Raw genomic sequence first — 144,179 nt, 5'->3', positions numbered from 1 at the left:
CACGACGGTTACATTGCATTCACTAAAGGACCAACCGAAATTGTCCGTTTTAAAACACGATTGTTATAGATCTACTCAGAGAGGTAGATAACTGTTATCTACGTCTCTGATCTACTTGAATGTTAATTTTGAAATGCGAAATAAATAGCCCGAAATTTCAGACTATAAAATCATACTTCATTTTCATTCTGTCTTTATGTAAAAGTATTTACGTATGCATCTTTTATACTTACTTTTATATAAAAACCTAAATTTTATAATAATAATAATAGGTTATGTTGCCCTCACCTTGATTCGAACTCGAGACGTTTGTCGTAGCACGTTTGATGATGATGATGATGATGATGATGATGTTGATGATGATGATGATGATGATGATGATGATGATGATGATGATGATGATGATGATGATGATGATGTTGATGATGATGATGATGAATGATGATGATGATGACGACGACGACGACGATGATGATGATGATGATGATGATGATGATGATGATGATGATGATGATGATGATGATGATGATGATGATGATGATGATGATGATGATGATACTGATGATGAATGATGATGATGATGACGATGATGATGATGATGATGACGATGACGACGACGACGACGACGACGGCGGCGGCGATGATGATGATGATGATGATGATGATGATGATGATGATGATGATGATGATGATGACGATGGTGATGAGGAGGAGGAGGACGACGACGAAGACGACGACAACGAAGTTGATTATAAATCGAATGGTTAGTGGCGTGTAGCCTGTTTGACAGCGACGAACACATTACTTTTTGAAAGAATATTACACGAACCCAAAACAAGCATCGACCAGAGGAACTTTCTAGAGATTTTAGAGAATTTCAACTTGTTATCAACAAACATGGTAAAAAATTGGTGTAACTTATTGCAATTCATAATTTTATTTTGTATACATTATAATGTCATTGTGAACGTCTCTCGCATTTAACCAAAACAACCAAAGTCAATGTTGCCATGTGAGTTGACGGAGGGCGACATGTTTATCTAGACTAGAGTAGAGAGAGTAGTAGATTGGTTAAAAACAGTGCTCATGTCAACTGAATAAAAATGATGGATCGGATATTCTTTCACTTTAATCATAACAGAATAATATTATTTACCTGTGCAGCTGCATGTTGCTACTTATTTGAATTCTGTTCGTTGGGTTTTACAGTGATACAGTCAAGTTATCGTTGAAGTATCCTCCAATTACCTTGAGTCGAGCGGTTAAGGAAACAACTAAATAATTTCTGAATTAATTAAAACAATCCTGCAATAAACGACGTATCTAAAAAAGATTTATTTCATTCCTGTAAAATCCATGTCAAAAGTGTTTATTTACAGCGTGTTCAACCACACAAAGCCTACTCACCCGCAACAACATACACTACGCGCGTTGTTTACCTTGAGTCTAGAGGTCACATCCAAAAATTGAGAGTTCTCGATTGCAATAGGCATGAGGTCAACAAAACTTTGAAAATTCGATTCACTGAACAAATTTAGAGTAACTGAAAGATTAATTTAACTTTTTTTATAACTTCTCTTAACCATTGAACAAGTTTCCGTTTTATCGGTCGATCTTCTTTTGAGCAACATTGACACGAAAAAGTGCAAAGAATTGAAAAAAATAACAACGTTCGCAATTTGTTCAAATAAAATTTCAGCATATATGTTACTATTAAAAGATTTGATAAAATTATCATCCAATGGGGACAGGGTAAACCCACTGAACATGTGAATATCGGCATGTCACCTATTTTCGAGATGTGCGAGCACCGATTGTTCCATGCAACATTTTCTGGGAATCATTAAAGGGTAAAAGAATTTTCTTTAAAATTAATCAAATACATGAAATAATGAGTTGACTCTTGCGCAGTGGTCTGCAATTTATGTGCAAGTTTAATGAAGAGTACCGAAAAAAATGCACGCAATAGGCATAAATTTGGATTATTTCAGTTGAAGTAAGATTGATAAATGCAATTAAACTGTTTTTTCCTTATTTTAGTCGTGTCTATAATTATTTTAAAGCGTAGCTATGTTTGTTAAACAAAATGCTCGGAGCGCATGCGTGTGACGTCATCACGAGAGCCGCGTTTTCAATGTAAACAAAGTGATCAACTTTGGGTCATGCTCGACTCAAGGTAATTGGAGGATACCTGTTATCGAACAGTACCTGTTATCGGACATTTTGTTCTGGTTCTGTATGCACATGCGCAAAAGTGCGCATGAGTCACATCGATAAATAAATGGTCGTACATGAAGTCCATGGCCTACTTGCCTACTATGCTTGAAACAAAAGCGCAGAAAACAGGTTAAAGGAATGTATTTATTGTTATTTACACGTTTTTTTGTGTTATTGCTATTACTTTTTCAGTGCTCCAGCTAGGATTTGAAAAGGGCAGGGGGGCTTTTTTGTCAAAAGGGCACTTTCGACGCCCAGTATTTTGTCAAAAGGGCACTTTCGACGTGCAGTATTTTGTCAAAAGGGCACGTACGAGCGCGCGGTCGTTTCTGGAATGCTTCCTATTGCATGTTAATTTATCTGTTATAAATAATTGTATTATTCCCATTATTATTAAACCATTCAAATATAATGTCTACACTGAGGATTAAAGTAATTACAATGTAATGAGAGAGTAATGAATAATCATATGTAAAAAAAAAAAAAAATTTGGGGGGGGGGGGAGGGGGGCAGGGCGAAGGTTCGGGGGGGCAGGGCGGAGGTTCGGGAGGGCAGGGCTCGGCGCCCTTCGATTTAGGCCTAGCTGGAGCACTGCTTTTTTAATGCATTTATCAAAACGTGCATTTGCACACCAAAAAGCACATTTCCTTTTGCAATTTTGATTGCAGCAGACGCAGATTTTTTCGCCGAGTCTGGGTCACATGATAGCCATGTGACTTTGTATATACTGGAGTAGTATTTATGAACTGTCCGGTAATAGATCATGTTTACATCGGCCGCCATTTTGTTTTGTCTGCTAGAGTAGACAATAACCAGGGAATCATTGTTATGAATTCATGAAATATATTTGCTGGAGAACTTGACATATACGTTATTAAATGATTGAACTGTTAGTCATTTGTTAAAACAAAATGTTTTTGTTATTTTAAGTTTTTTTAATCTTAATGTAATTTAACGTAATTTCTTAGGTGTTTGATAACTGGTTCATCCACCATACCATTACCGGATCAGTAGCATTATAAAGTTGTTCTGGAGAATGTAGACTATTTACACTGTTCCAAATTTCAACATAAAAATGTCAGCAAAAATAGTGTGTTGAACCATCATTGTATTTTTTCGGTTGCATTTTGCAATTTAAACATAAAAATGTCAACAAGAATAGTGTGTTGAAACATGGTCGTGTTTTTTAGGGTACATGCGAAGAATAATTTCCGTAGTTTGCAATTCAGGTAAATTTAATGTGTTTTAAACTTAATGCGTTGCTTTCCTCTTTGGGCATTGGTCAGTGATGCGCATTGATCAGCTGCGTTGTTGGCTCGGGTTCTACTTGTACCCCTGTTACTCTTTTAAGTATACTTAAATATATGCGGAGTGCTGAAAATACTCTCAAACGTACCTGGCCAATTTAGACTGTACCCGAGTTTTATTCACGCCATAAATCGGATGTTGTATAACATAGGAAACAAAATTATCTTTGAACAAAACCTGCCTCAACATTCTTTTGTGAGTATGAGTTTTTGATAATCTAGATGCCATTTTACAAAATATTGACATAAATATGACCATTATTAATTTGGAAAGAAAAACACTAGACAGCAACGACCAATTTAGCGTAATAATCTCCAGGTACGTTTTAGTATCTTTTCCGTGCCCGGGGTACCTTTAACTTGGCTTTAAGTATACTTAAGATTACCCAGGGAACATTTAAGTAAAAACTGTGCCAACAATTACTAGTAAAACTCTAGTGTTTAAGCAGTCTTGGGTTCCAGTCAAGCGTTAGACATGTTTCTTTTTCCTCGCATCTTTATTTTAATGTACTCAGAATACAAAAACACAATACTGGTAGAAGTTTGAACATGTATTTAGCCAATGTGTGTGTCTTACAACTACTTCCAGGTCTCTCTCAATCCTGTGCAGATCTTCAGTCGGGGTGCAGAAGAAGAAAAGGCAGAGACTGCAAGATTGGTAGGGCTTTTACTTAAAAAATCATTGTGCTGAGTGTTGGTGATTGTTTTTGTAGTTTTCTGTCATCTCCTATTTTGTTATTATTATACACAGCTTATTTAAGATCATACTAGCAATCTTAAGTATATTTAATTAAAGATAAGCACTCTTTTGTAGATGACTTTCTTGTTATCATGTGAAATGTTTCTGTGTTTTAATTCAATAAACTTAAGTGTTTATCACATTCTTTAAATGGTTATCTTTTCATGTAGTCAACTTCATTTTTGGGCCTTGCTAGGTACATGTAACCTCCATGGTGTGAATTGTAAGAAGACTTTGACATTAAAGTAAGACTTGGACGTGGAGTCAATCTGAATGACTCATGACCTCTTGACATCTTCTCAATAACCGAAACATTTTACCAAAGTTCATTAAAATCATTATAAATTTTAGGAGATATGAATCCCACACCTTTCCAAAATCTTTGAAATTGAAGTAAGACTTGGACCTTGTGGCAAACTTACTGACTGATGACTTCTTCATGTGATCATTTCCAAGACCTAAACATTTTAGCAATTTTAATTAAAATCGTTTAAAGTGTATAGAAGCTATGGAGTGGACACAAAAATGGATATTAAAACCTCTGATATTAAAGTACCACCGTCACCTTAAGCGAAATGACTGAAGGCCCTAAAATATAAAGCAAGTTTCGTGAAAACCTGTCAGGGTTTAGGAAATAAGAAGCGGTTACAAAAGTGTTACTGACAGACTAACTTACTGACAATCAACGAAGGGCAATGCTTTGTAGCAGGTTATCTAAACACTGGATGTTTTTATGATTTTCAAATATATTTTAAATTGGCATTTGTTATTTTGAAAAATAACATCTAAAGAATTTACTAACAAAACTTCAATATTTTAGATTCTTTGACTATTTAAAAGTGGTATTTGCCAACTGTAAACAAGTCCCTTTAATACTACTAAAGCATGATTTAAAAAAAAATATTTTAGACTATAACTTAACAAAATTGTGTTTTTTACAATTCAGTCTTCATTTGTTGGAGCCATTGCGATTGGAGATTTGGTGAAGAGCACACTTGGACCTAAGGGCATGGTAAGTGAATCACTCAAAGCACACGAATATTTCTCTTCATATAGGTAATTTAGTTAATTGTGACAATGTTTTGTTTAGTATCATGCTCTTTTTTTTGTAGCTAATTGTTTTCCAATAAAAATTCCAACATGTTTTAACACCATTTGATTTTCTTGTATAGCAAAACATTTTTGGGGGGAGGGGGGTGGAGAGAAATATAGCTACCTTAAAAAATCTAATGGACTTAAACTGTTAAAAACCTCTGCAAAATAGTAGATACTAAGGCACATGTATGGTTTGCTGTCCGGTTTGTTGTCCACTGTCTCGTATTGTTACCCTCTATTTGTTAAACCTTTTGAAATGTATGGGTTTTGAGACCCGCTTAAAGAAAAGTGGTTTTAATGCAAAGGCTAATGAGGGATGACACTTTCCACTTTTATTATTTATTTTTTTAAATGAAGACTCTTTTTAATGGCAATCCGGTTTAGGCAGAAAGTGTGGTCCCTGATTAGCCTGTGTGGACTGCACAGGCTAATCTGGGATGACACTTAAAGCACAGCATTACACCCCTTTTTCGCAGAGCAAGGCTCAAATGTATAGTTGTTGTTTTCTCGTCTTGTAGGACAAGATTCTTCAGAGCATGGGTCGAAGTGAGAAGATACAGGTGACCAACGATGGTGCAACCATTCTGCGATCCATTGGAGTGGACAATCCAGCCGCCAAAGTGCTTGTTGGTAAGGGAGCTGTGGAATGGGTGTCGAAAACAACTGTTCAAATAATGTTGAAGACTCCTAAACATATAATGCTCAGGCTACACATTTTACATACTTTTCCCAATAGGGAAAAAAACACTGACAGTATTCTTGATCAGCAGTCGATTTTGGCGTTAATTATTTAATGTGGGATCCTGGAGATATTTCATATTAAAACAATATTGTCTTATCCGGAATCCACACCTATTTTCTTATGCAACATAGCTGTGATGAGGAAAATATACAGAAGGGCTACGATTGCAAAAGTCTCTTGTATTATTAGAGAGCATAACATGCCGTTAAACAACGGCAAGTATTGTGCAAAAATGATAAGAAAGCGGGATGCTCTGGGTTGTTCCAAATGCAGGGGTTTTTTTTAGAAAAAGGGGAAGACGCTGGACGCTGGGTAAAAGGGGAAAATTAAGCGATTAAGAGACATATTTGGGGAAAAAATAAAAACTGTTAATTTCAATGTCTATAACTCACCTACAGACTTCAGGGTTTTTTTTAGAAAAAGAGGCATGTCTCTGACCTTTTTGTTCTTAAACACATGAACAAGTATGATATTAAAGTCAAAGTCCTAAATAAAGTTAATAATAAAGCTAGCGGCACATATAAAGTTGCAGGGGTAGATCTAATCATGGGAAATGTTTTCAACTGGGGCCGGGGAACGATGTCAATATTGTGATTTCAATTTCATGATGAATGGGTTGACGATCTAGATCTGCTACAGTATTGGAAGGGAAAGGTGCGGCAGCTGCCGATTGTCTACTTTCACTTTCACAATAATCCGACAGTATTAATCGATGTTGATTACATGTACCACCGAATCCTGCTGGGTTTCAATGGTTTTTGATGATTCATTCTTAAAAAATGCGTCAATGCAATTAATATTTTCCGAGTCCGAACGTTTTATTTTTCGTGTATGAACGCCAATTGTGAGACTTTTTTCTGTTTTAACGTTTATATCTTGGCTTTCACATAACCCGGATGAAAATTCGACTGGTTTCTGGTAATTAATTGACGAAACACCCGTCTCGCACAAGATCGGAATCCAGTGAAATAGTCACATGATTAATACGATTAGTTGCTCGGTTTCCATGACGTAATTTAAGAGCTATATATAGAATCACTGGGATTCCCAGATTTGAGTGTTCGTCGGGAGAGAGAGAGATAGAGCGAGAGAGAGAGAGAGAGCGAGATCGTTGTACATGGTACAAATTAGATAAGTTTTGACTTCCCAAAAGAAAAGAAAAATATTTCTTTGAGGGTAAAATATTATATTTTGGTGAAAAATTATATTTTTGGAGGGGAAATGGTATTTTTAGGGGAAAAATTCTGGTAGGGGAAGACGCCGAATATCGGCGTCACTTTCTTAGTAAAAAAAAAACCTGAAATGTACAGATTTAATTTCTTAACACACTGTCAAGGTGGTATTGATTGATTGACAGAATTTACATCTACTTAAGGTTCTTGACCTCATCACACATTACACAGCTTGGTGATCCATTCATATCAAAAGTAAAATATGAACTCTTATGTGTTAAGTAGGAATAACATAATTAATGCCTTGGTGTTAACAGGCTTTAAACAGAAGGTAAAATTGAATATAAACAAGCTGTATATTCAAAATAAAGGTTTAATGTGTCAATATTTGTTGATCAAAAAACTAATAATTTGGGCCATGTGGAAAAAAAATTCCCAAATTCGCCATTTTATCGATTACAAAAATCCATTTGACCATACTCCTTTTCCCAGAATGAGTTTGAAAACCCCTTGAATAATATATAAAATTTATTTGAACAAAATGTCGGCTCAAAAGCATTCACTTACTGTAGCACATTCGCTTGGCGTTGCAGATATTTCCAAGACACAAGATGATGAGGTTGGAGATGGAACCACGTCAGTTGTTGTTCTGGCCTGCGAGCTCCTCAGGGTATGTCAGGATATAAATATATTCAACTATTTCGATTTTGTTTGAAGCCTGCTGGTTTTTGTTTCATAAAAATTTTGCAACTTTATACTAAGATTTTAGGGTCAGCTATTTTCCTGCCATATCTACGGGTCCATTTAACTGACGCATTTCCAAGCCAAAATTGTAAAAAAAAAATGCAATTTCATTTTTAGCGAGGCTGTTTTTCAGAGAAAACCCAAGGTATTGTCATAGCCTGCTGGTCGTCTGACGTCCGCCGACGTCGTGCTAAAACCTTTACATTGGCTCTAAAATCAAAGTGCTTCCACCTACAACTTTGAAACTTCATATGTAGATGCACCTTGATGAGTTCTATACGCCACACTCATTTTGGGTCACTAGTAGGGCTGTCACGATACGCCGTGAGCGTACCGCGGTATATCGTGGTACGGCAACACTGTATCGTGGTACGTACCGCGATATTTTACAGAATATGTATCTGTGAAGAAAACAGCAGAATAACAAGTTTTACAAACTTTATTAAACTCAATAATCAGAAAACACTGGTATCATAGTATGATTAGAAACTGTAAAAGAAACTGTAATAAACTTGATAGAAGTAGTCATTGTTATTGTTCGCGTGTTTTTCTAAAATGTCCGCCATGTTGTTTACAATAGCTGTGACTACGATCTGTGTAAATCGAACGCTTCAAGGGCATGTTCAAAATGCGGAGTCAGCGGGCCCAGTATTGAAAATCCGTAGCGTTCTGACTTTTCCTCGACTTATTCAGAATCTTAAGATAACATGATTCGGAAGTGCCATGCTTTGAACGATCGATATACTAAAGAAAGAAAATAAGAAATAGAATAAACATCTTTTGGATAATTATGAACTTATTTGCAAAGGAAATCTGTCCCTAATTCCAAAAAAGGTACGGACCCATACATCGCCGTATTTTAAACGTGAAAGTTAAACATCTACAAGTGGAAGCGCTTGCTTGACCTCGATATTAACGGATTATTTATTTAGCCCTTTTGAATCGCTTCTACATTTTTCAAAACAATATATATCAAAATAATTATGTAATGTATTTATATCTGTGCTAATATAATAATATAAAAAAAAAACGGTGCGGCAACGCCGTACCGCGGTGCGATTTTTTCACGGCATGCACCGCGATATACCGGTGAATCGTGACAGCCCTAGTCACTAGGTCAAAGGTCAAGGTTACTGTGACCTAAAAAAAAATAATTCTGACAAGCTTTCGCAGCCGAGCGTGGCACCCGTTAAGCAGTGCTCTTGTTTTTTCCAATTTCAGAAGAAAGAAGTATTTTTTAAACGAAGTGTCTGATGATTATTATATTATATCTCAGTTAATGTTAATGCCATCTAAAAGAGTATATTACTGTAACTTTACTATTTTATTCTTAAAAAATTTGAAATATTATAAAGAGTTATATTTAATTATTTTAACCCAAATCAGTGGACTTAACGCAGGAAAAACTCCCCAATCCTGAAATTCCAATTTTTCCAAAATGGCCAGGAAAAGCCCTGAGGGTGGACCAGTTTTACAAAGTTGAACAAATTTCACTTGATTACAAAATTGAACTCTCGCTCTCACTTTATTTAGCTGATTATTGAAAGGCTTCTACTGAGACCATGGAGAATATTTTTTTTAATAAGACAATTTCAGCCTAAATAAAAATTTACACCAGATTGTTCATTTCCCAAATCTTAATTGATATAGAGGATATTTGTTTGATTTGGTGGAATATCGATCTATATCAACCATTCTGAAGCATAAAATAATGATTGTTCTTCCAAAAATCCATCGGCTAGGGACTCTTCTTTATGTTAAAAAACCCCAACTGTCTTACAATGTGGCTGACCAATCAGCACATTGGTTGGTACACTCACAACTCACTTTGCCAGTCCGGGTCAATCTTTCCCAGCGCTTTGAGGTTGGTTTGTGGTTGTCCTTTGTCTCCCCCCCTCCTGGCCCCCCTCAGAGTTACAGTACAGAGCCATACCAAAATTTAATATTTTTCCGTAAAAAGCTAAAAATTGTAGTTAAATTGCAAAATTTGTAGTTTTTAGCTCTACTGGCCGAAGGCCTGAAGAGCTTATGTCATGGTGTGGTTTCCGTCGTCTGTCTGTTGCTGCGTGCGTTACACTTTTTCTTGTTGACGCGATTAAGTCCACAGTTTTCATCTGATTCTTTTTAAACTTGTTCAGTGTCTTTATATTAATGAGGACTCGAACCCTATTGAAAATGGGTTACATCAGAGTAAAAAGTCCAGAATTATCTCCCCTTGAATTTGAGAAAATTGTGAAATGAGGCTTGTTTACACAATAAAGTCCACAGTTTTCATCCAATTATTTCCAAACTTGCACAGTGTCTTTATCTGAATGATGAGTCAAACCCTATAGAAAATGAGCAATATAGGAATTATAAGTCCAGAATTATCTCCCCTTGAATTTGAGAAACAAATTAAAATTCAGTTTTTTTATGTGATAAAGTCCATAATTTTCATCCAATTCTTGGCAAACTTGCACAGTGTCTTTGTATCAATGAGGACTCAAACCCTTTTTAAAAAGTGCAATATCGAAGCAATAAGTCCAAAATGACTTCCCCTTGAATATGAGAAAATTTTGAAATCCCGCAATTAATTCCATAGTTATCATCCAATTATTTCCAAATTTGCACAGTATCTTTATATCAATGAGGACTTGAACCCTATTGAATATGAGCAGTATCGGAGAAATAAGTACACAATAATCTCCCCTTGAATTTGAGAAAATTCTCATTGTTTGCGCGATTAAGTACACAGTTTGCATCTTATTCTTTCCAAATTTGCACAGTGTTTATAGCAGTAAAGCCATTCAGGCCCGCATTGGCCTCTTGTTTTAGTCATGTAAGTTAATCAGGGAGGACTTCTGGGACTCTAGTTGTTCACATAATGCAGCTCATGCATGGAAGGATTCAATAAATTTTAAAACACACACACACCCACACTGTTTCTGTCGCCAGGAGGCAGAGACACTGGTTTCTAAGCGCATCCACCCTCAGACCATCATTGCTGGCTGGAGATTGGCAACAGACGAGGCGCGCAAAGCTCTCACTGCATTTGCCAGGGATCATGGGTAAGAATGAGAATTTTGTATTAGTCCTCTACCAGTGAAACCAGAGGGGACGTATGGTTTGCGCTCTGTGTGTCTGTCAGTCTGTCACACTTTTCTGGATCCTGCGATAACTTTAAAGGTTCTTCATATTTGTTCATAAAACTTGAAACATGGACATATGGCAATGTGGAGATTACGCATTGTAACAAGTTAATTGTTACAGAACTCTAGCTATAACTCTTAACTTCTAATAATTTCTAATATATATCGCATATTGTATTTTTACTTAGGAGTTGTTAAATGAATAATTATAGCTTATGTTTATATTGCCAATACAATATTATTATGACTATAATAATTTATTGTATGTTTACTTGGCAATTGCTCAAGTATCAATGTTAGGGCTAAAAAAGCCTATGCGATTTAATAGTTAAAATGTGATTTTATTCACCAGTAATTTACTGGGGAATTGTTGAAACTGTATTTATTTATTTATTGATGTGTTGTGTTGTTACTTTGCAGTTTTTATGCCCCCAGAAGGGTGGCATATAGCAGTTGAACTGTACGTCAGTCCGCCCGTCAGTCAGTCTGTCCATCCGAAAATTTTAACATTGGCCATAGTTTTTGCAATATTGAAGATAGCAACTTAATATTTGGCATGCATGTGTCTCTTATGAAGCTGCACATTTTGAGTGGTGAAAGGTCAAGGTCATCCTTCAAGGTCAAATATCAAAAAAACAAATCCAAGGGAAGTAATAAGCTTTAAAGGGAGATAATTTCTATGTTATATTATTGGCAGGTACAGATCATTTTACAAGGGAAGTAATATGTTTTAAAGGGATATAATCAAAAACAAAAATTAATAAGTCAAAGCGGCGCAGTAGGGGGCACTGTGTTTCTGACAAACACGTCCCTTGTTGCTTATGCTTTAGATAAACATGACTCTGAAAAAGGTCACCCTTTATATATATTTAATGTTTTTCTTGTATCCTAATGGCTAAATGAGATTGTTAATGTATATGTATGTAATGCAATTTTTAGCAGTTTTTTCATGTCAACTTACTTGTCAATTGTAATTCGCATCCGCCATCTTGTTTGGAAGCTGTCATTGTCTATTTTGGTAACTGGCATTTGATACTATATATTTTAATGAGAAACCCATGTGTGGTGTCATTTTATTCATGAAGGATTGTTCTTTCTAACTATCAAGTAAACGCCACATTATAAATTGTAATGTATTGTATTTTTGCATCAGAACCTAAATTTTTGCTGAAATATTCATTTTAGAACGCGGAAGTCATTTTTGTAACCATTGTTTTCATTGGTCGGTATTTTATAAAGTGCCACCCGATTGGCTGATACTCTCTATAAAAAAGGCGAGTGTCACTAGGCGGAGGCATTCAAATTTCCTTTCTGAATCGAACATCTAGTAAAAATAAGATCCTCTAATAAACTTAACATAAGAAACAAATAGTAACCATAACACAACTAAAAGAAAGAGTGAACTTAATATATGTTTGTACGTTATTGTTGTTTTGTCTGGTGATCAAACTAGAAGAAATATAGGGCTAGATTAAACTTAACCGTCTTACGTTTATTATTATAATCCCTACATGGACCAAACAAGTTAACACAACTCGCCATCCCAACGAATTTATTACAGTACGTCATTTTATTTTGTTCCCACGTCAAGAATTCTGGTTGCTATGGCAACAAATAGACTAGAAATATTGCTGAAAATGGTGCAGTTTTACCGGTAGGGGACTTTTATTGCTTGGCAATAGTCTTGTTATCCCCTGCCAATGGCGGAGGGATATTATTTTGGTGTTGCCTGTCCGTCCGTCCGTCTTTCCGTCCGTCCGGAGCCATATCTTAGAAGTGCTTTGGGGGAGTTCATTGAAACTTGGTATGAGTATATACTAGTATATGGATAATAGGATGATGCACGCCAAATGGCATTGTACACTATCTGATAATAACAGAGTTATGGCCCTTTGTATCTAGAAAAAATGTTTTTTGTGTGCCCAGTGCCATATCTTGGAAGTGCTTTGGCGGATTTCATTGAAACTTGGTATGATTGTCCAGAAGCATATTGGCGGTGGATATCAATTATGTATTCCTTACTCTGAACATCTCGTTTTTAATGTTTTTTTCATTTGCAAGTTAAATATTCATGCTTGATAATATTGATCCATTTACAGAAAGGATAGTTTTCTTCAAAAGTGTTTCAGAAATATTATAAACTCTCATAGCAATCCGTCTTATAAACCACCCAAACAGAGTTTGAGAGGAGATTTATTTGAGTCACTCGGTGTGTTGGTCTTTCTGTCTGTCTGCCAGAAATTTTGTACGTGAATGGAGCGTATAATTTCCAAATTTCTCATGCAATACGCTTAAAGTTTCAAGTATGTCATCTCATGGACTTAAATATGTCATCACCATAAAGTTTTCCATTTCACATCGATCCAAATTTTTATGAGTTATGTGCCTTTGAACACAACTAACAAGGCGGTGCTGGGTATTAGTTTGCTCTGACAAAGCTCTCATTTGATTATGTCAGAATGAAATAAAGTGTACATGAGAAGGATGAGTAATTAGTCCCTATAAATGCAGATTAAATTGTATTTACCTCATGCCTAAATTATATTAATTGTTTGCGAAACAATTAAATCTGTACCAAATGAATTAAGTTGGAATTCAGTTACATGATAAAACATGGCGAGTATAAGAAATTTCTTTGAGCATTTTTGCCAGCATTGGTATCTGCTGTTCTTCTTGTGTAGGAGTGATCCAGTCAAGTTCCGTGAAGATCTGATCAATATTGCGCGCACCACAATCAGCTCAAAGATTCTGACGCAGTACAAGGAAATGTTTGCAGAGCTATCAGTGAATGCTGTTATGCGACTGAAGGTAATTTCTTTCGATTTCTATGGCCCATAACTGATGTGTTACTCAGTTGTTGTTTATCTTTTTCGAAAGTTGTGTAGTTTGTGAAATTCGAACATAAAATAACTAATTTGCAGTTTATCCTTAAGATTTTGTGAATTTTTCCCCCAACATACCTTTGTAAAACCGTTAATATGTGTCTGGATTTTATTTCGTGGTTTTACATAATTTGACAAATCAATTAAGCAATTAACACTTGCTATGCAAACAAGGCATATCACAGTAGGAGATAGGGTCGGACTACAAAGTGTATATTAAAGAGTGCAAGTCCAGTAAACAGATTTGATAATAAATGTAACATACATATGTTCCAAACTACAAAGCCAATAACCAATGTGTGGCAGTAATTGAATATTGTAAGAAAACTTTTGTAAATCTAACATACCAAATTTACAAAGATGCCAATAAAATTAAATTGTGTGAGCAGTTCAGCATTGAATGGTTACTTAAATGTAATTATGTATTGTGCACATAATTGGTTGCTTGGCTAACTAGAAAAGGTTACTATTGCATTTACAGCCTGATATATTTCATAGGCAGCTTGATCAAATTGTTCAAGTGTTTGTGAAGTACACTTGCATGACCTCTGATAAGTCATTTTGGAGTGTAAACATTTAGATTGTGTTTGTTCATGTTAACATCATAGAAACCTTTCAATAAATTGATGCAAAGTCAGTGAATTCATGTAAAAAAGCTATCTGAACTATTATATGTGGACACTGGAATCAGAAGGCTACAAAGTAAGTGTCTCATAATAATAATGGTTTTACAGTAATCAGTTAAGTTCATGATCTCTGCTGATGTAGACTACACAAAAACATGATTAGATATAAAAAAAGCAAAAGCAATCAGATATCTGTGCAATAAGAGTAACATTCCATGTGTATTGTTTGTAGGGCAGTGGTAACCTAGATGCTATACAGAGTAACATTCAATGTGTATTGTTTGTAGGGCAGTGGTAACCTAGATGCTATACAGAGTAACATTCCATGTGTATTGTTTGTAGGGCAGTGGTAACCTAGATGCTATACAGAGTAACATTCCATGTGTATTGTTTGTAGGGCAGTGGTAACCTAGATGCTATACAGAGTAACATTCCATGTGTATTGTTTGTAGGGCAGTGGTAACCTAGATGCTATACAGAGTAACATTCAATGTGTATTGTTTGTAGGGAAGTGGTAACCTAGATGCTATACAGAGTAACATTCCATGTGTATTGTTTGTATGGCAGTGGTAACCTAGATGCTATACAGAGAAACATCCCATATGTATTGTTTGTAGGGCAGTGGTAACTTAGATGCTATACAGAGTAACATTCCATGTGTATTGTTTGCAGGGCAGTGGTAACCTAGATGCTATACAGAGAAACATCCCATATGTATTTTTTGTAGGGCAGTGGTAACCTAGATGCTATACAGAGAAACATTCCATGTGTATTGTTTGTAGGGCAGTGGTAACCTTGATGCTATACAGAGTAACATTCCATGTGTATTTTTTGTATGGCAGTGGTAACCTTGATGCTATACAGAGTAACATTCCATGTGTATTGTTTGTATGGCAGTGATAACCTAGATGCTATACAGAGTAACATTCCATGTGTATTGTTTGTAGGGCAGTGGTAACCTAGATGCTATACAGAGTAACATTCCATGTGTATTGTTTGTAGGGCAGTGGTAACCTAGATGCTATACAGAGTAACATTCCATGTGTATTGTTTGTAGGGCAGTGGTAACCTTGATGCTATACAGAGTAACATTCCATGTGTATTGTTTGTAGGGCAGTGGTAACCTAGATGCTATACAGAGAAACATCCCATATGTATTGTTTGTAGGGCAGTGGTAACTTAGATGCTATACAGAGTAACATTCCATGTGTATTGTTTGTAGGGCAGTGGTAACTTAGATGCTATACAGAGAAACATCCCATATGTATTTTTTGTAGGGCAGTGGTAACCTAGATGCTATACAAAGTAACATTCCATGTGTATTGTTTGTATGGCAGTGATAACCTAGATGCTATACAGAGTAACATTCCATATGTATTGTTTGTATGGCAGTGATAACCTAGATGCTATACAGAGAAACATCCCATATGTATTGTTTGTATGGCAGTGATAACCTAGATGCTATACAGAGTAACATTCCATGTGTATTGTTTGTAGGGCAGTGGTAACCTAGATGCTATACAGAGAAACATCCCATATGTATTGTTTGTAGGGCAGTGGTAACTTAGTTGCTATACAGAGTAACATTCCATGTGTATTGTTTGTAGGGCAGTGGTAACCTAGATGCTATACAGAGAAACATCCCCTATGTATTTTTTGTAGGGCAGTGGTAACCTAGATGCTATACAGAGTAACATTCCATGTGTATTGTTTGTATGGCAGTGGTTACCAAGATGCTATACAGAGTAACATTCCATGTGTATTGTTTGTAGGGCAGTGGTAACCTTGATGCTATACAGAGTAACATTCCATGTGTATTGTTTGTATGGCAGTGGTAACCTAGATGCTATACAGAGTAACATTCCATGTGAATTGTTTGTAGGGCAGTGGTTACCTAGATGCTATACAGAGAAACATCCCATATGTATTGTTTGTAGGGCAGTGGTAACTTAGATGCTATACAGAGTAACATTCCATGTGTATTGTTTGTAGGACAGTGGTTACCTAGATGCTATACAGAGTAACATTCCATGTGTATTGATTGTAGGGCAGTGGTAACCTAGATGCTATACAGAGAAATAACCCCTTTGTATTGTTTTTATGGCAGTGATAACCTAGATGCTATACAGAGTAACATTCCATGTGTATTGTTTGTAGGGCAGTGGTAACCTAGATGTGCAATACAGAGTAACAGCCCATGTGTATTGTTTCTAGGGGGGTGGTAACCTAGATGCTATGCAGAGTAACATCCCATGTGTATTGTTTCTAGGGCAGGGGTAACCTACATGTAGATGCTATACAGAAAAACACCCCATGTGAATTGTGGTAACCTAGATGCTATACAGAGTTACATCCCATGTGTATTGTTTCTAGGGCAGTGGTAACCTAGATGCTATACAGAGTTACATCCCATGTGTATTGTTTCTAGGGCAGTGGTAACCTAGATGCTATACAGAGTAACATGGGATATGTGTTGTTTGTAGGGCAGTGGCAACTTAGATGCTATACAGAGTTACATCCCATGTGTATTGTTTCTAGGGCAGTTGTAACCTAGATGCTATACAGAGTTACATCCCATGTGTATTGTTTCTAGGGCAGTGGTAACCTAGATGCTATACAGAGTTACATCCCATGTGTATTGTTTCTAGGGCAGTGGCAACTTAGATGCTATACAGAGTAACATGTGATATGTGTTGTTTGTAGGGCAGTGGCAACTTAGATGCTATACAGAGTTACATGCCATATGTGTTGTTTGTAGGGCAGTGGCAACTTAGTTGCTATACAGAGTTACATGCCATATGTGTTGTTTTTAGGGCAGAGGTAACCTAGATGCTTAACAGAGTAACATTCCATGTGTATTGTTTCTAGGGCCTTGGTAACCGTGATGCTATACAGAGTGTGCATGCCATTTGTTTTTAGGGCAGAGGTAACATAGATGCTAAACAGAGTAACATTCCATGTGTATTGTTTCTAGGGCAGTGGTAACCTTGATGCTATACAAAGTTTATAAATGCCATATGTGTTGTTTGTATGGCAGTGGCTACCTAAATGCTATACATAGTAACATCCCATGTGTATTGTTTAAAGGGCAGTGGTAACGTAGATGCTATACAGAGTAACATTCCATGTGTATTGTTTGTAATGCAGTGGTAACCTAGTTGCTATACAGAGTAACATTCCATGTGTAGTATTTAAAGGGCAGTAGTAACTTAGATGCTAAACCGAGTTACATGCCATATGTGTTTTGTAGGGCAGTGGTAACCTAGATACTATACAGAGTTACATGCTATATTTGTTGTTTGTAGGGCAGTGGTAACCTAAATGCTATACATAGTAACATTCCATGTATATTGTTTGAAGGGCAGTGGTAACCTAGATGTTATACAGAGTTACATGCTATATTTGTTGTTTGTAGGGCAGTGGTAGCCTAGATGCTATACAGAGCAACATCCCATATGTGTTGTTTGTAGGGCAGTGGTAACCTAGATCCTATACATAATTACATGTCATTTGTGTTATTTGTAAGGCAGTTGTAACCTAGATGCTATACAAAGTTACAGCCCATGTGTATTGGTTCTAGGGCAGTGGTAACCTAGATGCTATACAGAGTTACATGTCATATGTGTTGTTTGTAGGGTAGTGGTTACCTTGATGCTATACAGAGTAGCACTTCATGCGTATTTTTTTAAAGGGCAGTGGTTACCTAGATGCAATACATAGTAACATTCCATGTGTATTGTTTTAAGGGCAGTGGTAACGTAGATGCTATACAGAGTAAAAATTCATGTGTATTGTTTAAAGTGCAGTGGTAACCAAGATGCTATACAGAATTACAGCCCATGTGTATTGGTTTCAGGGCAGTGGTAGCATAGATGCTATACAGAGTAACAGCACATGTTTATTGGATTCAGGGCAGTGGTAACCTAGATGCTATACAGAGTAACATTTCATGTGTATTGTTTTAAGGGCAGTGGTAACCTTATTGCTATACAGAGTAACATTTCATGTGTATTGTTTAAAGGGCAGTGGTAGCATAGATGCTATACAGAGTTATAGCACATGTTTATTGGTTTCAGGGCAGTGGTAGCCTAGATGCTATACAGAGTTACAGCTCATGTTTATTGGTTTTAGGGCAGTGGTAGCCTAGATGCTATACAGATCATCAAGAAGCTGGGAGGCGGGCTCAAGGACTCTTACTTGGATGAAGGTAGGCACTGGTTGGCCTTCAGTTTTATATCAGTTGAACTTCATTAACTGAATTGAGAACTTCAACTCAGATTTAACATTTGAAGTGTTTGTTATATAGAAATGTCTTTTTTTGTCCTTTTTTCATGTAAAATTCTAATTTTATTTAAACTGTCCCAATTCTAGAAATCCTTTGTCATGTATAATATTCATTACATTATTTAGCATAAAAAGGTATAAATAAAGAGAAGTAATGTGTTTTTTTGTACTTTTAATTAATATACTATTTAGTATTTTTGTTAACACATTGTGAATTTGTGATGGAGGTACTTAAATACAATCAAACGTTTTTGAATGAGTATGCAAACTTAAAAAACTATTATTTATAATTATCATTTTCTCTCATTGTCAGCGGGGGTTATTTGTCACCTCAGCGAAAAACTCTAGTTATGTTGTGCCGATGCACTTGCAGGTTTTCTTCTGGACAAAAAGATTGGTGTAAATCAGCCCAAGAGGATTGAGAAAGCCAAGATCTTGATTGCCAACACACCCATGGACACAGATAAAATAAAGGTATATTGGCCATTTGGGCTGCCTCATTTAAGTTGTTCAACAAATAAAAGCTTTTCCAACATAACTAGATTGCTTGAATTTAAAAATAGTTATGGTTATTTGAATGAATGCACGTCTAAATTCAATAAAAGTATTGTATGTTTAAGTACCTAAGATGTTGGAAGATTGTCATTCCAATTTGTAAAAATATACAGCATATTTGTAATTTTGAATGGATTTTTTAACAGGGCTTGCCCTTTATAAAAAAAGATTCCCTTTACAGTTGCAAATTAACCGTTTACCTTTAAAAAGCATCAATATTAGCCTGTTACTAATTATTACACAAGAATATGTTGACTGTAAAACAATATCCTAGTAAATTACTGGTATGTTGGCCTGTGAAACAGCACAGAGTGACAACAGGACACAAATTGAATGGAGCAATTCAGCTATCAGAGTCCACATTTGTCAGGTTAATATTAGCTAATTATAGTGTGTTTTGACCCTGTAGAATTCATTTTACCCTTTCCTGCTTAGAGGCAAATGTAAAATGGCTATATTCAACTAGCATAAAACAAAAACAGCTAGCGAGTAACTTGCAATTTGTTCAGGTTTCATGCTGTTTGCTGCTCATCAGTATCATTGGGTTAGAAATGAAGCCTGTTAAACTTAATCTAGTAAGAAATGTCTTAAATTAAATTTATTTTCTAAGGGACTACAACATGTCAAAGTTGATGTCTAAGTGATAATTTCTATTACACTTTCAGCTTGTATAGTATTTTTAGTTGAAATGAAGTCTTCCTAGGGTAAAACCAGTTCAGGCGGAGAGTGTCGTCCCAGATAAGACTGTGCAGGCTGCACAGGTGGATCTGGGAAGACACATAACACACATGCATTAAGCCCCGTTTTCTTAGAGTGAGGCTCAAATACATTGGTCTGCAGGTGTTTGGTCGAAGGTAAAGGTAGATGCAATCTCCAAGTGAAAATCAAGTTTAGGCAGAAAATGAGAAGCCTATGGGGATTGCACAGGCTAATTTGGATTGACACTTTAGGCACATGCAATAAACCCTGTTTTCTCAGGGTGAAGCTCAATTCTATTTGTCTGCAGGTGTTTGGTTCCAAGGTGAAGGTGGATTCAATCTCCAAGGTAGCGGAGATAGAACTAGCTGAGAAGGAGAAGATGAAAGACAAGGTGAACCGCATCCTCAAGCACGGCTGTAATGTCTTCATCAACAGGTACCTGTCGCTACTATCTGCGAGATATCCTCGCCTAATGTTATTCTTGTATCTTTAAAGTGCCATTTAATGTTATTCTTGTCTAGAAAAAGAAAAGACTGCATTCTAAGTCAAAAATGTTATTGAACATTTTTTGCAACACTTTTCTGCAAGAAAACAGTAAAAAAAAAAATTATAAAGAATATAAATTAAACCAGGCAGACCTGATTTTGTTCAAACATTTCACAACACGTTTGGGACGCTGATCAACTCCATGTGCAGTCCGTAAAGGCTAATCAGGGACGACACTTCCCACTTTTTAGAAAAAATTTGTTAGGAGGAAGTCTCGTTTAACCAAAAATCCAGGTAATACAGAATGTTTCATTTCTGATTAGCTTGTGTCAATTGCACAGGCTCATCTTAGACGATACTTTACATACATGCATTAAGCCCCGTTTTCCCAGAAATCAAATGAATTTAACCTCATGCTTCTTTCTTTGACAGACAACTCATCTACAACTACCCAGAGCAGCTGTTTGCCGATGCAGGAGTCATGGCGATAGAGCACGCAGACTTTGAGGGCGTTGAGAGGCTCGCGCTGGTGACCGGCGGGGAAATATACTCCACGTTTGACTCCCCCGAGACAGCCCTGCTGGGACAGTGTGACCTTATAGAGGAGATCATCATTGGAGAGGACAGGCTTCTGAAATTCTCAGGTAATTTAATAGAATATGATAGCATTATTTGAGCCTCATTCTGTGAAAAACTTTGCTTAATGCATGTACGCAAAGCATCATCCCAGATTAGCCTGTACAGTCTGATCAGCGATGTCTCTTTGGGCTGTGAGGGTATTTTGCATTAATGAAAAGGATAGGCTTCTGAAATTTTCAAGTACTTTGCTAGATAATTTATTGGATTATTTGAGCCTTTTTCTGGGAAATTTGGGTTTAATGCATGTGCCCTAAAGTGTCATCCCAGATTAGCCTGTGCTGTCCACAAAGGCTGATCAGGTATGACGCTTTCCACTCTTAAAAGAAAGTCTCTACTTAAGAAAACCCAATTTAGTGTTGTCCCTGATTAGCTTGTGCATTTTGATTGGGACGCCACTTAGCACTCATGCATTACACCCAGTGAAGACAGTGTGACATCATAAAGGCTTCTGAAATTCTCAGGTACTTTGCTAGATACTTGATAGGATTATTTGCCTTTGAACTTGCATGGTCTGATTTTATCAAACATTTTCTGTGACATTGGTTTGATGAAAGCCATGGCTCATATTTCTTCTTGTCTTAATTCTCAAATGCAGAATTTTCTTTTCTCAGCCATTGCTTGTCAAATTCATTGTTTGTACGCTATGTGATCATAATAAACTTGATCTGTACCCCACTCATTTCGTAATGGATTATTCTCAACTTAACTCTTCACGCTCAGAAGCAATGCAAAAATGGCATTTTTCAACAGGCATAAAACTAGAAAAGCCTAGGGGTAAATTGCAGTCTGTTCAGGTTTTATACTGTTTACTGCTCATCAGTATCTTAGGGTTTGAAATATGCAAATTATTCGAGCATGTAAATTACACATATATTATAGGGTGAACAATTGAGTCACATAAACGATTGATAAAAAAATTAAAGACTGTTAACTTAATTGGCCTTAAAGTTTTCAGCAACCTGGCCCTGAGTGGTTAAGGGTTAACACTACAGGTTTCACTTTGTTTGGGCCCCTGTTTCAGGTGTGAAGATGGGCGAGGCGTGCACAGTGGTCCTGCGCGGGGCCACTCAGCAGATCCTGGACGAGGCTGAGAGGTCCCTGCACGACGCCCTCTGTGTGCTCACACAGACAGTCAAGGAAACCAAGACAGTCTTTGGCGGGGGTAAGAATATTGGCCAACATTTAGTAGCAATATGTCAATATATAAATGAGACTCGCTCTGGGAAAATACGGGTTAAATGAATGTGCGTTGCGTGACGTCCCAGATTAGCCTGTGCTGTTTGCACAGGCTAATTTGGGATAAAACTATGCGCTTAGACTTCGATATTCTGTTAGAAGAGACTTACTTTAAACCAAAAATTTCATAAAAGCAGAAAGTGTTGTCCCTGATTTGCCTGTGCAGATTGCATTGGCTTATCTGAGACGACACTTTGCACATGCATTAAGCCCCATTTTCCCAGAGCATGGCTCATACCAATTGTTGATGGAAATGTTATATTGACATCAAAGTTTGATAGCACAATGTCAACAAACTTAAATAGCAATATGACACAAATACTTATTGCATAATTTTCAGATATAGATACACAATGTCAGATTTGGTACTGTTCTATAAATTTCGATGCTAATTTGTTAAATTTGGATAGCGTTGTTATGTTAAATATTTACAGTTGTTATATTAACACATAAATCTAATTCCATACATTGACACAACTGTTTTTTAAGTCTTGACCAATTAAGGCTCGTTGTTGTGTTCAGGTAGCTCAGAGATGTTGATGGCCGATGCTGTGTTAAAGTTGGCTGCGAAGACGCCTGGAAAGGAGGCCGTTGCCATGGAATCATTTGCCAGAGCCCTGAGAATGGTGAGTTCTCATTTGTTGTAGTTTGCTAGTGTTACTTGTTACATTCCATACATGGTAGCTTTCAAAATATAATTTTTTACATAAACAAGAAATAAAAAGGCCCTAACTCTTAGTTGGAGAGTTTTCATGGATGTTTAGTTTTTTCAAGTTCATTTTTGTTTAGGCCTCAAAGATTTTAACTTTTTATTGTGAAGAAAGACAATCTATTTTGTATATGGCTTAATAACATAAACCTAAAGTTACACACTTTAATTGCATCCTTTATTCATATTAAGTGTTGTTTGTGAACCTGTTTCAAGGCATAAATGACAACATATCAGTTAGTTTGTGGGGGTATTCCTTAATCTGTCTTACCAATTCCAGTACATAAACTAATGTATTCATCATATCTGTACTTCAAGATGAGCCAAATCATGTGAAAATAGGTCTTTAGAGATATATGGCAAGGCAAGGGTAGCTCAGACAAGATTGCCCAGCCTTGTCAGGAGCTATCCTGTCTGCTACAAAGTCATGCAATATGTCATGCCTCATGGTCTCATTAGTGGACACGGTTGCTCCTGGCCACACTGCGTTACTTCATATGCAGACCTGTTTACTTCTACGGATTCGCCGTAGTTACTACGGATTATTTGGCGAAACTACGCACTATGGATTTGTACTGAAAAACTACTGATCCATCGATCAAAATGGTCAAATTTCAGTTTTTAATTGTACTTTTGCTTATTTTCGGTCGTTGTGGGTAATTTATCAATCATAATCATTTTTGCGCTGGTGTAGTAAGAAACGTTAAAATTCAAGCCTCCTGGGGAACGAGTGCTGATCGAGCTTGTCGAGTCGTCACCGAACGCCAACTGCCTTACGTATTGGTTCGCAAATTTAGCCGATAAAATACGATTTTACGTTGCTATTCAGTATACACATCTCTCTCTCTATTGTGGAGAATACCGACGGAAGTCGATGTATCGGGATTGAGCACGCCTGTTTTTTACACACGTCCAAGATGGCGGCAAGCAGACGAGAAATTGCGATTTACGGCGAAAATAATAAATACCATTAAAATTAACAACGGATATCTTACGGTCATTAGGGAATAATATAATGGGTGTGTCAATTAACGCAAAATATTACGTTTGAGATATAATTTTTTTTATCAGAAATCTGCACAGTGAATGTGCGTCACGGAAACGAGTGTTGGAAAATTGGTGTTCAGTCTACTCACAATGAGTATCGTTCGAAAATGGAAAGAGACAAACTTGAATTGATTTATATGTTAGTGGATCTGTGTATACTCAGATTCATATGAATATTCTGCTTTATTATGTTTGTTTAGCTGTACAGTTTAATGAAATAGCATTGAACTGAGGTTGTCAAGTGCAAGATATTGAAAGGTAAACAAATAAAATATACTATTTTAACTCCATTTAATACATCTTTAACACAACAAGAACACTAAAGGGTGTTTGTCAATATTTGTTTATGTTTTCCCCTTATGATATTTAATTTAAAAAAATACTGAATCAAATTAATAGCTACTCTTAAAGAGCTTATGATCAAATGGTGTATTTAAGATTCTATATATTATTGCAAGTTTAATATGCATGTGGATGGATATTAACTAAATATTGTCTTCATTGTAAGAAGACGTTAAAGCAGCACTATCTAATATAAAAATGCTGTCAAACATGCACTTAAAAACAATTTTAATTCTGTTACTTATAATCATATTTATAATGCTTAATGTTTCCCAATTTCATGGTTTATCGCGCTATTTTATCCAATTTCATGGTTTAGCACGATAATTTTCCCAATCCAAATGGCAGAGGCTGTAACAAATAAAAGCAAAAACAATCACTTAACAGATTAAATGATTAGCAAGTAAATTCATCTAATGCTTTATTTACCATTAAACTGATCTGTGACCCAGTCATGGTGTTTTAATGCTTAAAATGATTGAAAAGGTTAAAACTACTGACAACAGCCCAAAACTACTGAGAGATGCCCTCCATACTACTGAGAAGCAATCGGTAGGGTAAACAGGTCTGCATATGGCATAACACCCATTTTCGCATGACATGGCTCATTTATTCATGCACAAAGGTCATTGTCAGGATAATGTGGTAGAGCCAGAACTAGGAAAGGGATATGACATCTTGACGTTATTGTAGATCAAGGTAAGAGATTCTTCACAGAAATAGTCTAGAAATTGTATGGCTTATTCATGCCATGGAAGTGTTGCACTAATGATATTGAAGATTATCTTGTTCAACCTGAAGATCTCCTAACCATATCTGTCTTGCAGATTCCTGCCATCATCTCTGACAACGGTGGTTACGACAGCTCCCAGCTGATCTCTGAGCTCAGAGCAGTGCACACAGAGGGAAAGCACACATATGGAATAGGTACATTCAGGGCTGTGAATTTTGAGGATTATTTAAAAAAAATCCAAATTTAAACCACCCAGGGTCGAATTTGAGCTCTATATGAATCGAGTTAGTTTCTGTGTGTTTTTAAGCGAGGCTGTTTTCGGAGAAAACCCGAGGTATTGTCATAGCCTGCGCTAAAACCTTAACATTGGCTCTAAAATCAAAGTGCTTCCACCTACAACTTTGAAACTTAATATGTAGATGCACCTTAATGAGTTCTACACGCCACACCCATTTCGGGTCACTAGGTCAAAGGTCAAGGTCACTGTGACCTTAAAAAAATCTGACAAGCTTTCGCAGCCAAGCGTGGCACCCGTTATGCGGTGCTCTTGTTTGTGGGAATATTGTGAAAGTTTCCTTGGCATTCCGTTAATTTTCGCACAGTACGGATTTTGCCCAGTATTTTATTGATTGATTTCTGATTGATTAGGGGATGGCACGAACATCAACTGGTAACTGACAAATAAAATCTTTGCTGCTTTTTGAAAATTTATCATTCACATAAACATTTGAAATGTCCGCACTAATGAAATATTTTAATTGATTGATTAGCAAAATAAAGCACTGCAATATCATATTGTAAAGCAATATATTAACCCAATTATAAATCACTTTTGCATTTGCTAGTTAACTGTTTTGGTTTTATTTCCTGCAGTCAAACGATATGCACATTTTATTTCATGTACAAAAACATACATTTTTTTGGACTGCCGTTTTCAGATACAGTATTTTTCTTTGATTTTAATTTATTTTCAATATTCTTTAAAAAAAAAAGAAAGAAAAATAGAATGACTGTAACACATGCGGTTATACGGATGGTCTGGTGTATAAAATTTTGCATTTAATTGATGTATTGACCAGAAATTGCAACTAGAAATGCTATATAAAAAAAGTACAATAAGTTAGGGATGGGGGGGACTCTGCCTGCCGTTTATCCCCACTGAGGACCTGTAGCCCAAGAGCCTTTGCATAATTTTCAAGATTTCAAATTGGGGACAATTGACACAGGCTTAATGCATGTGTGTAATGTAGTCCCAGATTACCCTGTGGAGTCTTTTCTAAATCAAAATCATGTTTAGGCAGAAAGTGTGCAGACTGCTTTGGCGAATCTAGGATGACATTTTACACACATGCATTAAGCCCAGTTTTTCCAAAGCTATGCTCACTGAGGTCTTGTCTTGAACTTTTCCTTGTAGACTGGAAGATAATATTTCTGTCTTGTAGATTTTTTATTCGTGCCATTTAAAATTCTTCTTATTGATTTCTTACTTTGATGTGGATAGTTTACTTATATCTCACATAGTGCACCATACCATTGGGGGTTGATCTCATTGCTGATTTAGGTTTCATTAACTCACATTTGTATTGATGTTTAGCCTTTGGTTATGGGAGTCTTTGTTTTTGACTGAATTAAATATTTTAAGCAAGATGTGTATCCGCCATTTGCAAATGCAGAGCAGATTGTATAGATTTGTCCTTGTCCATCAGATTTGTTGTGTTGCATTAAAATTAAAAAAAATCATGAACCTTCATAGAGATATTAATCAGCATGTTAACTTGTGAACCTAAGTGACGTAGTGATTACACAATGTTTGTTACAACCAACACATTTTAGTCCTATGCGTATTTCTGGACACTGCTTTTGAGCCACCCTCTTGGAAAACAGGGGCTTAATGCATGTGTGGAGTGTCCTCTCAGATAAGCCTGTGCAGTCCATGCAGGCTAATCAGGGACAACACTGTGCTTTTATGGAATTTTTTTATTTTAAGGAAGTCTCTTTTAATTTAAAATCCTTCTAGGTAGAACTGTCATCCCGTATTAGCCTGTATAGACTGCACAGTCTAATTTTGAACATCTCTATGCACATGCATTAAGACCCGTTTGCCTAGAGTGTGGCTCATTTGTATTTGCTAACACAAACTTTTTGCGCTGTTCCCCTTTGCAGACGTGGACCTAGGAGAGATAGAGGACATCGCCTAATGGGGCTAGGAAAGGGGCTTAATGCATGTGTTTAAAGTATCATCACAGGTTAGCCTGTGCAGTCAGCACAAGCTAATTAGAGACGACAATTTCCACTTCATTAGAATTTTTCATTTAAAGGAAGTCTCTTCTGAACAAAATTTCATTGTACACGTAAAAGGGTTGTCCCTGATTAGTATGTGCAAACTGCACAGGCTTATCTGGGCCAACACTGTACGCACAATCCTTTATCGTTGCAGACATGGAGCTTGGAGAGATCGGGGACATGGAGAAGCTGGGGATCACAGAGTCGTTCCAGGTGAAGAGACAGGTGCTCATCAGTGCCTCCGAGGCCGCTGAGATGATTCTCCGTGTTGATGACATCGTTAAGGCAGCGCCACGGCAACGCGAGCCAGACCATCGGGACCATTAGCGCGTGGAACTTGTTAGATTAGGATATTGACTTATTTTGAAATTTTGAATGTTAGAAAAAGATTTTATGAGAATGCAATTCCAGATTTAAGAAACTAATTTGGTGTGGAGAACTTATTGCATCAAAATATTACATGATTTTTATTTAACAAAAAAATGCACTCGTGTTAATTTTTGTTTCGATGTTTTATGAATTGCGACATAAAAAACTATTAGTGTTGATAGCCTCTATACTTTGGCTATTGGTTTTTGTTTAACTTTTGGAAGGTTGAACATTTAAAAAAAGATCAATGATAAAACATCAATGTTCATTTAAAAGTTTAAAATACAATGCCCAGTAAATGTGACAAAATTTATTTGAAAGTGTCAAAATTTATTATGATGTTAACATGTTATGATTCTTAATACTGCATTGTACCTGATGTGTTAACCATGTTCGTGGCTGATGGTATCAGGTACCTGCCAACATTGGTCTGGAATTCCTCATGGTCAGTGCTATCAAAGTGAGCTTTTTAAACAAATGTGTTCATGTATTTCGCAATGGATGTGACCGACTCATTTGCAACAATGCATACAGCTTGTGTGTGACGTGTGCTGCCCATTACATTGTCATGATCATGTTTTAAGCTTGTTGATCAAAGTATTTATATCTTTGTGTGCTTGAGTGACTTAACTTTTCATTTTCTATTCTCATTTTATAATAAAAGTGGGATATTTATTGAGTTGTTTTTAATAGCTAGAATCTTCACATATACTTATATATTTTTCAGCAAATTCGCCTTGAAACAGAGGAAATACTTTCCTTTGTCTATTAACTCTTTCAGTGCGGGAACCGAATTTTGAAGGCCTTTGCAAACAGTTTGGATCCAGATGAGATGCCACAGAACGTGTGTCTCATCTGGATCTAAACTGTTTGCTATTCTGATAGTATTCTTTGAAAAAAATCAAAGAAAATACTAATTTTAGAAATTCAGCAGACGACATTTTAGCAGACGACAAATTTCCCAGCATGCAAAGGGTTAAATATGAGCCTGGTACTGGAAAACCGGGCTTTATGCATGTGCTAAAAGTATGGTCTCAGATTAGCCTGTGCTCTCTACTCAGGCGATTCAGGATGAAACTATCCACTTATATGGAAATATTATGTGTCAGTCTTTTCTTAACGGAAATCCAGTCTAGGCAGATAATGATTGTCGTTGATTAGTCTGTGGACTTAACAGGCCAATCTGGGACCACACTGCACACAATGACACATGAATAGATATGATTAGAAAATGACGAGGCTTCCTCAAATTAAAACGCCTCCGAATGCAAACTTTGGAAATGTCAGTAAAAGTGATACATTGCCTTCTACCTTAAAGATTCTTTAGAAAAACATGCTCTAATTGCCATTTATGTACAATAACTCATTAACTGTGGAAAATGTAGAGATTTGTTAAGTCCCAAAATATGGGTAAAATCAAGATACACATATTTAATTAAATAAACACGATTCATAGCTAATGACAGTTATACTGTACGCCAGATACATGTAATGACACAGGTACTTGAAAAAAATTGTTGGTTCTTATATAAATATATTTATATATATATAAGAACAAAAAAAAAATTCAAGTACCCGTGTAATTATCTGGTGTACAGTATAACTGTACCAAAAAAAAGTTTTCAAATATCTGTGGATAATGATTAATAAAATAACTGGATATGGAAACACAAAACCGGGTTTATCTCCCCAAAAAATCCGGAAATAAACGATCTTTCACAAACGACAAACCAGTCCCTTGTAGACGTTACGGGATCGAGACAATTCACCACCAAGACAATTCACCCCCAGGAGACAATTCACCACTGCTACCTGGACAATTCACCTCCAGATATTTGTATGCCCCCGGATCGAAAGATCAGGGGTATATTGTTTTTGGCCTGTCTGTCATTCATTCATTGTAAATATGTGTATGTCCCAAAACTTTAACCTTGGTTAAAGTTTGATAACTTTCGCAATATTGAAGATAGCCACTTCATATTTGGCATGCATGTGTATCTCACGGAGCTGCACATTTTGAGTGGTGAAAAGTCAAGTTCATCCTGCAAGGTCAAAGGTTAAATATCATTGTTTTTTCTTTCCTAAAACTTCTTCATTAAAGTTTGGTCATAACTTTTTGAATATTGAAGATAGCAACTTGATATTTGACATGCATGTGTATTTCATGGAGCTGCACATTTTGAGTGGTGAAAGTTCAAGGTCAAGGTCATCCTTCAAGGTCAAAGGTAAAATTTATGACTCTCCTTGTAATGGATATGGTGTCCGCCTATTGACCGGGAGGTCACGGGTTCGATCCCCACCGTGGGAGCGTTCTTTAGATCTCCACCAAAGACACCAAGTACTGGTTCTAGGCCCAGGAAACGGACTCAAGAGCGTTTATATAAGCCTAAGGCTTTCGATGCAATAGAGCTTAAATAAATAGGTTTAAACTAAATTTATGGCTTCAAAGCGGCGCAATAGGGGGCATTGTGTTTCTGACAAACACATCTCTTGTTTAATTATATATAGATTACTATTATTCCATAACATGTTTGTTATTATCATTCTTGATTTTTAGCTCGGCGTTTTCGGAGAAAACCCGAAACCCGAGGTATTGTCATAGACAGCTCGTCGTGTTGTCGGCCGTCCGCATCGTGCTAAAACCTTAACATTGGCTCTAAAATCAAAGTGCTTCCACCTACAGCTTTGAAACTTCATATGTAGATGCACCTTGATGAGTTCTACACGCCACACCCATTTTGGGGTCACTAGGTCAAAGGTCAAGGTCACTGTGACCTCTAAAAAAAAATAATCTGACAAGCTTTCATTTATTAAAAACTGCACCCGTAGCCGAGAGTGGCACTCGTTATGCGGTGCTCTTGTTAGTTGTCTTTCACTTGGAATTAATACAAAATAGAGAGTTTATCGTCTGAAGCTTAATTTTCTCAAAAGATGTCTTTGAAGTCATTTAATTCAAATAATTATAATTGACCATAAAGAGGTTCATTAATTGTGTTTTTGAAATTTAAAATTGATGATGGTTAGGTTTTGAAGTTCTTTTCAATTGTGTGCAACTGAAGTCTTTGTTTATCTGTCTTGACACTTTGACCCATTAATGGCACGCTCTTAACCAGATTAAATTTCCGTTCTTCAATTTAGGTTTTTCTTCTCAAACCATTTTTAGCTCATCTATTTTATTTTTTTTAAATTATGAGCTATTGTCATCACCTTGGCGTCGGCGTCCGGTTAAGTTTTGCGTTTAGGTCTGCTTTTCTGAGAAAGTATCAATGCTATTGCATTCAAACTTGGTACACTTACTTACTATCATTACTTACTATCATGAGGTGACTTGGCAGGCAGAGTTAGATAACTCTGGCGTGCATTTTGACAGAATTATGTGCTATTGCTTTCATACTTGCAGCACTTACTAACTATCATAAGGGGACTGTGCAGGCAAAGTTATGTAACTCTGACTGGCATTTTGACAGAATTCTGTGCCCTTTTTGTACTTAGAAATTGAAAATTTGGTTAAGTTTTGTGTTTAGGTTCACTTTATTCCTACAGTATCAAAGCTATTGCTTTCATACTTGCAACACTTATTAACTATCATTAGGGTACTGTGCAGGCAAAGTTATGTAACTCTGACTGGCATTTGGACGGAATTATGGGCCCTTTATACATGTACTTAGAAAATTGAAAATTTGGTTAAGTTTTGTGTTTTGGTCAACTTTACCCCTAAAGTATCATAGATATTGCTTTCATACTTGGAACACTCGCAAACTATCATAAAGGTACAGTAAAAAGGACAAGTTGCATAACTCTGGTTGTCATTTTTACGGAATTATGGCCCTTTTTTGACTTAGTAACTTTGAATATATGGTTAAATTTTGTGTTTCGATCCACTTAACTTCTAAAGTATCAAGGCTATTGCTTTCAAACTTCAAATACTTACATGCTATCATGAGGTTACTGTACCTGGCATTAAATTTTGCTTAAATTGCCATTACTTCTTTATTTATGATTAGATTTGATTGATACTTTGACAAAACTACTCTTACCTGACATACCACAATAGACTCCACCCAAACCAGCCTCCGTGCCCCCCCCCCCTTTTTTTTTTAAGATCATCTCACAAATGACCACCACACCCTCACACTATACCCTCCCCACCCCACCCCCAATTTTTTTTTTTTTGACCACTATACACCCCTCTTCACTCCACCTCTCCCTCCTTTGTGATTTAAATTGACAATCCCTTCACCTTTAAAAAAAAAAATAGATGAGCGGTCTGCAACATAAACTATTTTATGGCATAAATAAACACAAACAATTTACACATCATTTAAAAAGAGGTTCATGAACACAAAACATAGTGTTTAACACTCAAATATAGTAATTTATGTATCACGTTTATATAGGGTGTAGAAAGTAAAATCCAGCATTCAAACTGGACAGCCCAAACAGTATACACCAATCAGGTGTGTATGAAGCGCTTATTTGACATTACTATACATATCTACCAGAGGCTGGAGGAGTAATTAGGCATTGAATATCAAATAAGAAATGATTCACCTACCAAACACTGGTCCCACCCTTATTAAAATGAAGACGGAAAATTTGTAAAAAAACTTCATTAAAAAATTATGAAAAGTTAAAGTTCATTCAATCTACATATGAACTCGTGCCTATCAGTTTTGTTAACCACTACTCTATCCACTGCACCACAGTTATTGGTGGTTGTAAGGAGATTAAATTGGGATTATGGAATTACCATAATATTGAATAAGATATACATTCAGAAATTAGCCTTGTGATTGTTTACTGTTACATTGTTTTGTAAGGATAAATAAATGTTTTGAGCAGCTAACTGCAGAAGCCTCTACAGCACAGTGGTAAGTGCAGTAAACTTGAGAGGCTTAGGAAATTTCAGGTATGGGTTCAAATACTGTTCTCAACATATTTTTAAAATTGTATATTCCTATGATAAAATGTTAAAGATAAATAAATGTTTCGAACAACACTCTACAGAAGCCTCATTAGCTCAGTTGGTAGAGCACTGGTCTGTAGAAGCTTTACTGCTCAGTTGGTAGAGCACACACATTCACTTACAAGCACTGTCACACAGGCATGGTCAAACAACCACGGTCACACAGGCACAGTCACACAAGCTTGGTCAAACAACCACGGTCACACAGGCATGGTCAAACAACCACGTTTGCACAGACAAGGTCAAACAGGTATGGTCACACAGACACAGTCACACAACCACGGTCACACAGGCACATTCACACAACCAGGGTCACACAACCAGAGTCACACAGGCACAGTCCCATAACCAGGGTCACAAAGGCACTGTCACACAGGCACAGTCACACAACCATGGTCACACAGGCATGGTCCCACAACCACGGTCACAGTCACGGTTACACAGCCACACAGGCACAGTCACATAGGCATGGTCACACAACCAAGGTCACACATGCACGGTCATGGTCACTCAGGCTTGGTCAGTCAGGCATGGTAACACAGGCACAGCCACACAGGCATGGTCACACAACCACGGTCACTGTCACACAGGAACGGTCACACAACCATAGTCACTCAGGCACGGTCACATAGGCACAGTCCCACAACCACTGTCACACAGTCACAGTTACACAACCATGGTCACTCAGGCACAGTCACACAACCACAGCCACACAAGCATGGTCACACACAGGCATGGTCACACAACCATGGTCACTCAGGCACGGTCACTTAGGCATGGTCACACAACCACAGTCACACAACCACAGTCACACAGGCACAGTCACAGAACCAGGGTCACACAGGCACGGTCGCACAGTCACACAACCACGGTCAAACAACCATGGCCACACAGGCACAGTGCCACAAACACGGTCACATAGGCACAGTCACACAACAACGGTCACACAACCATGTTCACACCGGCACGGTCCCACAACCACGGTCGCACAGTCACGGTCACACAACCACAGCCACATAGGCATGGTCACACAACCACGGTCACACATGCACGGTCACGGTCACTCAGGCTTGGTCAGTCAGGCATGGTAACACAGTCACACAGGCACAGCCACACAGGCATGGTCACACAACCACGGTCACTGTCACACAGGAACGGTCACACAACCATAGTCACTCAGGCACGGTCACATAGGCACAGTCCCACAACCACTGTCACACAGTCACAGTTACACAACCATGGTCACTCAGGCACAGTCACACAACCACAGCCACATAGGCATGGTCACACAACCACGGTCACACATGCACGGTCACGGTCACTCAGGCTTGGTCAGTCAGGCATGGTAACACAGGCACAGTCGCACAGGCACAACCACACAGGCACGGTCACACAAGCATGGTCAAACAGGCACAGTCATACAGGCATGGTCAAACAACCACAGTTGCACAGTCATGGTCAAACAGGTATGGTCACACAGGCACAGTCACACAACCAGGGTCACACAGGCACGGTCCCACAACCACAGCCACACAGGCACAGTCACATAAGCACGGTCATACAACCACGGTCACTTGGGCTTGGTCAGTCAGGCATGGTAACAGAGGAACAGTCACACAGGCAATGGTCACACAACCACGGTCACTGTCACACAGGCACGGTCACACAGGCACGATGATACAACCATGGTCAAACAGGCACAGTCATACAGGCATGGTCAAACAACCACAGTTGCACAGACATGGTCAAACAGGTATGGTCACACAGCCAGGGTCACACAGGCACGGTCCCACGACCACAGCCACACAGGCACAGTCACATAAGCACGGTCATACAACCACGGTCACTTGGGCTTGGTCAGTCAGGCATGGTAACAGAGAAACAGTCACACAGGCACAGCCACACAGGCAATGGTCACACAACCACGGTCACTGTCACACAGGCACGGTCATACAGGCATGGTCAAACAACCACAGTTGCACAGTCATGGTCAAACAGGTATGGTCACACAGGCACAGTCACACAACCAGGGTCACACAGGCACGGTCCCACAACCACAGCCACACAGGCACAGTCACATAAGCACGGTCATACAACCCCGGTCACTTGGGCTTGGTCAGTCAGGCATGGTAACAGAGGAACAGTCACACAGGCACAGCCACACAGGCAATGGTCACACAACCACGGTCACTGTCACACAGGCACGATGATACAACCATGGTCACACAGGCATGGTCAAACAGGCACAGTCATACAGGCATGGTCAAACAACCACAGTTGCACAGACATGGTCAAACAGGTATGGTCACACAGGCACAGTCACACAACCAGGGTCACACAGGCACAGTCCCACAACCACTGTCACACAGTCACGGTTACATAACCATGGTCACACAACCAGGGTCACTCAGGCACAGTCACACAGGCACAGTCACACAACCAGTCACACAACAGCGGTCACACAGGCACGCAACCACAGTCACAGTCACACAACCATAGTAACACATGCACGGTCACACAGGCACTCAAACAGGACTGTCAAACAGGCACAGTCATACAACCAATTAAAATCAGTTTCATAAAATGTGTTTGGTATTTCGTATGCAAATACAAGACACATATTTTGTTCAGAAATGTGCACAGTGAATTTGTGTCACGGAAACCAGTGTTTCTGTTTGCATGCAGTCTACTCGCTAAAACAATTTAGAAAAAAATTCGAACATGGAAATAGACAAACATGATTTTATTTATATGATAGTGGATCATTGCTTTATTATGTTTGTCACGCTGTTAAGTTAATTGAAATAGCATTGAACTAAAGATGTGAAATGCAAGATATTGAAAGGTAAACAAATTATATATATTTTAATTTAACTCAGTCTAATACATCATTAACACAAGAAGAACACTCAAGTGTGTTTGTTTATATTTAGTCCATTAACCTTGTTTGTATATAACATTTTGTAAAAAAAATTGTATTGTTTTGTTTGTTTTCACCAAATTATTCTTTTATGTAAACATTCTCAAAATTCTTGTTTTTTTTATAGGCCCTATTTATCAAAAAAAAAATTGAATGACATCATTTTATGATTTATAAACAGATTGCAAACAATATTTTTTCAAGATAAACTTAACAACAAATTGTTACAATAAAATTAAGTGATTTTCCTATTCAGTAGCAAAAAAGTAAGAAGACTCCCAACTTAAAAAAGATGTATCTATTAAAAGTATATTTTACCTATGCCGTGAACAATCCCCTTGTTTATAACTGACTGCCGCTAAGTCTATTACTTGCAACCTATCAGAGAATAGGTCAGATACCTTATTTCAATATATGGCAATCCTAGTATTTTTCAAGAACAAACATGACAGCTAACCAATGTCAGATGGAAAAAGTAAAGGAAAGTTAGGTCAAGCTAATTGTTTGTCATGATATCTCTTTAAACCTCACGCCATATGCAAGTAGTGTTGCCATGATCGCAACATATTGATGAATAATAATTCAATTTTCTGTCTCATAAACATTTACTTTGTTTAACAAACAACCTCTACAAAGTTATCATTCCTACTGCCTTACGGCACCTCATGAACCTGAAAAACTCGTAACTTTATGTTTCCTCAGGCAAATATCTTTTTATTACAATAAACAATTTCTTCACCACGTTAACAATCCTGCTACACTCACTAATGCCTCAAGAATGAGGTAAAGTTCAGGTGATCTACGTCATTAGGTATTTTGCATATGTCATGAACTTTATAAGTAACAGAAACTTTGAAACCCACAAACACTTTTTGGAATTTTGGAAAAAGATTCATGATTGAATGAAGGAACTTTCATTTATCTTGTAGAACATGCGTAGATTTGATCTTCAGCATCTAAAATATGTGAAATAGAAAGAACGACAATATTTTTTGGAGAGATAAATGTACCTACGTTATAAGCAAAGAACCTGTGCGACAATTCCCGGATTTTTTAGTCTGTTTAGTTAACACTGTAGTAACGTTTTCCTTATATAAAAATGCTCAACCTTCCAACTTTAAGCGCCCAGTGGGATGAGGGATAGAAAGAGAAATTCACATGCTTGAGTACATTTCAACCCATGCGTATTGCACGCTTTTTTCGCATAAAAAAACAGTGGAGCGATACAGGACCACCATGGCCCTCTTGTTTTGGAAACATGGCTAAAAAACAAAAAATATTTATTTTTATTATTTTATTTTTGAAAGACCGTGCAACTATCCAACCCAAGAACCCCCCCCCCCTATATTTTTATTTTGTTTTTGCAATTTTATTTCTTATTTTTGGAAGATAATGCAATAAATGACCCCACCCCCACACTATACACCCCTCTCCACTCCACCCATCCATCATTTTTGATTGAAGTATTGAGATAGTTCCCTTCACCTTTAAAAAGAAAATTGATGAGCGGTCTGCACCCGCAAGGCGGTGCTCTTGTATTAAATTAATTATCCCATTTAACATGAATAAATAAGTAAGTGTGATAATGTAAAATTCTAAGAATTCAATGAAATTAATTAATCAACTTCAATATTTGACAAAGTACTGATAATAAAATAGTAATCTTATAATATTATTTAAAACAAATGCACAAATATTATAGAAAAATACATTGGTTGAATTGCATTTGACAAAAATCACAATGTCATCTTTCATTTGTAAACATACTACATTTTATTATTTTCACGTCAAAATTGTGCTGCAAAGTCAAAACTATAACCCCCAAAAAACTGCTCACAGTTTATTTTCAAATATGACAAAAGCAAATGGCAATAAAATATCATATAAAAATATGGGGGTCATTTGTCTTTGGGGGATGAATTGTCCAAGGAAATCAAATTCTTGGGGTAAATTGTCTTAGGGGTGAATAGTCTGACACCCGACATTACACCATCATTAGAAAGTAGGAGGAAATCTCATCCAAAGTAAAAAGCTCAATAAAGTGCCTTGGGAAATGGTTTGACGCAAGTCTACTAGATCGAGACAACACCAAGAAGCTCAAGCAACAGGTAGAAGATGGCCTCAAGAAGATTGATCACTGTGGACTACCAGGGAAGTTTAAAGCCTGGTTGTACCAGCATGCATTGCTCCCAAGACTACTCTGGCCTCTGATGCTGTACGAGGTTGCTATTACGACAGTGGAAGCCCTGGAGAGGACTACCAGCTGTGAGGCACCTCAGAAAGTGGCTCGGAGTACCGCCAAGTTTCACAAGGATTGGACTCTACGGGATTTCACAAGGATTGAACTCTACGGGAAGACAAACAAGCTGCAACTTCCACTATCTTCACTGGTAGAAGAGTTCAAAATCGCAAAGACTTGTGCTGACTCTTAGGGATTCTCTGGATGAGTGTATTCGGGGAGCAGTGATTGAAACCCATTCTAGCAAAGAGTGTTCAGCGACAGTCTGTGAGCCGGGCAGGGAGAGAACTCAAGCACAAAGACATTGTCAGAGTGACTGCCGTTGGACGTCAGGGGATCGGCGCAACCAAGACCGTATTGTGGAGGCGGATCAGACCAGAAGGAGAGGCGAGCAATGATACAGTCAGATGTCAGAAGAGAGTAGGAGAGCGCAAGACAGGATAGGGCAGTTGAGACGGGAGCGCAGGGAACATGGACCACGTGGAACACCACAGACAGGAAGTTGACCTGGGGAGAAATCTGGAAATACGAACCACTGAGATTTTCGTTCCTCCTCAGGTCTGTCTATGACCTTCTACCATCTCCAACCAACCTATGCCGATGGGGACTCCCATCAACGGATCCCAAATGCAGTCTGTGCGACAGAATCGGCACACTAGAACATGTGCTGTCATCCTGCTCTGCAGCACTGACACGGGAGGTACCGATGGAGGCACGACTCAGTACTCAGAGAGCTGGCTGACTGGCTGGAAAGAGATCACAAGAAGGAACGAGGGAACCACCCTTCTCATAAGCTCATATCTTTCGTGAAGACGGGTGAGACCAGTAAAACACAAAAGACACACAGGTCGCCAATCTTAGATGGCACAACTGGCTGGAACATGGAGGTGGATTTGGGGAAGAGACTTGTATTCCCAGAAGTGGTCCAGACAACCCTATGACCAGATGTCGTACTGTGATCCGAGACAGGGAAGAAGCTCATCGTCATCGAGCTGACAGTACCATGGGAGACAAGGTGTTAAGAGGCTTACGAAAGGAAGAAAGCTAAGTACTCAGAGCTCCTAGATCTCTGTAAGCAACGAGGCTGGCGTACTTTGCTGTTCCCGGTAGAAGTCGGCGCAAGAGGTTTCTGTTCCCAGTCAGTGTGCAGAGTGATGACAGCACTTGGGGCTACTGGCAGAGACAGAAGGGGGGCTATCCAGAGACTGAGCCAAGCAGCTAAGAGGGCGTCAAGTTGGCTGTGGCTTAAACGAGAGGAGATCGAAGAGCTGGAAGCATCAACCGACACACAGTGATTGATCACCATTGTGGGCCCACTGCCACTAGAGTGTTTATGGGATAAAGGGCCGAAACACTCCTTGACGGCGGCATCCATGCTGATGATGTTGGTTGAGAACATTCTATTATCAACCCATGATAATGGTATGTATACTTCAGTAACGGACAGCCTAATGTTTTATTGTTTTATTTAGATGAAAGAAAGCTAACTTTCTTTCATCGAGTAATTCATTGAACACAAGAACAATAATCCAATTAGTTATTAGTTCTTCGCTTGCGAAGGACTAAGGTTATGAGTGTTCGTTTCAAGTCAGTCTGCTTTTAGCTACGCTAGGAACGATAAACACCTTTAATAGCTACGCTAGGAACAATAATCTGTCTTGTTTATATTTGTTATTTGTTTTATACTTAACCACTGGTACACTGCAGACAGGTGTGTGTGTATTACTATGTAATTAATATACACGTGTTTAGTCCAAATAATTAGACGTAAGCTACCCCGCTTCGATGTAAATCGACCTCATATTTATAGGAGTAACACGTGTTTAACAGCTTGTTGGACGACATCGGCTAGTTTGTCATTGAAATCTGTACATGTACATATTTGCTGCTTTCAGGGAAAACGTGACTTAATGCATGTCAAGTGAGTTGTGTCCAAGATTAGCCTTTGCACACTGATTAGCCTGTGCAATGCACACAAGCTAATCAAGAAGGACACTTTCTGATTTTATGGTGTTTTTCATTTAAAGAAATTCTCTGTTACTGGTATGACAATTAATGCACATGCATTAAGCCCTGTTGTAATGTTTTCCAAAATGATGCTTAAATTATCTTTTCTATTAATGATTTGAAAAAAAGGATAAAAGTGATTATAACTTCAAAGTAACACTTCGCCGACAAGGCAAATCACTTTTAAATCAAATAAACAACCAATGAGTTCTTAATTTTAACCTTGTGGCATTTTTTACAAAACCACTTAAAGGGACCTTTTCACAGTTTGTCATTAAATGCTTAATATTAATAAATGTAAACATTGGATATTAAAAGCTCCATTAAAAAAATACTGATTAGAATTAAAGAAACAAGAAAAGTTACCCTCAACTGGGCTCGAACCACTGACCCCTGGAGCAAAAGTCTAACGTTTAGACTACTCGGCCATCCGTGCTCATACAATGAGAGACGTATTTTATACTTATATAAGCAATCCTCGTAGTATGAAAAATATAACGACAACAACAGAACTCTCCAAATTATTACATAGTTTAATTTTGTCAATTTACCAAAAAGTGAAAAGGTCCTGGACTTTATGTCTTCAGACTTGCAAATTGAATGAGTTCAATACACTGTCAGAATTTACATCATGAATAACTTACATGTTTAGTGGTTGCCTGTTAGCCTGGGGCAAATAGATTTAAGCCCAGGAAACTAAATATCAAAAGTTGGTTACAGTTGGGCTAAAAAGCTGGGAACCTTTTCAAAGCTTGAACAACTCAATCCAATTAAACAAAGAATATAAATTGGGGACTGTGGATCAATTAGGCCTAGGAAATTATTCAATTCAGGCTCACAACAAGACATGATACATTAAAAGTCTGTCATGTCCGAAAAATTATTGGTCAATAATTTAAAGAAAATAAATAAAGTATTAGATACACATAACACAACATGAACATGATTCGATACTTGTTATTCTATAGCAAGGCAACCAAAATTTTAAAGATGATTGCCAATGCAGCAACCAATTGCGAAAAAAAGAGACATACTGTTGTTATTTTGTCTCTCTTATCTCTACATTACTATAAAATAAATATGAAGATATACAGTGCACACACATCTCGACCTGTGCTTTAAGACACACTCTTTATAAATTTGAATGGGTTGTGTTCATTTCAAACTTGCGATATAAAAAGCTATAACATAATTTTGAAAACTGGGTTGCGTCTAAGATTATGCAATAGAAAGGAACTTCAGTGCCTTCAGCGCTTTGATTCTATTTTCTGGTAATGTTCTGTTGTGCATTTGATAGTGACAATTGTCTTTGTTTACATGTGAGTAATTCTAGTCTTTGTATTTTTTACAGCTTTTTATTATCTTCTACAATCGACGTCTTCATTTGAATAAAGTTTGAAGTAAAACTTTACATATTAATTCAACGTGCAAACATTGGTTTTTAAATCAAAAGTAGAAAACGGTTTAAACGTAAGTTCACAATGGCTTCTAGAACATTTCGGGATTCAAACAAAGACAATGCAGGCGATTTTATTGGCGGAAGTACTGTGACACAATCATGTGAGCCTTGTTTGAAAACCAACATATCAAAAACTGCTACGGTTTTCTGCAAAGATTGTGATGAATATCTGTGTGATGCGTGCAAAAATCCACATACCGTCTATAAACCAGGTCAGCATAACATTGTCAATTTACAGGACAATAAATATGCGCCTGAAATAATCGACATGAATGGAATGGACAAGTGTCACGAGCATGAGCGAGAAATGGAGTTTTTCTGCCAGGATCATTCTAAGCTGTGTTGCAGTTCATGCGTTCTCATTCACAGGAAATGTGACCAGGTGGATGAAATAGCCAAATTATCCGGACAAACACGACCCGAGCTTAAAGCATTAAAACAATCGTTTGTAGAATTGCAATCCGAGGCTGATGCTATTAAAGCGGATTGTGAGCAGTCGGAAACTGGTTTAAATGGTCCATTGCAAAGATAGCTTCAGAAGTGGATAAAATGAGAGATCGTATCATAAAACTATTTGAAGATGCAAAGCAGAAATTAATTTCTGAGGCAAATGAATTTAAAACTGCAGAAACTATGCCAATGAGGAATACATGTGATGACTCGTCCAAAGTTAAGGACGAAATAAGTAAAATCTTGTCAATGTGTTGTATCATTTTAGAACGCAGAACACCCAGTCAACAATATATTTATTCGGAACTTATCAAGGAGAGACGTAAAACAATGGAATCAAACGCATATGACCAAAGAAAGATTCAAGTTGCATCAACAGTTGCAGTGTCTTTTTCAAAAGAGCTGACTTCATTCCTTGAGTTGGGAAGCAATTTCATACAACTCAATTATGATGGCAACAGGTCAGGTAATTAATTGAAAAATTAATTAACATTCAGTCTAATTTTAATCGCCGTATTTGTCGATGCAGACCAGAGAATATGGAGCCGTATGCGGTGCAAATTGTTGTTTAAAAAATAATATTTTTCTATCATGGTGTGTTGTTGAATAACCCACAGTAAGGAGTATATATACATGGGTATTAATACGTTATATTTCACCATCATTCTAAAGCTAAATATGTACAGTTCTTGCAAACGTATGTATTATACGTTACTTAAGCCAAATGTCACAAGATCACTTTGCATTATTTGGATATACTTAAGTAATAATGCAGAATATTGATGTATATAAATCGTTACTAATACTATGAAGCTTAGCAGGTTAAATCTCAGCTAAAAACGTGATGCTCAAGTCAAGCATATCTGAGCTCTTATTATGCCCAGTGTCCGTTGCCCGTGGGTCCATGCGCCCGTGTGTTCCTTAGCCACATTTGAATTCCGGAAATACTTTATTATGAAACATTTACATGAATTAGCAGTGAAAAATCCTCTGTTAATGTTATTCAGGTCTTTATGCAGTTTATGGTATTCTGTATATGATTAACCAGAGATTAACTTAAGATTGAGGGTGTACAATTTGTCATCAAATGCTCGGATATCTAAAATTTACAACATACATTTTTCATCAACAAAAGTTGTTCACCCGACCGAACCTATTTTGTTTGCTTTGCCAACCCTCACTTTTTCGCTCACCTGATTTCTCAGGTGAGCTTTTGTGACTGGTCTTTGTCCGTAGTCCGTCCATCCGTCCACATTTGTCCGTAAACACTCTAGAGGCCACATTGATTGTCCGATCTTCATGAAACTTGGTCAGAAGAATTGTTCCTATGATATCTCGATCGAGTTCCGAAACTGGGTCATGCTGGGACAAAAACTAGGTCACTAGGTCAAAAAAAAGAAAAACCTTGTAAACACTGTAGAAGTCACATTTCATGCCCAATCTTCATGTAACTTTGTCAAAATTTTTGCCTTAATAATATGTTGGTTGAGTTCAAAAGTGGTTCCGGTCCGTTGAAAACATGGCCGCCAGTGGGCGGGGCAGTTTTCCTTATTTGGCTATAGAGAAACCTTGTAAACACTCTAGAAGTCACAATTTTTGCCCAATCATCATGAAAGTTGGTCAAAACATTGGTTTTATTGATATCTCGGACGAGTTTGAAAATGGTCCAGATCGGTGGAAAAAACATGGACGCCAGTGGACGGGGCATTTTTCTCTATATGTATATAGTGAAAACATGTGAACACTCTAGAAGTCACATTTTTGGCCCAATTTTTATGAAATTTGGTCAAAACGTTTGCCTTAATGATATGTTGGTTGAGTTCAAAAGTGGTTCCGGTCCATTGAAAAACATGACCGCCAGTGGGCGGGGCAGTTTTCCTTATTTGGCTAAAGAGAAACCTTGTAAACATTCTAGAAGTCACAATTTTTGCCCAATCATCATGAAAGTTGGTCAAAACATTGGTTTTATTGATATCTCGGACGAGATTGAAAATGGTCCAGATCGGTGGAAAAAACATGGACGCCAGTGGGCGGGGCATTTTTCTCTATATGTATATAGTGAAAACATGTGAACACTCTAGAAGTCACATTTTTGGCCCAATTTTCATGAAATTTGGTCAGAACATTTGTTTCCTTGATACAAGAGTTGAGTTTGAAAATGGTTGCGGTCAGTTGAATAACATGGCTGCCGGGGGAGGCAGTTTTCTTATATTTATATAGTAAAAAAAGCTTGTGAACACTCTATAAGTCACATTATTTGCCCAATCATCATGAAACTTGGTGAAAAGATTGGTTTTATATATATCTCAGATGAGTTCGCAAATGGTCTAGATCGCTAAAAAAATGGCAGCCAGGGGGGGTGGGGCAGTTTTCCTTAATATGTGACTAGAGAGAAACCTTGTGATCGAACACTATAGAAGTCACATTTTTTGCCTAATCATCGTGAAACTTAGTCAATACATTGGTTTTATTGATTTCTTGGACAATTTGAAAAATGGCTCAGATCGGTTAAACACACTTTTTAACTCACCTGATTGCTCAGATGAGGTTTTAGGATTGGTCTTTGTCCGCTGTCCATGTTTGTAAACACTCTAGCATTCACATTTCTCACGCATTCTTTATCAAAGTTGCTGAAAGATCTCAGTCAAGTTTGATAATGAGCAAAATCACATAATAAATGCCATAATTATTGCCCTTAGATTGTCCAAATTTTCATTATATTATACAAAATCCTTGTAAACACTCTAGAGGTCACAATTTTCAGATTTTATGAATCTTGGTCATATTTATTTTTGTAAGCAAAGTTTGATGTTTGGTAAGGGCGGTCAACTCAAAATATAGGTAACCAGGTCAAATCTTACAAAAATAAAAACACTGCGCCAGAGTTTTGGATCAATAATGATGAAACTTGACCAGGATGTTCGTCTGGTCAATATCTAGGTAAAGTTTGACATTTGGTAAAGATTGAATGAACCGACTCCTCTCAGGTGAGCGAACTAGGGCCATCTTGGCCCTCTTGTTCTGGTTGAGTTTTCGGAATTTCGATTGAAGTGCTTAATTCGATCACATTTGGTTAAGTAACTTACATACGAAGAAAAAATTGAACTTACTTAATGAAGTTTGGATAAATTGTGTTTCATGATGAAAGGTTAATAATGCTTTATCAGAAGAAAAAAGGCAGGTCAATCTACCTGTCCTACCCTATTGTTGGCAATGATTGTGGAAACAAAGAACACAATTGTTTTACCTTATCCAATATTACAAAAATGAATAACACCCCCGGAAACTCGGTATGCTGTGAGAAGTTGGATGTGCTAGGAGAAGTTGTCGATAGATTTCGATGAAAATTTAAAGAAATTTGTGAATCAAGTGCAAAATATGTGACAAATCCCTGCATCATTGACTTTAAATAGCCATATTTCAATAAATCCCGAATATTAATAACCAGGATTTTTCTAACATACATGGTAATACCTCCTTTGCATACACCAAAATATATTTTAATTCAAAAATGCCTTTAAACAATTATAGAACAGGATTTACTTACCCTACCGAAATTCATCGAAATCTATCGGCAACTTCTCCTAGCACATCCAACTTCTGACGGCATATAGGGTTTCCGGGGGTGAATAAAAAGTTTTCTTTGTAACCACGAAACATGATCATTAACATTTTAATAAATATTATGTAGATAGGAAGTCATATATACATGATATAGTTCAATTTGCATGTGGACTGTGCATGTATTCAAAATTTTACATCAGTTTCAGTAAATTTTTATTTGTATTTCTGTTTATCACAAAGCAATTCAGCACTGGCAATTAATACAAATGAAATGTCAATTCAGCCCTTTGATTAAGCTTGATTAATTTACGTGGGTCGTTGGAAAATTTGATGATGATGATGATGATGATGATGATAATGATGATGATTATGATTGATAATGATTTGGAAAATACGTGTATTGTTGACAGAGCGTTAAAATACCCTCTCAGTTGCAATAATTTTGCTCTCAATTTATGCCGATTAAAATTCATATTATTATAAATTATTATTTCAGTGGAAACCAGTCCCATTAGCTTATCATCTCAACCAAGGCCAGTCGCACTGAAGCTGCTCGTGTCCTTGGCTCTAAGCAAGACTGGAGATGACGAGAAGGAGCCTGGCCTCAGTGGACTGGACTTCCTTCCTGACGGGAGACTGGTAGCGGTGGATAAAATGAACGACAAATGTATCATACTGAATGAGCGACTACAGAGACTTGGAACACAGCACAGGTTCAAGTATCACCCGCTTGGCGTAGTATGTGTATCTCATAATGTTCTGTATGTAACATGTGATGGTGATTAAGTAGTATGTCTCCTGTCCGTGAGTGCAGACAATACCATCAGACTGACGAGGGAGTTCAAAACATCATCAAAGTTTGAGGCTATATGTTGCATGTCTCCATCTTACATGGTCGCGAGTGCGTTTGATGATCCCCGTCCTGCTAGAAATATTTCAGTGGACGGGGTTGAGTCTGACTTTGATCACTTCCTGATGTTTCCTATGAAGACGTACAAAATTAATGAGAGTATGTGCACGTATGTCCAGTCTAAGAACACGTTAGTACTGACTGACAGGTTCGCTCATACAGTTTACATGTACGACACCTTGAAGGGCACGTCTAGAGCAGTCACTCATGAGAACATACAGGAACCTCATGGTTGCTGTGTAATGCCTGGTGACACAGTGCTGGTGTGTAGTGAGAATAAGAATTCCATCGTGCACCGGAGTGTTGATGGGGACTTACTTGGTACCTACCCAGTGGATATGAAAAACCCTCGCAGCATAATTTATGTGTGTCAAAGGATGGCACAAGGCTGGCAGTGTCAAACAACGAAAAAGGCGACCACAAACTTCAGTTGTATAAGATATCACTGGCAATCAGTGAGGTGACTAATGAGACGTGATCCATGTGATCATGCTATGAACTACTAAAATATAAAATATAAAGGTGGTGTATGGTGATGTTTAATCAATACGGTATGCGTTTTGATTGATTAGAATTTAATGGTTTTGTTATTCTTTTTTATCCCACCAGAATTTGAAACAGCTGATGTATTGTAAATTTACAATTACTTAACATTTGTTTTAAAACATTAAAAAATAACGTCATTTTTATGCCCCCGAAGGAGGGCATATAGTGATCAGACTGTCCAGCCGTCACACTTTGTGTTTAGGTTTCGAAAAATGCTCATAACTTCTATGTTGCTTCAGATAGCAATTTCATATTTGGCATGCATGCGTATATGGACAAGGCCTTTCCATATGCACACAAATTTTGACCCCTGTGACCTTGACCTTGAACTAAGGGTCCGCGTTTAGGTTTCGAAATCTGCATTTAGGTTTCGAAAAAAAGCTCATAACTTATGTCAAGCTTTTATAGGGGGCATAAGTCATCCTATGGTGACAGCTCTTGTTGTACAATATATTTAAATAAGTTTAAATATATCGTGGATGTAATACTATTTTAATACCCATTAAATGCAATTTACCTGGTATGTATCAGATTTCCAGATATACATTATGCGGTATACCGGTACTATTGATTCTGTTAAAATGTTACATATTTTGTTGTTTCACTTTGCTCTTTAGTTAAAGCGCGTTTGATATTTGTCAATTTATATACATGTAAATTGTCGGCCTATCATGTATCTAAAGTAAGCTTACTTTAATTACGCAGCGGGAAAAAATTATATTTCTCATCGGAAATACATTAATCATTGCATTTTGGACATTTAATTGTATACTGTTACTGTAATAGTTTGCATTAGCAGATAAAACAAATTACAACAAACATATCAACAAACCTTAAGAACTGAACATAAATTTGCATATGTTTTCTTACCGTCACGATTGTAATGTAAGTCATTCAAAATAATGTTTTTAGCCTATAAAAGCTCAAAGTTCTAAACATGTCAAAAATGACGTCTACCTGTCAATAGCCTTATTAGCCTGTGTCATTCCGACTCATTCAAATGTAAAGGACGCTATAAAAAAACTATTAATTTCGGATGTTTTTATGTCCCCCACTATAGTAGTGGGGGACATATTGTTTTTGCCCTGTCTGTCTGTTGGTCTGTCGGTCTGTTCGCCAACTTTAACATTTTGCAATAACTTTTGCTATATTGAAGATAGCAACTTCATATTTGGCATGCATATGTATCTTATAAAGCTGCACATTTTGAGTGGTGAAAGGTCAAGGTAAAGGTCATCCTTCAAGGTCAGAGGTCAAATATATGTGGCCAAAATCGCTATAGTAGTGGGGGACATATTGTTTTTGCCCTGTCTGTCTGTTGGTCTGTCGGTCTGTTCGCCAACTTTAACATTTTGCAATAACTTTTGCTATATTGAAGATAGCAACTTCATATTTGGCATGCATATGTATCTTATAAAGCTGCACATTTTGAGTGGTGAAAGGTCAAGGTAAAGGTCATCTTTCAAGGTCAGAGGTCAAATATATGTGGCCAAAATCGCTCATTTTATGAATACATTTGCAATATTGAAGATAGCAACTTGATATTTGGCATGCATGTGTATCTCATGGAGCTGCACATTTTGAGTGGTGAAAGGTCAAGGTCATCCTTCAAGGTCAGAGGTCAAATATATGTGGCCCAAATCGCTTATTTTATAAATACTTTTGCAATATTGAAGATAGCAACTTAATATTTGGCATGCATGTGCATCTCATGGAGCTGCACATTTTGAGTGGTGAAAGGTCAAGGTCATCCTTCAAGGTCAGAGGTCAAATATATGTGGCCCAAATCGCTTATTTTATGAATTCTTTTGCAATATTGAAGATAGCAACTTGATATTTGGCATGCATGTGTATCTCATGGAGCTGCACATTTTGAGTGGTGAAAGGTCAAGGTCATCCTTCACAAGGTCAAGGTCATCCTTCAAGGTCAAACATCATATAGGGGGACATTGTGTTTCACAAACGCATCTTGTTTTTTCAAATCAATAAGCAAAGTGATGATAGCAAATTAATAATAGCAAATTTGATTAATCTGTGCCTTGTTATTAAAACCAAAAGCAAAACTTGCAGGCTTTAATATAATTCTGTATTCATGAATTGCTGGACTCGAATACATCAACTTCTCAACTTAAAACATCTGAACATTTAACAGGTAACGTTTTATCCCTCTTAAAGAAAGTTATTGCCTTTGTTGTAATAAACAGGACATATATGATCAATTCCATTTCATTTATGTTAATTCATGCTGTTGTTTACAACGAGAAAATTCATTAATGTATGTATTTCATGAATCCACCTGTTATGATCCATAGACTAGTTTATTGACATGCATGACATGAACATGTACATTTGAAATGAATGTATGTAAATATGCAAAGGAAGCCTTGACTATATGAAATTTAATCAGAAATCATTCTTAATGAAAATTATTTGTTCTTTGTACATCCTTTGAAATTAGTCTGTGTATGTTCCGTTAGTCTTTGATATTGTTTAAATAATTGGATTTTTTTTATCAAAATGGCATATGTATATAAACAGAAGTAAATGAAAACTGATATTTCATCCTCACTGCCCTTAAAGTATGTTTTTCCTACTCCAAATTGTTATTGTTTTCTGTTCTTATTTTGTTTCGAAATTTCGTGGAGTTAACACTATATATATATATTATGTATTGCAAGAGCGACGTTCTTTTATTTAAAATTGTAAAACGATTAACATAGGCATAATTCTGAATAAACTTTTTGTTCTGCTCTGTTCTTTGTGACTTTTGTACTTTTATTTCCTAAACCATCTTACATATCATCATGAATCTGTTGTGGAAACATGTGTACTGTATCAGTTAAACACGATACTATTGAGACTTGATTGTAAGCTTCCTTTAAGTGAATTGCATATTATTTGAAACAATCACATGAACAACTTAATATGGTCAGTACTTGATTTCATTATATCGTATATGTTATATTTAAACAAGAGCATTGCATAGCGGGTGGCAACACTCGGCTGCGGGTGCAGTTTTGAATAAATGAAAGCTTGTCAGAAGAATATTAGAGGTCACTGTGACCTTTGACCTAGTGACCTAAAAATGGGTGTGGCATGTAGAACTCGTCAAGGTGCAGCTATTTTTAAGGTTCAATGTTGAAGGTGGAAGCACTTTGATTTTAGAGCCAATGTCAAGGATTTAGCACGACACAGATGGCGTAGGAGCTGTCTATGACAATACCTCGGGTTTTCTCTGAAAACTGCTGAGCTAAAAATAAACTTATTAATATTTTTATGCCCCACTTCGAAGAAGAGGGGGTATATTGTTTTGCTCATGTCGGTCTGTCAACCAGATGGTTTGCGGATGATAACTCAAGAACGCTTACGCCTAGGATCATTAAACTTCATAGGTACATTGATCATGACTCGCAGATGACCCCTGTTGATTTTCAGGTCACCAGGTCAAAGGTCAAGGTCAGGGTGACTCGAACCAGTAAAATGGTTTCCCGATGATAACTCAAGAACACTTACACCTAGGATCATGAAACTTCATAGGTACATTGATCATGACTTGCAGATGACCCCTATTGATTTTCAGGTCACTAGGTCAAAGGTCACGGTGACTCGAACCAGTAAAATGGTTTCCGGATGATAACTCAAGAACGCATACGCCTAGGATCATGAAACTTCATAGGTACATTGATCATGACTGGAAGATGACCCCTATTGATTTTCAGGTCACTAGGTTTAAGGTCAAGGTCACGGTGACTCGAACCAGTAAAATGGTTTCCGGATGATAACTCAAGAATGCTTATGCCTAGGATAATAAAAATTCATAGGTTCATTGATCATGACTGGCAGATGACCCCTATTAATTTTCAGGTCACTAGGTCAAAGGTCAAGGTCACAGTGACTCGAAACAGTAAAATGGTTTCCTGATGTTTACTCAAGAATAATTAGGCCTAGGATCATGAAACTTCATAGGTACATTGATCATGACTGGCAGATGACCCCTATTGATTTTCAGGTTACTACGTCAAAGGTCACAGTGACAGCAAACGGATTCACACAATGGCTGCCACTACAACTGACAGCCCATATGGGGGGCATGCATGTTTTACAAACAGCCCTTGTATCATATGGTTTGCTATTGAAAGGTACATTCAACTTCTTTTACGCTCTCAATCGTCACATACAGAAATAAATTCCCAATTAACCCCTTAATAATGATTGGGTTAGTTCCTGTTGTAGAAAATCTATAAGGGAGGTAGCCAGAGTAGTTTAATTTCTCTAGTGGTGGGCTAAAAAAAAGAAAAATTAATTAACACAATCTGTAAGTATTTTGTTTCACATCTGTAAGCGTTTTGTAAAGTCTTGAATTTATTGACAAATCAAATTTTGGATTCAAAATTGAAATACTGTCAAATAAAAACACTTACTGCTATGTCTATTTATTGTTACTTTATCATAAAATAAATAGCTCTTATATACATATATGTAAACACTAAAATGTACTAACTACATTTATGTAAAGGACGGTCAAACAATATCACAGTAGTTCGAGATTTCTACCTATGGCAAAGCACAATCAATACCTGTACATCATTCCAGAGCACATTTTGACCCATCTTGCCATGATTGAAATGAAAATTATTTGTTCAGTTCACATTCCACTACTTGTAATAACAATTATGTATTGGGAGTGTTTATATTGAATGCTACACACATGCACACTTCAGCCATTTAACAATTAAAAACTATATGACTTATTGAAATTGGCAGTTTCTACAAGGTAAAGAAAACTAATGTTCAAGTTATTATAAATACTGTGCATTCAAATAAAGAAACATACTAAAATACATGATCATAACACCCTTCAAATGATTGCAAACAAAGATTAATACAAACAGTACTATAAATACCTGAAGTAAGAAATCAACAGAATAAACGCATACAAAATAGCGTTCACCAAAATGCAAACTTATAAATCATTATACAGTCCTCAGGAGAAGTTGTAAAGACACTTAACTGAATCGGCACTGAGGTATAAAGAGAACAGAAACATATAAAATCATGGAATGTTTTTCTGACATTTGCATGAAAAAGTGAATGAAATGTCAGTTCATCTACAAGAAGATATACGATCTAAACTGCATTATGTCAGGAATCTAATGTAAGCTACCAGAAAGCATGTTAAATGTTGAGAAATGATAAGCAAGGCATTACTCATATTTTAAACAAAGGCTTTTCTCATATTTTAAACAATAGACTATTCACAGCATATAAATAAATTCTGATCACATGGACTCGTCCATAAAAGTGTTATCATAAATACACTTCAACAATGCTTTTGTGAGTGACAGGAAAAACCCTCATTTCCTATAAATTTTATAAATTGAGCCCCGTTCTGGGAAGACTAAGCTTAATACATGTGCTTAAAGTGTCATCGCAGATAAGCAAGTGCATTTGGCACAGGCTAATCAGGGGCCACTTTTTTCGCTTAATTAGATTTTTGCAGGTTTCCTATATACAGAAAATACCGTAAAGTGGAAGGTGTTGTCTGGTATAAGCCTGTGCGTACTGCACAGGCTACTCTCAGATGACACTACGTAACTGCATTAAGTCCAGTTTTCCCACAACACAGCTCAAATCTAAACTCTGCAGTTATTTATTTATCTGATCCCGGGTATAGTTATTCCAAACTGAGAGCTGATCTGCTTCAACTTGTCCTCGTATTGTAAGTTTTTCTCTACCGACTGTTTGTAGTTGAACTTCAGGTCTTCAATTTCATCAAAGAAGTCTGGCCCGAAGTTTCCCAGCTCCTTCCTCAGCTGAAATACGTGTTACACTGATGAGTATTTTGTGTACATCACTTCAAACCAAATGTACAAAATTGGTGATTAATATTTCTGATTGTTACCAAATCTGCACACAAATAATCAATATCAATGATGTACATGTAAGTGTCAGCATGTACAATTGCCATGCAATTCATAGACCATGTTTAAAAATTCCAAAAAAAAAACAAAGGAGTGAAATCTCCTTTTGCTATCCACTAATGACTTTGCCAAAGGTTCCTTCCCTTGTACCTATGACTTAACAAATGAATCATACAGTATGATTACCTCCATTGGCCCTCGACTTACTGTTGGTCAAATTATGCAAAGGCTACAAATTACCGTAATATACTATAGAAATTATGTTGGATTACATGTTTTTGTTAATAAAATCGTAATAAATATCTAAATTGAGAAGAATTTTGGTAAATGATCATATGGCTCATTTATCTAATGAAAATTTAAACCAGAGATAGCTCTCAGACTTGAACTTTCCAGCTAAGTCATTCCAGGTACCATCCGCAAAAAATAATGAACAAATGCTCACAAAAAGGGTCCAGTCAGACCCCTTACATACCCTGTCAACTTCCAGTTTGAGTTTGTCCCGCTCCAACATGGTTGTCTTCAGCTGCAGCCCCAGCTCTATGTTCTCCGACATCGCCTTGTCGTAGTTGCTCGCCTTGGACATGATGTCCTCCCCTAACTGAAAACATACTTGAGTCATGCTCTGGAATATGAGACATATCAGTCATGCTCTGGGAATATGAGACATATCAGTCATGCTCAAGAATATGAGACATATCAGTCATGCTCTGGGAATATGAGACATATCAGTCATGCTCTGGAATATGAGACATATCAGTCACGCTCTGGAATATGAGACATATCAGTCATGCTCTGGGAATATGAGACATATCAGTCATGCTCTGGAATATGAGACATATCAGTCATGCTCTGGGAATATGAGACATTTCAGTCATGCTCTGGAATATGAGACATATCAGTCATGCTCTGGAATATGAGACATATCAGTCATGCTCTGGGAATATGAGACATATCAGTCATGCTCTGGGAATATGAGACATATCAGTCATGCTCTGGAATATGAGACATATCAGTCATGCTCTGGAATATGAGACATATCAGTCAGGCTCTGGAATATGAGACATATCAGTCAGGCTCTGGGAATATGAGACATATCAGTCATGCTCTGGGAATATGAGACATATCAGTCATGCTCTGGGAATATGAGACATATAAGTCATGCTCTGGGAATATGGGACATATCAGTCATGCTCTGGAATATGAGACATATCAGTCATGCTCTGGGAATATGAGACATATCAGTCATGCTCTGAAATATGAGACATATCAGTCATGCTCTGGAATATGTGACATATCAGTCATGCTCTGGAATATGAGACATATCAGTCATGCTCTGGAATATGAGACATATAAGTCATGCTCTGGAAATATTGGACATATCAGTCATGCTCTGGGAATATGAGACATATAAGTCATGCTCTGGGAATATGAGACAAATAAGTCATGCTCTGGAATATGAGACATATAAGTCATGCTCTGGAATATGAGACACATCAGTCATGCTCTGAAATATGAGACATATCAGTCATGCTCTGGGAATATGGGACATATCAGTCATGCTCGGGAATATGAGACATTTCAGTCATGCTCTGGGAATATGAGACATATCAGTCATGCTCTGGAATATGAGACATATCAGTCATGCTCTGGAATATGAGACACATCAGTCATGCTCTGGGAATATGGGACATATCACTCATGCTCTAGGAATATGAGACATATCAGTTATGCTCTGAAATATGAGACACATCAGTCATGCTCTTGGAATATGGGACATATCACTCATGCTCTGGGAATATGAGACATATCAGTCATGCTCTGGAATATGGGACATATCAGTCATGCTCTGGAATATGAGACATATCAGTCATGCTCTGGGAATATGAGACATATCAGGCATGCTCTGGAATATGAGACATATCAGTCATGCTCTGGAATATGAGACATATCAGTCATGCTCTGGGAATATGAGACATATCAGTCATGCTCTGGAATATGAGACATATCAGTCATGCTCTGGAATATGAGACATATCAGTCATGCTCTGGGAATATGGGACATATCACTCATGCTCTGGGAATATGAGACATATCAGTCATGCTCTGGGAATATGAGACATATCAGTCATGCCCTGGGAATATGAGCCATATCGGTCATGCTCTGAAATATGAGACATATCAGTCATGCTCTGGGAATATGAGACATATCAGTCATGCTCTGGGAATATGGGACATATCAGTCATGCTCTGGGAATATGAGACATATCAGTCATGCTCTGGAATATGAGACATATCAGTCATGCTCTGGGAATATGAGACATATCAGTCATGCTCTGGAATATGAGACATATAAGTCATGCTCTGGAATATGAGACATTTCAGTCATGTTCTGGGAATATGAGACATATCACTCATGCTCTGGGAATATGAGACATATCAGTCATGCTCTGGTAATATGAGACATATCAGTCATGCTCTGGAATATGAGACATATCAGTCATGCTCTGGAATATGAGACATATCAGTCATGCTCTGGGAATATGAGACATATAAGTCATGCTCTGGGAATATGAGACATATCAGTCATGCTCTGGGAATATGAGACATATCAGTCATGCTCTGGGAATATGAGACATATCAGTCATGCTCTGGGAATATGGGGCTAAATGCATGTGCGTAAAGTGTTGTCCCAGATTATCAGGGACAACATTTTCCGCTTCTATGGTGTTCTTCGTCTAAAGTAAGTCTCTCCTTAAAAATCCAGTATATGTGAAAAGTATTGTCCTCGATCAGTCTGTGTGGACTGTACAAGCTAATTTGAGACAACACTTAAAGTAAATGCATAACCTGTTTTATTGACTTATTTAAGTGAGAATGAATTAACTGGATCCGTTTTGTAAAATCATATAATCTTTCTTCACAGCAGAAATGGTTCAATCACATTTTGCTCTTTTGACATTATGCATTAGTTGTTCATTTATTTTTCTGCTGAAATATAATCTTTTTGCAGAAGAACATTTTGCAACCACCTTAAACAGTGAAATACAGGCTTTGGGAATTAATGAGCTGACATAATTATCAAGATTACCAGCAAAAGCAATAAAAATGTCTTTTGCTGACTTCGGTCACTTCAAAGTATTTCATGCAATTTTTATAAGCATATTTACCATTGTAAAATAGTTCAGGTAAAAATAAAAATTGTTAAGCCTAAGGACTTTAAAGGAAAGCTGAGGCATATTCAATATTGTATAAATCTGAAGAAGGTTATTTATGTTAATATGAGATTTGTTCTGGGAAAACTGGGTATTATGCATGTCCTTTAAGTGTCTTCCCAGATTGGCCTATGCAATCTGCACATGCTAATCAGAGTTGCCACTTTCCACTATTATGGAATTTTTCTTTTACAGGAAGTCTCTCCTATACAAAAATACAGCCTTAGCAGAGAGTGTCATCCCTGATTAGAATGTGCTGACTGCACAGTCTAATCTGGGACGACACGTAACGTTCAAGCATTAGGCCCAGTTTTCCAAGAACAAGTCAGATGTTCAAATTCCAAGCAGGTTGCTGTACGTACATGTGCGGTGCCAGCCTGTCTGCGGGCCATATTGAGCTCATAGGCTATCTCCTTCTTCTCATTCTCAAGTCGGTCTATAGTCAATCTACAAACACAACAGTGGTCAATAGTCAACCTTCAAACACACAACAGTGGGTCTATAGTCAATCTACATAACAAACACACAACAGTGGTCAATAGTCAATCTACAAACACACAACAGTGGTCAATAGTCGACCTACAAACACAAAACAGTGGTCTATAGTCAACCTACAAACACACAACAGTGGTCTATAGTCAACCTAAAAACACAAAACAGTGGGTCTATAGTCAACCTACAAACACACAACAGTGGTCTATAGTAAACCTACAAACACACAACAGTGGTCAATAGTCGTTTTACAAAAAACAGTGGTCTATAGTCAACCTACAAGCACACAACAGTGGGTCTATAGTCAACCTACAAACACACAACAGTGGGTCTATAGTCGACCTACAAAAACACAACAGTGGGTCTATAGTCAACCTACAAACACACAACAGTGGTCTATAGTCAAACTACAAACACACAACAGTGGGTCTATAGTCAACCTACAAGCACACAACAGTGGGTCTATAGTCAACCTACAAACACACAACAGTGGGTCTATAGTCAACCTACAAACACACAACAGTGGTCTATAGTCAACCTACAAACACACAACAGTGGTCTATAGTAAACATACAAACATGCAACAGTGGTCTATAGTCAACCTACAAGCACACAACAGTGGGTCTATAGTCAACCTACAAACACACAACAGTGGTCTATAGTCAACCTACAAACACACAACAGTGGTCTATAGTCAACCTACAAACACAAAACAGTGGGTCTATAGTCAACCTACAAACACACAACAGTGGTCTATAGTCAACCTACAAACAAAACAGTGGTCTATAGTCAACCTACAAGCACACAACAGTGGGTCTATAGTCAACCTACAAACACACAACAGTGGGTCTATAGTCGACCTACAAAAACACAACAGTGGGTCTATAGTCAACCTACAAACACACAACAGTGGTCTATAGTCAACCTACAAACACACAACAGTGGGTCTATAGTCAACCTACAAACAAACAACAGTGGTCTATAGTCAACCTACAAACACACAACAGTGGGTGTATAGTCAACCTACAAACACACAACAGTGGTCTATAGTCAACCTACAAACACACAACAGTGGTCTATAGTCACCATACAAACATGAAACAGTGGTCTGTAGTCAACCTACAAGCACACAACAGTGGGTCTATAGTCAACCTACAAACACACAACAGTGGTCTATAGTCAATCTACAAACACACAACAGTGGTCTATAGTAAACATACAAACATGCAACAGTGGTCTATAGTCAACCCACAAGCACACAACAGTGGGTCTATAGTCAACCTACAAACACACAACAGTGGTCTACAGTCAACCTACAAACACACAACAGTGGTCTATAGTCAACCTACAAACACAAAACAGTGGGTCTATAGTCAACCTACAAACACACAACAGTGGTCTATAGTCAACCTACAAACAAAACAGTGGTCTATAGTCAACCTACAAGCACACAACAGTGGGTCTATAGTCAACCTACAAACACACAACAGTGGGTCTATAGTCGACCTACAAAAACACAACAGTGGGTCTATAGTCAACCTACAAACACACAACAGTGGTCTATAGTCAACCTACAAACACACAACAGTGGGTCTATAGTCAACCTACAAACAAACAACAGTGGTCTATAGTCAACCTACAAACACACAACAGTGGGTGTATAGTCAACCTACAAACACACAACAGTGGTCTATAGTCAACCTACAAACACACAACAGTGGTCTATAGTCACCATACAAACATGAAACAGTGGTCTGTAGTCAACCTACAAGCACACAACAGTGGGTCTATAGTCAACCTACAAACACAACAGTGTCTATAGTCAACCTACAAACATACAACAGTGGTCTACAGTCAACCTACAAACACACAACAGTGGGTCTATAGTCAACCTACAAACACACAACAGTGGGTCTATAGTCAACCTACAAACATACAACAGTGGGTCTATAGTCAACCTACAAACACAAAACAGTGGTCTATAGTCAACCTACAAACACAAAACAGTGGTCTATAGTCAACCTACAAACACACAACAGTGGATCTATAGTCAACCTACAAACACACAACAGTGGATCTATAGTCAACCTACAAACACACAACAGTGGTCTAAAGTTAACTTACAAACAAACAACAGTGGTCTATAGTCAACCTACAAACACACCACAGTGTTCTATAGTCAACCTACAAACACACAACAGTGGGTCTATAGTCAACCTACAAACATGCAACCATAAGTAATACTAACAGAAACATCAGAAGGTTTGTGCTGTAAGAAATATGAGGGGGATTGTACTATCAAAACTATTGTCAATCTTCAAACACACAACTCAGGGTTAGAAATATCAAGGGGTTTTACACTATCATAACTATCAGGGGGTCAGAAATAGCAGTGGGTTTGCACGTTTGAAGTGTTTAAGGAATAAATAAGGTATTTACAGATAACATCGGGGAGCGCTGATAATATGTTAGAGCAAGTATTGAGAATATAACCTAATATTTTAACGTCTTTTTGATATTTGTAGCTATAATTTACATTTTAAAATATTTTTAAACAACTATATAAAATGAAAAAGGACAATATATTATAGTGTGAAAATGACATCCATTTTTTAAGGATTCAATCCTTCATTCAATATGGACTAATTTTGACATTTCAAGCTATATAAAGTTACAAAGTTTTGAGTCTAATATGTAACCTACCAATACATGACTTCAATTGTTACATAAACTCTTGAGGTGGCAAAGTGGATATTGTGTCCGCCAAGTGATCAGGAGGTCGCTGCATCGAGCCCCACTCTGGCAGCGTTCTCTATCACTATTTCTACCCAGGGAACAGACTCATGAACGCCTTAATAAGGCTTCCGATGCAATAAAAGTTAGAAAACATGATTAAAACTTAATGCAACCTGGTAATAAGAGCCACGTTCTCCAAACACTGGACTTAATGCATGTTCATAAAGTTTCCTCCCATATGAGTCTATGCAGTCTGTACAGACTTATCAAGGACGACACTTTCCTCTATAATTACATTTTTTGTTTAAAAAAAAATATAAATATTTTTGTCACTGTGACCTTGACCTTTGACCTAGTGACCTGAAAATCAATAGGGGTCATCTGCGAGTCATGATCAATCTATCTATGAAGTTTCATGATCCTAGGACCAAGTGTTCTTGAGTTATCGTCTGACAACAACCTGGTGGACGGACCGACAGACCGACATGAGCAAAGCAATATACCCCCTCTTCTTTGAAGGGGGGCATAAAAAGAATCTTTTAACAAAAATCAAGTTTAAGCAAATAGTGTTGTGCCTGAGTAGCCTGCACAGGTTTTTCTTGGAAATATGCATTAAGCCTAGTTTTCCCAGAAGAAGGCTCGTATGATAATGGATACATACTTGGCCTGCTGGTAGTCTCGCGCCAGCTGTGCGTCCGTCACACCAGACCCACTAGGTATCTTCTCCAGCACGGCCACCTAGGGTACAGGGCATAATCATGCATACAATAGTATTTGTTTGTTTTAGTTCAATAAATTAGCATTGCTCTGGGAAAAACACAGCTTAATGAATGTGCGTTGCCGTAAAGTGTCGTCCTAGAATCGCCAGTGAAGGCCCCACAGGCAAATCAGGAACGTCACTTTCCCTCTTTTATGAAATTTTCGTTTAAAAGAAGTATTCTAAACAAAATCCATTTTGAGACACAACGTCCATTCATTGAGCCCAATTTTCCCAGAAAATGGCTGAAATAAAGTATGCAATAGTGTAATGGATATGTTTCCACCTTGTGAACTTGTGTAATACTATTTTATTATTAAGAGTTGCAGAGTTCTGGTTCTAACCAAGAAACAATGCTTAAGTGTCTCCTTAAGAACATTGTGTTAAAGACAATCAAAATTGTTATCAATCCACTAACTAAATTTAAAGAAATTTAAACAGTCCACACACAAGATGATCATTCAATTAATATTCTGCACTGTAGTATTAAATAAATATAATTATTATGTATTTTTAACTCTGATTGTCCCGATAAATATCAGGCTTTTTACGCGAGTAAAATAAAAAAAAATTAGCAAATCTTATTAATTGATTAAACCGATAATTCCAGCTTACGTGGAGCTTATAGTGCTTATGCATTGAGTTTATAAAGAACTTCAAAAATATCATTTATACATTTAATTTGTTAAATCAAGTTTGATCACAGAATTAGTCCTGGTTTTGTATCTGCATGGTAGCTGACCTTCTTGAGCAGTTGTTCCTTCTCTGCCATGAGTCTCTGTTCACGCACCGCTGCCTCCTTTAGCATGGTCTTAGAGTCGGACAACAGGCTGGTCTGAAATATAGCAGGGATGTTCTGATACTGATATAACTGGACTTATTGCTTGGAGCCTTGTTCTATGAAAACTAAACTTAATGCATGTGCCTTAAGTGTCTGCACGGGCTTATCATGGATGGCACATTCTGCATAAACTGTATTTTCGATTAAAAGAGACTTTCTTTAAACAAATAATTCCATTAGAGCAGAAAGTGTCATCCCTGATTAGCCTGTGCGAACTGCACAGGATAATCTGGGACAACACTTTACGCATATGCATTTAGCCCAGTTTTCCCAGAACCGCATTGTGGGAAACCTTAAAACATGCTTTCTCATTTAGCATGATGTTGGAGTCGGCGAACAGGCTGGCCTAAAATATAGCAGTAGTATATTGGTCTTAGAACATGGCATTATGGGAACCGGAGAACATGCGGCTTACTTTTGAATGGTCTTAAAGTTGGACTTTCTTTTATTAAATGCTTAACTATGTGGTTTTTAGGGAAATAGGAGTACTTCAAAATGAATTCAAAATTATCAATTTTTGCTCCTAAAAATATATTTTTAAATAGTGGGAAAGCATTCAATGTCAAGAAAATTTGTTGTTTCGAAGATTATTCCTTTTTACCCACTCATGATCATAAAAAAATATTAAGAATTAAAGCATTCTTCAAAATCACATACACACACGCCTCACATATCTCAATCAAACAAGAATCCATACTGAAACTCCCACATACCTTTTTCTCCAGGTCTGCCTCCAGTGACTTCACCCTATCCTCATACATGCGTGTGACCACTGCTGACTTCCACCCTTTCCCCTCGCCCGCCGTCCCTTCCTCCGCCCTCCCTTCCTCTATCTGCAGCCTCGTCTTGGACTCGGTGAGCCTCGTCTTCTGCTGCTCCACCTTTATCTCCAGGGACGTGATCTGGGCACGCAGCTTCTCGTTGGTGTCCATTTCCTTATCATATACAGATGGTTTAGAAATACTTGGATTCTGCAAATTTCTTGTGTTGAATTACTGAATAGGATTTAAGTAGTTTATCATAAAATCATATGAAACTTAATCTTGAAAAATTGGGATTAATGCTTGTGAGTAAGTGTCGTCTCAGATTCTGGGACGATACTTTTCACTTTTATGGAATGTTTGTTTATAGAAAATCTCTTCTAAACTAAAATCCTGTTTGGGCAAAAAGTGTCGTCCCAGATAAGCCTGTCCGGACTGCTCAGGCTATTCTGAGACGACATTTTATGCACATGAATTTAGCCCAGTTTTCCCAGAACAAGGCTCATATATAGAAAAGTTGTTTTCAAGTTTTTGCTGTGTCTTTAGGGTAATTTTGCTAAAACAACTTTTATGAAAAATGTATTACTATTACTCTTTCAAAAAGCAGTAGCACAAGACAAATTTAACTCTTACAAAGTAAATTTATAAAATAAGCCTCTTCTAGGAAAACATGTCTTAATTCATGTGATAAGGTGTCGTCCCAAATTAGCCTGTGCAGTCTGCACAGGCTATCAGGAACGGCACGATCAGGAACGACACATTCCATATACACAGGATTTCTGTTTCGAAGAGACTTCTTATAAACATAAACTACGACAAATGTCGTCCCTGATTATTGTATGCAGAGAGCACATGCTTATCTGGGAAGACACTTTAGGCACATGCAGTAAGCACTGTGTTCCAGAATGCGGCTCAAATATATAAACAACCTGACCTCATGATGTCTTTCCTCATTATTTCGCATTCACAAACTAACCCTCATGAGGTCTATCCTCGTTTTCTCATGTTCACAAACTTACCCTCATGAGGTCTTTCCTCATTTTCTCATAGTCACTCATCATTTTGGCCGTGCCCTTCTGCTGACTGGTGTAGCGCTCACTCAGTGTCGCCCCAACACGCTGTCGTAACTCCTCGAGTTGGGACTGAAAAAAGCCATTTGAGTATCTCACTGAGAAAACCGAGTCAAATGTATGTGCAACACTTTTTACCTAAACTGGATTTTCATTTCAAAGAGACTACCTTAAAACGAAAAATGTCATACACGCGCATCATCCTTTATTAGCCTGTGTGAACTGCACAGGCTAATCTTGGACAATACTTAACGCACATGCATAAGATTGAGGCTTGTTGAGATATAACCAAAGCTGAATCTGGCGTGTTCATTAATCATTATTGCGTGATTGTTGCTTTATCTTAAACTCAATCATTTGGTAGTTTAAATTGATATTGAGAATACTAGGTTATTGCTGACTACAAATAAGTTTATTTAGCAAGGCTTATAAAACCTGATTCATGTTTTAGTGCTGAACAAATAAACTGCTCTGTATTCAACACTAATTTGGTATTTTATCTATACCATCATTTTCTAAAATCATCGGTATTTATTTTGAAAACAAACACAACAAATGGCAGAATTTACCAGAAAAGAAAAACAATTAAAATCAAATGACATCATTAAAGTAAATGTCATTTTAACTACACAATGTTCACCTACCTTGAGTCCCTCATTCTCCAGCTGTAGGTTCTGCAGTCTCTCGTTGCTGACAACGCCAGGCGCCTTCTTGAGCTGCTCGTTCTCGGACTGCACACGCTCCACAACCTTCTTCAGGAGTGCTATGGTCTTCTCCAGCTGACGGCTGCTCTTACCGCTCTCTCCAATCTGCAATATCACAGACTTATGAGTCTCACCCTGTATAAACTTGGCTTAACATGTGCGTAAAGTGTCATCCCGAATCAGCCTGTGCGTACTGCACTTCCTGCATCAACTTGATTTGGGCGTTAAAGAGACTTCATTTTAACAGAAAACATCATTTAAGTGGAAAGTTTGTCCCTGGTTAGCTTGTCCGGACTACACAAGCTATACTGGGAAAACACTTTATGAACACGCCTTAAACCCAGTTTTCCCAGAACTAAGCTCATACGGTTTCTACAAGTGATATGAATCAATGATATTAAGCAATTTGTTTATTAGGTTAAAGATGCATTCTGGACATGGCCCCTGGTGTTTAACTAGACTGGACAAAGATCCCTCATCTTCTGAATTTCCTTTAGGGCAAGTTGAGTCAACACAAAGAGTACCTTGCATCAACAAAGTCGTCTCCAGGCAGAGATACAACAGTTAAAATCAAAAAGCTTAACATGTCTTCATTAAATTAACTTCAATGTTCATACAGATTGTGTGGATCAAATATTGCTTATAATAAATCTTTTTCTATGTTGAATCTTTAATTTTATTTATCATGAAAAAATTGGCAATCAAGGGGATACATCTATGAAATTATTCTCAAGGTAGGTAACAAGCAGTCAAACAAGAAAAAAAATGCAGAAATACACAGTTAAAGAATGACACAACCATCAGCTATTCTTCACTATTTCAAGAACACCTTACAAACAAAACATGAAAAACAACAACAAAACATGGCAAGTCAGCCAATGTCCCTGCTCCCTCACCCTTCCTTAAGATAAAATATAACAACTAAGCCCTTGTCACTCCTATCACCCTGTGTATAGAGATAATAAATAATAATAATAAATAGACTCACTCTGCTATAAGACTCACCCTGCCTGTAGACTCACCCTGGGTGTAGACTCACCCAGTGTATAGACTCACCCTGGGTATAGATATAGACTCACCCTGCATATAGATATAGACTCACCCTGGGTATAGATATAGACTCACCCTGCATATAGATATAGACTCACCTTGCATATAGATATAGACTCACCTTGCGTATAGATGTAGACTCACCCTGGGTAAAGATATAGACTCACCCTGGGTATAGATATAGACTCACCCTGCATATAGATATAGACTCACCTTGCGTATAGATGTAGACTCACCCTGGGTATAGATATAGACTCACCCTGCATATAGATATAGACTCACCCTGGGTATAGATTTAGACTCACCCTGCAGATAGATATAGACTCACCCTGGGTATAGATTTAGACTGACCCTGCATATAGACTCCCTGGGTATAGATATAGACTCACCCTGGGTATAGATTTAGACTCACCCTGCAGATAGATATAGACTCACCCTGGGTATAGATTTAGACTGACCCTGCATATAGACTCCCTGGGTATAGATATAGACTCACCCTGGGTATAGATATAGACTCACCCTAGGTATAGATATAAACCCACCCTGCATATAGACTCAACCTGCCTATAGACTCACCCTGCATATACTCACCCTGGGTATAGATTTAGACTCACCCTGCGTATAGACTCACCCTGCGTACAGACTCACCCTGGGTATAGATATAGACTCACCCTGCGTATAGACTCACCCTGCATACAGACTCACCCTGGGTATAGACTCACCCTGCGTACAGACTCACCCTGGGTATAGACTCACCCTGGGTACAGACTCACCCTGCGTACAGACTCACCCTGGGTATAGACTCACCCTGCGTACAGACTCACCCTGGGTATAGACTCACCCTGGGTACAGACTCACCCTGCGTACAGACTCACCCTGGATATAGACTCACCCTGCGTACAGACTCACCCTGCGTATAGACTCACCCTGCGTACAGACTCACCCTGCGTACAGACTCACCCTGGGTTTAGATTTAGACTCACCCTGCATATACTCACCCTAAATATAAATATAGACCCACCCTGCATATAGACTCACCCTAGGTATAGACATAGACCCACCCTGCATATACTCACCCTGGGTTTAGATATAGACTCACCCTGCGTATAGACTCACCCTGCGTACAGACTCACCCTGGGTATAGACATAGACCCACCCTGCATATACTCACCCTAAATATAAATATAGACCCACCCTGCATATAGACTCACCCTAGGTATAGACATAGACCCACCCTGCATATATACTCACCCTGGGTATCAATATAGACTCACCCTGCATATAGACTCACCCTAGGTATAGACATAGACTCACCCTGCGTATTGACATAGACTCACCCTGCGTATAGAGGAGCCAGATGAGTCCATGGACCTGTTGGTGCCGTCCCCTGCCAGCAGCTGACTGTTCTCTGACTTGAGAGCCTCCACGTATCTCTGTAGGTCAGTGATGCGGTCCTGAAATGAGTACCCACATTTAAGATGTGCCATGCACAAATGAGAGCTATGCCCTATGCTGCCAGGAGTCTGGTCAGGAGATACCATGTCCAATATAGTGTTTAAACTTTATACTTTAAAGTCATGGTATTTGTTTTCTCAATAGCAGGCTGAGTAGCTCCTGACCAAACTTTAGTTTGCTGTGGAAGTGAAAGCTGATCTGGAGTGACTCTGGCCTATGGCATGATACCCATTATCATTTGATACGGCTCATTTCTAATGTAGGCTTCCTTTGTAGTGAAGAATCGGAAGTGTTTTAAACTGGTGTACACATGAATGCAAGGTATCAGGATTTGGATGAACTCATAGATGTTTTCTTTTGTCTGTGTTTTGATGAGTTCAAGTATTAGATAATTCTTTGTTAAATTGATATACCCACCAAACTCCAGTTTAAGAGAAAAACAAAATAATCAACATATACCATTTTCTTGATAATATTTGTTATTTAGATCTAAATAAGTATCTAAATGTAGCTAACAATTGTTTATAAATTTATCTTAAGACAAATCTGTTTTCAAAATAACCTTGCCAATATAAGCTCTTTACATAAGTAGAGTTAATAGTTATATTGCCTATATTGACTATTGCTAATATTGCCCACAGATGCTGATACCCTGACATTTATCTAAAGTTTCTGAGACAGAGTCTTTATTGTACAAGTATCATGTCAAACACAAACTGAGCAGAAGTCCCAAATTCGCAAAGCCCTGGGGAAAGCACAGGGAAATTCCTTTAATCCATACAAACCCTTTAGTATCTGACTATTTTTGCATACAATATTTTATACAAATACATATTTAAAAATATATAAATGATTTACATGTTATACATTTATAAGCAGAAAATATTGGACTTCACCCATTTCTTCTATGATTTCCACTAAAGTGCAACTTAAGTTAAAATATCCCTATTGATTGTTGTTAATACCAGCCCATGACTGTAAACTCACCTTGAGTCTGGGTATATCCTTCTTGGCTTGCTCTGCCTCAAACTTCAGCTCAATGTTCTCCTCTGACAGCTTCAACATCTGCTTCTGTAGCTCCTGCAGTTTGGAATTGGGACTCTCCCCCATTGTGGACCCTTCCCTTGGGGCCTGGGGAGAAGAAAACAAGTTTAAGTATTAAAATGATGCCTCTTTTAGCATTGTCTTTGAAGCAGACTACAGGCTGGTCTGAAATACAGCCAGGATAATCTAGGCTCAATCTTAGCCATGTAGACTAAATAAAAGATGCACTAAAGCAGGGCTTTTTTCCCTTCTAAAGCAAGGGCCTAATATAGGCCCCTTTCCCCAAATCAAGAAAAAAGCCCCGATTCAAGTGCAATTTATCAAGGTGAGCTCACAGCTTCTTTAGTGGCCTGGGCCCGTATTCACCAACAATTTTTGGGATTTTCAGGCATTGTTAAGGCTATTAGCCAATCAAAGTAAATTACACTTGAATTCTTATGCAATTTATTAAATTTAAATCATGGCTCTAGTTACCTCAGATTTTAATGCAATAATAAATAGCCTTTAATAAACATGCATTCTAGCACAATGTAACATATAATCAAGTAAACTCACAGCTGCTGTGGTGGACTGGGATTTCTGTGCAGTAATGACCTCTGTGACCTCGGCCCGCCCCGCCTCCAGGCTGTGAAGCCTCTCCTCTGTCAGCTGACCTTCGCGCACACGTAGCAACTCACGACGCAGATTCGTGTTCTAGTAATTGAAACACGGTTTAAGGAAAATGACCCAGAATTTAAAGTTTATGCTAAATTGTTATGAATTAGATTATTAATATCATACAAATGTAGATATGTCTTTCTCTTAGGGTAACAAAATGAACTATTGCTCTCATATAATGCAATATTTCTATAACATGTTAATTATTTCAGATAATAGTAGTCATAATGAACAGCTTAACCCTTTGCATGCTGGGAAATTTGTCGTCTGCATAAATGTCGTCTGCTGAATTTCTAAAATTAGCATTTTCTTCGATTTTTTTCAAAGAATACTATCAGAATAGCAAACAGTTTGGATCCTGATGAGACGCCACATTATGTGGCGTCTCATCTGGATCCAAACTGTTTGCAAAGGCCTTCAAAATTCGGTTCCCGCACTGAAAGGGTTAATGCAATACATAAATGTTTAATTACAAAAGAAAGAAAACCATACACTGCAAGTTTTCAATACTAACAATGTATAGAATTATCTTAATTTTACAGTATTCTTAGTACATTAAACATACGAGCTGTGTCATGCCAAAATGGGTCTTATGACATATGTGGCCAATGTAGCTCCAGACAAGCCTGTGATCAGCTTGGCCAGGGTAAGAATGCAACCGTGCATAACTTTACAGCAGACAATGTACGATGCGGTCCGGTAATCTTGCGCAGTTAAGGGTCAATTGGTTTAAAAACATGTTCTTTTATAAATTGACAACATAATATCTAAATTTATTATGAAAATAATAAGTTCATGTGCTTATAAACACAAAAATGTATGATTAATTCAGTGAGGAACTGTCCGATTTGATTTCAAAACAAACATGACTCACCTCATTTTCAAACTATCACAGTGTCTGGTAATCTTGCACTTGGTGTTATGACCTCGTTTAGGCAAAATTGTAGACATATGGTGTCCAATTATTGACAAAAAACATTCCAGAAAAATATTAAAAAAATAGTTTGCAAAACCATTGACATTTATTAATAAGTGTGGATTTCTAGTGATGTTTTTGTTCACTACACATCAACAAATAATATAGTCACTAGTAATAGTGTACAATTAATAGAAAAAGTACCGGTATAGGTGAAAAAAATGTTTATGCACAACAGGTATAATTTTACCACGATCATGCTTCCATAGTTTACAGAAAATATCAAAACTAGGCCATTGCGCATGCAGAGATAATACCAAATTGGTTTGACAGAATGGCGGGAAATGATGACTATGTCGTCTGATGCGATATATTTTCAATGGCCAAAAATAACATAACGGATCGGATATTGTGCAATGGAATGCTAAATTTCACGTTGGATTTATGAATTCTTAATTTAAAGTACAAAAACGCTAAAGACTGCAGGGAATTTGTGATTCATTTCGAATTTATTGTAAGTAGGCCAGTGTTTACGATTTATAGGGATGACGCAACCGGTGTTTAAATGTAAAGATCAAATTTTATTTTGCATGGAATACATACCTTTTAAATCCATTAATTTCTAAAAAATGTGAAATTCTATCTTTCATCACTACAGAAAACCATTTGTCGTCTGCGAGATTTGCAACTGCGAAGTGCACAAGATTACCGGACGCGCAAGATTACCGGACTTAACAGTATCTAAGGACAAGACTGAGTTATTGCACAGGCTGGTCTTGAGCAAGCTTGACACATACATAAGACCTATTTTTGCATGACGTGGCTCATATTGTTACTACACTACCTCCTCCTGGAGCTGGTAGGTTTGGTGCTTTAGTGCCTCCACCTGGTGGTCAGGTTTGTAGGGCTGGGAGGTCAGGGGAGGGGCAGGAGCCACAACCTTTGTACCTTGACCCACATTCTTGCGCTCCAATGTCTCCTTTTCCTTCGTCAGTCTGCAGGATAAAAAGCTAACTTTGTTAATTGCATTTCAGAACTACAGCTTGTTAGAGCTGTGAAGAATATAACATGACACCATATGTTGTTCTATGTAGGAAGGAAGGTTGTACAATTTCTAAGTTAAAAAAGGGACAAAACTCATTTTTAGCAGAGTAAAAAAATCCTATTAATAACTTTATGACCTAAAAAATATCATTAAGCATGTATCATCTAAACATGCTATGGTTGTTCATTTTAATTTCTTAAATACTTAACATGTTTTGGCCATAGTCTTCATAAGTAGTATTAACTTAAACATAAACACAGGAAGTTACATCATACAGTAACATAACGTCATTTGGCAGAAAATATTTTTAACATATAATACTACACAATATAAAGATGAATCAGAGTTTATACAACTGCCTTTTTTAAATCATTGAAGGAAATATAATGACCAAGTTGAATTTAGGTTGGGCTGAAACCTTATGTGTGTAGTCTGACAGACACGAGGCAATCACAAAAGCTCACAATTCATGTTGTGCTGATTGATCTAAAAAAATAACATGTCTAAAACCTAAATGCAGCCTGCTGTCCTTAACAAGTAACAACAAAAAACTATTTTAGATGATACATTTAGATTTTTATTGCCAACCTACCATACATGTGTATATAGTTCAAACTAACTTACTGAATCAAAATGTATCCTAAATGTAAAAACTGCAAACAAAAAGAATTATTTCCTTAATTTGTTTTAAACATGAAAACACATGCACATTAAACTTGTATAAATGCAAAGTAAGGTTTAACATTTACACAAACTATAAAAGAGGTAGTATTCCCATGTACAGATAAGCTGTAGAAAATCAATACAATGTAACTCAATAATCAATAGTATTCATTACAGCACTGCAGGAGCAAACATGCAATCAGAGGTCAGCATGTATGAACAGGTTTGCAATAAGCTGTTCCCTACGGGTTACTTCCCTTGTTCTTAAATATTTAGATATTTAACAATCCAAGATGTCTTTGTTTATTTGCTGGATTTTATACTGTTTTCAACAGTCTTTCAGTTCGATTACAAAGTCTGTTAACCTACTCACACTTTTAGACCAATGTCCGACAACTGCCAAACTTGAATCAGAGGTAAAGGAAAAAAGGCAGTAAAGATTAAATCAAGATTCATTCTGGGAAAACTGGGCCTAATGCGTGTACCGGTATACAAAGTGTCACCACAGATTAATCTGTGCAGTCAGCAAAAGCTAGCCAGAAAAAACACTATCCACTTTTATAAAATATTATCAATCTGACAAAATGTTTGTCTTACATGTGGACACTCTAAGACAAAATGTTTGACAAGCAATTTTAAAAGTTTAAATTCAACAAGCACAGATGTCTTATGGATTTTCAACCAAAATTTCATTAAGATCATCTTATGCCATATTTCAGAGATATAGGATCTAACACATGCTGCCATTTAAAACCATATTTTCTTGAACAAGTACAGTACTTTTGCTAGTAAGTGAGCCTTCAGTGAGATTAATTATTAATGAGTTTCCTTGATGAGTTTTATAAATCATGGTATGAAATCACAATGAGAGTCAGATCTTTTTTTATATCATGTGCTTTTCAATCAGATTTTTTTCTAACGTCAGGATCAAACTGGAAAGTTGTTTAGATGGCAAGATGTCCGTTGACGTTGCTACGTCATTTAAGCACAGTAACATAATGAGATCGGTCAGTCAAATATATTTTTAAGATTTGCTATGGTTATATTATAAAGAAAACAAGGTGCAGAATGTAATAAAGTTTATCAGTACTAAATGATTGTAATATCTACTAAGGCTTAGACGGAGCTGAACCATGCAAAAAGTACTAAGCCCATAAATTACAAATTTATTTCAAATATACATTTTTTAAGACTTCCTCTACATGGTAGCACATTTCTAACTCAATATAACTAAAAGCCTACATTTCAAGTACCTTTTTCTGCAAAATGTTTGCCTTTAGCAGCCTATTTACAATTTAGTACACAGATATAAACAACTCATTCAGAGGTAAATTCCTATTGAGAAGCCATCTGGAAAAACTGGGCCTTATACATGTATGTTTAGTGTCTTCCCTGATTGTCTGAGCGGTATTGCACAGGCTAATCAGTGACAACAGTTTCCGCTTTAAAAGATATAATTTAAGGGAAGTCTCTTCTAAAACAAAATCATATGTCAGCGGAAAGTGCTGTCCCTGGTTTGCCTGTCCAGACTGCACAGGCGAATCTGGGACAACACTTAACGCACATGCAATCAGCCAAATTATCTATAACGAGACTCTATTGCTTTTTGCCCCACACCCCACTTTAGGCCCACCTCTCAACCATCTCTTTGAGCATCTTGTTTGACTTCTGCAGGCGGTCCAGCTCACCGTCTCGCTCCTTGATCTTGCCTCTCATCTTCTCCACAGTCTTCTGCCACTTCTTGGACTCCTCCCACTTGATCAGCTCTTCACTGCCACCACTTCCCTACAAAAGAAATAACATATTGAGAATAGCTTCTAACTTCTTCCACTTCCTTGTACAACAAGGAACAACAAAGTAAATATATCTATTCACTGCCATCACTTCGCTGTACAACAAGGAATAACATAGTGAGAATAGCTCTTCACTGCCACCACTTCCCTGCAAAAGGAATAACATATTGGGAATAGTTTCTAACTTCTACCACTTCCCTGAACAACAAAAAACAACAAAGGAAATATAGCTATTCACTGCCACCACTTCGCTGTACAACAAGGAATAACAAAGTGAGAATAGCTCCTCACTGCAGACACTTCCCTGTACAACAAGGAATAACAAAGTGAGAATAGCTCCTCACTGCCACCACATCCCTGTACAACAGGGAACAACAAAGTGAGAATAGCTCTTCACTGCAGACACTTCGCTGTACAACAAGAAATAACAAAGTGAGAATAGCTCTTCACTGCAAACACTTCCCTGTACAACAAGGAACAACAAAGTGAGAATACCTCCTCACTGCAGACACTTCCCTGTACAACAAGGAACAACAAAGTGAGAATATTCATTGCCACCACTTCCCTGTACAACAAGGAATAACATAGTGAGAATACCTCCTCACTGCCACCACTTCCCTGTACAACAAGGAATAACAAAGTGAGAATAGCTCCTCACTGCCACCACTTAGCTGTACAACCAGGAACAACAAAGTGAGAATAGCTCTCCACTGCAGACACTTGGCTGTACAACAAGGAATAACAAAGTGAGAATAGCTCCTCACTGCCACCACTTCCCTGTACAACAAGGAATAACAAAGTAAGAATAGCTCCTCCCTGCCACCGCTTCCCTGTACAACAAGGAATAACAAAGTAAGAATAGCTCCTCACTGCCACCACTTCCCTGTACAACAAGGAATAACATAGTAAGAATACCTCCTCACTGCCACCGCTTCCCTGTACAACAAAGAATAACAAAGTGAGAATAGCTCCTCACTGCCACCACTTCCCAGTACAAAAAGGAATAGCATAGCGAGAATAGCTATTCTCTGCCACTATTCCCCAATACAACAAGGAACAACAAAGTAAGAATAGCTATTCACTGCCACCCCTTCCCTGGATAAAAAGGAATAACAAAGTGAGAGTAGCTCCTCACTGCCAACACTCCCCTGTACAACAAGGAATCAAGCCTTGTTATGAGAAAACAAGGTTTAATGCACAGTGTGTCTGCACAGGCTAATTAAGGACAACACTTGACGCTTTAATGGTATTTTTTGTTCAAAGAAAATCCAGTCAACGCCGACTGCACAGACTAATCTTGGGCGATACTTTACACATTATATATGCATTAAGCAAGATTTTAGAACTAAGCTCATATAATTTTTCTATCATCAATACATATTGCTTTCGAAATTTAAATACAATAAACAGTATTAGCAACTAGCTTTTCTGATATCTCATGCGGATATGAAAAACTATTAAAGAATAACATAATAATAATCAATTGACAATACAGATAACGCCATGAACATCATTGGACAAAAATTGCCTGACAAGAATCCCCATGTAAGTGTCCACCATTAAGGAATGCTGCATACCAAGTTTCATCAAATTTATATCATTTGTGCGATGGACAAAACAAAAGAAAGACAGAAAAACACACATTTAGTATGAAAGAAACAAATATTGGTGAAATTCATGTTAGACCCAAGCAACTCAATGCTCATATATTTACAATGGACAGACAAAGAGCTGATTATATGACACCCCCCCCCCTTTCCATCTGTGAGCATAAAAATAGAAAACCACATATTCAGTCAATTAACACAAAACCATAACATATGTTTTTTATTTCTTATATTTTTCTTATATATGTTTATTGTTATAAAACCAAAAGAAACTTGTCCCTTACTTTTGGTGGTGGGTCTCTAGGGGACTCAACCTTCTTTAGCTCGTAGGGTTTCTCTGGGGCCTGGCCCTTACGTTTCAGCTCCCCTTCAAGCAAGCGAACCTGTCGACGGAGATCATCCATCTCTTTCTTCGTATTCTCTTCACCAGTTTTCTGGAAAATAGGATTGCATGATTTTAGCCTCTGCAACAACATAGGCGACATGTTATGTATGAGTTCCACTCTGGGAAATTGGGACGTCATAAATATGTGTAAAGTGTGGTCTAAGATGAGCCTGTGCAGTGTGCAAAGGCTTAAAAAAAAAAACACGACAGTTTCCGCTTGTATGGAGTTTTTGTTTAAAGAAACAAGCTTCTAAACTAAAATTCAGATTAGGCAGAGAGTGTCATCACTGACTAGCCTGTGCAGAGGACTCTTTATACACATGCAATAAGCCCTGTTTTCCCAAGGCACAGCTCATGTCACTTACTATTACTTTACCTTATTAAAACTACAGCTCTTTCATAAGCATGAACAATATTCCAAACGGCTTTGTCCAAGACAAGGCAGCCATGTCCATTACTTAAGTCAAGGACACATGACTCACGAATAAGTGAAAATTGTGTTTTGCACATTTACTCTCCATGGTGACATGTTTTTAGTTTCACATTCATCGCTTAAGACATGTCGAAGTAGTTTGCTCGGAGCAGTTTTAGTTTTACAGATAAACCACCTGACCGACAGAGTATCTCGATGTACGCCTTACCTCAGCTGGGATAATAGAAACAATTCCATTCTTAAAATGAGACTGTGCGAACTGCACAGGCAAATCAGTTACAACACTTTACACACATGCAGTAAGTGTACCTGAGTTTTCATGGTGCTCATCCTCTCCACCTTCTTCTCCAGCTCTTCAACCTCCGCCTCCAGACGCTGCTTGTCTCCCTTGAGCTTTGTGATGGTCTTGTCCTTGTCACCTGCAAAGTACGACAGAATACACAGCTGCAATACCTGGCTTGTGTCGAAAATTTTAAGTAAAGTTCTACAGAAAAAAATGCTTCAGCATGAGTCTGGCTCTGGGAAAGTGGGGTTTAATGCATGTGCCTAAAGTGCTGCCACAGACTCAACTGTGCATTCCAAACAGGCTAATCAGGGATTACACTTTCCCGTTTTGTGGTATTTTTTGTTAAAAGAAAAACTATTTAAAGTTAAAATCCAGTTTAAGCGGAAAGTGTCTTCCCTGATTTGCCTGTGGTAACTGCACAGGCTAATCTGGGACAACACTTTACGCACATGTATTAAACCCTATTATCCCAGAGCAAGGCATAAATCTTTAAGAAGCTGCTTTAAGATTGAATTGTCCTTCTCAACTGACAATGTACAATTACATACACAGTTGTAATACCTGGCTTGAGTTGAACATCTTCAAAGTAAACTTCTCAGTGAAAATCACTGTATAAATTGGAGACTTGTTCTGGAAAAACAGGGCTTAATGACTGTACCTTGTCTACACAGGCTATTCTGGGACAGCACTCCCCACTTTCATGGTAGTTTTCGTTTAAAGAAAGAATCTTTTTAGCAAAAATACTGTGAAGGCAGAAAGTGTCGTCCCTTATTAGCTGACTGCACAGGCTAATATAGGACAACACTTTATACACCTGCATTAAGCCCCATTTTCCCCTGGCACGGCTCAAGTCTTTAAGAAGCTGCTTTAAGATTTTCTTGTCCATTTCACTTTGGAATGTATGTCTTACACATTTATATTACAAGGCTTCAGATAAAAACTTCAAATAACATTTGTATGAACAATTATTGTATAAATATCCAAACAATTGATTCAAGATCACATTGACGTTTCAGCTTGGAATGGACAAAAAGGCTAACACAGTTGTTTAAAAGGCCACAGAGTATAACTCAAAACTGCTTGATAAAAAACTCTGTGACACAATAAAAGGCGATAAAAATATCAACCCAATGATTCTCCTTTCCATAGAAGTTCTGGTGTTGTGTATTTCAGTTTCTTTACATTAAAAAGTTGACAGTAAAGCATTAGATGTCTGTCTTAAACATAACAAGCCAGTTGTCAAGATTGCCATACATTTTGTTATTATTCAAAAGTGAGTGAGAGCTTGACCTTTGAGCTTGTAACAAAGGCATTACCTGCAACATGTCCATTCATCAGCGTGAGGCATAGCATTTTTTTACGGGCACTTTAAATTATGAAGTAACAGTGAACAAAAGCTGTTATTGCCCGTTTTCTGAGCATTGGATTTGGGCAAGGGACACAGACCTTGCAGGCAAACATCGTCACAAATTGGTGAACAATTGTGGCTGGTAATTTACAAGAAATCCAACGATGCTCATATTAGTTAACAATTTTAAATTGCCTGATGGAAAACAATGTGTCTGTCTGAACAAGCTGAAATATGCAATATTTTGACTTTTGACAAGTTATTGTGACCCCAACCTTCATCATTACACCCAACATGCCCTCATCAGATGCTTCCATACCTGTCTCATCCCTGTATTCCTCTAGCTCTGCCTGCAGACTGGTCTCCTTGTCTTTCCTCTTCTTCAATTCAGTCTTCTGTTTCTCCACTGTGTTCTGCAGGTCCTCTATTTGCTCCTGTAGAGTAAACAAGTTAGAAAAGGATTTGTATTAATCATTAGTTACACCAAAACAATGCGTGTGACCTGTGAAAGTAAGTAAAATCTACGAGTTTTAACATCATTTTCCGAAAGTTTAAATTAACAACAAACTTATATTCTACTATTCAACTACCCACAATCGTTCAGTTTAACATGGTAATATTTTGCACAGGCCTATCAGGGATGACACTTTCTACTTGTATGGAATTTTTTGTTTAACAAAATTCTCTTTTCAACTGAGATCCAGTCAGGGCGGAAAGTGCTGTCCCTGATTAGACTGTGTAGACTGCACAGGCTAATCTGGGAAGACACTTTAAGCACATGACCCATAGTATTATCCCTATCCCAACTCACCCCAAGCTCCTTGGTGTGTTTGTCTACAATCTTCTGCACATTGATCTCCTGTTCTCCATCCACATTGTGGGCTCGAACCTGAGCCTGCGCCTGGGTCACCATGTCTGCACGTAGTTCTGTCAGGGCCTTGCTTAGCGACTGCAACCGAACATATTTTAATATTTATTAATAATTATCAGTTTTACAATTATTTACTTAATTAAAAAAAATAATTAACTATTAATAAAATTAATTATTATTTTCAATTTATTTAACAAAATAATAATGAAGTTTTTAAATATAAGAATTGTTTGTTATTGTTGTGTTTTTTGTTGTTTTTTTATTTATTTCTTGATTTGTTTTAGATTGGTTGTTTCAAAAGCTATAAGTTAAGAAAAAATCTATACTGTGTGCATTTCCAGGGTAGAACCAGTACTTGGCACCATTTAGGAGACCATTTAAAAGCTCACTGAGCAGAAATCCATCTTAACAGTTATTTGTCGAATTTCAGGATTATGTATCAATGGTATGTAATAACAATAAAATTGGCTATTAAATATGCTAGAGAACCGACAGTTTATAATAGTATCACCATTTTAGTCATATTATTTACGATGGGATTTTGATATTTTGAATTAAAAGCTGATTTTTCATTTGTTCTATCTTCATCAAAATATTACAAGAATGAGCCTGGACACTCCATTAAAACTAATTTGCCTAAGCATATCCTTTTGCCTTAATCCTGCATGTACTAAGTCTAAAATCTAAACAGGTGTTGTTGTTTTTAGAAAAAGCTTGGGAGGTTTCAGTGTTTTTTACTCTCAGAAAAATACTAAAGCCTATTACAAGGAAAAAGGAACAAATTAAAACTCAGTATAAAGTCTTGTGCCCTAGAATTGACACCAAAGCCCTATCAGTCTTAATGAGCCTCATTCTGGGAAAACATAGCTTAATGCATGTTCAAACTTTATGCACAGGCTGATCAGGGATGACACTTTGCGCAGTGTGTTAAGCCCAGTTTTCCCAGAAAAAAGCTCAAATAAACACCTCATACCCACCTGGTGCAGTTGTTAACAAATAGCAAAAAAAAAAAATCAGTATAAAGTTCTGTATCCGAGAATCCACAACAAAAAATTCATCAGTCTTACAAAAAACACCAGAAACAGACCTGGTGCTGTTTCTCCTTTAGGGCTAGCTGGTTCTTCAGTCGCTCCACCATGTTTTTCATGGTGGTTGTGGGTGCCCGCGAGTTTGCCTCCTTGGCGGCCTGCAGTTCCTCGTTCAGCAAGCCCAGTTCCTTAGCCTGGTCCTCCACCTTGCGTCTCGTCTCTGCAATCTCCTGGGACTTCTTGTCGAGTTCCTCCCGCAGGCGACCCACCTCCCTGGGACAAAATGTGTCAGTTTGGTTTGAGGGAGCCGTGGATATTATAGCAAAGTGGATTATTACTGATGGTTTTGCTTGGTTTGCGGGGGATTTTGGGGTGCATGTATATTTGTCCAATGTATCACTAAGCCTAAAGATAACAAGTAATAAAAGTAGAAACTCAAATCAATTTGTTTATGCAATGCTTTCTGCATAGAGCAGGATAAATTATTATTTATTTCAGACATTTTGATACAAAAGATGTCAACCCAGAATAGCCATTCAATTAAGGATTTTTTTAATTGAAGAATTTTCACAACTTTACCTTAACCCTTTCCTATTCAAAAGCAAAGAAAAAATTGCTATTTGCAACCAGTATAAAACCTGAACAGCTGTGAGTAACTCTCAGTCTGTTCAGGTTTTATACTGTTTGCTGCTCATCAGTATCTTGTGGTTCTAAATTAAGCCTTTAAAAGTTGAATCTAGAAAGAAAAGTCTTAAATTTGAATTTTTTTCATGGAATACAAATGTGTCAAAGTGTGTATCTGAGTGGTAAAGAGTTAAGGGAAAAGATAAACATCCGACAAAATTGTCTAAAAAATTCTGCACACTGAAGGATAGACAATTATTGTTTAGCATAAATTTACTTCTTTCAAACATTTTGATTTTAAACAAGAGATGTGTTTGTCAGAAACACAATGCTCCCTACTGCGCCGCTTTAAAGCCATATATTTGACCTTTGACCTTGAAGGATGACCTTGACCTTTCACCACTCAAAATGTGCAGCTCCATAAGATACACATGCATGCCAAATATCAAGGTGCTATCTTCAATATTGCAAAAGTTATGACCAAGGTTAAAGTTTTGGGACAGAATGACAGACAGACACATACAAATTGACAGACATACAGGCCAAAAACAATATACCCACGATCATTCTATCTGTGGGCATAAACAAACTAACCACTGACATTGTCTTAAAGAATTTCATAAATTTAAAGTTATTTGCAGCACAAACTTACGTCTTTTTCTCGCCCGCATACTGCAGCCCCTGTTCCTGTAGCCGTGTACGCAGTGCTATGATGTCCTCATCCTTGGCTCGCAGCTTCTCTCCCATAGCAGCCAGAGCGTTCTCTTGTTCCACCACTTGGTCTTCTAACTCATTGAGTCGAGCAATCTAGTCAAACACAGGAAATGTGTCCTTGAAAGGAAGTCTCTGATAAGCAAAAATCCAGTCTTGGTGTAAGTGGTCATTCCTGATTAGCATGTGCACACTGCACAGGCTAATCTGGGACAGCACTGTACACACATGCATTAAGCCCAGTTTTCCCAGAACAAGGCTTCATTCAAAACAATTACCTACACATTTTGCACACACTATGTCAGACCATATATTGTGTAATAAATACATAGATCATATGAAATGCACCATTTTTTTCATTAAACAACAAAACTTGTATAATTTATGCCCTTATTTGGCTTTAAACATATGTTAATGCAAACCAAATATCCGCCATTTTGCAAATTTTGCAAAAAATAAATTGAAGACTTTACTATACAGTCAAAATATAACATTACTGACATTATTATACATGGCAGGTAAAAATCTGGTCTTATAACAGTTGTGTCTTATATACATCCGCAATCATGCCGCTTTGTCAGACGACATTGGCAGTTTAGCTTGTGGAACTTCATCTCTTAGAGACCTAACTAACTATTCAGTTTGAAATTGAAACATTTTATAACTATCAAGATATGCTTCAAACTAAATTTATTAATACAATCTAATGATGGAAAATAACTGTAAAAATATTGAAACAAGAGCTTTCAAATGTCCTCAATGAGATATACAAACTTACGAAGCCTAACATTAATACCTCGTTTAGTTTCCAGTTATGCTGAGAACAAAATTTAAGTACACAAATTAAAAGAAGAAGTAACTCTAAAGATATAAAAGCAAGAGTTACATTTCTTGTGAATTGCACTTCCCCCTGTGAGAACTTCCTACCTAATATGTTTCAAGTAAAGACCTCTTTTATTTATGGAGATTTTTTAATATAAATTTTAGAGTATAATTATAAACAAAGGGAATTTTGTTATAAAATGTCTAAGTTTAAAAAGGGGCATAACTTTTGTAATTTTTGATCGCAGAGAGAAAAAAAAACACACAAATGCAAAATTTCATATCATGAAAAAAGAATGCTTAAATGTTTGCATGTTGGTTGTTGAAAATTGTAACAGAACACCTCCAAAAATGTTGTGGTACAAGGACATGAGAACAAACCGACTAATGGACAGACAGACGGACAGAATTTATCTGACGACAGGTGCTTCTCAACCTATATTCGGATTCATTCCAAACCATACATATTGTGAGTAAATAGATTACTCAGCATGTGTGTGGCATGAAATTTCCGTTTGGAGCTCAACCAATCCGATTTTGTTATAAATGTATGCCCAAGCTTCAAAACTAGGCTACAGCCTGTCTGTTAGCAAAAAGATGAGAAACTGGTATTTCCTTTAAAAAAACAGTGTCTAAGCAAAAAAGCTTCTCAACCAGAATAACAAAAAGATGAGAAATTTTATTACTAAAGAACTAAATAAAAACATGTCTGTGTTGTTTTTGTTCAGCATTTTGTGAATCAGGAAAGAAACCTTTGCAATGAAAAAAAATCTCAGGTTTTACTAAAATTGGGAAATTCGTGCTTTTTTTTCCCTAAAATATGTTTAAAACTTGAGAATAAAGTGTTTTCAATATTATATTTAAACAACAGCTGTGTGTGTGAAACACAATGCCCCCTTCTGCACCACTTTGAAGACATATATTTGATCTTTGACCTTGAAGGATGACCTTGACCTTGACCTTTCACCACTCAAAATGTGCAACTCCATGAATTACACATGCATGCCAAATATCAAGTTGCTATCTTCAATATTGCAAAAGTTATGACCAAGGTTAAAGTTTTGGACAGACACACACATACAGTTGACAGACACATACAATGACAGACAGACAGGCCAAAAACAATATACCCCCGATCATTCAATCTGGGGGCCAAAAAAGACCAACCCATGGAATTAGATAGTAAAATGAACTAAAAGTTGCAAATAAAAATATTTAAAGAAAATCAATTTGGAAATCTTCAATAGAAAATTGTAAGCCCTCCTTTTGGAATCTTTTTTTTAAATGGGAATAGGACAAAATTTGGCCCCAAAATGTTACTAAAAACCACTGCACATCCAGACACATACCTGCTTGTTAGAGATGGGATGGGCCAGTTTCTGAGACATGATCTGCTGGGCCGCCTCCTTGAACTTGCTGAAGGCGGCGTCCGTGTTCATGTGGATCTTCTGCTGCATGGCGCGCAGCTCCCCTTCGTGGCGCCGGTTCATGTCGTGCATGTCCTCCCGCGCCTGGCGCAGAAGGTCCTGGTACTTTACGATCGTCTCCTCCTTCTGCTGGATTCGCGCCTGAAGTTGGAACATATGTATCTGATGACATTAAAAGTCCTAAAAGCATTTTCTTTCAAGTATTTTTTCCTTAAGAAATCCTTCTAAGGGATTCGTGCCAGATTGATGGACAGATCAAAAAAGAAACTGCGAAGTGCAGCCTTCTCAAAAAGGCGAGCATCAAAGCAATCTTTTAAACTTAAATTCACAATCCCTTTTTTTAATTAAATTCCTTTCTCACTTTTTGTCATCTCCTGACATTAAATATATGTGTCAGTGTGAATAAGTGTAAAAATATTGAATCTCATACTAAAATACGAAGTCAGTACCAAAAATTCATGCATTATCCACAATGTACACATGCTACATATACCTGAAGACTTGCCATGGTGGACTGGGCCACTTTCATCGACTGCTCACTCTCAAAGTTGCGATCGTGGGCGGCCTTATTTATCTCAGACGCTGTATTGGCCTTGGACTGTGCACGCAAGATTATCTCATCGCGCTCTGCGGTGGCGGGCATACGCAGTCTGAGGTCCGCAATTACTCGGTCACGTTCAATTACTGCCTTTTCCAATTCCCGGTTGTGTTTCTCTAGATCGGTGTTTCTCTGAAAGTGAAAATAACACAATAGGAAAAGTCCACAATAAATGTGTGATATTAATCAATATATAATGTACCAAATTACTGGCTTAAAGCAAGTTATAATAGCAAAAATAACTGTAAATATTAACTCTTTCAAGTTACCTTCATTTTCACAATTTTACTCATTCTTAATTTTTTCCTCTCTGAAGTGCTCAATATTTTAACCCACAATTATTGCACACTCTTGCACGTACCTAGTTTTCCAAATTGTACTGTATACATAAGAATTAATACTTTCCTTTCCACATTAACATTAGTCTGAATCATAGAAATAATATACCATGAATGGTCCAATGACCTGTAAAATGAATGTATTTTTAAATAAATTCCGACACACTCAAACTCAAACAGGGACTTCGTAAACAATGTGGAACGATTCCATTCATCAAATTTAGCATTTCAACAATTCAAGCCTGAACTCTTATATCATTTGTTGAGAACAGAAAAAGGTTAATAGCCCTCCTGGATAAAACCAAGAATCTGAGCCAAGCTCAACATTTACCGCATTATGACTTTCAAGCTTGTGCTTAATTCTCCCATCCTGTCCATTCTCCTCACCTGTTTGAGTTTCTTGGACTCAGCCTGGGTGTCCAGTATGACGCGCACGTTGGACTTGATGGTGGAGATAGCCTGTTCCAACTGGTTGGCCACTGGCAGCTTAGAGTCAGGTAGAGACCCTACCGCCTCCTCAAACTGCAGGAGAAAACACGGTGTACTCAGATTTTACTTGTAAAATTGGCCTTGTTCCAGAAAAACTGGGCTAAATACATGTGCGTAGTGGCGCTCAGATAAGCCTGTGTAGTCTGCACAGGCTTATCAGGGGTGACACTTTCCATTTTAAGTGGGGGGTTTGCTGAGAAGAGACTTCCTTTAAACAAAAAATATAATTAAAGCTGCGGAAAAAGTCGTCCCTGATTGCACAGGCTAATCTGGGACAACACTTGACACACATGCATTAAAACAGTCCTCACAGAGCGTGGCTCATGGTGTTTTTACTATTTAAATAAAGAATCAGGGGCAAGATAATGGTCTATTGGACTTTTTGGAAATTAAGATTGGACTTTTTGAAAATTAAGATCAGACTTTTTGGAAATTAAGATAGTTCTGTCCCTAAAATACATTCATTGGGTGTCTTCTAAGATCTTAGATTGTTTAAACACAATAAAACATGTATTTGATCCTAAAATACATACTGATTTTTTCAAAATTATTTGATACACAGAAATATGAGTAGAGCGGCGTCGGGCTTCTCCGAATAGGGTCTAAGTCCGGATACTTTTAGACAATCAGAAAAAAGTTCACATTTAACCTCTCAAAAATCATTATCTTTGCATGAGCAGAAAGCGAGATTTTTCTTTTCCGGTTTTGCAAAGTTGCAAGGCGTGGATATTTTCAAAAACTAGAAAAACAATCACTTGTTCTGAAGGTAAGAATGTTCTTTCATTTTCTCACTGGGTATGCTAAGCATCCTTGATGACATTATTTTCGAATAATTTTGTTTAGATTAAAGCTTGACAGCGTACAAGTGAATTATGTTATGTAAAGAGGTTAAAGTCATAAGTGACAAGTATAAATGTGACGTCACGCAATTAATATGGGTATTACGGAGGTATCCGAAAGAGCCGATATAAAATTCAATAGTCGGCTCTTGTGGATACCTGTTTTTTTAATGAAACTTGATACAAATGTATGTAAAAACTTGTACTCACATTAGCAATTGATATTCTATTGACCATGTGTCAATATAAATGGTTTTGAAATAAGGAAATCTTGTCAATGTATTCCTTTCTAAGAAAAAAAACAAAAACACAAAAGTAATAGACAATTATTTAGACAATTCTATCAGCCTGGTGTGTTCCTGACCCTGTTGCTATCCTGACCCTGTTGCTATCCTGACCCTGTTGCTATCCTGACCCTGTTGCTATGTATTTGGTAAGTTATTAAGACTGTATTTTACTTCTAGGATTAGTCGTCCACAAAAGTATGCCAATACTACCCTGGAAAACGCATTTAGAGCAGTGAAAAGTAATTCTAATAGCTACTTAAAGGCATCCAGGCTCTACAAAGTTCCAAGGTCAACGATATTTGACAAGGTTAAGAGTCATTCCAGCATTATATGCACTATGGGGCCACATACAGTTCTCACAGCTGCTTAGGAGAAGAGGATAGTCAAGTGGCTGACATAAATGTCACGTATTGGTTATGGACGGACTAAATATGAACTGATAAGAACTGTTGGCAAAATTGAGATGTGCCCTGTATGTACATGTAACCAGGGCGCTCAACACCCGTCTAGATGGGTTAAGTTTGAAAATTGTCAAACACGTTGGCTTTATATGTGTGCCAACAGGCCGGAATATAGGTTGTTGGACGAGAAAGAAAAGGCAAAGATGGAGTTTGTTTGTCCGATGTGTGATTGACAAAATGTTTGAAGCATCAGACACAATTATAAAAAATAGTGATGCTTTTTAAGTATTATCACGTGATTTACTGATTACTAGTATTTGAATGATGTACTGCTGTTGAGTTCGTGATCCTGTTGATTGCAATAATGTTCACATGAACAATGGTATAAAAAGCGTAGGTTATTTGACATAACTAAAGTGTTACGTGACTGAAATGATTTTTTTTTATCATGAAATGATTTCATAAAAGATTAAGCTAGTTTACAATATTTTCATACGAGTTAATATTGTCAGTAAAACTATTTGTATTTTTATATAATGGACAGTCTCAAGAAAGAAGTAAATACAATTTGTTAACGCAATGATTAACTAAAGATTTGTCTGTGTTTTGTATCGTTTTTTTTTAAACCTTATAGGTATTCCAAAGACCCGATGGTATCCGAACTTACCCGACAATAGTTACTTGATGGTTCCTAGCATACATAACATTTTAATACGAGTAACGCTAAGCAATATAGACGAAATGGATGATAAACGGCTGCTTTAGGTAACCAGCTCAAAATCATTCGGCACTTTCGTATATAAAGAAAACAATCGAAAATAATCTTTAAAGCATCCGGGGACTGCCGACATCGCTCTAATCTAAATATTTTCCATAAAAATATTTCACACATGCATTAGAATTATTTTTATTTTCTTAAATAACAATAATTCATAGCATAAAATTTAAACCAAACTTTAACAAAACTATTATCAAACATTCAGCTTATAAATAATGTGCAGGTTTTACATAAATGCACTTTTTCTACACTATATATTTTATTAATACAAAACAGACAGCTATTTATTTCCCTGTTACCTTGGCAGCAGCCCCTCCAATCTGAGCAGACTTGTTCTTCAGAGTCGACATCTGGCACTCACAAAAATGGGTATTAATGCATGTGTGTAAAGTGTCATCACAGATTAGCCTGTGCAGTTCACACAGACACTTTCTGCCTAAACTAGAAATTCACTTGGAAGAGACTTAATTTAAAGGAAAAATAGGCAAGAAGTGTCATCCCTGATTAGCCTGGGCATACTGCATAGGCTAAGTTGGGACGGCACTTTACGCACATGCATCAAACCTGACTTAAAATGAAAACTACCTTGGCAGCTGCCCCTGCAATCTGGGCCGACTGGTTCTCTAGGGTGGCAATCTGCCGCTCAAGTTCCACTTCACGATGCTCCCAGCGCAACTGGCGCTCCTCGAATTCCTGGGTGAGCTTCACGTTCTCAGCCTCAAACTCGGCCACAGAGCCCTCCTGGGTGCGGATCATACCCTCCAGGTACGTTATCTAAACAACAGAGGAACATGTTTCGTGTTATTTATTAAGTGTGTTTGGAAGCATGGGGAAGGGTACCATGAATGAGAAAGTAATTTGGTCATTTAAAATATTATCATATAATATCATATCCAGTTTCAGGTATGATAAAAAATGGTGGAAATTCCGAATTATTTATAAAAAAATACTTCCCCTCATTTTCATTCAACAATATTTAACAAACAGCCATTTAAACCGTTTTAAACCTACCTGCTGCAGAACTTATGTGATATGCCTTCAGTGTTACATCTTACATCTGGGCCAACTATTTTTGGTTCCAAAACATACCTTTAAAAAGTTGAAAACGCTTTTCAGCCTACCTGTTGCTGCAACTTCAAAAACATTTCGGACCTTAAATTCCGCTTGTAGTTAAGGAAAAGAAGCCAAATTTGAATATTTAGCCTCAAGTTAGATCCAATCACATAAATACCTGCTGCTGTAGTTTGGTGATGTGTCTGCGATGTTTGAGCTCCTCCAGGCGCAGGGTGTCCATCTTGCCGTGCCACTCCTTGACCTTGGCTGCGCCGCGCGCATCCTTGAGCGTACCAATGAGCTCCTGGAGACCCTTGTGTTGCATCTCTAGCGCCGCCAGCCGGTCCTCCATCTCCTCCTTGGTCTTACGAGTCTGAAAAAAAGGGGAGGGGTTTAATTCATCTGCTTAAAGTGTTGTCCCAGATAAGCATGTGCTGTCTGCACAGGCTAATCAGGAATAACACTTTTATTTTGGGGGGATTTTTTTGTTTATACAAAAATCCAGTATCAGCGGAAGTGTCTTCCTGATTATCCTGAGCGGACTGCACTGCACTGTCCAAATATGTCATAATACCAAGATGGGCATTATGTGCCAAAACGTTCTGCTTGTTTTATTATTTTATTGTTGTTGTTTTTTGTTAACATACATACCAAAGTCGCTCACGTTAGATAACTAAAGCTTTGTCACAGACGTGACGTATACCCCCACATGCTGCATTGACACTACTATTTTGCATGCTGTCCTCACAAAACAAAAGAAGCTTATTTATGGCAATTTTTAATAATTATTATGGCATACTCATTTAGGGCCATGTTTTTTTTTAACAGACCTGAACCATTTTGAACTATTCCAAGATATGTCCAAATTTCATGAAGATTGGGCAAAAATGTGTCTTCTAGACTGTTCACATGTTTTCACTATATACATAAAAAGAAAACTGCCCCACCCCCTGGCGGCCATGTTTTTTCACTGATCATGGCCATTTTCAAACTCGTCCAAGACATCCACATAACTAATGTTGACAAAATTTTATGATAATTAGGCAAAAAATGTGACTTCTAGAGTGTTCACAATTTTTTTTACAATATAAATATAAGGAAAAAGACCCCCCCCCCCCCTGGCAGCCATGTTTTTTTACCAATCCAAACCATTTTCAAACTCAACTGTCGTATCCAGGTGTGGTAGTGCGGTCTCGTTCGCTTACGCAAATGAACCGGTCACGGGACGGTTACGAGTTATGTAACTTTGTGAGCACTTATGTTATGCGGAAATATTTATTTGACGAACGCTTATTTCTGGTCAGGATGACACCACTGACTGGTTGTAATTCAATTAACTAAAGGCATCCAGTCAGATACGCCTGAATACACTCAAAGAATTAATCTATAAGTGAAAACCAAAGCAGCTTTAACGAAAATAACTAACTTTTATTCCAAGAACTCGGAAAATGAAAAACAATGACAGAGAATTAAGAACAGGTACAAGCCAAGTCTAAGGAATCTAAGTATCATTACAAAAATGAACAACATGCAGCAGATACCTTAATGAATGTAAAAAGAAGTACACAATCTGTCAAAAAACTGATAAAAATAATAGTTACTTTAAGTCTAGAAGTTGCTTCAAAAATCTAGTTTAGAAAATAGGTCTAACTTAATCTAAAGAACACAATATATGGAGATTAGGAAACTTCAGTGAATCAAATGTAAAAATAAGAAGAATTTACTAAAGTTATTGAAATAAAATAGAGTCTTTCTAATTCAGAAAATACCAAATAAAAATAATCTAAATAATAAGAATAATTTAGAAAATAATGTCAAAATGCTGGTGATACAATAATTTAGAGTTTAATTATTTCAAAATTCCAACCTTTTTCAAGAGCTGTTACCTTTTCAAGAAAGCATCAAGAGGTGATTAAATCAGCCAAAACAGCTTATTTTATACAGTTCTGAGAGCACTGGCAGAAGAGTCTATTTTCCATCAGAACAATCCATTTATCAATGATCAATATCTTCCCAAATTCCAGAGCAGAACTAAAAATAGATTACTAAACCAGGTTAAACAAGAGAGATAAATACTGCAAAATTATGTACATGTTGTCTTTCTTTCAGCTATCTCTTTGTTGATAGGCTTATCATAAGTGCTAATGACTAAACAGTTATGTTAATTATGAAATTCTGTGTTATGAAAAATTACATAATACAGTTAATGTTACATAATAATGACATTATAAAACCAAACTCGTCCCAGATATCTATAAAATCGATGTTTAGAAAAAAAATTATGATTATTAGGCAAATAATGTGACTTCTAGAGTGTTCACAAGCTTTTGTACTATAAAATATTAGGAAAATGACCCCCCTTCTGGCAGCCATGTTTTTTTACCGATCTAAACCATTTTCAAACTCAACCGTCTTATCCAGAAAACACATGTTCTGTACAAATTTTATAAAGATTGGACCAAAAATGTGACTTCTGGAGTGTTCACATGTTTTCACTACATACATATAGAGAAAACTGCCCAGCCCCCTGGTGGCCATGTTTTTTCACCAATCTGGACCATTTTCGAACTCGTCCGAGATATCAATGAAACCAATGTTTTGACCAAGTTTCATGATGATTGGGCAATAATTGTGACTTTTAGAGTGTTCACAAGGTTTCTCTATAGCCATATAAGGAATACTGCCCTGCCCCCTGGTGGCCATGTTTTTCAATGGACCGGAACCATTTTTGAACTCAACCAACATATCACTTAGACAAACATTTTGACAAAGTTACATGAAGACTGGGCATCAAATGTGACTTCTACAGTGTTCACAAGGTTTTTCTTTTTTTGACATAGCGACCTAGTTTTTGACCCAGCATAACCCAGTTTCGAACTCAGTCGAGGTATCAATAGGACAAATGTTCTGACCAAGTTTCATAAAGATCAGACAATAAATGTGGCCTCTGGAGTGTTCACAAGGCAAAATGTTGACGACGGACGACGGACGATTGACGACGCACGACGGACAAAAGGCGATCACAAAAGCTCACCATGAGAATGTTGTGCTCAGGTGAGCTAAAAACTTTCTTATCTTAGCCCTTTACCACTTAGATACGTGTTTTGACGCATTTGTAGTCCCTTGGAAAGTTAAATTAAATTTAACACTTTCTTACTGGATTCAAGTTTTAAAGGCTTCATTTCCAACATTATATACTGATGAGCAGCAAACAGCATAAAATCTGAACAGATTGCGAGTTACTCGGAGGCTGTTCTGGTTTTATGCTGTTTGCACATTAGAATTTTTACTTTTCATCTAAGTGGGAAAGGATTAAGTTGTTAAAAGAACACAAATGATGTCAAGATTGTTAGTAGTTCAAAACATTAAAATATATACTTTCTATACTTTTTTAAATGTTAATTAAACACAGCCAAAATAAGGACAAGATAAACATTCTGACCAAGTTTCATAAACATTGATTCATAAATGTGGCCTCTACAGTGATAACAAGGCTTTTATGAAAGCAACTCCAATTCCTACCTAGTAAAATAGTTTTTAGACCCAGATTAAGGCTTGGCCTAGATATTTTCAAGATAAACATTCCAACCAAGTTCAATCAAGATTGAGTCATAAATGTGTCCTCTAGAGTTGCAACATTCTGACTAAGATTCATAAGGAATGCATGATAACAAGTTAAAAGTTGGAGACACATAACCACATACTGAACAGGATCAGAATAGCTCACCTGGGCCCTGTATTAGCACAGCTCGTTAGGGAAATCTTGTACTTGACCAAACATTTCATATCAAATTTTTATTAAGAAGAAATCCAATATTTGGTTCTTACAAAAGGATCAAAAGTTAATAAATTTAAGAAATAGTTCATGTTAAAACAAAGTCATGTAAAAATACCAACATTTGACAGAGCCAGAGACTAAAGGACTTTATTGATTTAAAGAATTTCTTTGACCCTAAGGAGCTTGGTGAATTTCCGGCTCTTGATGTTCAGGTGTCAGCTAACAAATAGAGACAAACTATACAGTACATAATATCACATGACCCCCACCTGTCTAAGCTCGTCCTCCAACTGGGCCTTGTCCTTCTGCATCTGCATAAGGTTCTTGGAGAACTTCTCTTGCTTGGACAGAGGCACAGCACCCGCAAACTGCAGACGTAGGTCCTACAACATAAAACCATAGCTATGTCAGTACAGGCTAGATAGAGGCACAGCACCCGCAAACTGCAGACGTAGGTCCTACAACATGAAACCATAGCTATGTCAGTACAGGGTAGATAGAGGCACAGCACCCGCAAACTGCAGATGTAGGTCCTACAACATAAAACCATAGCTATGTCAGTACAGGGTAGATAGAGGCACGGCACCCGCAAACTGCAGACGTAGGTCCTACAACATGAAACCATAGCTATGTCAGTACAGGGTAGATAGAGGCACGGCACCCGCAAACTGCAGACGTAGGTCCTACAACATGAAACCATAGCTATGTCAGTAGAGGGTAGATAGAGGCACAGCACCCGCAAACTGCAGACGTAGGTCCTACAACATAAAACCATAGCTATGTCAGTAGAGGCTAGATAGAGGCACAGCACCCGCAAACTGCAGACGTAGGTCCTACAACATGAAACCATAGCTATGTCAGTACAGGGTAGATAGAGGCAGGGCACCTGCAAACTGCAGACGTAGGTCCTACAACATAAAACCATAGCTATGTCAGTACAGGGTAGATAGAGGCACGGCACCCGCAAACTGCAGACGTAGGTCCTACAACATGAAACCATAGCTATGTCAGTACAGGGTAGATAGAGGCACGGCACCCGCAAACTGCAGACGTAGGTCCTACAACATGAAACCATAGCTATGTCAGTACAGGGTAGATAGAGGCACAGCACCCGCAAACTGCAGACGTAGGCCCTACAACATAAAACCATAGCTATGTCAGTACAGGGTAGATAGAGGCACGGCACCCGCAAACTGCAGACGTAGGTCCTACAACATAAAACCATAGCTATGTCAGTACAGGATAGATAGAGGCACAGCACCTGCAAACTGCAGACGTAGGTCCTACAACATAAAACCATAGCTATGTCAGCAATATGTCAGTACAGGGTAGATAGAGGCACGGCACCCGCAAACTGCAGACGTAGGTCCTACAACATAAAACCATAGCTATGTCAGCAATATGTCAGCACAGGGTAGATAGAGGCACGGCACCCGCAAACTGCAGACACAGGTCCTACAACATGAAACCATAGCTATGTCAGCACAGGGTAGATAGAGGCACGGCACCCACAAACTGCAGACGCAGGTCCTACAACATGAAACCATAGCTATGTCAGTACAGGGTAGATAGAGGCACGGCACCTGCAAACTGCAGACGCAGGTACTTCAACATGAAACCATAGCTATGTCAGCAATATGTCAGCACAGGGTAGATAGAGGCACGGCACCTGAAAACTGCAGACGCAGGACCTACAACATGAAACCATAGCTATGTCAGTACAGGGTAGATAGAGGCACAGCATCCGCAAACTGCAGACGCAGGTCCTTCAACATGCAACCATAGCTATGTCAGCAATATGTCAGTACAGGGTAGATAGAGGCACGGCACCCGCAAACTGCAGACGCAGGTCCTTCAACATGAAACCATAGCTATGTCAGCAATATGTCAGTACAAGGTAGATAGAGGCACGGCACATGCAAACTGCAGACGCAGGTCCTTCAACATGAAACCAAAGCTATGTCAGCAATATGTCAGCACAGGGTAGATAGAGGCACGGCACCTGCAAACTGCAGACGTAGGTCCTACAACATGAAACCATAGCTATCTCAGTACAGGGTAGATAGAGGCACGGCACCCGCAAACTGCAGACGTAGGTCCTACAACATGAAACCATAGCTATGTCAGTACAGGGTAGATAGAGGCACGGCTACTGCAAACTGCAGACGTAGGTCCTACAACATAAAACCATAGCTATGTCAGTACAGGGTAGATAGAGGCAGGGCACCTGCAAACTGCAGACGTAGGTCCTACAACATAAAACCATAGCTATGTCAGTACAGGGTAGATAGAGGCACGGCACCCGCAAACTGCAGACGTAGGTCCTACAACATGAAACCATAGCTGTCAGTACAGGGTAGATAGAGGCACGGCACCCGAAAACTGCAGACGTAGGTCCTACAACATGAAACCATAGCTATGTCAGTACAGGGTAGATAGAGGCACAGCACCCGCAAACTGCAGACGTAGGTCCTACAACATAAAACCATAGCTATGTCAGTACAGGGTAGATAGAGGCACGGCACCTGCAAACTGCAGACGTAGGTCCTACAACATAAAACCATAGCTATGTCAGTACAGGGTAGATAGAGGCACAGCACCCGCAAACTGCAGACGTAGGTCCTACAACATAAAACCATAGCTATGTCAGCAATATGTCAGTACAGGGTAGATAGAGGCACGGCACCCGCAAACTGCAGACGTAGGTCCTACAACATAAAACCATAGCTATGTCAGCAATATGTCAGCACAGGGTAGATAGAGGCACGGCACCCGCAAACTGCAGACACAGGTCCTACAACATGAAACCATAGCTATGTCAGCACAGGGTAGATAGAGGCACGGCACCCACAAACTGCAGACGCAGGTCCTACAACATGAAACCATAGCTATGTCAGTACAGGGTAGATAGAGGCACGGCACCTGCAAACTGCAGACGCAGGTACTTCAACATGAAACCATAGCTATGTCAGCAATATGTCAGCACAGGGTAGATAGAGGCACGGCACCTGAAAACTGCAAACGCAGGACCTACAACATGAAACCATAGCTATGTCAGTACAGGGTAGATAGAGGCACAGCATCCGCAAACTGCAGACGCAGGTCCTTCAACATGAAACCATAGCTATGTCAGCAATATGTCAGTACAGGGTAGATAGAGGCACGGCACCCGCAAACTGCAGACGCAGGTCCTTCAACATGAAACCATAGCTATGTCAGCAATATGTCAGTACAAGGTAGATAGAGGCACGGCACATGCAAACTGCAGACGCAGGTCCTTCAACATGAAACCAAAGCTATGTCAGCAATATGTCAGCACAGGGTAGATAGAGGCACGGCACCTGCAAACTGCAGACGTAGGTCCTACAACATGAAACCATAGCTATGTCAGTACAGGGTAGATAGAGGCACGGCACCCGCAAACTGCAGACGTAGGTCCTACAACATGAAACCATAGCTATGTCAGTACAGGGTAGATAGAGGCACGGCTACTGCAAACTGCAGACGTAGGTCCTACAACATAAAACCATAGCTATGTCAGTACAGGGTAGATAGAGGCAGGGCACCCGCAAACTGCAGACATAGGTCCTACAACATGAAACCATAGCTATGTCAGTACAGGGTAGATAGAGGCACGGCACCTGCAAACTGCAGACGTAGGTCCTACAACATGAAACCATAGCTATGTCAGTACAGGGTAGATAGAGGCAGGGCACCTGCAAACTGCAGACGTAGGTCCTACAACATAAAACCATAGCTATGTCAGTACAGGGTAGATAGAGGCAGGGCACCCGCAAACTGCAGACATAGGTCCTACAACATAAAACCATAGCTATGTCAGTACAGGGTAGATAGAGACACGGCACCTGCAAACTGCAGACGTAGGTCTTACAACATGAAACCATAGCTATGTCAGTACAGGGTAGATAGAGGCAGGGCACCTGCAAACTGCAGACATAGGTCCTACAACATGAAACCATAGCTTTGTCAGTACAGGGTAGATAGAGGCACGGCACCGGCAAACTGCAGACGCAGGTCCTTCAACATGAAACCATAGCTATGTCAGCAATATGTCAGTACAGGGTAGATAGAGGCACGGCACCTGCAAACTGCAGACGAAGGTCCTACAAAACATGAAACCATAGCTATGTCAGTACAGGGTAGATAGAGGCACGGCAACCGCAAACTGCAGACGTAGGTCCTTTAACATGAAACCATAGCTATGTCAGTACAGGGTAGATAGAGGCACGGCAACCGCAAACTGCAGATGTAGGTCCTACAACATGAAACCATAGCTATGTCAGCAATATGTCAGTACAGGGTAGATAGAGGCATGGCACCTGCAAACTGCAGACGTAGGTCCTACAACATGAAACCATAGCTATGTCAGCAATATGTCAGTACAGGGTAGATAGAGGCATGGCACCTGCAAACTGCAGACGTAGGTCCTACAACATGAAACCATAGCTATGTCAGTACAGGGTAGATAGAGGCACGGCAACCGCAAACTGCAGACGTAGGTCCTACAACATGAAACCATAGCTATGTCAGCAATATGTCAATACAGGGTAGATAGAGGCATGGCACCTGCAAACTGCAGACGAGGGTCCTACAACATGAAACCATAGCTATGTCAGTACAGGGTAGATAGAGGCACGGCACCCGCAAACTGCAGACGTAGGTCCTACAACATGAAACCATAGCTATGTCAGTACAGGGTAGATAGAGGCACGGCAACCGCAAACTGCAGACGTAGGTCCTACAACATGAAACCATAGCTATGTCAGTACAGGGTAGATAGAGGCACGGCACCTGCAAACTGCAGACGTAGGTCCTACAACATGAAACCATAGCTATGTCAGTACAGGGTAGATAGAGGCACGGCACCTGCAAACTGCAGACGTAGGTCCTACAACATGAAACCATAGCTATGTCAGTACAGGGTAGATAGAGGCACGGCACCTGCAAACTGCAGACGTAGGTCCTACAACATGAAACCATAGCTATGTCAGTACAGGGTAGATAGAGGCACGGCACCCGCAAACTGCAGACGTAATTCCTACAACATGAAACCATAGCTATGTCAGTACAGGGTAGATAGAGGCACGGCACCTGCAAACTGCAGACGTAGGTCCTACAACATGAAACCATAGTTATGTCAGTACAGGGTAGATAGAGGCACGGCACCTGCAAACTGCAGCTTTAAGTCCTACAACATAAAACCATAGCTATGTCAGTACAGGGTAGATAGAGGCACAGCGCCTGCAAACTGCAGCTTTAAGTCCTACAACATAAAACCATAGTTATGTCAGTACAGGGTAGATAGAGGCACAGCACCTGCAAACTGCAGCTTTAAGTCATACAACATAAAACCATAGCTATGTGCACAAAGTGTCATCTGATTAGCCTGTGCAGTGCATACAAGCTAATTAGGCATGACATTGCATTATAATCAATGTTAACAGACACCCAATACTTAAAGACTAAGCACAGTTATAAAATAAGAGAAAAAAAAATTCCAAAACGCAAAAGCTGTGGATTTTAATTGTTATTTTCCGGGTTAAAGATAAAATATCAAAGTTTAATAATCAGTATGTAAAAGGGGTGAATATATGAAGTTTTTAAAGACTAAATAAATATTTGGTCTACACAAAGTGAACTAGAGAGATAACAAAAAATTTATTTTAAACTCAAGCAACAATGTTGTTCTGTAGAGCTGATCTTAAAATGTTGGCATAAGACTTCTGAATGAACATGGGTAAAATTATTTAAATATTTAGCTATCAGAGCAGAATAAAACAAATGTGCAATAAGTGGAACTTTTTTTGAATAGTTTAGGGAAGGGACCACCTAATTAAAATTTTGGGGAAATTGTTATATTAGAAAAAAATGATGTTAAGACATGTTTCTACTATGAGTCCAGCCACTATAGTGTGCAGTGAGCACTGTCAGTATACATGTATTTGAAATCAAAAACTAAATTGGTCAATCATTATAGACTATTTGATGACTTAAGAATATAGAGAAACCTTAAATTGCAAGTCCTTAAATCAAAAACAGAAGAAATACAGTACACCCATTTGTTAAATCTATTAAAAACCTATCAATCTGTACTATTTTCTTTCCTTAAAAATAACATCTGCACAAATACCAGTTTTCTCTTTCAAGGGTACTAATATCCACTTCAATTTAGAATTTAAAAAAATAGTGTACTGTATATAAAAACACTATTAATAAAACACTTACATATAAAGAATATGATGTAATGCTTGTAAAAACACTATCAAAAACCACCTACGTATAGATTTCTCTTGAGGTACTGCACTTTGTTCTGCGCCTCCTTCTGTTTGTGGAACAGCGTGTTCTCCTTGTCATCTATCTTCTGTTCCAGACGCAGCACCATGGCCTCCAGCTTGCTCACTTTCTTCCTCGACTCCTCCAACTTCCTGATGGCCGTCCCTTCACTCACTTGCAGCTGTACGATGTGCCGATGAAGTTTGCCTAGGAGGTAGTGAAAATTGATACTTAAGGGTTTTTTTGCTGCAAGAATGCTTAACTACCTTGCACAAATACAGTGGATTCCATAATTAACATCTCTTCCATCATGCTTTGTTTTGCTTACAGGCACAATAAAATTGGTTTACCCACCACAACGCTCGTATGTTTTCTATGAATTTTAACCCTGTACCCACGAATACCACGCTGGACTAGAAACCATTACAATTTTGGATACATAAAATAGTTATTGACTACAACAGTTTCATCCTTTAACAAAATGAGAAGAAATTAAATGAGCCACACTCTCAGAGATCAGGGCCTAACGTCTGTACGAAAAGTGTCTTCCCAGATTAGCCTGTGCAGTCTAATCAGCAACAACGCTTCCCACCTTAACTGTATTTTTCTGAGAAGAGACATCCTTTTAAGACATGAAACCGTCGGAGACGGGTGGTGCTCCCGAAAGGTTTTTTTTGTCACAATATTGCACTATATATTCAGATAAAAGGACACGTCTTGAGGGCACAGTAGTCGAGGGGACAAGAATTCTATAGAAAATTCCAGAGGGCCATAACTCTGTGAAAAATCATCAGACCAGAACCCGCTGATAATATGCACATCTCTTGGTAGTGAAGCTTCCCATAAAGTTTCATTGAATTCCAGTCATTAATTGCTGAGAAATACCCCGGACAAAAATTGTGCATGGACGGACACACGGACGGACAGACAAAAAATTTTGGGGGGAGCATAAAAAAAATACCATAAAATACCATAAAAGTGGAAAGTGTTGTTCCTGATTAGCCTGTGTGGCTTGCACTGGCTTATCTGGGACGATGCTATGCACAAATTAATTAAGTAAAAGAGAACCCGAACCCAAGATTTCCGCTCAGCAATTATGGTCTCCTTGTCTAAAAAAATATCCAATTTACGCTGAAAGTGTCATCCCTGTGCTGTCTGCACAGGCTTATCTGGGACGACACTTTACACACAAGATATCCACTCACCAATAATGGTCTTCTCGTCACTCTGCACCTGGAAGTCCAGGAGCTGTTGCCGTAGCGACTTCACCTCCTTCTCCTTCGAGATGTGCTGCATCTCCAGCGCCTTCACCTGTGAGCTTGCAACGTCCGTCACCTCCTACCAATGTACAGGGGAATGTTTGTTGATTCTCAGCTTTTATTACTCAAGCCTTTATAGATTTGTTTTTATTTTAGTGATGCAGGCAAGTGAAGATTTTGTAATAAACAGTTTTAAGTATATATATATTCTAGCTTAAAAAACACACTTTCTTTTGTGCTTTTTTAAGCCTTTTTCTAACAGTTAATGAGCTATTGTTATGCATTTAATTTGAAAATGATGAGCAAATTATTTTATCATAACACAACTATTATGAACCTAAACCAAATTTTTTTTTAGGTAGAGACAGAGGTAGTTTTAACAATTACAATTTTGTTCTTTAGGACCAGTATCAAGTTATAATGTTATTTGTGTTTAGTATACTTGTAATGGTATATTACCTTAAGTTTTGAGTTCTCATGCTGAAGATTCAGTATTTGCTGTTCACACGACCCAATCTTTTTTCTGTCAAGATCACTAACTGCCTTTGTTACTGAGTCTGAAAGAACACACAACATTATCTGTAGACAAAATTGTATACATAGAGGATATTTTTTTTGTTACCTATACAATCCTTGCAAAGAGAAGTAATAGTTTCATAAGCCAAAAAAAAAATTTCACTTTCTTTAACTTGAATATCGATAACTCGAAAATCTATGGCAACATAAACAAACCTCAATGTCATTTGAAATTGTTAATAAATTCAATATGAAATAACCACCTTTACCTTGATCTTCGAATACTCAAGCACCCTTTTCAGTCCCTTATGGAGTATTATATTGAAATATACCACCATAACTAAAATAAGAATGTATGAGGTGTTCTTAATACATTGTATCATGTGTTATTATAAATGAAAATTGTAGGTGTATATCTTGCCCACATATATATACCACTGATCATCATTTTAATGAATATTTCTCCCTCATCAGAATAGAACTTAATAACTCGAAATAAAAAAAAGCATTAACATTATCCCAGGCAACTAAGAGTTACAGGAGTTGTTTTGTATGGCAATTGTTCCTCTCTACAGTGATGATATAGAGGATATTTGTTGGATCCGGTGGATTATCGCTTTTAATTCACGAGTGATCATAGAAAATATGTATTTTCTATGATCACGAGTGAATTAAAATTCTAACATGACACGCCACTTGTATTCTATAGACAAAGAAGGAAATCAAGTGTGGGTTATTCTGCAATAACTTATGGGCGGAGCTAAATGTTTCGAAAATAGTTCCGAATGAATACAGAAAATATTGCAGTAAAATGCACGTGCTAAAACCCGCTCTTAAAGAAAAAAAATAAATGTAGCATGTATATAAAAATTATGAAACAACAAATTGTATATTTGGTGATAATTGGCACCACGTCTACACAAAATGTTATTTATTAGGGAAAGTAATTCAGAAAACATTTATAGCATGTCAGCTTTTCAGTAGTATCAATACACATGACGTCATTAAGTTTCTACGATTGTTGTTTTCAATGAAAGTGACGTCATTTGCAAAATATTTATGAATGAAAATGACGTCATATGTTTGTACAATTCAATGACGTCACTAAATAGTGAACTTAGTACTAAGAAGGGCGGGGTATTGAAAAATATAGTTCACGTCCTAAAGCTTGAACCAAATCAATCAGAATCGTGTTAGAATCGAAATAATATTTTTATATGATGGTTTGTTGTCGAATAACCCACAGTAAGTTGTATAGATGCGTGTTATCAAATCACTCGTGCTTCGCACTCGTGATTTAATTCCTACGCTTCTATACTCCTTACTGTGGGTTATTCAACAACAAACCATGATAGAAAAATATTATTTCTAAATCGATAATCTACCGAATCCAACAAATTTTCTTTTTATTAAATGTATTTTTCACAGTTTATATACATTGTTCAAGAGTTTAACTAAAGAATTTTGCTGGGATAATGACGTCATTTCGTCAAAAAAATGACGTAATTTCACAGAAACAATGAAAATTATCGATAATTCTCACTGATAACTTTCACTGTTTGAAACAGTGAAATTATCAGTTTTAATTCACTGATATTTTTCTATAAACCACCGGAAAGCATTAAATAAAATAGCATAAGAACAACAAAAACACAACACTTTTGTGTTTTATTTTAGACTTCAGTACATTTTTTACATGAAAATATCATTCAGGCACAGACAGTAGTGCAAGTATTTCTCCCGGTGATATTTGCTTATGTTTCACAAGGTAAGCTTAAAATAAAAGCTTTTATTTAGAGTGTGTGTTTAGAGTTAACATTAATATAACACTTTTAGAATATCTTTTAATTCATATGTACTGAAATTTTCCTTATTTTTTTATTATTTTTTATTCAAACTTCAAACAAAACATAAAAACGACCAACAGCATTACCATCTTAACCATTCCCACTCAGAAGCAAAGTGAAAATGGTTATGTGCAAACAGCATAAAACCAGAACAGCCTGCGAGTAACTTGCAGTCTGTTCAGGTTTTATGCTGTTTGCTGCTCATCAGTATCTTAGGGTTGGAAATGAAGCCTTTAAAACTTGAATCTAGTAAGAAAGGTATTTAATGACATTTAACTTTCTTAGGGACTACAAATGTGTCAAAATATGTATCTAAGTGGTAAAGGGTTAAACATTTAAAAATAAGAACTGAAAGATCAGCCAACATACTTGACAACTCATCTCTAAGGTCCCTCTCAATTTTCTGCAGGTCCAAGTTTGACCTCGTTATCTGGAAGAGAAGCATTATTGCATGCATCGAGACTTATAATGTAAAATTATACAAAGTAAGTGATATACTTTTTGCTTTCTATACAATGAGATGAAAAAGTAATGCCTCAGTAACAGTTCTTTAAAATTAAGCATTATTCCCAAAAATGGACTTCATACATGAGTTTTGTTACTGTTTTCTAGATTTTACCATCAACTTGACCAAATAATAAAAATTTCAGCGGTAGGACGCTTTTACTGAGTATTTCATATATATAAGAATTTACTAAGCACTGCAGTCGGTTGTTTTACTAACTAAGGACCTCTGGTGTTATATCAGGTATATAATTAAAACATATATATATATTTATTTATTTACTCTGCAACAATTTATCTTCTACCATTTTAATATTATAATATTATCAGTTTTATAATATATACATTATTATTCTGTCCCTAAAACATGTACATACAGTATTCAACAATCAGAAAAACAAGTTACCTTATCAGATACTAGTATTTACTTTTTCTGTATCATACCAGTAACCAGTATTCTTTGTGATGTCAATGCAAATTTTCTGCATTTGACATTTTGCAAAAAAAACAAAACATTATTGACTTGACAATAAAAGCGGAAGTCTCGTCTCTGATTAGCCTGTGCAGACTTCAATCTGGGACAACACTTAACACAAATGCATTAAACTCCATTTTCCCAGAACGCGGCACATATTTTTTTACATCTGAAAATTTATCCTCCAGCTCCTTGTTCCTGGCCTCCATGTTGCCCAGCAGTGACTTCTGGTGTTCATACATGTTCACGGCGTGTTCGGCCCTTTGTCGCTCGTTGAGCTCCTTCATCTCTAGGGTCGTGATCTTCTTGGAGACCGAGATCACGTCAGCGTCGGTGATACCCTTGATGTCTGTGCCGTCCGTCACGCCTGGAAATGCGAGGAAAAATGGGTGAAACATGCATACAATTTGTATTTGTTCACCTGTTGTCACAATACATGAATGTTCATAGAATTATGAGAACTGTGAAAAATAACAAAGACTTGTTCTGCTCTGAACAACAAAAAACTAAACCATTGGACAATGAAATAAGCTTGCAGTGAGGTGTTTTATTGCAGACATTCAGGATTAAAACACAATTTGGGGACAACAGATTTTCAAAAGTTTTAATAAGTATATATTGTTACCAAAAAATGTCAGTATTCTTAATAAATAACTTTCATGAAAAACTGATTAAAAGTAGTATTCATGGTTTTGCACTTTCATACACGTAGTGCATGCTGATTGTTCTTAAAACCAGGAAATGTATTACCACTCCATTTATTTGGACCCCTTCAAACATACACAGTTTTCCAAAGTCATCACTTCTAAGAACAGCACGAGTAAAGAAAGTCTCCATATAAGCCTTGCTGTTTATCTTGTATGGCATACAGGGTACACCAGCACGAGTAAAGAAAGTCTCCATATAAGCCTTGCTCTGGGAAATCTGGGCTTAAGGCATGTGCATAAAGTGTCCTCCCTGATTAGCCTGTGCAGTCTTGACAGGCTAATCAGGGACCACACTTCCTACACAAATAGGATCTGGCTATGTTTAACACTTCTTTAATTAAACAATACCAAAGCAGACTGCACAGGCTAATCTGGGACAACACTTTATGTACATGCAATAAGCCCTGTTTTCCCATACAGAGGCTCATTTAAAAGTGCCGTACCTTTCCTATGGAGCTCATTGAGTGCAGCCTCCAGTGTGTGTAGCCTCTCTTTGTCCATCTTCATCGTCTTCTTCAGTTCCTCATTCTCCAGTGTCATACGTTTTACTTCAACCTGAAATCACATACAAATGAAAAATGGGCTCCATGCATGTGAGTAAAGTGTCATCACAGATTTGATTGTGCAGTACACACAGGCTAACCAGGTAAAACGCTTTCTGCTTTCATTGTGTTTTTCGTTTAAAGAAAGTCGCTTTTTATAAAAAATCTAGCTCAGGCAAAAAGTGTTGTCCCTAATAAGCCTTTGCAGACTGCACAGGCTAATCTGGGACAACACTGTACCCACATGCATATATTGCTCATTCTCTTGTTATAAGCTTCATCTCCACTTGAACTCACACCCCCATGTACACCACTCAAGGCACTTGAAGATAAATATGCAGAGATAAATAAATATGAGCCAGGCTTCAGGAAAAAGGTGGTTTCATGTATGTGCTTAAAGTGTCGTCCCAGATTAGCCTGTGCAGTTTTGCACAGGCTAATCAGGAAAAACACTTTGTGCCTATAGTAGATTTTACCTATGAAAATACTTCCCTAAACCAAAATTACCAGAGGAAAGTTTCACTCCTTATTTGCCTGTGGGAACTGAACAAGCTAATCTGGGATGACACTTTAGGCACATGTACTAAGCCCAGTTTTCCAAGACTAAGGCTCATATAAAATATACTCCATTCTGTTACCATCAGTGACAATTCAGCATAAAATGATAAGTAATAATCTTGAAAGGTACAACACAATTCAACTCATTACTCACAAAAGAATGGATGGTGCATAAAATCATTAGATTATGTCAAGCTGTTGGTTAGTTTTTGTAAACATTTCAGGTGCAAGGAAGCCAAATAATTTTTTTAACAAAGTTCCCCTTACTTCTAGTCCAGTTAACATCTCGGCTTTCAGTACAAGGTTATTTCCCTTCTCCAGCAGGTCCCTGTATTTCTCTGTGGCCTCGTGGTACTTCTTGTTGACAAGGTCAAGGTCACTGCTCGGCACGGATTCCTCCATGGCCTTTTGGAGACCTGCTATCTTGAATGCTGCCATGTCCTAATGACAAAATATAATGGAGGCTTTGTCTGTGAAAAAGGGGCTTAATGCATGTGCATAAAGTATTGTCCTAAATACTCATGTGCCGTTTCCACAGGCTAATCAGAGACGATACTATTCGCTGTTTGGTTTTTTATTTAAGGAAGTCTCTTCTACACAAAAATCCAGTCTTGGTTGAAAGTGTCGTCCCTGATTAGCCTGCGCGGACATTCATTAAGCCTTGTTTCCCCAGAGCAAGGCTAATATATATTACTGTTATTTTTTGTGTGCAACATTTTATGTTAATAAAATGTTTGGTCAATCTGTTGAACTTTGCTCAAAGCTGTTTCAAGTGGAAAAACGCGAGCATCAAACCCCTTTTTTGTTTGCATTAATATCATATACAGTTGACATATCTATAAGAAAAGCATTTTAAACAAAAAATAAATAAAATGTAAGAAGATTTTTTTTTATTTTATTCACTTTTATGCAAAGAACGGATAAAGCATGAAATGTTTGTGCTTTGTTAACTTTTCAGATGTGATATTAAAATCGTAACGACAAAATCAAAACTTTAATATTTATTGAAATGTCTTAAGAATCCAAACATTATAAAACTAGAATAAAGACCTAAGAATCACACAACCCCAGTTACCTTGTATCTCTGTAGATAGCCCATCCGCTCAACCACGGCCTGTTCCATAGCAACCATTTCATTCTTCAGGCGATTGATTTCCTACAACAATTAATTATATATATATATGAGCCTCACTCTCAGAAAACTGGTCTAAATGCATGAGCTAAAAGTTTCATCCCAGATTAGCCTGTGCAGTCCGCAGGGACAATTTTTATCCGCTTGTATAGAATTTTTTGTTTAAAGGAAGTCACGTGTAAACAAAATTTTGGTCTAGGCGGAAAGTGTCATCCCTAATTAGCCTAAGCAGACTGCACAGGTTAATCTGGGACGACACTTAATGCACATACTTTTAGCCCATGTTTCAACTTTTCATGGTAAAGCAACTAAAAACATTCAATCAAACATGACAAAACTACAATCGAGCAAAATAGAAATAATTTTATTTTATGTAGTAAACAAGATATGTGTTTGTCAGAAACACTATGTCCCCTTTTGCGCCGCTTTGAAGCTATATATTTGACCTTTGACCTTGAAGGATGACCCTGACCATGACCTTTCACCACTCAAAATGTGCAGCTCCATGAGATACATATGCATGCCAAATATCAAGTTGCTATCTTCAATATTGCAAAAGTTATTGCGAATGTTTAAGTTGGCGCAAACCAACAGACCAGCCAACCAACAGACAGGGCAAAAACAATATGTCCCCCACTATAGTGGTGGGGGACATAAAAATAATCGAACACTAGTTATCAAACCAGTTTATCTATAATGAGATAAATATCTATGGATCACACTCAATGAAGATTGGTTTGTATATTATAGAAAAAAATTAAGAAAATGGTGAAAAGTGACCCTTCTTTTTACTCTTCAATAGCTGGGGTCATTATTTATTGAATAGGACCTAATATTATAACATCTCTTTTTTTTATACACCAAGGTTCTATGTATGTTTTAACTAAAATATAGGTGGCATTTGAAGCAATTTTGGCCTTAAATACTTTAAAAAAATGTCATGATACTAATAAGAAGAAAAGTGTTCAAATATAATAAACGAAGCAAATTCAGAAAATATTTTCCTCTTACTGACAAAACTTGCATTAATGCATGTAGGTAAAGTGTTGTCCCTGATTAGCCTGTGCTGAAAATTTTTCACCTTAAATAGATTTTTTGTTTAGAAGAGACTTCTTTCAAACACAAAATTCCATATAAGAAGAAAGTGTTGTCCATGATTATCCTGTGCATACTGCACAGGCTAATCTGGGATAACACTTAACACTCATACATAAAGCCCAGTTTTCTCAGAACAAGGCTAATATACATGTATATTAAGGACTAAAACCTCCAGCTACCTTGCGATGGTGCCCATCAACCTCCTCCAGGGTCTGGAACCTGCGCGTGAGAGCCTTCTCGTTGACCCGGTACACGGTGATACGCCGCGCCATGTCGGAGAGGCGACGCTTGATTTCATTATCATCCTGGTTGAGTGTGTCCAGCAGCCTCTGTGGGTGTGAATCATTAGCATTCAGTATGATATATATGAACCACGCTATGTGAAAATGGGGTTTAATGCATGTGCATAAAGGAATGTCCCAGGTTAGCCTAAGCAGTCCGCACACACTTATCAGGGACAACACTTTCCGCTTTTATGGTATTTTTCCTTTAAAGGAAGTCTCTTTATAAACTAGTAAAGAGAAAGTGTCGTCACCGGTTAGCATATAGATACTGCAAAGGCTAATCAGGGAAAACATTTTACACACATGCATGAAATCCCGTTTTCTTCGAGTGATGGTAATATATATATATCACCTCAAATTGACAGTAATGTTATTGAGATATTGAGTGTCCACTGGCTTACCCTGAACATTGTGATACACTTTGGCATGTTTGGATAGTCAACCTTGATCCCACTATAAGACGACACTTTACTGAGATCAAAAGACTAAAGTAGTCATCTATGCAATTGAAAGAAAAAGCATTAGGCACATTTGATTAGGTTTTTTCTACGGTATTATTTATTTGACCAATAGCAAAATTATTTTCTTTCTGATGGATGGATGTAAATAGTTATTAATTGTTACACATAATACCCATTTAATTGATAAATTAAATTTGAATGTTTAAGCATATACAAATAAAAAAAACAACAATTATATTGTCTAACTTTTTTGGAGCATCTTTATCAATAGCGATTGGCACATAAATTATACAAAATTAGTTTCCATCACTATCTTGGTTTCAATCACTGCTCATTCATAAAAAAACACGTTCACAATTTTGTAAGGCATGAGGTGACAAGGATGATGATGAGTATCATATAACAGTTTATTCCATAAAACCACTGCATGAGCAGTGTTCCAGTGTCTGATAGGAGCCTAATTCTGGGACAACTGGGCTTAATGCATATGTGTAAAGTGTCTTCCCAGATTAGCCTGTGCAGCACACAGAGGCTTATCAGGCACAACACTTCCTGCAAAACTTGATTTTCGTTTAAAAGACACTTTCTATAAACAAAAAATTCCATAAAAGTGGAAAGTGTCGCCCGGCACAGGCTAATCGGGGACGACACTTTACGCACATGCATTAAGCGCAGTATTCCCAGAATGAGGCTAATATGATAAAAGGGAGATAACTCACATCAAGTTCTGCAACTCTGACTTTGTCTTCTTCTCTAACACCTTCCAAGTTCCGCAACTCCTCTTGAAGCTTCTTCACGTCTGCTTCCCAAGCCTGAAAATTGTTGAAAAGGAAAAATGCTTTTTAAATTTTCATCATTAAAAAATGGTGGCACATTGTGAAAATTAAGTTGTTTAACATGCATCTTTTGAAACATAAATGTACAATGAGAAAGGAAATTTAGACCAAGAGTATTTTCTAATGCACAAAACTTTTTTTACGATGTGTATCTGTCTGTTAACACTATCACTTTGAAAAATAAAAACTTTGTTTGATAAAATATATTTGTTCACTTTGATTGAAAAGCCAAGGGTTGATAAGACAATCTCGACTTCATTTCCTGGGTAAAACTAGTATTTGTTGTCTTAATAGCAAATCTTCAGATTACTCCCACAGTGGGGATCAAACCCAGAACCTCCTGATGGATTGGAAGGCACAATATACTCAACGCCACTTTGAACCTCATTTAATTTGTTAGTGATCGAAAACATTAAGTCAATCTAAATACATGCAAAAGATAAAAGCAACTTTTGAGGTGTACTATAAGAATACCCATTTCCACCTACAGTTGATTATAAGAGACAAGCTTAGAAGTACCAGTAAAGCCCAAAAATTGGTCCCAGAATAATATATGCAGATTGCAAAATTCAATCCAGAATAACACTGTTCACACATGCATTGAGCCCAATTTTCAAGTGACATGCCCCCTCTTAATCCCACAAAGTTACCTGACATGCCCCATGTTAATTGCATAGAGAGCTACCTGACATGCCCCCTATTCATGCAACATAGTTACCTGACACGCCACCTATTAATCGCATAGATAGTTACCTGACACCCCCCTATTAATTCCATAGATAGTTATCTGACATGCCCCTATTAATCACATAGTTACCTGACATGCCCCCAATTAATCACATAGTTACCTGACACGCCCCCTATTAATCCCAGCGATAGTTACCTGACACGCCCCCTATTAATCCCTTAGATATTTACCTGACATGCCCCCTATTAATTCATAGATAGTTACCTGACATGCCCCCTATTAATCCCATAGTTACCTGACATTCCCCTATAAATCCCATAGTTATCTGACATGCCCCATATTAATCCCATAGTTACCTGACATGCCCCATATAATCCCCATAGTTACCTGACATGCCCCATATTAATCCCATAGATAGTTACCTCCTTGTCCTTGAGGTAGTCATGGTAGAGGAGTCCTTGTTGGTGCCTCACGACGGCGTACTTGCGTTTGTAGTCCTCTAGTTTGACCTCTGTCTTTGATAGGGCCTCGTCCTTCACATGCAACTCCTGAAATATCCAGAAATATGAGACCAAGTGAAGTGTGCCGGTATAATAGGGCATCTTAGATATGAGCAGCACTCTGGCAAAACGGGGCTTAATGCATGCACGTAAAGTGTTGTCCCTGACTAGCCTGTCCAGTCCTCACAGGATACTCAAGGGCAACACTTTATCCGCTTTTATGGTATTTTTTGCTTGAAAAAGGTAAAAGACTTAGCAAATATACAGATTAGGCGGACCTGATAAACATGTGCAGACTGCACAGGCTAATCTTGGACAACACTTTATGCACATGCGTTAAACCCTGTTTTCCCAGAGCAAGACTTGTATGGATCAATATAGGTGAGAATTTTAACAAATCAATTTCATTGAATAACAAAGTTTATGAAGCAGTACATAACGTCAAGCTAATATTAGTTAAAGTAATAATAAGCAAAATTATATTTTGTACAAATGAATTGAGATGTGTAATAATTGTTGAGCTTCTTAAGCCAAGGGAATAAAGAATTCTTAATGTGTTTATGAAATATGAATTTTAATGAAACATTTACAAAATATTTCCCAATTCAAGTATGTTTATATATGAAGACATTTAAATTTACATAAATTATATTCAAGCCATACACTGGGAAAACATGGCGTAATGCATGTATGTAAAGAGTCGTCCCAGATTAGCACTGGCAGTCTACACAGGCTAATCTGGTACGACACTTTAGGCACATGCATTAAGCCCTGTTTTCCCATTGCACCCCTATTTTCATTTCAAACCATTTAACCTTAATAACATGCGAGATCTGTGTGTTTACCTGCAGGACAGTGACCAGGTGCTCATTCAGGCTGGCTATCACCTCTGCACTTGTGGTGGCCATGTTCTCAGGCAGGGACATGGGCTTGAAGAACCCTGGGCCTCCACCACCCGGCCCTTTCACTGACCGCAACTCTTGCTCCATTTGACCAACCTGCAATGATGAAATATTGAAAATATTGAAAAATAATTCATATATTTCCATCAATTTTCACAATAACAATGCATTCAAATTTATAAAGATTGGCAATATAATGAGTCTTGTTGTAGAAAAACTGGGCTTAATGCATGTGCATAAAGTGTTGTCCCAGATTAGCCTGTCCAGTTTGCACAGGCTAATAAGGGAAGTTGTTTTGGGCTTGAATGGAATTTTCTGTTTAAAGAAGTCTGTGTTTAACAAAAATCGAGGCTCATTTGGGACGACACTTTTTATCCAAATGCATAAAGCCCAGTTTTCCCAAATCAAGGCTCTAATAGTGGCCATGTTCTCCAAAGGGACATGGGTTTGAAAAAAAAAACATCCCCCGGTTGACTGCAACTTGCCATCCCAACTGGATTATTTGAGGGATAAAATAGCAAAAAGCACAAATAAGCAATCAGAAATCTTTTCTTTGTATGGCACATAACATTCTTGAGCAAAATTTGCAAATATTTTGTGAAAACAAATAAGTATAGTTTTTCATGTAGAAGCTGGAAAGAAATCAACAATTGTCCAATGATTCCCAAGTTATCCATTTTGGGCATATTATTATATCTTCACATATAACAATACAAAACCAGCACCTTGACATTTATCATTTAACAGATTGCTATTGTTCATATACTTAATTTATAACCTTGCCAAACCAGTACAATCACGAACAAACATTGCTTAAACAAGAGCTGTCACCATAGGATGACAAATGCCCCCTATAAACTCTTAGATAGAAGTTATGAGCATTTTACCATGCCAAATCCATGAAATGCACTAAGTGACCCTGTGACCTAGTTTTTGACCCGGCATGACCCATATTCGAACTTAACCTAGATATTGTCTAGATACAACTTCTGACCAAGTTTGGTAAAGATCGGATGAAAAGTATTTGAAATTGAGAGCGGACACAAAAAGTGTGACAGACAGACTGACAGACTTACAGACGGACAGTGCGAAAACTATATACCCCCTTTTCTTCGAAAGGGGGCATAAAAATGTTTCAAAAGAAATCTCAATATCTCAACCCTGACTTACTGAACCACTAAACAAATAGTCTATTAAATTTTACAGATGCACTTTTTGACCCCTCGGTAGTTCCTTAAAAATCAAATTAAATACTTTTCTTAATAGGTTGAAGTTTAAAAGGCTTTATGTCCACCCCTAAAATACTAATAAGCAGCAAACAGCATACAACCTGAACAGACTGCGAGTTACTGGCAGGCTGTTCTGGTTTTATGTTGTCTGAATTTAGCCATTTTCACTTTGCTTCTGAGTGGGGAAGAGTTTAATCAATCGTTGCATTTCAAAGACTATTAATATAATGCTGTAAATTTAAAGCACAATGGAGCTTTATTGTAAGGTTACACAAAAGAAATGTCAATGACAGTTAATGAATGTCTGATAGTTTCTAGTATCCAGCAAACAAAACAGAAACAAATGAGACAATATAGATTTTCAAAACTGGACTCATACCTTCTCCATGGCCTTCTCGAGTTCAAGTGCAGACTTGTTTGACTCGTGTCGTATCTCGCGCAGCGCCAGTCGCAGCTCATCATTGCGGCCCTGCAGGTTGTCCATCTGGGCCTTCATGAACAGGGATGTGTCATGGCGACCCAGCACAGACTTGGCTTCTATAGCCTGAGATAATGGTTGAAAACAATACAAGCCTCAATCTGGGAAATTCAGACTTAACTCATTCCCACATAGATATGCCCAGCCCTCTGTGAAAAGGGGGTCTAATGCATCTGCTTTAAGTGTCAACCCAGATTAGACTGTGCTGTCCGCGCAAGCTAATCTGGGACGACACTTTACGCACATGCATTAAACCCCCTTTTCACAGAGCATGGCTCATATATATTTTGAGTTACTCGCAGGCTGTTCTAGTTTTATGCTGTTTGCACATAGCCATTTCACTTCCCCTCTGAGTGGGAAAGGGTTGACTCATTCCATACTACTGCCTTATCTCTCGGCAACACCTATGAGTATAAGCCTTATCTATCCCAAGATAATCATTACCCTGTTCAGCTCGGAACGCCTAAGAGATTATCAGTTGATTTTTAGTGGTTTGAAATAGGATAGGGTGTTTTGGGTATTGTCTTGTTATTTTGTTGCCTTATTATAAGAAACATGTTTGGCATTTTTTTTTTTTTTGCCAATTAAGAAAATGAATATGTTCTATGTGAAAATTTCAATATCTTACACAAGATATAAAATCAAAACAACCGTATTGGATTATTTTCAAAATTATGTATCCCATACCGTTATTATTTCAATATACAATTTTTACGAATATCAACTGTTTTAAACAAAGATAAACAAGACTATTGTAAAGTAATATGGTCCCCTACCGGTGAAACTCCACCATTGTCAGAATTTATTTATTTTTATTTTTTTTTGTTGCCATAGCAACCAGAATTTTTGAAGTAGGAACAAAATAAAACGACGTGCCTAATCTCCATATTGCCATCTATCCATGGTTCAAGTTTCATGATAAAATATTAAGAACTTTTAAAGTTATCACAGGATCGCAGGATCCAGAAAAGTGTGACAGACTGACTGACTGACAGACAGACTCACAGACACACAGAGCGCAAACCATAAGTCCCCTCCTGTTTCACCGGTGAAGACAACAATCATATCATATAAGATTGCTTTAAAATAAGAAAAATAAACAAAAACAAGAATATCAGTGAAACTGATGGATGCTCCCCAATGATGTGCTTTGTCAATCTATGTGTTAATAACCACCTAAAAAATATATTATTAGCCTCAGTGACCTTGACCTCAAACCTCATCAAAAGGTAGAGGTCCATGCAAGGTACCTACATGCCAAATATGTAAGAGATCAGTAAAATATTGAAGGCGCTATGAGAAACTGTAACAAAAATGTGACGGAAAAATCTATTTTTAGCCTCTGTGACCTTGACCGCAGTGACCTCAAACCTCATCAAAAGGTAGAGGTCAATGAAAGGTACCTACATGCAAAAAATGTAAGAGAATCGTAAAATATTGAAGGCGCTATGAGAAAATGTAACAAAATTGTGATGGAAAAATATATTATTAGCCTCGGTGACCTTGACCTTGACCCCAGTGACCTCAAACCTCATCAAAAGGTAGAGGTCCATGACAGGTACCTACATGCCAAATATGTAAGAGCACGGTAAAACATTGAAGGCGCTATGAGAAACTGTAACAAAATTGTGACGGAAAAAATCTATTATTAACCTCTGTGACCTTGACCCCAGTGACCTCAAACCTCATCAAAAAGGTAGAGGTCCATGAAAGGTACCTACATGCCAAATATATAAGAGATCGGAAAATATTTAAGGTGCTATGAGAAACTGTTACAAAACTGTGACGGAAAAATCTATTATTAGCCTTGGTGACCTTGACCTTGACCCCAGTGACCTCAAACCTCATCAAAAGGTAGAGGTCCATGCAAGGTACCTAAATGCCAAATATGAAAGAGATTGGTAAAATATTGAAGGAGATATGAGAAACTGTAACAAAAGTGTGATGGAAGGACGGAAGTAAGGAAGTACGGAACTTCAAACTGGCAACTATATGCTCCCCGAAAATTTTCCGGGAGCATAATAATTATTTTATGACATAAAACAATCAATTGATATTTTTTATAATAAATACAAACAAACATCAATGGAAAGTAAGAACATTTATGTTTGAATTAAAAATAATTTTATGAAATAAACAAACAAAACAATCAAAACATGAGAACATTTAAAAAATGTTTGTATTAGAACTGTATAAAATCAAATTGAATACAAAATAAGTATCCCTATTAACGTAAACTCTAGTTACCAGTGCCTGAAATGTATATATGTGTTCTAATTATTTCTAATTACACATGTTTCAACCAGAACAAGATCTAGCAAAATCTATTTCCAGATTCAGAAAGTATTTGTAACAAGAATTTCATAGGTTGGAAAACTAACTGCAAATAAAGAACTATTTTGTCATAAACCAATTTAAATAGACGTATTTTTAAGTCATTAGGCATTTAGACCTACATCCAAAGTTGCTGAATATTTATGATGCTAAGATTATTTGACACGTATACAAAACGCTAGGAACTCCACTGAAGATTAATTGAGCACAAAAAAACGACAGTAGGGCGGAATGGGTTCATGCATGTGCTTAAAATGTCGTCCCAGATAAGCCTGTTTAGTCTGCACAGGCTAATCAGCGACGACACTTTCTGCTTTCATGGTCATATTATCGGTACAGTGCTAAGTGCCAATTAGGGAAGGTGTGAACATCAGTTAATTTTGTAAGGAGCCCTGAATGTTTTTTTCAATGTGTACTTAAAAAAAAAGATACTAGCCTAACTGAAAAAAGGTATTATTGAAAATACATGTACAGCATTATCACATAGGTAGGAAATCTGTTAATGTCAAATGTCAATAAAGTACTTCCTTGGAGTCTCATGTTTGAGTGTAAGCAGGTTAAAAGATTAGAATGTCACACACAAATGAACTGGATAACTTCAATTATGATACAAAATGCACATCCTTTTTAAGGTGTTGTTTATATCATCAACTAAAAGTTCATATTGCTGCTTTAAACACTGGATTTACATTCTGTTTAACTAGAAATATGTTATTACTAGGTATATAATGAACTGAATTTCTGAAAATACAATCCAACAACTTAAGCAATAGAACACACACATGTGTAAAACATTATATCACCTTTAAAAATTGCAAAAATTTCAATCAATGCATACAACCCAAAATGCATTATTTGTTATATTGGATTAGGGCAAATATAAACCTTGTATTTAAACAGCCTGCACTGCACATATTTGACACAAACAACTGCATGGGAAGACAACAAAATTCATATTGCGTAAATGTATAAAGTCGCATCTGTGTTTAACTCACAGGCCCAAACATATATTTTTTTAAGTGTTTTATTTTAGCAAATAGTGTACTCACTGCAAGCATCCTCTCTACGGCGGGGAACTGTATGTCAATGCTCTCCCTCTGACCCCTCTCTATCTCCCTCTGGCCCTTCTCAAGGGTCTCTCCGTCCCGTGCCTGGCCTAACTTCTTCACTGCTTCCAGCACCTGCAGATGAATCATGTGTGTCAAGTGTCGTCCCTGATTAACCTGTGCAGTGTGCACAGGCTAATCAGGGACGACACTTTCTGCTCAAACTGAATTTCTGACATACTATTTCACCACCTCCATCACCTACAGGGGATTCATGCAAACAGTCATACACAACCTAGATACAAAACATGAAGAAAACAAGAGCTGCGTTTGAGAAACAAAATACATCCTACTGCGCTTTTAAGTCCCACAGCAGCTATTTTAGAGAAAACAAGGCACATAACTTAGCCAAAAATCAATTGACCAAAACGAAACACACACTTCATCTGTAAGTCCTGTAGGTAGACTCAAATACAAAAAGTCAGCTCAATATCTGAAAGCTTTGCGTAAAAAAACTCCAGAAAACAGTTATTAAAGAGAAAATCCATGGCCCAAGACCTCCGAAAAACAGAATGCCTGATGGACAGACAGACAAAAAGTGTGAGGATAACAATTAATTGAGTCTCTGTATAGGAAAACTGAGCTTAATTCATGTTTAACTTCTAGAGTGTTAACAATATTAACTGTAGCCATATAAGGAAAAATTGCCCGCTCCCTGGTGGCGATGTTTTTCAATAGACTGGAACCATTTTCAAACTCAGCCCAGATATCCTTAGAAAATATGTTCTGACCAACTTTATGAAGATTGGACTAAAACTCTGACTTCTTGAGTGTTAAAAAGCTTTACTTAAGTTTTCCCAGAACGAGCCTCTTTTAATGTCTTTGTTCTCATCCTGCTCACCTCTTTGAGCCCCTGTTCCATGTTTGTGTTCTCATCCTCCAGTTGCTCCATTTTGGCCTTCATCTGGGCATTCTCACTGTACAGTCGATCCATCTCACGGAAATTCTCACGCAAATCTTGATCATACTCATTGCGCTGTAAGATGTAAATATAAAAAGTGCTAAATACATGTAAAATCGTACTCCATGACAACATTATAAGAAGACTGATACAATATTAATAGAATAATTTTGATAAGTGGAATTTATTTTCTTAAATTCATCTTTCTTAATAATTCGAAAAGCATCATAAATCATGTCACTCCAAAAATATGTATATGTATTATAAATTACAAAATGTATTGAATAAAGTTCTAAAGTTCTAAGTAAGTAACAACATATCTAGATGATTATTGAAACTGAGCAATACCCTCATCTCTGATTCTTTCATGGCCACCTCCCTTTTGATAACGGTGGCAGCAGATTCAGGTTTACGCTTCTCCTTCAGTGTCTCTGTATAATCCTGCACTGCAATCATGTCCTCAGCTGTCAGGCCTAGCGCCACAGCCCTACAAAACAGAGCAAAAGTTAAGAAAACTAGAGCTTTGTCACAAACGTGACTAATAATAGCCAACCACTTTGAACGCTTAGTTCAAAGGTGAATAACTCAAGCATACATGTGGTTCACTAGGGTTGAAGTGTCTTGCACAACTATTCTTCAAAGTGATGACATGTTTTAAGTGCCATTTTATATGAGCCACATGCTGTAAACAGGGGGTTAAATGCATGTGCGTAAAGTGCCGTCCCAGATTTGCCTGTGCAGTCTGCACAGGCTAATCAGGGACGGCACTTTCCGCCTTAACTGGATTTTTGCAAAGAAGAGACTTTCTTTAAAAGAAAAATATCATGAAATTGGAAAGTGTCATCCCTGATTAGCCTGTGTGGACTGCACAGGCTAATCTGGGACAACATTTTATGCACATGCATTGAACCCCCTCTTCCCAGAGCATGGCCCATATAAACTTACTGTGAAACCAATAGTATTCATAGGAAACCTATTTTTGTAGATTTGCTAAACCATGAAATTAAATATTCAACAAACTATTTTCCCGACAAATATTTCTCTATAGGCAGGAAATAAACATGCTGAGGCTCGTCAGTATAAATATTTGGGCTTTTGAGCCACTTTGACCAAATGGGATATTTGATAAATCTATACAAGATAAACAGCTATGCTTATCAATTAAATCAATACTTACCTGTGCTCTAGATGCTGAGCCATTTTTCTTATGTCTCGCTACTTACCTGTGCTCTAGATGCCGAGCCATTTTTCTTACGTCTCGCTACTTACCTGTGCTCTAGATGCTGAGCCATTTTTCTTACGTCTCGCTACTTACCTGTGACCTAGATGCCGAGCCATTTTTCTTACGTCTCGCTACTTACCTGTGCTCTAGATGCTGAGCCATTTTTCTAACGTCTCGCTACTTACCTGTGCTCTAGATGCTGAGCCATTTTTCTTATGTCTCGCTACTTACCTGTGCTCTAGATGCTGAGCCATTTTTCTTACGTCTCGCTACTTACCTGTGCTCTAGATGCTGAGCCATTTTTCTTATGTCTCGCTACTTACCTGTGCTCTAGATGCCGAGCCATTTTTCTTACGTCTCACTACTTACCTGTGCTCTAGATGCCGAGCCATTTTTCTTACGTCTCACTACTTACCTGTGCTCTAGATGCTGAGCCATTTTTCTTATGTCTCGCTACTTACCTGTGCTCTAGATGCCGAGCCATTTTTCTTACGTCTCACTACTTACCTGTGCTCTAGATGCCGAGCCATTTTTCTAACGTCTCACTACTTACCTGTGCTCTAGATGCTGAGCCATTTTTCTTATGTCTCGCTACTTACCTGTGCTCTAGATGCTGAGCCATTTTTCTTACGTCTCACTACTTACCTGTGCTCTAGATGCCGAGCCATTTTTCTTATGTCTCGCTACTTACCTGTGCTCTAGATGCTGAGCCATTTTTCTTACGTCTCGCTACTTACCTGTGCTCTAGATGCCGAGCCATTTTTCTTACGTCTCACTACTTACCTGTGCTCTAGATGCTGAGCCATTTTTCTTACGTCTCGCTACTTACCTGTGCTCTAGATGCTGAGCCATTTTTCTTACGTCTCGCTACTTACCTGTGCTCTAGATGCTGAGCCATTTTTCTTATGTCTCGCTACTTACCTGTGACCTAGATGCCTAGCCATTTTTCTTACGTCTCGCTACTTACCTGTGACCTAGATGCTGAGCCATTTTTCTTACGTCTCGCTACTTACCTGTGACCTTGATGCTGAGCCATTTTTCTTACGTCTCGCTACTTACCTGTGACCTTGATGCTGAGCCATTTTTCTTACGTCTCACTACTTACCTGTGACCTAGATGCTGAGCCATTTTCCTGATTTTCTGCTTCAGATTAATTCTCTCCTCTTCCAGGTCTTCAATCTGCAAAACAGAGGTGATTTGTAGCCCTTACCACTCGTATATTCACGCTGACACGGATTGCGCAGGCTAAACTGGGACACATGCATTGAGTCTTGTCTTCCCAGAGCATGGCTCATAGCTATTTCATGTCTTTCCTGCAGCATGGAGACAGTGGCCTTATGTCAATCACATTATAATTTATAATAAAGAACATGGAAAACTTTTTTCAAGACTTCACTTTTTCTTGGGTATAAAAATGTGGCCTTTCTTTTTAAGATTGTTTTGTTATTGCTTTAACCAAATTAACATAACTTCCATGAAATGTTAACTCAAATCTTTGAAAGAATTTGTGTTCATACCTGTTTCTTCAGAATAATACTATACATTGTTGCTAAAGATTATTTTGCATAATTTACTTTGCTTCCAACATAAAAAATACTTAAAAAATGTTAACCTAAGTATTTTGTGTCATTCCTCCATCTAGATAATAGCTTTGATCTGGTAAAGCTTGGTTTAATGCATGTGAAAAATGGGTTGTCCCAGATTAGCCTGTGCCATCTACACAGGCTTATACTGGACACTTTCTTCCTGAAATTGATATTCACTAGCAAGAGACTTCCTTTATACAAAATACAATGAAAGTTGATAGTGCCGTCTCTGATCAGCCTGTGCATCATGCACAGGCTGATGGCATAAGACACTTTTCGTCTTAACTGGATTCTCCATTAAATGAGACTTACTTTAAACGAACAAAAAAACAAAAACAGCTGAAAGTGTCATCCCTGATAAGCATGTGCAGCATAATGACAGTAACCTTGTCCCCCTCTTAACATTTGACTGTGTTGTCACAGAACTGGGCTTATTGCAGGGTTGTAACAAGACATGTGTTTGTCAGAAACACAATGCCCCTTTCTGCGCCGCTTTAAAGCCATACACTTGACATTTGACCTTTAAGGTTGACCTTGACCATGACCTTTCATAACTCAAAATGTGCAGCTCAACGAGAAGTAAGTTAGAGATTGAATGGAGAAATGTTGTTTTTTTTTATTTTTGACCTTTGACCTTGAAGGATGACCTTGATCTTTCATCACTCAAAATGAGCAACTCCAGGAGATACACATGCATGCCAAATATCAAGTTGCTATCTTCAATATTTAAAAAGTTATGGCCAATGTTAAACTTTTCGGACGGATGGAATATTTGACATTTGACCTTGAAGGATGACCTTCACCTTCACCTTTCACCACTCAAAATGTTCATCACCAGGAGATACACATGCATGACAAATATCAAGTTGCTATCTTCAATAGTGAAAAAGTTATGGCCAATGTTAAAGTTTTCTGACTGACGGAATATTTGACATTTGACCTTGAAGGATGACCTTGATCTTCACCTTTCACCACTCAAAATGTTCAGCTCCAGGAGATACACATGCATGCCAATATCAAATTGCTATCTTTAATAGTGAAAAAATTATGGCTTATGTTAAAGTTTTCGGACAGACGCCATATATTAGACATTTGACCTTGAAGGATGACCTTCACCTTCACCTTTCACCACTAAAAATGTGCAGCTCCATGAGATGCACAAGCATGCCAAATATCAAGTTGCTTAGTTAAATATTGAAAAAGTTATGACCATTAAAGTTTTCGGACGGACGGACAGACTGACATACTGACTGACTGACTGACTGACCCCCTACCGGGGGCATAAAAAGTATCCTAGATTAGCCTATGCAGTCAGCACCGGCTAATCCTGTACAACACTCTCCGCTTTAATTATATTTTTCATTTAAAGGAAGTCTCTTCTAAGCAAACCCCAAAGTCGGCAGAAAGTGTCGTCCATGATTAACCAGACAGCACAGGCTTAATAGATGACACTTTAGGCACATGCATTAAGCCATGTTAATGCACACGTATTAAGCAAGGCCCATATATATACCTCTTTCTGTAGCATGATGACTGTAGCTTTGTCTCCCTCCGACCGTTTGGCCTTATCGGCGCGGAACTGTGTCAGGTCGATGGGTTTGCGTGGGTCAAGGCCCAGGCGACCACGTAGGTCCTCATTCTCATCACAGAGATCGTTGATCGCCATCTCCGACTTGTTGATGTACTTTGTCAATTCCTCGATTTGCCTGGTATAATTGAGGTTGATACTAAATTAATTTTAAAAGAACATTTCATCGATTTTGTTAAGGGAAAAGTAATTATGGTTCACCGTTGGTACATTCGGTTCTAAAAAATCCTGCTCTTAAAAAAGTAAATTATTGTCTGTACATCCCTTTCTCAAAATAAAAGGGCCTGAAATAACAAGATATTATTAGGACAAATCTTCTGACCAAGTTTCACCATGATCGAAAAATAAATGTGGCCTCTAGAGTGTTAACAAGGTTTTACTATAGCCATATAAGGAAAAATGCCCCGCCCCCTGGCAGCCATGTTTTTCAACCAACCGGCATCATTTTTGAACTCATCCAAGATATTATCGAGATGAATCTTCTGACCAAGTTTCATGAAGATCGGACAGTAAATGTGGCCTCTAGAGTGTTAACAAGATTTTACTATAGCCATATAAGGAAAAATGCCCCGCCCCTTGGAAGCCATTTTTTTATAGCAAACATAATTATTTTCGAACTCATCCAAGATATTATTGAGACCAATCTTCTGACCAAATTTCATAAAGATTGGACAATAAATGTGGCCTCTAGAGTGTTAACAAGGTTTTACTATAGCCAAATATAGCAATATAAGGAAAAATGCCCCGCCCCTGGTGGCCATGTTTTTAAAGCAACCAAAACCATTTTCGAACTCATCCAAGATATCATTGGGACAAATCTTCTGACCAAGTTTCATGATGATCGGAAAATAAATGTGACCTCTAGAGTGTTAACAAGGTTTTACTATAGCCATATAAGGAAAATAGCCCCGCCCCTGTGGTGGCCATGTTTTCCAACCAACCGGCATCATTTTTTAACTCGTCCAAAATATTATGGGGATGAATCTTCTGACCAAGTTTCATGTAGATCGGACTATAAATGTGGCCTCTAGAGTGTTGACAAGATTTTTCTATAGCCATATATAGCCATATAAGGAAAAATGCCCCGCCCCTTGACGGCCATGTTATTCAAGCGAACGTAACCATTTTCGAACTCATCCAAGATATAATTAAGACAAATTTTCTGACCATTTTTCATCAAGATTGGACAATAAATGTGGCCTCTAGAGTGTTAACAAGGTTTACTATAGCCATATAAGGAAAAATGCCCCGCCCCCTGGCGGCCATGTTTTTCAACAAACCGGCATCATTTTCGAACTCGTCCAAGATATTATTCGGATGAATCTTCTGACCAAGTTTCATTAAGATTGGACAATAAATGTGGCCTCTAGAGTGTTAACATGATTTTGCTATAGCCATATTGAGCCATATAAGGAAAAATGCCCAGCCAGGCAGCAATGTTTTTCAAGCAAAGGTTACCATTTTTGAACGCATCAAAGATATCAGAGGGACAAATCTTCTGAGCAAGTGTCATGAAGATCGGAAAATAAATGTGGCCTCTAGAGTGTTAACAAGGTTTTACTAAAGCCATATTAGGAAAAATGCCCCGCCCCCTGGCAGCCATGTTTTTCAACCAACCCACATCATTTTCAAACTCGTCCAAGATATCATTGGGATGAATCTTCTGACCAAGTTTCATGAGGATCGGACAATAAATGTGGCCTCTAGTGTTTACAAGATTTTGCTATAGCCATATATAGCCATATAAGGAAAAATGCCCCGCCCCTTGGCAGCCATGTTTTTCAAGCAAACGTAACCATTTTCGAACTCATCCAAGATATCATTGAAACCAATCTTCTGACCAAATTTCATGTAGATTGGACAATAAATGTGGCCTCTAGAGAGTGAACAAGGCAAATGTTGATGTCGACAACGGACAACGCACGACGGACAAAAGGCGATCACAAAAGCTCACCATGAGCACGTTGTGCTCAGGTGAGCTAAAAAGGTAATTATGGTCAGTACATCTCTTTCTTAAAGAAAAGTAATTATTGTCAGTACATCTCTTTCTTAAAGAAAAGTAATTATGGTCAGTACATCTCTTTCTTAAAGAAAAGTAATTATGGTCCGTACATCCCTTTAGTAAAAAAAAAAGTAGCTATGGTCAAGAAATCCCTTTCTTAAAGAATAGCAATAATGGTCCATACATCCCTTTTTTACAAAAAAGTAATAAGGGTTGGGTTTCCCTTAAAAAATGCAATTATGGTTTGCACATATCTTTCTTACAGAAAAGTTATTCATTTTAAATTTGCCTCATGCAAATGAGAGTTAACATTTGTGGTAGTTGTCCCTTTTTTCGAAAAAAAGTAAAATCCTAAGAAAGGCTTCACAATTATTAATATTATATATGATTATCAATTTAGAAAATAGTCTTTTAAACAATTGTTATTTGTAATATATATCATTAAAGAAATCAAATATGCATTTAAACAACCATGTATATGTTGGTTCCTTCTTGCCAATAGAAGATAATTTACCGTTAACAATTATTTATATTTTTCTGACAGATACCAAGAACAGGCTTGGTATTCCAATCGTGTACCCATATAACCAAGTAAGCAACTTCATAGCACAATAACATTCAATTTACTTAAAGAAAGCACAAATGAAGTGGGGAGACTCTCAGTTACTGTACTAACTTGTCTCTAATGCCAACTCTCAGTTACTGTACTAACTTGTCTCTAATGCCAACTCTCAGTTACTGTACTAACTTGTCTCTAATGCCGATCTGTTTCTTGCAATCTTTGATTTCTTGTACTGCCTCAGTCAGCCCATATTCGCCCTGTCATTGGACACAATCCTTTATTTTACACACATATCACATAGAAACTTTTCAGTATATAGTCCAGTATAAAATAGTATTAGCTTTATTTAATTTTTTTAATAAAACACCTTTCACATAAAATGAGATTTTACAATAGCAAAATCATAACTAAAAGATGATAAACCTTTAAGAATATTTTTAACAAGACTATTGCCAAGCAATAAAAGTCCCCTACCTGCTCCACCATTGTCAGAAATTCCACCATTGTCAGAACAATTTTTTTATTTGTTGCAATAGCAACCACAATTTTTGACGTAGGAACAAAGTGAAATACCGTGCATAATGTCCATATTGCCATCTATCCATGTTCCAAGTTTCATGAAAAAATATTAAGAACTTTTAAAGTTATCGCAGGATCCAGAAAAACACCATTTTCAGCAGTATTTCTAGTCTATTTGTTGCTATAGCAACCAAAATTTTAGACATAGGAACAAAATGAAATGACGTGCATGATGTCCATATCGCCATCTATCCATGTTGCAAGTTTCATGAAAAAATATTAAGAACTTTTAAAGTTATAGCAGGATCCAGAAAACCACCATTTTCAGCATTATTTGTAGTCTATTTGTTGCCATAGCAACCACAATTTTTGACGTAGGAACAAAATGAAATGACGTGCATAATGTCCATATTGCCATCTATCCATATTCCAAGTTTCATGAAAAAATATTCAGAACTTTTTGAGTTATCGCAGGATCCAGAAAAAACACCATTTTCAGCAGTATTTCTAGTCTATTTGTTGCCATAGCAACCACAATTTTTGACGTAGGAACAAAATGAAATGACGTGCATAATGTCCATATTGCCATCTATCCATGTTTCAAGTTTCATGAAAAAATATTCTGAACTTTTAAAGTTATTGCAGGATCCAGAAAAAAACACCATTTTCAGCAGTATTTCTAGTCTATTTGTTGCCATAGCAACCACAATTTTTGATGTAGGAACAAAATGAAATGACGTGCATAATGTCCATATTGCCATCTATCCATATTCCAAGTTTCATGAAAAAATATTAAGAACTTTTAGAGTTATTGCAGGATCCAGAAAAAACACCATTTTTAGCAGTATTTCTAGTCTATTCGTGCCGTAGCAACCACAATTTTTGACGTAGGAACAAAATGAAATGACGCGCATAATGTCCATATTGCCATCTATCCATATTCCAAGTTTCATGAAAAAATATTAAGAACTTTTAGAGTTATCGCAGGATCCAGAAAAAAAAACACCATTTTCAGCAGTATTTCTAGTCTTTTTGTTGCCATAGCAACCACAATTTTTGACGTAGGAACAAATTGAAATGATGTGCATAATGTCCATATTGCCATCGATCCATGTTGCAAGTTTCATGAAAAAATATTAAGAACTAAAAGAGTTATCGCAGGATTCAGAAAAGTGTGACGGACTGACGGATACAAAACCATAAGTCCCCTGCGGTGAAACCGGTAGAGGACTAAAAGTAACTTTTTGTATAACAGAGGGGGTAATCATGTGATAAACAAGATTGCAACATCCATACAGAGACAGGTATTTTTCACCATTTTATACACTTTTTTACTTTTATTAATTGTTAAAATGCCACTCACTTTCCAGCCATATCCACAAGAAAGTGATAAGCATTTATAACGTATTAATATTTGCTCTATATCTCACAACTTCTCGCTGCAAAATTTCTTAGTAGGCCACAAAATTACAGATCCCGCTAAGGAAATACGCAGCGAATAAAGTCGAGATAAAGAGCGAATATTAATATGATATAAACGCTATATGTATAATAATTAACAATAATTTTAAGAGTTAAAACAGGACAAAAATAAATGATTTCTCAGTAACCTGGGCGATGGATAACCTATAAAACATGACCCAGAATATATCTGTGTACTTACAGCCTCATACTGTCTCATCCTCTCCAGAGCGTCAGTCAGCTCCTTGTCCTTGGCCTTTGCATCATTCTCAGCCTGGTCACAAAAAGAGATTACTATATATAAGTTGCGTTCTGAGAAAACTGGGTTTAATGCATGTGCGTAAAGTGTCATCCCAGATTAGCCTGTGCAGTCTTCCTTGAAACTAAAAATACCATAAAAGCGGAAAGTGTTGTCCCTGATTAGCCTGTGCGGACTGCACAGGCTAATCTGGGACGACACTTTACGCACATGCATTAAGCCCAGTTTTCTCAGAACAAGACACATATATGTATAGCTTTGATTTTGAGAGCCTTGCTCAGGGAAAAAGGGTTTAATGCACTTGCGTACAGTTTTACCCAGATTAGCCTGCTCAGTCTACACAGACTTATAAGGGCTGACACTTTCTTTTTAACTGGATTTTTCACTAAACAGAGAGACTTCCTTGTAACAAAAAATACCATATAAGCGGAAAGTGTCATGCTGATTTACCTGTGCAGACTGCACAGGCTAATCTGAGATGATATTTAACACCAATGTTTTAAGCTAAAACCATAACCATAAAAAATGCTCATATGTATTGCTATAATTAAATATTATTCAGACAAATTACCGGTAAGTTCACAGATGAATTTAAACATAATTATAATGATAAAAGTTAACGTTAAATACAGTCATGTCAAATTTGAGGGAAAACCTACAGTATTGATACATAATAGGGACACAGCAGTTTCCCTCAACCCCAACAAATATAAGCAGACTAAGGAATAAACTGCATAGTAATCAGTTTGACATAGATGAAAAAGACGTTTCCATGTTAAAAATATGTTACATTGTAGATTCAGACATAATATAAATGGGCCGAGCTCACCTAGACACTTTCCACCTAAACTGCATTTTTGCTAACAAGAGACTGTCTTTAAACAAAAATTACCATAAAATGTAAAGTGTCGTCCCTGATTAGACTGTGTTGACTGCACAGGCTAATCTGGGACGACACTTTACGCACATGCATTAAACCCCCTTTTCACAGAGCACGGCTCAAATTACTACCACATTGCAGCCATTCCGGTACATACCAGCCTGACATCTCTCTCAAACTCCTTGTTCTTGTTCTGCTCATGCTCCACCTTCTCTTTCAGCTCTCTGATCACCAGCTGCTGCCTCTCCACTGCCGGGCCCTTACCAGCTGGAAACATACAATACATTAGCCCCGATGTACGAGAATGGGATCTTATGCATGTGTGTGAAGTGTCTTTCCAGTTTAGCCTGTGCAGTGTGCACAGGCTAATCAGGGGACAACACTTTCTGCTTTTATGGAATGTTTCATTAAAAGGAAATCTCTTTCAAACAAAAATCCAGTCTAGAGCTGATAAGCCTCGGGGAAATGCCAAGATAATCTGGGACTACACTTTATGCACATGCATTAAGTCCTGTTTTTCCCTCTAATGAGGCTCATGTATGGAGGTTAAACCTTGACAACTCAGGAACAAAGTTTGACACGCATGCAGTCCCTTAGAAAATTGACTTAAATTTAAGACCTTTCCATATAGATTCATTAACTTTAAGCTTACTTTTCAACCTTATGATACTGATGAGCAGCAAATAACATAAAACCTGAAGAAACTGCATACAGCCATTTTCACTAAGATTCTTAGCAGGTAAGGGTTAACTACAGTTCGAGCCCCAGAAGAGAGAATCATTTTTTTTAATGGGTTATATCGTCAAAGTGTCTATTAGAGTATTAAATGCTATCATTCTCTAACACTTCAAGCTATCTCAAATTAATAGCATTATGAATGACAGTCCGAATCAGCTTTTTCACAGCCAACTTTGGATTTTGAAGTGTGACCTTATCCTTTGCGGTAAGGAGACGCATTTATCACGCAAGTAATCTACTTATGATTTGCAATGTAATTTTAAATTCCATCAATCACTAACATTTCTTTAGCTGAATTTAATAATATGTACCCATCAGCTTCTTTGGCAAATTGCAGAGTAGGCCCTTACAAAAACTGTACAAGGACAAAATCATAAACAGTAATAAGCCTTACTTTTCTCCACCATGGCTTTCAGGTCCTCCAGCATTGCGGCATTGTTGTCGATGTCGTCAGCGTACTGGCGTATCTGCTCTGCCAGCTCCTCTATCGTCTTGTCCTTCTCACGTATGACCTTGGTGAGGGCCGCAACAGAGGCTTTGTCACTGTCCATGTTGGCGGCTATCACCTGCTCTCGCAAGCGGAATATCTGGTCCTGCTGCTCCAGTATTGTATGGTCTTTGTCTTCCAGGATAAGCTGAGCATAGGGGAATAGAATAAAATTTATTTCAGATGATTCCGTAATTGATATAATTAGCTGTGTGTGGATGGATCATTTGTGATAAATACTCTCTGGCTTGCAAAGGCTGATAAGCTTTCTGCCATGCAATGGTTGACAAGCCTTCTGGCTTGCAAAGGCTGATAAGCCTTCTGGCTTGCAAAGGCTGATAAGCTTTCCGCCTTGCAATGGTTAATAAGCCTTATGTCTATCTTTGGCTGATACGCCCTGGCTGATAAGCCACACATGTCTAAGTATATTCTGTCAAATACAATTAAAGATGAGCTAAAATAAAAAAACATGCCATGGAATGCAAAAGAAATAAAACAATAGTTTATATGTGATATATTTACTAAGCAACTTAGCTTTTATTTAAATTATGACTCACTTTGAGGATTAATCATATATGCAAAATGAGCAATTAAAAGTATTTTGAAGAAGACATGTTACGGTACTCACTTTCCATTCCTCTATCTTGTTATTTACAGCAACCATGATTTCATCATCAGCATCTGTCTTGGACGCCAACTGCTCGGTCAAATCAGCCACCTGTCAAATAAACACACAAACAAATATGAGTTAAATATCAAAACTCTTTTACATAAGTATGCCCATGCAAGCCCCAACAAAACGTGCAACAGATGTATCACTCTTTAGTTGTTATTGGAGTTCATTCAAACTTCAGCGCCCAATTTGTGTGCACTTGTTTACATAAAAATATCCTAATAATGGTGACAATTATGTTCAGAAAGATGGCTTTAACATTAAAATGGGCAAAAAACGTTGAAGAACACATAAATAACAAAACATGTTTGGTGATAGTGATCCTATTAAGGCATGTGGGATCGAAATAAGCACAGCGTGCAAACCCTGCACAAGCCTTTTTCAAATTCTCTGTTAAAAACATGTTCTGTGTGTCATATAATCCTATGAGCCTCCATTTGGGAAAAATGGACTTAATGCATGTGTGTTAAGTATTGTCCTAGATTGAGCCTGTGCAGTAGGCACAGGCTAATCAGTGACAACACTTCCCCCTTAACTGGATTTTCATTTAGAGGAGACTGCTTATAAATGAAAAATTCCATAAACACTAAAAGTATTGTCCAGCACAGGCTAATCTGAGGCAACACTTTACACACATGCATTCAGCACAATGTTCCATGAACAAAGCTCATATTTTAAAAATCTGGCTTGCTTGCTCAAAAAGCTTATTTAAATTATTGCTTGAAGTGTGTAAAAAGTTTTCCTTACCTTTGATCTCAGAATCTCATTGTCCTCTCGTAGCTTATCCTGTACAGAGTCGCTCTGCTGCAGAACAATCTGAAAGATATAACATATATTCGAGTATGCTTTATATCCCTTATACTATCCCCAGAATATCAAGAAATACCAGTTTTATACCAAAGATATAGTCAGTTTTTATTATTTAAGAATATATATATACTTGTATATTTGGGAATTGTTGTATGGTTTGCTTCATTTGAACTGCTTCCTAGGCATAAAATCCAAACCTGGAAGCAACACATTTGTACTTTTGGTCAAATTCTTACAAGACCAATTCTTAGTTTGGCAAATTAAAAAACAAATGTCAATCATAACAAAAAGAAAGGATACATTACCTATAACAAAATAAAAAAACACACACTAATATCATTTAACATCAATTCAATTAAGTACAATCATCAATCAGACATTTATCAAAATTTGAACAACTATCTCAATGTTTTACTTATCCTTTTCTCACTCAGAGGCAAAGTGAAAATTGCTATTTGCAACCAGCATAAATCCAGAACAGGCTGTGAGTAACTTTTCATTGGTGTTTGCTGCTCATCAGGATCTTAAGGTTTGAAATAAAGCCTCTAAAACTTGAATCTATTAAGAAAAGTCTTTGAATTAATTTGATTTTCTAAGGGCTTCCAACCCGCTAATATGCGTATCTGAGTGGTAAAGGGTTAAGTTGATAACTATATAGCCCTTTATCAAAGTCTGAACATTTGTCATAAGTATTCAATAAAGCCAATAAGGGATCTTGAACATTTGTCTCAAGTATTCAATTAAGCCAATTACTGAACTTGAACATTTGTCTCAAGTATTCAATTAAGCCAATTACTGAACTTGAACATTTGTCTCAAGTATTCAATTAAGCCAATTACTGAACTTGAACATTTGTCTCAAGTATTCAATTAAGCCAATTACTGAACTTGTACATTTGTCTCAAGTATTCAATTAAGCCAATTACTGAACTTGAACATTTGTCTCAAGTATTCAATTAAGCCAATTACTGAACGTGTACATTTGTCTCAAGTATTCAATTAAACCAATCACTGAACTTGAACATTTGTCTAAAGTGCTCCATTAAGCTGATCACAGACCTAGAGTTTTTATCATAAGTGTTCACTTAAGCTAATCACAGACCTTGAGTTTTTATCTCAAGTGTTCACTTAAGCTGATCACAGACCTAGAGCTTTCATCTCAAGAGTTCACTTAAGCTGATCACAGATCTAGAGCTTTTGTCTCAAGTGTTCACTTAAGCTGATCACAGACCTAGAGCTTTTATCTCAAGTGTTCAATTAAGCTGATCACAGACCTAGAGCTTTTATCTCAAGTGTTCACTTAAGCTGATCACAGACCTAGAGCTTTTATCTCAAGTGTTCACTTAAGCTGAGCACAGACCTAGAGCTTTTATCTCAAGTGTTCACTTAAGCTGATCACAGACCTAGAGCTTTTATCTCAAGTGTTCACTTAAGCTGATCACAGACCTAGAGCTTTTATCACAAGTGTTTACTTAAGCTGATCACAGACCTAGAGCTTTTATTTCAAGTGTTTACTTAAGCTGATCACAGACCTAGAGCTTTTATCTCAAGTGTTCACTTACATGTAAGCTGATCACAGACCAAAAGCTTTTATTTCAAGTGTTCACTTAAGCTGATCACAGACCTAGAGCTTTTATCCCAAGTGTTCACTTAAGCTGATCACAGACCTAGAACTTTTATCTTGAGTGTTCACTTAAGCTGATTACAGACCTAGAGTTTTTATCTCAAGTGTTCACTCAAGCTGATCAAAGACCCAGAACTTTTATCTTAAGTGTTCACTTAAGCTGATTACAGACCTAGAGCTTTTATCTCAAGTGTTCACTCAAGCTGATCACAGACCCAGAGCTTTTATCTCTAGTGTTTACTTAAGCTGATCACAGACCTAGAGCTTTTATCTCAAGTGTTCACTTAAGCTGATCACAGACTTTGAATCTTTATCTCAAGTGTTCAGTTAAGCTGATCACAGACCTAGAGCTTTTATCTTAAGTGTTCACTTAAGCTGATCACAGACCTAGAGCTTTTATCTCAAGTGTTTACTTAAGCTGATCACAGACCTAGAGCTTTTATCTCTAAAGTTAACATTTTGTGATCACCGACCTTGAGCTTGGCGCAATCCTCTGTGACTTTCTCCATCTCTGTGATGGCTGTGAGGAGCTTTCCATTGAGGTCCTCCACTTGCTTGTTCAGTATGTCTCGCTCATCTGTCAGGTTCTGCATTTCAAACAATATCATCAGGTCATAAAATACAAGAAAAATATGGAAAATACAAACAAACCACTTTGGTAGTACTTTTACGATCATTAAAAAACTTGTTTCTTCAGTTAACTTTTTATAGTAATGGTGAGTTTAATTTAACAACACCCACCAAAGAAAGGTCTCTATAAAGGCTGTCCAATAAAGGATGCCTACCTGAAGTTCCTCCATGGCCTCAGACAGGTCCTTGTTCTTCTTCTTCAGCTTGGTGACCATGTCAGTGTCAGCCGAGTCCGGCAACTTCCTCTGGGATTGCAGCTGCAGCTTGTACTCCGTGATGTCCTGGCGCTGCTGGTCATTCTGCACAAGAAAACTGGGCTTAATGCATGTGCATAAAGAGTTGTCCCGGATTAGCCTGAGCAGTAAACACAGGCTAATCAGGGATAACACTTTCCCTTTAATGGAAAAAATAGTCATTCTGAACAAAAACACGTTCAAGAGTAAAACTCAGCCCATTATCTGCTGATCGTACCATTCATTTGGTATATCAGAAGAATAGGCTTGGAATTTATTTGTAAACAACTTCAGAGTGAAATGTATCAAAATCTTTAGGTGGACATGGCCCAGTATCATGAACATTCTTAATTCTCATTTTTCTTACATCAACTTATAAGATGTGATTAAAGTTTCCACTTAGCTGAGTATTTAAAATGTCAGTCAGCTCACAGACAATCTCAAATATGAGCTATAACAATCTGCACATATTCCTCCTCAAACCGCATAACGGGTTCCAATGCTCGACTGCGGGTGCAGTTTTGAATAAATGAAAGATTGTCACAGTGACCTTGACCTTTGACCTAGTGACCCCAAAAATGGGTGTGGTGTGTAGAACTCATCAAGGTGCATCTACATATGAAGTTTCAAAGTTGTAGGTGGAAGCACTTTGATTTTAGAGCCAATGTAAAGGTTCTAGCATGACGCCGGCGGACGGCAGACGGCAGATGACGAGCTGGCTATGACAATACCTTGGGTTTTCTCGGAAAACAGCCGAGCTAAAAATTCAGTCAACCTCATACCTAAAAAAACTGTAAACAATAAATTTAGCATGACAACCAAACTCATCTGAAAAATTATCAGCAAAACTCAAAGCTGAGTCAGAATATTGACTTTTTGTTACTAGACCCAAGACTCAGCAAAAAATATATGAGCTGTGCTCTGTGAAAAAGGGGTTTAATGCATGTGCGTAAAGTGTCATCGCAGATTAGCCTGTGCAGTCTTCACAGGCTAATCAGGGACAACACTTTCAGCAAAAAAATAGATTTTTGCTAAGAAAGACTTTCTTGAAACGAAAAATATAATAAAAGCAGAAAGTGTTGTCCCTGAATATCATGTGCGGACTGCACAGGCTAATCTGGGACGGCACTTTACGCACATGCATTTATCCCCTTTTCACAGAACACGGCTCATATACATCACAACATGCAGATCATATGTAAAAATTGGCTGATCAATTATGTCAAGTCTCTTAAGAATGTAATCAGGTGTTACCAAGAAGAAGTGCAAACAAGGTAAGTTAAAGGGAGATAAGTCTGCCCAATATATGTAGCTTGAGACAGAAGAATACATGTGTACTTTAGAAGGGCTTTTTTTTTATTAACTTTAAACTTTTCAAAGTCTTTTTTAATAATTTCTGTGATATTTAAACAGTCAAGAATGTTTAAAACCCATGAGGTTTACATTTAACAGTTTTTTCATTCATCTAAAATCAATAATTTTTTATTTACAAAAAACAAGATTTAAGTACCGTTCAACAATAAGATGCTTATGGATTACCTGAAAGATTTTATGAATATCCTTACAGCACATCTTAATTACAAATGCCAAGCAGATTGTTCGATTGTGTACTTTTTATGAGCCTCATTCTGCAAAAACTGGGCTTAATGCATGAGCTTAAAGTATTGTACCCGATAAGCCTGTGCAGTCGACACAGGTTAATCAGGGACGACACTTTCCCCATAAACTAGATTTTCGCTTTAAAAGGACTTCCTTTAAACGAAAAATTCCATAAAAGTGGACAGTGTTGTCCCATGAGTAGTCTGCCCATGGATTAACCCCATTTTTACCACAGCGCGGCTCATATGAGTCGCATTCTGAGCATAATGCTTGTGCGTAAAGTGTCGTCCCAGATAAGCTTGTGCAGTGGTTACAAGTTAATCAGGGATGACACTTTCGGCTTTTATGACATTTTTCGTTTAAATGAAGTCTCTTCTAAGCAAAAATCCAATTTTGGCGGAAAGAGTACTGCACAGGCTAATCTGGGACGACACTTAACGCACATGGATTAACCCCATTTTTACCACAGCTCGGCTCATATCTCAACATGTGACTCACCTCCTCCCTGAGCTCCTTGAGCTGCTTCTCCACTTCTGCGATACGCTCACTGTACTGTAATAGACATGAAATAAAACATTAACACACTAATTCTTCAGATTAGTTGTCTTGATTGAAAACTCATATAATTTTGTTCTTGTTGCTGTTCCTTTTAAAGTGTTTTTTTTCTTACAGAGTGTACCATTGCGACTAAGTCCCAGTGCATGATAATTTTTAAGACACCTTTACTGATTAATACCTTTAATATGTAAAAATATTCAACATGATGCAAAATTAACATTTAGTCATATATTTCTTCACTTTTTCCAACACAAAATGACAAGCTTGAAGTTCTTTGATTCTTTTCTTTCAGGCATTTAAAGGGTAAGCTTCATCCATCCCCACCCCCCAAAAATATTGGGTATCACTCTCTAGCACTTACTGCAGTCACTTTCTTGACGCATATGTGCAGCAACCCTTACACTTTTGCAATTAAAACAGTCAGCTCTGCGAAATGAATACCCATAAGATGTGGTCAGAAATTCCTTAATCTACTGTAATGACTCTAAGTTTTCGGACACTTAAAAATAATTTTCAAAATACAGGTGTCCAAAATTTAGAGAAATAAAATACAGGTGTTCAAAAATTGAGAGACACTAAAAATATTGCAGTGACAATCGGATATGGGTATGCAATATGTATAGCGTCAATTATTTCAACAAATAAAAGCATGAGCTTTTTAAAAAATCATGGCGTATAGTATAACTACTTTTATACATGTGTCACTTTAAGCTGTCGGGTGAAACCTTTTTCTATAACAGGTAAATATTAATTTACAAAACAATGCTAATTTTATGGTGCATTGCCTTAAGGCATTTGTCTGCCAGATTTTATGACCTTAATCCAGTTGTTAAAACTCATGATAAAAATGTCAAGCGCAACAGGGCATATTTCTTGTCCGGCAAAATTCTTTGCGGTCCGGCGAAGTTTCCAATATCGCTGGTCATTGTGACAGGCAAAACAAACTATGACTAAATACCGAAAAAGTCTAATACTTGCCAAAAGAACGAAAAATCACATTAAAATATCTCTTTTCGTGAATTTCGAACCTTTTTGTCATTAAGAACACTAATGCGCCACTAGTTTTTAAGAGTGCTCTCCATTTGTTTTTGTATTTTTACATATGAAGTTTCAAAGTCAATTTTATTGGTCCTACATATTACCATCTATCCAATTACAAAGGTTGTAACAAAAAACTACACGTGAAGGAAAAAGACAGACAGCAAATTTACAGATGCCACATCAACATCGTCAGCTTCTTTGGTAATCCAATCAGATTGTGAATCGGAACCAAGTATTGTCAAGTCGGTGCCTGAGAATGCAACCATGCAGCATAGGCGCTTGATGTCAATGACAATGTTTTTTTATTTAATTTTTTTTTTTTCCCTGTACCCGTTGTTTATTATAATGCATACACATACTAAATTAATAAAAATCTTCCGACAAAACGTCTTCTTAAAAAAAGATAGTTCGACTATGTATGTATAGATGTCAATATATATGTACATAGTCAAACTATCTTTTTTTTAAGAATTTTGTCAGAAGATTTTTATTAATTTAGTATGTGTATGCATTATAATAAACAACGGGTAACTAAAAAAACAAATAAATAAATTTAAAAAAATTGTGATTGACATCGAGCGCCTATGTCATGCAGCAGCCTCATTATACCATGGACAATGAGATTGTAAAACTGCGTGACGAAGACTCTGATTGTGATTTTGATAATGGTCTCCACTTTCAGGATGAAAACGGCAAAACCAATCGTGCTATGTTATTTTGTGTTGAGTCTGACTAGAATTAAAGCTGTTATAGCTGTTGTCCTGCTAACTTCTCCATCATACATTTTAATCACTAGAACACAATCGCAAGTATTTCGTTTTTCTTTATCGAGTGTACTTATAGTCTTATACACAGGCTGCACATTGTAATATATTTGACCTTGAAGGATGACCTTGACCTTCACCTTTTACCACTCAAAATGTTCAGCTCTATGAGATACACATGCATGCCAAATATCAAGTTGCTATCTTCAATAGTGAAAAAGATATGGCCAATGTTAAAGTTTTTTTCGGACGGACGGACAGACAGACTGACATACACACATACTGACATACACACATACTGACATACTGACTGACGGACAGTTCAACTGCTATATGCCACCCTACCGGGGGCATAAAAATAAATCATAAAATTTAGAGTAATTTATTGTTAACTAAATACTGTATGTCAGAAAATAAAGAGTCATGAAAAATATTAATTTGGCTAAAAACGGGGTTGCCTAAAAATTAAGAGTGTCTGAAAACTGAAAAATAATAACATTGGTCCATTAAAACTATCAAGCTAACCCTTACCAGCTGTGAAGCAAAGTTAAAGTGACTATAAGTGACCAGCATAAAACAAGACAAGCTGACCATTGACTCGCAAGCTGTTCTAGCTTTATGTTTAAGAGCTGAGCGGTTATGTCCTTACTGTTTTAACCACATTGTTGTTGTCAAGGATGAGCATCATGTTTTATTTGATTGTAAAAAGTACTCAGATATACGCTCATTCTATCTGCCTAATATACAACCCAATACTTTTACAGTTAATAGATTTTACAATTTACTAAACTCTAGAAGAAATTATGAAATTCTAGCTGTTTGTAAGCTGATAAATAATATAATGAGGAGATAGTACATGTATTAATATAATGAAGATAAGTAATACTTATTATCAATAAATAGTACACTTATCGTAGTATGTCAACTTTGTACACCAATTTGTTTTCATTTGAACCATTGTTTAGTTATATATAAAACTGCTTTTTTATTGTTCACACTCTGTCAGATAACAATCATAAATGTTTGTTCATCTATGCTTATATTCAAGTCTATGCATATGCATTTTGTTAAGGGCCAGTAGCCTTGAATCAGAGACTGAATAAACTTTAATAACTTTAATAGCTGTCTGCTGCTCTTCAGCACATCACATAAGGGATCGAAACCAATACTTTAAAATTTGAATATATCAAGAAAGGTCTTTAATTCAATTTGATTTTCTAAGAGACTAAAACTTTGTCAAAATGTGTATCTAAGGGATAAAGGGTTAAAATAAAATGTTTTTAACTGAAGTAAAGTAATTGAATAAAGCACACTGAGTCCCCATACTTTCTCTGCTGTCCTCCTCTCAGTGGAGAGCTCCTGTTTGAGATCCCTCATTTCTTGTTTGAGCTCCTCGTTCTGTTTGTCGAGGTCCTGCATCTCATCCCGGAACTTTCTGGACGTCAGGGTGCCACCACCTGAAGGCTCACCTCCATATTTCTGTGGGTTAGACAATCAGGACACATTTCAGTCTTGTTCTGGGAAAGCTGGGCTTAATGAATGCACGCTATGTGTCATCCTAGACTAGTCTGTACAGCCCACACAGGCTTATCAGGGACAACACTTTCTGCCTTAAACTGGAATTTGTTTACAAGAAACTTCCTGTAAATGAAAAATTCCATTATAGCTCATGGTATTGTCCCTTTTAAGCCTTTACAAACTGCAAAAGCTAATCTGGGAAAACCCTTAACGCAATAATTTTCTAATTTGCCGAGTAATTTTACGTCAACTCTATGGATAATTAAATTTTAGGTTGATTTTTATAGACTTTCATTTGGTGCCAATATTTAGTTGGGTTGACAACGAATATTCGGATATCAAATGAAGCTTAAATAATTTCATTATATTTCTGCACATTTTGGCCGATCTATAGAGTTGTCTATATAGTATTGAAATATCACATACAGATATCCAGATATGAAATCTGGCATCAATTGAAATCTCTAGTATCTATTAGTATATAGAAAAAGCACTTGTATTTTTGCACTTGTGCATACATTTTAATTTATGAAGTTTGTTGAAATAAAATTGTGTGCAACATTATGTTAGGAAAAAAAGTCAAAGTGAAACAATATAAACAACGCAATTAAACTGAATATGATATAAATGTAACAATAAGTACATTACTAAATAATACAAAAATTCTTCTTTTTCCCATATTTTTATAAAAGTGATATTATGGACATCTAACAGTAAATAGGTGTCTATCGCAACTGTTGTTTATTTTTGGTGTTTTCACTTCATATACACTTATATTTGTTAATGCAGCATCAACATAATTAAACAATATCACAGAAAGAGAAAAATAATCCATTTGAATATCAACCGTACTCTCGTTTTGACAACTGACGACAGAAATGATTCGATGTACAATGTGAGTCTAAATGTAATTTTCATGCAGATTCGTTCATACGACACAAAGACACAATTTTGTTTTACGGATCATTTCGGCTTAGAGGACTGGGTGAGTCATGTTAAATATAGAAAATAATAAACATTTGTTATAAACAACTGGTAGCAAGATGAGTTGTCGATAATTGGTCAGTTACCACATTTTAACTAATTATTTTGACCTGTTAATTTTTTTCAGCTCAATTCAACAGTGAACAATGCCCATAGTATCACTTTAATCTTAAAATCCTAGAAAAACTTTCATCACCACTTAATTTAAATACTGATTGTCGTTTATTGATTTTTTTTCATTTTCTGGGAAAATCATATTTCATGAAATAGGAAATCCTTACAAACCTCTAAATCTTGTATTTTCTTTTCAAGATCTTTTCTTTCTTTAATGAATTCTTGCTCTGAAATTAAGAAAACAATACTTGAAACATATTTGAGATTAACTACAATCCTTATGCACAGCTGATCAATGGTGGTGTTTGTCATAAAATATGTTTCTAAAATAAAACATCTGTTAAAGAAACAAGACAATGAATAAAATAACCGATGCTCCAATAAATGTTGGTTGTTAGCATCCAAGCTTCTTCATATTGCATCATAATGTCAATATCCCCAACAACAGTGAAGTGTTACCGGTATATAAAAAGGCCTAGTTTCTGTAGCAAAAGATCTGGAAAATCATTACTTGCCTGCCCTTCATTTTGTTGGCCAATACATAATATTTAACTTCTATAGCTTACACCTAGGCGCTCAACCAGAACTGTTTACCATACAAGAGGAAAAGTATTCTTCTTTAGATACAGCACTCCTTCTAAATAGAAGATTGTGTGCCGGCGCTTTTTAGTTAAGGGGTGAAACTGAACAAAGGCGCTCAGTTGGGTGTTAGTTAAAAATTAGTTAGATTGTAAGTGTTAACAGGTGGATAAGGAGGACAATGACAGGGTTTTGAAAACTTCTACTGTGGCTGCCTCATGTATGTGGGGAGGTAATGAATTCCATTGTATTACTGATCTTGGGTAGAATGAGAATTTATAAGAGAATTTATATTCTGGTTATTCCGCTGTACTGTAGGGTCTTAATTTTAAGTGTCATCACAAATTTCAAATTTACAATGCCTCATCGTACCTTTCTTCTTGTTTTGCTTGGTCTCCTTTTCAAGTTCATCCATCATTTCCTCCACCTGCTTGTTTCGGGAGTTCATGACCCCACGGGCCACAACAAACAGCTGCTTAAGCTTCCCTGCATCCTCGTCTTTTGGTTCATACTAGCAAACAGGTAAGAAAGTCAGATGGTAAAATAATTTTATTTGCCTCACCCACCTCCTTATCAGTTTTGTTATACTTGTGTGTGTTAAACAATGTTGTAGGTGAGTTAAGTACCATTTTCCAAAGAGTGTAGTAAAGAAGATAATGTTAATGTTAATAAATAGTTTTACATTTTATAATTACATATACAGTTTAATGTTAACACAGATATTTGTCACAATATTCTCTTATTCAATTAAATGTTTACACACATATTTGTCACAATATTCTCTATGTATTATTCACCAGGCACTGCCCCATGGCCTTTAAGCACAGGGCTACCACAGTTGATGAATGTCCAAATCAGCCATGTCAATGTGCCTGACTTTCCAAATACTATATTTATGTGTTTGTTTTAGGTTTGATTTTATGAAGCAATTAATATAGGAAACATACACAAAATTGAACCCATTGCCAAATGTGGTCTTTACCACTTTGCCTTAACAAAATTCTGCATAAGGACTGATTATTACCAATAAGTCTTCACAATTTGTTTTGAGAGTTAGGAAAATGTTACTCTGTAAATGAGATTGAGACTAAGTTTATAATAATGAGCCAGCATAAAAAACATTACTTTACTGAACATAGACATAAATCATGTTCAATAACTAACCTTTGACAAAGCATCATAGAAGTAATCAGCCTGATCATCCTTCAGATCGCCTTCCTGCGCGGCTGCCACTTTTCCCCAATCAAGGGGCGCCATTTTTTACTGTGACAATCTACCAGGAAAAAAGAAATTATTTTCTATGATACCATTGGACAATAAAGATAGTGTACTGTTAACAATCTGAGCCTGAACAGGGTATCTGTGGTATCTATTCTATCCTCATACATGTCAGAGTTTTTCAGGCCCAAAAATTGTCAGGACATTCGACCAAAAAGCCGGACACCTAAAATGAATAATCGTGCAACCTTTATTATAGTTAGTTATCAGTATATTACAACAAAAAACTCATTATTTCTGGCAAATATTGATGATAAATGTGTTTAAGAATTTCAAGAACACAAATATTATAACTTTATGGAAATAAACACGCATATGCATTGTGTGGATGATTTCATTAGGAGAATCTTTAGATATTGAGACGTAATGTGGATTCTGACCCTTTTAAAAGTAGGATCGCCGATAACGTCTAATTATTTGGACTAGTCAAAACAAAAGCAAGTTCTGTCATGACATGAAATGATGAATGGTCAATGAGACTGTGTCTGGTTTGCAACATTTGTCTCATTTCGATTGCAAAAAAATACACGAAAACAAACTATTTGATTGTGTTTGTCTAAGACACAACTTACGCAATCCAAATGTATGTCCGAAAACCTTGTGTTTCCAAGTTTAAATCAGTTTAGTAGTGCAAGTTCGGAATGTCCGCCATTTTTGTCAACATAAACACATTTGGAATACTTTTGTTATTTTCGTAATACATTAAATAACGACAAACTCAACGCAAGAAAATATTGTTGTGAGGTTACACACAGTACTAATTTTACTGTATACCGCATGTTCAGTTTGTAAGTCAACAAATGTTAAAACACACGAAAAAAATGTGCATCCACTGTTGTGGACTACAATCTACTGGATTACTATTTACCGAATATAGTCAATTGTACTGTACTGTTTCATATGCTGCTTTCTGGGCGTTACAATATCCCGTTATTAAGATCATTATTGCGACAATATCCATTCAGTATTGGTATAAATCATATTATAATGAATTATACGAGTTCAAGCTTTGTACTTTCAACCATATATTCCCAACATGATACTCTATTTACAAACATACCACAATGAGGAAGATGCCAACATTTTCAAAGGATGACACTCAGATTTTGAAGACTGAAAATAAAAATATTATATTTTGCCAAGTAAAATTACTTAGTTCTATACTGAAGACTGCTAATAGCCAACCCTCCCGTTGAATGACAAGCTTTCCCTCCAAGATCGGCGTCTCATAGTATGAGGCAGCGCTAAAAACTCGACCGTCACCACAGCGCAGTGGTTGGTACACGCGCCCGACTTAACATTGCCATACGGGTTCAGTTCCCGGTTGCGGCGCATTGTAAACTTCGTTATGTGGCCAAGAAACCGAACTTTGTTTATGTAAGTTAAAGCTATATTACAAAAAATGCAAGACATATTCAGCGAAAACCTTTAGAAGGGAAAAGTTCTGACCAGCAATGTACTGATGACGTGTCCATCTTGTGACCAGCATGCCCCGTGTTCGATACCAATGCAGGCAGGGTTTTCATGATTTAATCGAATACATAAAGTACTGGTTCTTCCAAAAGAACGTAATCAAGAGTATCTCATTTAGCAGAAGTCTAAGAAATAATGTCTACCAGAGTCTCACACACGCACAACACACAGTAGCATGCGCGCAGTGGACTAGACTGGGGACACTCCTAAAGGATTACCCTACCCTAAACAATCTACCCTACGAATGAGCGCGTTGTTTGCATCATCAACGGAATGGACAGAATAAGGCCTTTTTCTTTCATACACGAACACCAATGCGCGCAACCAATCTGCGTTCTCAAATGCGATTCAAGAATTGAATCTTTTGATCTATCACGATCACGGACGTCAGTTCTCCAGAATTCATTTGCAGCACTGATAGTGCCCCCGCAGCTCACCGCTGCTTTATAACTATTAAAATACTTATAGGTTTACTAGTAATAACGATTTTAACTTATTTAGCGTTACCTATTACGTGCGCATTCGAGTGTTTCATTTCATGCGCACCTGGCAGTATTATGGCGAACGCGACAGCGAATTAGTGCGCATGCAATTTAATCATGCGCACACGCGATATTATTAATTAGTGTGTACAAGCAATAGTATTACGTGCTCACGCGATAGTTATTCCGTGCGCATGGGATAGCTGACAAATATGGCACAGCATTTGGTATTTATTTCGCGTGCACGTAATAGTCATTGCTAAGCCAGTGTTCAGGTCAAAGCTATCGGTTCTCCACGTAATAACTACTGCGTGTTCAGGTCATAGCTATCGGTTCTCAACGTAATAACTATTTCGTGCTCAGGTCATAGCTATCGGCTCTCCACGTAATAACTATTGCGTGTTCAGGTCATAGCTATCGGTTCTCCACGTAATAACTATTGCGTGTTCAGGCCATAGCTATCGGTTCTCCACGTAATAACTATTGTGTGTTCAGGTCATAGCTATCGGTTCTCCACGTTATAACTATTGCGTGTTCAGGTCATAGCTATCGGTTCTCCACGTAATAACTATTGCGTGTTCAGGTCAAAGCTATCGGTTCTCCACGTAATAACTATTGTGTGTTCAGGTCCAAGCTATCGGTTCTCCACGTTATAACTATTGCATGTTCAGGTCAAAGCTATCGGTTCTCCACATAATAACTATTGTGTGTTCAGGTCCAAGCTATCGGTTCTCCACGTTATAACTATTGCATGTTCAGGTCAAAGCTATCGGTTCTCCACATAATAACTATTGCATGCTCAGGTCAAAGCTATCGGTTCTCCACCTAATAACTATTGCATGTTCAGGTCATAGCTATCGGTTCTTCACGTAATAACTTTTGCATGTTCAGGTCATAGCTATCGCTTCTCCACGTAATAACTATTGCGTGTTCAGGTCATAGCTATCAGTTCTCCACATAAAAACTGTTGCGTGTTCAGGTCAAAGCTATCGCTTCTCCACGTAATAACTATTGCGTGTTCAGGTCATAGCTGTTGGTTCTTCAAGTATTAACTATTATGTGTTCAGGCCATAGCTATCGGTTCTCCACGTAATAACTATTGCGTGTTCAGGTCATAGCTATCAGTTCTCCACATAAAAACTGTTGCGTGTTCAGGTCAAAGCTATCGCTTCTCCACGTAATAACTATTGCGTGTTCAGGTCATAGCTGTTGGTTCTTCAAGTATTAACTATTACGTGTTCAGGCCATAGCTATCGGTTCTCCACGTAATAACTAGTGCGTGTGCAAGTTATAGTTATTGGTGCCGATGTTATAAATTTCGCCTGTAATACATGCCACAAAATAAAATATACCCTGTGTCCCTTCTTTGCCACGACTTTTTGCTTCTCGCAATTCAAGTACATGTTTATTGAAATGCAACAACATAATTATACAATTACGATACTTACGGCATTAAAAAACATGCACATTTTCATTTTGTCTTTATAATTTACGATAAGGGACTTCATTTGAGCGTATCATTCCAACATGTGTTAGAATAGCATTCTTAAGGAGACACTTATAACCCACAAGAGCACCGCCTTGCGGGTGCAGACCGCTCATCTATTTTATTTTTAAAGGTGAAGGGACTCTCATTTTCAATCACAAAGGAGGGAGGAGTGGAGCGAAGAGGGGTGTATAGTGTGGGGGTGTGGACATTTATTACATTATTTTCCAAAAATGCGAAAAAAAATGCACAAAAAAAATGGGGGGTGGGGGGGTGGGAGGGTATTTTTGGGTGCGATGGTTGGACAGTATTTCAAACATAAAATAATAAAAATAAATATTTGTGTTTTTAACCGTTTAAAAAAAAAAAATTGGGGGGAGGGGTGTGGGTGAGGGGGGGGGGGGGATTTTTGGGTGCGATGGTTGGACGGTATTTCAAACATAAAATAATACAAATAAATATTTGTGTTTTTTAACCGTTTCAAAAAAAAATAAATTGGGGGGGGGGTGGGAGGGGGGTATAGTGTGAGGGTGTGGTGGTCATTTGTGAGATGATCTTAAAAAAAAAAAATAGGGGGGGGGATTCGGGGGGGGGGGGGGGGGGCACGGGGGATGGTTTGGGTGGAGTCTATTGTGGTATGTCAGGTAAGAGTAGTTTTGTCAAAGTATCAATCAAATCTAAATTCAACTTGCCAGGTACAGTAACCTAATTGCATAAAAGCATTTGAAGTTTGAAAGCAATAGCCTTGAATAAAGACTGTTAAACTACATTTGAAGTACAGACCATGGTTTATTTCAGAAAAGAAGGTTAAGTTATAAAGTAACTGTTTGTGTCTTATTCTTTGTACATTTAGCATAATCAGACCTTTTTTGGTGTAGAATATGTTCTTTATGTCTTCTTTATTATGAAATTTCTTTAATATGTATTATCAATATCCGAACTTAACAAGAGCACAAATGATATGTGGATGTATATGTAGATTTCCTGTTAGAAAAAAGATTGAAACTGACAATTTAAAGTGTTATAAAGATGATTTAAACACAAAAAACCTGGTTTTTATCTTTGTTTCTATGGTAACCATGGCAACCGATCAATCAAATGTGTATACGGTATGATTATCGTCAAACAAAATGTGTGACCAGTTCACATGGCAAATTGTGTATTAATTGGACAGTGAAAACCAATGTAACATGTATGGCAAGTTAAGAAGGTACATTTAGCATAATCAGACCTTTTTTGGTGTAGAATCTGTTCACTATGTCTTCTTTATTATGAAATTTCTTTAATATGTATTATCAATATCCGAACTTAACAAGAGCACAAATGATATGTGGATGTATATGTAGATTTCCTGTAAGAAAAAAGATTGAAACTGACAATTTAAAGTGTTATAAAGATGATTTAAACACAAAAAACCTGGTTGTTATCTTTGTTTGTACGGTAACCATGGCAACCGATCAATCAAATGTGTATACGGTATGATTATCGTCAAACAAAATGTGTGACCAGTTCACATAGCAAATTGTGTATTAATTGGACAGTTAAAACTAATATACATGTAATGCAAGTGAAGTAGGTACATTTAGCATAATCAGACCTTTTTTTGGTGTAGAATCTGTTCACTATGTCTTCTTTATTATGAAATTTCTTTAATATGTATTATCAATATCCGAACTTAACAAAAGTACAAATGACATGTGAATGTATATGTAGATTTCCTGTTAGAAAAAAGATTGAAACTGACAATTTAAAGTGTTTTAAAGATGATTGAAACACAAAAACTTTGTTTTTATCTTTGTTTCTATGATAACCATGGCAACCGATCAATCAAATGTGTATATGGTATGATTATCGTCAAACAAAATGTGTGACCAGTTCACATGGAAAATTGTGTATTAATTGGACAGTTAAAACCAATGTAACATGTAATGCAAGTGAAGAAGGTACATTTAGCATAATCAGGCCTAAACAAGTCAGCAATGGGATATATAACCTCATAAAACAATTCAGCACAGGAAGGGTTAAGAAGTAAAGTGGATCGAAACACAAAATTTAACCATAT

General features: G+C 37.4%; 3 protein-coding genes across 3 annotated transcripts; 2 read left to right on the top strand and 1 right to left on the bottom strand.

Moving 5' to 3' along the window:
- The first annotated feature begins 772 nt into the window (after positions 1-772).
- On the top strand, positions 773-28,709 carry LOC127853688 (T-complex protein 1 subunit beta-like). The gene is made up of 15 exons (XM_052388404.1): positions 773-900; positions 4,114-4,182; positions 5,210-5,275; positions 5,877-5,988; positions 7,866-7,942; positions 10,951-11,063; positions 13,826-13,952; positions 18,784-18,859; positions 19,310-19,410; positions 20,498-20,625; positions 21,109-21,320; positions 22,337-22,477; positions 23,074-23,177; positions 25,477-25,576; positions 27,820-28,709. Exons 1-15 carry the CDS (start codon positions 898-900, stop codon positions 27,990-27,992), a joined length of 1,602 nt encoding a protein of 533 aa, XP_052244364.1. The 5' UTR covers positions 773-897; the 3' UTR covers positions 27,993-28,709.
- A 12,814-nt stretch (positions 28,710-41,523) lies between these two features.
- LOC127853700 (uncharacterized) lies at positions 41,524-47,133 on the top strand. Its single transcript, XM_052388429.1, has 2 exons — positions 41,524-42,541; positions 46,136-47,133. Exons 1-2 carry the CDS (start codon positions 42,175-42,177, stop codon positions 46,423-46,425), a joined length of 657 nt encoding a protein of 218 aa, XP_052244389.1. The 5' UTR covers positions 41,524-42,174; the 3' UTR covers positions 46,426-47,133.
- A 4,379-nt stretch (positions 47,134-51,512) lies between these two features.
- LOC127853680 (centrosomal protein of 290 kDa-like) lies at positions 51,513-139,347 on the bottom strand. Its single transcript, XM_052388380.1, has 57 exons — positions 139,249-139,347; positions 138,563-138,671; positions 137,771-137,909; positions 136,991-137,046; positions 135,530-135,682; positions 132,339-132,392; positions 130,164-130,307; positions 129,852-129,965; positions 127,693-127,761; positions 126,901-126,990; positions 126,180-126,420; positions 125,205-125,314; positions 124,111-124,182; positions 122,115-122,185; positions 119,290-119,482; positions 117,296-117,369; positions 115,317-115,455; positions 114,909-115,043; positions 114,011-114,142; positions 110,529-110,693; positions 108,864-109,016; positions 107,941-108,066; positions 106,714-106,806; positions 105,429-105,578; positions 104,095-104,175; positions 103,287-103,460; positions 102,363-102,474; positions 101,380-101,579; positions 100,603-100,663; positions 98,330-98,427; positions 97,817-97,949; positions 96,616-96,818; positions 90,587-90,700; positions 86,718-86,912; positions 86,072-86,260; positions 83,080-83,214; positions 82,250-82,486; positions 81,679-81,897; positions 79,449-79,603; positions 78,232-78,445; positions 77,085-77,222; positions 76,593-76,707; positions 74,949-75,058; positions 74,106-74,255; positions 72,055-72,206; positions 69,558-69,708; positions 67,696-67,833; positions 67,084-67,227; positions 65,979-66,095; positions 63,532-63,696; positions 62,837-62,959; positions 61,770-61,991; positions 60,958-61,050; positions 60,120-60,196; positions 56,593-56,677; positions 53,492-53,617; positions 51,513-52,908 (listed from the first exon to the last, which is right to left on the bottom strand). The coding sequence occupies exons 2-57, from the start codon at positions 138,653-138,655 to the stop codon at positions 52,750-52,752; spliced, it is 7,551 nt and encodes a 2,516-aa protein (XP_052244340.1). The 5' UTR covers positions 138,656-138,671; positions 139,249-139,347; the 3' UTR covers positions 51,513-52,749.
- Between the last annotated feature and the right edge of the window lie 4,832 nt (positions 139,348-144,179).

This window comes from Dreissena polymorpha, chromosome 12 (genome assembly GCF_020536995.1).
Source record: "Dreissena polymorpha isolate Duluth1 chromosome 12, UMN_Dpol_1.0, whole genome shotgun sequence".
NCBI classification, from domain to species: domain Eukaryota; kingdom Metazoa; phylum Mollusca; class Bivalvia; order Myida; family Dreissenidae; genus Dreissena; species Dreissena polymorpha.
Note: the sequence above shows the minus strand (reverse complement) of the source record. Positions and strands in the feature narration are given on the sequence as shown.

Bases quoted from the DNA above. Each gene is read 5' to 3' on its own strand.
- LOC127853688 (XM_052388404.1), top strand. The intron at 18,860-19,309 runs GTAGGCACTGGT...ATGCACTTGCAG, and splicing joins GGACTCTTACTTGGATGAAG to GTTTTCTTCTGGACAAAAAG. The intron at 25,577-27,819 runs GTACATTCAGGG...TTATCGTTGCAG, and splicing joins AAAGCACACATATGGAATAG to ACATGGAGCTTGGAGAGATC.
- LOC127853680 (XM_052388380.1), bottom strand. From the start codon at position 138,655: ATGGCGCCCCTTGATTGGGGAAAAGTGGCAGCCGCGCAGGAAGGCGAT. The intron at 135,683-136,990 runs GTTTGTAAGGAT...TCTAACCCACAG, and splicing joins AGAAAATACAAGATTTAGAG to AAATATGGAGGTGAGCCTTC. The intron at 53,618-56,592 runs GTACGTACAGCA...GTATGTTTTCAG, and splicing joins GACAGGCTGGCACCGCACAT to TTAGGGGAGGACATCATGTC.
- LOC127853700 (XM_052388429.1), top strand. From the start codon at position 42,175: ATGAGAGATCGTATCATAAAACTATTTGAAGATGCAAAGCAGAAATTA. The intron at 42,542-46,135 runs GTAATTAATTGA...TTATTATTTCAG, and splicing joins TTATGATGGCAACAGGTCAG to TGGAAACCAGTCCCATTAGC.